We start from the raw sequence: 143,292 nt of genomic DNA on the forward strand, positions 1-143,292 counted from the left end.
ACAATTAGGAGAAAGCCTTTTGAGATAAGAAGCTGAGATGAGATGTTACTCTTCAAATCTTCAAAGGTTTGCAGTTTCGCTTTTAAAATTTATTGCCGCTAGCAAGAAGCCCAGCCTGTGGGGGATGGAAAGTAAAGGAATGAAGGAGCTTAATCTCAACGTGTCTAGGAGATGGCCAGAAGATCTGATGAATGGAGATCCCGGACTATTTCGGACAACTAAATGTGAGTGCATGCTCCCCCTCTTTCCCCCCAGCCAAGGCTTGGAAAAAATCCTGGAGTGGAGATTTTGACTCCTTCCAAACAGGGATATTTGAAATGAGCCAATGCCCTGCAACTGAGTTGAAGACAGAATCCCTATCAAGATGGGATTTTCAACCCAGCCAGCAAGAAGGGATTTGGCAAGCATCCTTCACTTGCCAGCCACCAGAAATTGGGCTGCAACTAGTGGATGAAGCACCACTAAATTGGGTTTTCTTCCCAGAGTATGGATGGTTAAGATTCCAGTGCGCCATCAACATGGGAAAGTCCCCCAAGCCAGCAGAGGGGCCCTTGGGCCAGAAATCCTCCAAGCCAGCAGAATGGCCCTTGGGACATAACCCCCCTAACCAGCCATCATTGGGTGAACTGCAACCTGTGAATCAGTCACCCTCGGGATGGGTCTTAATCCCAGGTCATGGATGGAAGGGATTCCAATTGGTACCTGTCCTTCCTCAGCAGATGGCACCATGATAGACAACTGGGCAGTGGCCAACCGAGGGATTGACCTCCCCACCAGTTCCAGTCTCCCCTGCAATGCCCCAAAAGGTTCTTGCCCAACCTTCCTACAAAGAAAGGTTCTCAAGAATGGAAGAAGAGATTAGCAAGGGGCAAGCTACAGAATGGATGGTGAAAAAATGTGATGAGGCAGTTCCTAAGTTTAGAGATGTAACTAGGTCCCTTTCCTCGTGGGGGCAAATAAAATGTCACCTTTGCTGTCAACTTGGCCACAAAGCGTCAGAGTGCTTGGCTCCAGCCCCATTGCCATGAACATGCGCACCAACCACCACAGCGGAAAACAGAAGGCCCCAGATGCCACCACAAAAGAGTCAAAAGCAAGCTGATAAACACTGCTCGCTCCAATACCCCTTTCATGTGGGGGACAAAGTTTTTGTGTCTACCAAATACTTAAGATTAGGAATGTCTAGCAAGGAATTTGATCAAAAATTTCTAGGTCCATTCCCAATAGTTAACCCATTTACAGTTCAGCTCAGTCTACCCAGAAATCTAGGGAAATTTGGCCCAGAATTTCATTGTAGCTTGTTGAAACCAGTAAATGGGGCTAGCATCCACCCAAACTTTCTCTCCTCCTTTAGAGATGGAAGGGGAACTACCATCTGAGGTTGGAAAGATTGTAGACTATAGGCTGAATAGGGGTCACTTACAGTATTTAGTGCAATGGAAAGGTTACCCTTTGTCTGAAACCACTTGGGTGAAAAGCTGGAACTTAAAAGTGAAGAAATTAGTAGAACAATTCCACGAGAAGTTTCCCGATAAACCAAAGGGTCCCCTAGAGGGAGAAGTAGGTGGTTAATTTTTTATATATTACCTTTTATGTTATTCTCTTTTCAGGAAACATTTTTCTTCTGAGGAGAGGCCGCCTGTCAGGCCTGCATTTATATTCCTTTTTTAATTTTGGCCTGTCACACTTTCTCTTATTTCATTATGCTGTTTCTTTAAGTATAGTCGATGGGAGGGGGGAATAGAAGGAGTAGGATTGTGGAATGTAGTATTTTCATTCTTTACTAGAAGCCAAGGTCATCCTTTGTCTCCGCACTTTCACACCTGATCGGAAGCAGCTGGGTGGAGACGCCAGCGTGGAAGAAGAAGATTGGACCATGTGGTGGACCGTGGGTGTGGGGACAAGATCATGAACTTTTAACTGGGTGGGATTCTGATGTAACTTCCAGAGTTGGAATCCCACAGCACAATGCCAACATGCCTGCCTTATTAAATTGGAACTTTAAGCATAGTTTTGCCTTCGACTCTGATTTAATTCTGCATGATATTTGGAACGTTCCAGGAAGCCGCAAAAGCAGAGAGAGGCGTGTGGCTTGGTTTAGCCTCCCTGGAGCAGCGCGTCTCTCCCAGCAGCTTTCGCTGCTTCCCAGAGTGCCGAGAACCTTCCTTCCTCCGCTGGACTTCGCGCTCTTCTCCATGCTCTCCTTGGCTCCTCGTGACTGCAATAGACGTCCAGTCCCCACCGCTTCTGGACATCTATTGCAGTCGCGAGGAGCCAAGGAGAGTGCGGAGAAGAGCGCGAAGTCCAGCGGAGGCAGAAATGAAAAAAGGATGGGTACTACTCCCTTGCAAGGGGAGCGAAGGAAACCGCCTGTCCACCTCACCTGTCTGGAGCCGCCAAAAGCTTTAGACTCTGGCAGCGGTGCTGGTTTCCCGCTGCTTCGGCGGCCCTGAAAAGTGACTCCACATTCTCCCTTTCCTTCACCCCTCCTCCCTTCAAAAGCTGTGAGGCACTTTCTTAGCACCGGTTGCCCAGCTGGCACAGCTCCGCCCGCATGCCTCCTCCTCCTTCCTCCTCCACCTCACTCCCCAAAGGCTCTTCTTCCCGGAGCTCAGTGGGAGCCGGGCACAAGGGATGGGAGGCTGCATTTGAAATCACAGCTTGGAAAACTTCGCCGGGAAGGGAGGCGGGAAACCAGTGAAGGGGACACCCTGGAATGCCCCCGTGCTTTGCTGGCGGCCACGCTTCCTAGGCAAGTTCGAGGAGGTCCTAGGAGGCCGGCTGCACTGCACAAGCTACCGCCAGAATAAAGGGGGCGGGGCAGGTGCTACGTGAGGAACGGGTGGGTGTAATTTTCAGAGGGAACAATGTGAGAACATGTGGACTGTTATTATCTTAAAGAGAATTTTCATAAAATGCTATAGTATTTGTTACTGAAAAATTGTCAAAAATGTATAGGTACTTTAAATGTTTGTTGGAAATTTGAAGAGGGCCCTTTTTGTCATACAAGATGGATAGACAAAAATTGGATTCAAATACATTAATTCAGAAGCTCTAATTACATTGGCATCCTTCAGTCTCAAAAGACTATGTGCTCTGGAAAGAGGTCCTAATGCAGCATCTGGTGTGGCTAAAAAGGCCAATTCGGGAGTGGCAATCCCTTCCACACTGAGGGCAGATGCCCTCAGATTTCACTGGTTCCGGGACTGCCTCTCTGCTTCGGCCTGCTGAACAAGCATCTCTTCAAATTGGAGAAAGCCATGCTGCGTCTTTAGCCTCCAAGCTGAATGGTCAGAGGTCAAGATTTCCCAGCTGTTAATGTTCATTTCCAAGGCCTTTAGATCCCTCTTGCAGATATCCTTGTATTGCAGCTGTGGTCTCCCTCTGGAGAGCTTTCTGTGCAGTAATTCTCCATACAGGGGATCTTTCGGAATCCGACCATCGGCCATTCTCACAACATGCCCAAGCCAGCGTAGACGTTGCTGTTTCAATAGTGTATACATGCTAGAGATTCCAGCACGTTCCAAGACTGCGCTATTTGGAACTTTGTCATGCCAGGTGATGCCAAGAATACTGTGGAGACAGTGCATATGAAAAGTGTTCAACTTTATCCCCTGCCATGCGTAGAGTCCAAGACTCACTGCAGTACAAGAGTGTGCTCAACTCGCAGGCTCTATAGACCTGGATCTTTGTATTTTCCGTCAGCTTCTTATTAAGCCATACTCTCTGTAAGTCTGGAGAATGTGGTGGCTGCTTTACCAATGCGTTTATTCAGCTCAGTATCTAAAAAGAGAGCGACACTGAGATAGTTGAGCCGAGTCATAGACGACCTCCAATTCTTGTGCAGAGATCGTAATACAGGGAGGTGAATCTATGTCCTGACCCATGACTTGTGTTTTTTTCAGACTGATTGTTAGTCCAAAGTCTTGGCAGGCCTTGCTAAAACAGTCCATACGTTTGTTGTTGAATGTCTTTGGCAGAGTGAGCAGTAATGGCAGCATCATCATCGAAGAGGAAATCCCGTAAGCATTTCATCTGGACTTTAGACTTTGCTCTCAATCTAGAAAAATTAAAGAGTTTTCCATCTGATCTGGTCTGTAGATAAATACCCTGTGTTACAGTTCCAAAAGCATGTTTCAGCATGATAGCAAAAAAAATTCCCAAATAGAGTTGGTGTGAGGACGCAGCCCTGATTCACTCCACTTCAAATGTCAAAGGAATCTGATGTTAAGCCATCAAAGACTACAGTGCCCTTCATTTCTTCATGAAAGGACCTGATGATGTTGAGGAGCTGAGGTGGACATCCAATCTTGGAGAGAATTTTATAAAAGCCGTCCCTACAAACCAAGACCTTCGTAAGATCTATGAAGGCTATGAAAAAATGGCTGTCTTTGTTCCCTGCATTTCTCCTGTAACTGTCTAAGGGAAAATACCATGTCAGTAGTGGACCTGTTGGCTCGGAATCTACACTGTGATTCTGGATAGACACTCTCTGCAAGCACCTGGAGCCTCTTCAGTACGACACGGGCAAGCAGCTTCCCTACAACGCTAAGAAGAGAGATGCCATGGTAGTTGTTACAGTCACCCCTGTCACCTTTGTTCTTATACAGCGTGACGATATTTGCATCCTTCATGTCCTGCGGTACTCCACCTTCCCTCCAACAAAGACAAAAAAATTCATGTAGTTCAGTGGGGATGTTCTCTTTGCATCACTTCAGAACTTCGGCAGGGATGTTATCTTTCCCGGGTGCCTTGCCAGAGGCAAGGGAATTCAGGGCTACATTTAGTTCTTCTAAAGTTGATTCACTGTCAAGCTCCTCCAAGACAGGCAGGCATTCAATGTTATTTAATGCTTCTTCAGTTACCACATTTCCTCTGGAGTATAACTCAGAGTAGTGCTGCATCCAGCATGGCATCTGCTGTGCTCAGTCCTGGATAGCTTCGCCTGTAGTGGACTTCAGAGGGGCAGATTTCTTCTGTGTTGGACCTAAGGCCTCTTTGAGGCCATCATACATCCCCTTGTTGTTGCCTGTGTCATCTGCTATCTGGATCCGAAAGCAAAGCTGCAGCCAATAATCGTTAGCACATCTCCTGGCATTCTGTTGGACTTTGCTATGAGCAACTCACAGAACCTGTAGGTTGTGCTCACTGGAACAGGCCTTATATGTAATTAGAGCTCTCCTTTTTTCCTTGATGGCTGGCGTCAGCTCCTCCGAATGGACTTCAAACCAATCTGCTGTCTTTCTGATCTCCTTACAAAATACTGACAAGGCGGTGTTATAAATAGCATTCTTGAAATATTCTCATTGTTCTGATGCATTTGCTTCAGCTGGGCCTGGGAGAGTTTCCTTAAGTGCTTTCCTTAAGTGCTTGTAAATTCCTCCACTTTGCCCTAATTGCAGGTCTTGCTGATGTTGATTCGTAGTCTTCCTTCATTCTTCGAGTGATGCAATCTCTTTGTTATCAGTTTTATTCTGCTGCACACCAAGGAGTGATCTGTATATCAGCACCCTGATAGCTGTGTGTGATTGTAATACTGGGAAGATTGGAGCGCCTGGTAAGAATCAAGTTGAGCTGGTGCTAATGCTTCAATCTTGGATGTCTCCAAGAGACTCTGTGTTGAGGCTTTGTGTTAAAGAATGTATTCCTGATACAAAAACCGTAGAAGCAGCAAAACTCCAGCAGGCATTGGCCATTTTCGTTCATCTTTCCGGCGCCGAACTGACCTAAACAAGTAGGCCAAGAACTATAATCAGCTCCAACTCTGGCATTAAAATCACCAAGGATAAACAGTGGTTCTTTCTCAGCTATTTTCTTGATAATAGCAGCCAGATCATTGTAGAATTTGGCTTTGGATTCTACTGAAGAGGATAATGTCGCTGCATATGCACTAATAAGCGTAACCAGTCCTGCTGATGAGTGGAGCTGCAAGGACAGAATTCTTTCACTTCCTGCAGCAGGTGATAATGATTCCTAGTAGGGTGTTTCTGACCACAAAGCCAACCCCATATTCCCTAGTCTCATTTGATGGTTTTCCCTGCCAGAAGAACGAGACCTTTCTCTCCTTAACAAATCCTGAGTCTGATCATCTTAACAGGATTTGTTAAAGGCAACAATCTCCATCTGCAGTCTGCTCAACTCCATGGCAATGACAGCTGTATAACGTCATATATTTCTTACAAATCGCCGGAGGTCATTGTCCAAATATTCCAAGTGTCCAGCTTTAGGGCTAAAGTTTTCTTATAGTTGTTATATGGTGCAGAATTATCGATCTGCTTGTTGGCTTTGACCCTAAACCCCATGCACTCTGTGAGATTAGCAGACCGTGGCGGGGCAGCACCTAACTGGATGCGGGCTGCCCAGTTTAAGGCGGGCGGTAGCTGCCCAATGAGGTACAATGACCTCTCCCACCATCAAAAATGGCCTCTGGCATCACCCTCTACACCAATCAAGCAAAGACTTATAACTGGTAACTGCCACATTCTGTGTTGTTTCAATGCTGTATGCAAAGCTGGAGTGTCCTCTCCAGAGCACGAGACTTGGGTAGATTAATATGGAGATTAATATACAAATGAAATCAAAGGTATTCCTTCTGATGAACTTTTTCCAACAGTTGGGAAAAAAACCTCATGGAACTTTGTTTCTATATATAACAGCGGTGAGACTTTTCTATGCATAGTGAAGGAAGGAGCTGACATTTTCCAAAATGGACGAATTGATGGTGAGGTTGATGGAGCTGGCTGAGGTGGTGAAATTGACAGCTTCAATTAAATACAAAGATACTGAATAGTGTTGATTGGAACCCCTCCTTTTTGATGTATGCATTTCATGATTAGGAAAAATAGGAGACAAGAAAATGAAAGTTATGTTGTAAACTTAGAGTAAGAATTTAATGTGAATTTATACTGCTGTGAAGGAAAAACAAGCCATTTCTTTGTCTTTTTCTCTGCACTGGTTTTATTCTCTCTCATTCTTTACTTTTTCTCTCTATTTTTCTCTTAAATATTTGTTCTTCTTAGTTTTTTATTTTAAAATATAATAGTTATTTTTTTTAAAAAGGAGCCCACCCATGCTCTAAAATCTCGAGAACTTTGCCCCCAGCCCTGTTGAAGCCCCTGTGGTCTTTAGTGGGGGGCTCAACTGTTAGTAGTTATCCTTCCATCCCCCCACCATGCAGTCGAAAGTAACAGTGCTCCCTGTTTCGGTGCATGCTCTGTGCTGTGGTAGGACATCAGACCACATGGCTGTGGAAATATCTTTGGACAGTGCTGGCTCCCTCTGCTAAGAAAGGGAGATGAGGAAATCCTTAGAAACTCCTTTTTATACAAGAAGCTAGCCAAGTAACAGTCAAAGCTACATTGGAGCTGGATAAGGAGTGATGGAATCTGCTGGGGGGGGTTGGGGGGACACCTAGGTCTCCTGCGGCAATGAAGTAATTCCAGACTGATAGTGTGTGTTCTGTTCTCATGACAAAACTGGGAAAAATAGAAATACATGCAGTAAGAACCCAAATACAAATTAAGCAATGTTGAGTTGCTGGTGAACATAACAACATATGCAAATAAATATAAATCTCACCAGCAATACTGTGTGCACTGGATGTGGATTTTTGTCCTCCGATGAAGCTAGGTCATGGATTAGACTGGATTCTTTCCAGTGCTTCTGTTTCCTCAGACTCCTCAAGGAAATGAAGCCTGGCTTCCCAGGATGCACTTGTGTCTGGAATGAGGGGTGATGGGAAGATGGATGTCTTAAAGAGCTGGATCAGTTTCCAAACAATAAAGATTGATATTTGATCCCGGCCATTAGATGGGGCCAGTGAACAACAGTACATACACAAATTATACACTGGGGGCATGACAAGGTGTTTAATCCCTCCTTCCAGGCTCATCTTGCTTTTTCTCCTACAGTAGGGATTGCAGGAGGAATGAAGAGTCAAGATTCCATTGCATGCAGATGATACCTTAAATTCAGAGAAAAATCATTTCCTAATCTCACATTTACATTTTGTATAATTAAAAGGTAATAGTTCCCCTCGCATATATGTGCTAGTTGTTCCTGACTCTAGGGGGCAGTGCTCATTTCTGCTTCTGAAGAGCCAGCTCTGTCCGAAGACATCTCTGTGGTCATGTGACCAGTATGACTAAATGCCGAAGGGGCACGGAACGCTGTTACCTTCTCAACAAATGTGGTCCCTATTTTTCTACTTGCATTTTTATATGCTTTCGAACTGCTAGGTTGACAGAAGCTGGGACAAGTAATGGGAGCTCACTCTGTTACGCAGCGCTAGGGATTTGAATCGCTGAACTTTCTGATTGACAAGCTCAGCATCTTAGCCACTCAGCCAAGGCATTCCCTTTGTATGGTTACTCTGAAGTTAATCCTACTTGATGCTGCTGAGTCGTGGTAATTATCTGGATAATTATAAAGTTTGAGGGGTTAGGTTGTGTTGCAACTGCAGAAAATTTCCAGAAAACTTTCACAAGTGACACTTTTGAACTTATTCTCTGTTTCTCAACAAATAAAAGATTTTGACAGTTGATTTAGAATTTCTGTGAATATTTCTCATAAGATAAATGTGATTAAGCTTATATACATACATACATACATACATACATACATGCGTGCGTGCATGCATGCATGCATGCATAAATGCATACATACATACATTGGTAATTTGAGGGCCTTTTTCACATTTATACCATTACATTATCTGAAACAAATGAACCACCTGATAGTGAACACTGAATAATTTTATTTGGCAGGCAAACATTTATATAGCCACCCATCTCACTAAATGTGACACTGGGTAGCATACATCCAAAAGTTTAAGCAATCAACAAAAGTATTAAAACACTTGAAAAAATAAATAAAAGCAAGAAAATTAAGATGTAAAAAAATTCAGGAAAACACCCATCTAAAAACACATTGTGCAGGCTCCCCATGAGAGCACCAAATTTGCCGGAAGAAACAAGTTTTCAGAGCCTCATGTGGGAGGGGGATGATGTTCAAGAGGGTGGGAGCCCCAGCACAAAAGGCACATCATTGGGTCCCATCAAATGAAATTCTTTAGCAGACAGGACCTGAAATATACCCCCTCCTGCTGGGACTGATGTATAATGGAATATGTGGATGATCTTGGGGGAGGAGGGGCTGCCTAAGAAACAATCAGACAAGAGAGAGAAGAGCCCCAAGGGCTTAATGGCCAGAGGAAGAAAGAAGGACCCAACCTAATGAATCAAATAGTTAACAGTAGTGGTGATACCTTCAGACGTGCAGGTAGAATTAGCTCATTCTGGAAGGCTAACACGACCTGGCAAGGAATCTAACAGCTGAAGTCAGAATGTCAGTTGGCAGCAGGGATAATGGTGCATTAGCAGCAATCTCAACTGTCTTGAGAGCCCAACTTCAACCAGACTGACTCACATCTAGCCATCTGTGCAGCAGAGCCTCAGAGAGATTTCACCAACTTGCTGAATACCACAGCCACATATATCTCTCCCCTGGGGGGATCTCAGCTGATGCCAAGCCAACCAAGGTGGGCAGGGTTCTAAGAGAGGAACTCCCTCCACCCAGTACCTAGGCATGCCGGGTCAGCCCTCTCGTCCACAATAAAATCACCTGTGAAGGCAGACTTTATTTTTAGTTTATTGCTCATCATACAGATAGCTGGTGGTCTTAAAATGGCAGTGGGCATCAAGGGCTACGTAGTATCTTCTACACCTGCAGGAGGGCTAAATCCCACCATCAGAGGTCAGAAGGGCTGTTACCACCCATCCCTGCTGCCTTACAACCTCCCCTACATTCTTCTCTGGATTTTATTACTGCTCTACACGTAGTCCATGGCTATGCATTCATACTAGTCATGTTGGACCTTTTTACCAAGATGCCTTATTTCATACTGCAGTCAATTTGGGGGAATTCTGTTCCAACTTTTGAATATCTTCAGTCGATCACCCAGCCAAAAATGCTGAGGCCCGAAAGACTAACCAGGTGCTCCAGCAATACTTAAGATGCTACTGTAGCTACAGTCAAGACAAGTGGCCCTCACTGATATCCTTGGCAGAATTTTCCTATAATAATTTCCTTCACACATCAATTGCCATGACTCCCTTTCAACCTTCGTAAGGTCCTCATCCAAGGGTTTCACCAGAGAACCCAGGGGAACTGTCCCAGGAGCTGTGGACCTTTTGCAAAAGCTGCTGGCTTCCCAAACCCTCTGGAAACAATAGCAATAGCAATAGCAGTTAGACTTATATACCGCTTCATAGGGCTTTCAGCCCTCTCTAAGCAGTTTACAGAGTCAGCATATTGCCCCCAACAACAATCCGGGTCCTCATTTTACCCACCTCAGAAGGATGGAAGGCTGAGTCAACCTTGAGCCGGTGTGATTTGAACCGCTGAACTGCAGCTAACAGTCAGCTGAAGTGGCTGCAGTACTGCACTCTAACCACTGCGCCACCTCGGCTCCTATAGCAGCATGGAGAGGTGAAACAGTCATACGAGAAGACTGCAGAAGGACCACTGATACCTGAAGGAGACAAAGTGATGCTCTCTGCCAAGTTTTCACTCTCTACAAGACCATTAAGAAGATAGATACAAAATTTGTGGGATCCTTCAAAAGTTCAATCCTGTAGCATTTCACTTACAATTATCTCCTTCCATGAAAGTGCACCCAGGGGTAATGTGAGAGAGCCACTGGCAGAGTCAGGGAAGGAATTAAACGAGGCATCTGTTACCTATCCACAAAAGATCAAAGTCCAATCCCCCTTGAATGCCATTGACCGTCATTTAACTCTAACCAGGTGCTGGCCATTAGTTGAGAAGATTCCTGTGAATAGGCTTTTAGCAATAAATCGGTTAATTTGAGCTTCCAGGACCTGACAAATAAACAGGCACAGAGGGCTGAACCCAGAGACAAAACAGCAGGAAGACTCGCAATCAGGGGTCCAGTGTTCTCTCACGTGGCCTACCCTGGGTGCCTGTGATCACTTGCTCTGCTTGTTATCATACTGATGTTCCTGTCTGCCCTCTTAGCTCCCCTCCCCCCTGCTCCCAACCTGCAATGGATGTGGGAATGGCCTTGGGAGACAGGGGGAAGAGCCGCAGCCCAGACGATGCTCTGAGTCCAAAGAAGGGAGAGGGTGAGAAAGTGTTTCCTCCTTAGTTCTCTGGACTGCAAAGGCAGGGGAGGGGAGGTGCTTTCACACTTGAAAGAATCTGCTTATGATAAAGCTAGGGTTAGTACATCTGGCTTTGGCTTCCTGGTCTGGCCTGCTTCGAAAAGGTCCTTGAGCCTTCCCACCAGTTCTGGGTCACATTCAGGCAAACACAGACATCACACAACTAGCTGACAATCCATCCCACTTCGGAAGGGACCCAACCACCTCCAGCTACAATTGCAAAAGCACTGACCTGGGAAGGCAATTAGTTCTGCTATGGGGAAAGAATACCAGACTCCCCCCCCCCCCCGGCAGCTGCAGAGTGTCTATTGAAAAAATAAAAATAAAAAATAAACGAAGAAGGATGGAAGGCTGAGTCAAGCCCCATTGGTCAATCGGATCGGGACAAAAGACGGCTGGGAAGGGAGGACCTGGGGAGTCATTCTTACCCGAGATAGCCAAAAACCAGGGTGGAAATTGGAGTTAGAAGCCCCCTCTGATCAGGAGGAGCTAAATGAAGCCTCACTGAGAGAGGATCCTCTGAAGAGGCATGTAACCCAGTTGGTGATGGAAATTTTGGAAAATCTCAACATCCCTGGGGAGCCAGACCGGCAACCGAGAAGTGTTGGAAGGGCGGCAAACGGTGATGATGCCAGGGGAACTAACCCCCCTCTAGTCCCTGCTGATCAAGCTGATGGCACAGCAGCAACAGCTAGGAACCCAGAAAACGCTCCCCCCAGTTGGCACATGGGTTGGGGGCCACTCCTAACCAACCCTGAAACCTGCAGTTAGAAAGGAAAACTCCTTCCCTGGGGGTAAAATTTGATGGGAACCCGAAAAAATTGGGATTCTTTGCGGCACACGTGCTCACCTACATGCAAGAATATGAGTGTGATTTTCGAACCCAAGGATCCCGAGTGCGAGTGGTCACCCTAGCCCTAGAAGGAGCTGCCACCAGATGGATGGTGACTTTACATGATGCCGATGCACCAGAACTGCGGGGCTTTGGCCATTTCATGATGGCCCTGCAACGATGGTTCGAGGACCCCCTCGCAGACCGCAAAGCATGCGATAGCATTAAAGTTGTGAAGCAGGGACGCTGGCCAGTGGCAGAGTATACCGAAAATTCCGAGACCTGGCATGTCATGTGAACTGGCCAGACGATATCCTGGTAAGCTCGTTCAAGGATGAGCTGAGTGATGAACTCTACAATGCTTGTGTGGCCCGAAGTGCCCCAACCCATCTACATGAATGGTATCTTATAGCTGAAGAGACAGAGATCGATATGGCCAGAAATCAGTATCGGGGAGGACGAATGTGGAAGAAATCCCCACCCCAATGGAAACAAGAACCTTTTAAACCGCAAAAGACACCTTCTCCAAAATTGTCAGGGTCACTTCGCTCAGTAACCAAGAAAGAAACCACTCAGCTCCATTTTGCAGAATTAAGAGTACTTTTACTGGTCATGCATGAGTAGATAGTAGCTAGGCAAAGCAAGGTCTGAGGCAAAAGCGCGTGTAATCAGAAATATCAATGTGACCCAACCCCCTTCCCCTGGTAACCTTAGTCCATAGTCCAATCAGTACATCCCACAGGTGTCATGTGGGAGAAATCTTCAAAAAGCATCATCAGGCTGGTATGCCGGACAGTTGGCCTTGGTGGCAAATCCTTTATCTGCTGCATGCGCAGTAGATGGTGAGAACACCTCCCTTTTACAGTCACTCCTATGCTGACACTTCCCCACCCACATACAATGCCCCCCTCCCCGTTTCAATGGCAGCCGAAAGCAAGCAGCAAAACAGAGGCTGACATCCAGCCCTCCGTGAGGAAAGGAAATCATCCCTGCAGAAAAAGAACAAACAAACAACAGAAAACAGGAACACGGAAAGGTGAAAATGTCCACGCCAATCCAGGTCAAGGCTTGTCAGGGTAGGCAGAGTAGAATTTTCGCAAAAGTCGAGGAGCCCTCATGTGGGACTTATCGACCCATTCAGCATGAGAGAGGGAAAAATGCTCCCAGAAAACGAGATACTGAATCCGATTTCTATGTTTCCGAGAGTTCAAAATCTCCTTAACCTCAAAATGTTGCTCTTCCTCAATAAGAAGGGTAGGTGGTGCAGGTCGAGGAACTCACAGAGCAGAAGTGTGTTTCGGCTTCAAAAGGTTGACATGACACTGGGTAAAGACGGTTAAGGTATTTCAGCAGTTCCAGTCGCACCAATACAGGGTCAATAATTTTTACAATAGGAAACGGACTGACGTACTTAGTTTTTTAGACTTCTGGATGGTTTGGAGAAATTTGGTAGACAAAAACACACAGTCTCCAACCTTGTATTCCCTTTGCTTAGTCCTCTTATTGTCAGCCTGTTTCTTGTGTGCTTGATGAGCAGCATCCAATGCCTTGTATGCCAAAGGCCAGATTTTGCAGAGTTGGTCACTCCATTCTGAAAGGGACAGAACGTGTGGCTTTTCTCGTGGTACCTCCGGAATAGGTACAAAATCATGGCCAAACACTACTTTAAATGGCGTAAAACCTGTTGTCAGCATTCCAAATACCTTGTAGAATCAAATCAGAATTGAAGGCTAAACTATGCTTAAAGTTCCAATTTAATAAAGCAGGCATGTTGGCACATAGCTCTGGGATCCCAACTCTGGAAGTTACATCAGAATCGCACCCAGTTAAAAGTTCATGATCTTAATAGGAGATCAAGGCTTAATGCATATAAAAAGGATATATAATGTATTAATACAGATGGATTCGGAAACAGAATTAGTTAAAGATTGTATGATAAAGTGGGCTCAAAATATTGAAGAACCAATAATGTTGGATACATGGGAAAGAATATGGGTAACAAATGTGAAATTCACACAAGCTCAAAATCTGAGGGAAATTTTTTATAAGATGTTCTATAGATGGCATTTAGATCCTAAAAAGCTGGCTTCTATGTATCCGAATGTACAGCCTAAATGTTGGAGGTGTGGTTCTCTCGATGCTACATATTATCATATATGGTAGACCTGCCAAAAGGTTAAGGCATTCTGGATAAAAATATGGTGGATTATGCAAAATATCTTTAAAAGAAGGATAAAGTTTACTCCTCAGTTATTCTTACTAGGTATATGTACTGACTTTACAGTGGTAGAGACTAACTTGATTCTGTATCTAATAACAGCAGCAAGACTGTTGGTGGCGCAATATTGGAAGAAGGAAGACTTGCCTACAACTCAAGAATGGACATTGAAAGTTACAAATTTAGCCAAGATGGCTAAAATATCGGCATATCTTAAAGATCACTCAAGTGAGAGATGTAAACGAGACTGGAAAAAATGGATTGACTATATACAAAATAAATACGGGACCAAGAAATTCCAGTTAGCCTATGCTTAAGATCAGAAATGATTTAAATTGTTTAAAGTTAGTTCAGCAAGAAGAAGCTAAGGTCAATGTACAATGTCATTAATTTCTTTATTTCTTTTTTTCAATAGATTTTAGACTATGTTTGTTAAAAATCCATACCGTGTACGGGTTCTGGGAAGTCGGGGGGGGGAAGTCGGAGGGGGGTTGGGGGGAGGGGGGAGGGAGGGGGGAGGGAGGGAGGGGTATGCATTAGGCTAGACAAGAATTTGGTGGTAAACTAGAATTATTTTGACATACAAAAAATTGTACTTCGATGTCTTACTGATTGAGGAATGATGAAATGTTTGTTTTAAAAGAAATAAAACTTTTGAATATTAAAAAAAAAAGTTCATGATCTTGTCCCCACACCCACAATCCATCACATGGTCCAATCTTCTTCCAGGCTGGCATCCATGCCCAGCTTCTTCCGGTCAGGTGTACTGGTGTGGAGACAAAGGATGACCTTGGCTTCTAGCAAAGAATGACAAACAATACATTCCAAAATCCTATTCCTTCTAATCCCCCCTTCCCATTGATTATACTTAAAGAAACAGCATAATTAAATAAGAGAAAGTGTGGCAGGCCAAAATTCAAAAAGGAATATAAATGCAGGCCTGACAGGTGGCCTCTCCTCAGAAGAAAAATGTTTCCTGAAAAGAGAACAACATAAAAGTTAACATACAAAAAATTAACCAACTACTTCCACCCCTAGGGGACCCTTTGGCTTATTGGGAAACTTCTCGTGGAAATGTTCTACTAACTTTTCCACTTTTAAGTTACAACTTTTCACCGAAGTGGCTTCAGAGAAAAGGTAGCCCTTCCATTGCACTAAATACTGCAAGCGACCCCTATTCAACCTAGAGTCTACAATCTTTTCCACCTCAGATTGTGGTTCCCCTCCTATAGATGGTGTTTCCCCTTCTATCTCTAAAGGAGGAGAGAAAGTTTGGGAGGATGCTCTTATGCTAGACCCATTTACTGGTTTCAACAAGCTACAATGAAATTCCGGGCCAAATTTCCCTAGACTTCTGGATAGACTGAGCTGAACTGTAAATGGGCTAACTATCTTCACTATCAGGAATGGACCTAGAAATTTTGGACCAAATTCCTTGCTAGGCATTCCTAATCTTAAGTATTTGGTAGACCCAAAAACTTTGTCACCCACAAGGAAGGGGTTTTGGAGCGAGCGCTGTTTATCAGCTTGCTTCGGTAGGCTTCTGCTGCATCTGCTAGAGCCTTCTTTGTATTCTCCCAACCTTTCTTTAGTATGTCCATCCATTCATTCAAAGACATGGAGGAGGGAGGTTCTCTAGGCAGCTCAGGCATGGGAACAAATTCCATGCCACTGGTAATCTGGAAAGGAGTAAATCCAGTGCTGCTGTAAACCGCATTATTGTATGCCACTTCGGCGAAGGGTAGCAAGTCCTACCAGCTGTCTTGCTGATAGTCCACAAAACACCGGATGTATTGTTCCACCAATGCATTGGCTCTCTCTGCTGCACAGTTCATGCTGGGATGAACCTCTGAACTCAATTCTTGTGTGGACCCCATGGATCTCAGGACCTGGCTCCAGAACTTGGCTGTGAACTGGACTCCGCGGTCTGAAATGATCCTCTTGGGCAATCCATGCAGGCGATAAATGTGTTTCACAAACATTTTTGCTAATTCCTTTGCGGACAGCAACTCTGAGCAAGCGATGAAGTGCACCTGCTTAGAAACCAAGTCCATAACTGTCCAGATAACTCTATTTCCACTGCTGTCTGGGAGTTGCACGATGAAGTCCATTGCGATCTCTTCTCATGGTCTGTTAGGGTTGGCCACTCGTTGTAGCAGTCCAGACTGGTCTGTTGGGAGCGCCAATCATAGCTGTCATCAGCTTATCCTGGCTTCCATTACTATCATGCTGCAGTTTTCTCGACAAAACATCCCCCAACAAGTTTTTGGGTTCTTGTTGGACAGCTGGGTTTTTTGTCTCTGCTGCAGGTTCTGGGCTCTTGGATTCGATCATCCCTGGCTGGCCCTTTTTCTCCATTGGTGGTATTGGCTCATTCACAATCATCAATTTCCTACCACCGTCTTCCCACTTTATTGTAGGTTTCCACTTGTCAAGCCATGCAAGCCCCAAGATTATTTTCTCCGGCATCTCTGGAGCAACAATGAATCTGAGAAGCTCGCAGTGGCGGCCCACTTGTAACTTCACCAGTTCAGTTACTAGCGTGGTTTGAGCCCCTCCTATTAGCGTTCCATCCACCCTGAATGGGACAGGCTACACAACTGCTTCAACTTCCCCCTCCAGCCCCGTCTTAGACACTTGGAGGTTGACTTGGAAGGCGAAGGGGCGGATGGGTGCATTCACCATTGGGTCATCTTCAGCAATTTCCTCCTCTGAGGCCTCCCCCTTGGTTGGACTCTTTGTCACCTTAAGTTGGGGATCCTCTTCCAGAGCGTGTTTGCTTTTTCTCTACTCTGAGGCCTCCTCCTTGGTAGGACTCTTCATCACCTTAAGTTGGGGATCCTCTTCTAGAGGTTGTTGACCCTTTTCCTCCTCCGAGGCCTCCCCCTTGGTAGGACTCTTTGTCACCTTAAGTTGGGGATCCTCTTCCAGAGGTTGGTTGCCGTTTTTCTCCTCTGAGGCCTTCCCCTTGGTAGGACTCTTCGTCACCTTAAGTTGGGGATCCTCTTCTAGAGGTTGTTGGCCCAGATGACTCTTTTGTGGTGGCATCTGGGGCCTTCTGTTTTCCGCTGTGGTGGTTGGTGCGCACGTTCATGGCAATGGGGCTGGAGCCAAGCACTCTGATGCTTTGTGGCCAACTTGACAGCAAAGGTGACATTTTATTTGCCCCCACGAGGAAAGGGACCTAGTTAAATCTCTAAACTTAGGAACTGCCTCATCACATTTTTCCACCATCCATTCTGTAGCTTGCCCCTTGGTAATCCCTTCTTGCATTGTTGAGAACCTTTCTCTGTAGGAAGGTTGGGCAAGAACACTTTGGGGCATTGCAGGGGAGACTGGTACTGGTGGGGAGGTCAATCCCCCAGTTGGCCACTGCCCAGTTGTATACCATGGTGCCATCTGCTGAGGAAGGGCAGGTACCAATTGGAATCCCTTCCATCCATGACCTGGGATTAAGACCCATCCCGAGGGTGCCTGATTCACAGGTTGCAGTTCACCCAATGATGGCTGGTTAGGGGGTTTTATTTGCCAAGGGCTCCTCTGCTGGCTTGGAGGATTTCTGGCCCAAGGGCCCTTCTGTTGGCTTGGGAGACTTTCCCATGTTGATGGTCCAGGAGTTACCCACTGGAATCTTAACCATCCATACTCTGGGAAGAAAGCCCTATTTAGTGGTGGCTGGTAAGTGGAAGATGCTTGCCAAATCTCTTCTTGCTGACTGTGTTGAAAATCCCATCTTGCTAGGGATTCTGTCTTCAACTCAGTTACAGGGCATTGGCTCATTTCAAATATCCCCGTTTGGAAGGAGTCAAAATCTCCACTCCAGGGTTTTTTCCAAGCCTTGGCTGGGGGGAAGGAGGGGTAGAATGCACTCACATTTAGTTGTCCGGAATGATCCAGGATCTCCATCGGAGCTGACTGTATCTCCATTCATCAGATCTGTGTTGAGAATAAGCTCCTCCATTCCACTTCTTTGCATCCCCCACAGGCTGGGCTTCTTGCCAATGGCAATAAATTTTTAAAAGCGAAACTGCTTTTACCTTTTCAGATTTGCAGAGGAACATCTCATCTCAGCTTCTTATCTCAAAAGGCTTTCTCCTAATTGTTTGTTGATGTTTTACGCTGACCGGTGTGGTTCAGCGTTGGCGAAACAGCAAACCTCACCAGTCCCCCGTGAGGAAGGGGTGCTGGTGATTTATTTTGAAGATAGAGTTGGGATGATGTCAGCGTTCCAAACACTATGTAGAATCAAATCAGAATTGAAGGCAAAACTATGCTTAAAGTTCCAATTTAATAAAGCAGGCATGTTGGCACATAGCTGTGGGATCCCAACTCTGGAAGTTACATCAGAATCCCACCCAGTTAAAAGTTCATGATCTTGTCCCCACACCCACAATCCATCACATGCTCCAATCTTCTTCCAGGCTGGCGTCCATGCCCAGCTTCTTCCGGTCAGGTGTACTGGTGTGGAGACAAAGGATGACCTTGGCTTCTAGCAAAGAATGAAAAACAATACATTCCAAAATCCTACTCCTTCTAATCCCCCCTCCCATTGACTATACTTAAAGAAACAGCATAATTAAATAAGAGAAAGTGTGGCAGGACAAAATTCTAAAAGGAATATAAATGCAGGCCTGACACCCGTACTGCTGTGCACCGAGTTGTTGTAGGTCACTTCAGCATGAGGTAACAACTCAACCCAATTATCTTGCTGATAATTAATGAAACACCGGAGGTACCGTTCCAAAATAGAATTAGTCCTTTCACAAGCTCCGTTAGTCTGCAGATGGTGGGCGGAGCTTAGCCCCTGGGCAGAGCCAACCAACTTCAAAAACTCCTTCCAAAATAAGGAGGTGAATTGGACCCCCCATCGGAGATAATGTGGTCTGGTACACAATGCAGGCTATATAGCAATATAGCAATAGCAGTAGACTTATATACCGCTTCATAGGCCTTTCAGGCCTCTCTAAGCGGTTTACAGAGAGTCAGCATATTGCCCCCAACAATCTGGGTCCTCATTTTACCCACCTCGGAAGGATGGAAGGCTGAGTCAACCCTGAGCCAGTGAGATTTGAACCGCTGACCTGCTGATCTAGCAGTAGCCTGCAGTGCTGCATTTAACCACTGCGCCACCTTGGCTCTATATACATGTGTAATAAACAATTTAGCCAAGGATTTAGCCAACGGGATTTTGGAACATGGAACAAAATGAACTTGTTGGGAAAACAAGTCTGTAATGACCCAAATCACAGTATTTCCTTGACTTTCAGGTAATTCAACAATGAAATCCATAGGTATTTCTTTCCACAGTGCCTCCGGACAGACCACGTCCTGGAGTAGGCCCTGGGGTTTCCCTGGTGAGCACTTCGCAGCAGCACATGTGGGGCAACTGCCCACATAAGACTCAATGTCCTTCTTCAATGACGGCCACCAAAATTGCTGTTTAATGAGATGCAGAGTTTTCCCAAATCCAAAATGGCCTGCCATGCATGAGTCATAGGCCCGTTGTAGAACCAAAGTTCTAATGGCGGCAGGAACATACAATTTAGTTCCTATCCAAGGTAGACCTTCTTTCATGGTACACTCATTGGAATGCTGTTTAAACCACTATCGGAATCAAGGCCCTCCTTAAGTTTGGAGACGAGGTCCTTTGTGACCTCAAAATTAGAACTGCTCTGGCTTCTGGTGACCATCGGAGCAGCGAGATTCTTCGCTGGGATGACTGGATAAACCATGCTAAGCTTTGAGCTGTTGTATTGAGGGAATCTGGAAAGAGCATCAGCCATAAAGTTCTTCCCCCCCCCGGGATATACTTTAAAGTGAAATCAAACCTGTTAAAAGTGTTGTGCCCATCTCATCTGTTTGGGGGAAATGTCACCAGGTCATTAAAGCCCACCTGACTGCAAAAGCCTCCTTTTCCCATATAGCCCATCGTCTCTCTGTCTTAGTTAGCTTCCGAGAGGTATAAGCGCAAGGTTGTAGTTTTCCATCAGCATTTGCTTGTAGTAATACCACCCCTACTACAATGTCACTTGCATCCACCTGGACCACAAATGGTGAATCCATGTCTGGGTGTTTCAACTGCAAACAGTCGTTTTAGTTTTTCAAATGCAGCTTGACACTCCATAGTCCAATTCAAGGGCTTTCCTGGTCTAGGTTTGGCCTCCCCCTTTGATTTCAGGAGGTTCGTAATAGGGAGGGCGATGCTGGCGAATGCGGGAATAAATTGACGATAAAAATTCGTAAATCCCAAAAAAGCTTTGCAACTGTTTGCGGGTGCGTGGGTCCTCATTCAGTGACAGCTTGGACCTTTGCTTGGTCCATCTCGATGCCATCATGGGAGATGCGATACCCAAGGTAGTCAATTTTCTCTTGATGAAATTCACACTTAGACAATTTCGCATTCGCTGCCCGGAGTTTTTTAAGCACTGAGCGGACCAGTTTCACATGTTCTTCACGTGTTTCCGTGTAAATAAGGATGACATCAAGATAGACCATTACGCCTTTGTAGAGGTGGTCATGCACAACGTCATTAATTAATTGCATGAAAACAGCTGGTGCCCCCTGTAGGCCAAATGGCAGTACCCGGAATTGAAAACGGCCAAGAGGGCAGTTGAACGCAGTTTTCCATTCGTCACCCTCCTTAATTCTGACCCTGTAATAGGCATCTCGGAGGTCTAATTTTGTGAAAATTTTTTCCTTTTCCCAACAGGGCCAGCATGTCCTACATTAACGGTGATGGGTAGAGGTTCTGTATACAGATTGCGTTAAAGTTCTTGTAATTAATACATAAGCAAAAGGAGCCATCTTTCTTTTCTCTGAACAAAACTGGAGCAGCAACTCGGGGTCTAGCAGCCTCAATGAATCCCCTCTGCAAATTTTTGTCAATAAACTTCCTTAATTCATCCATTTCACGGCGGGGTCATTGAATAAATCTGAGGTTTCGGAAGTTTTACTCTGGGAAGAATATCAATGCTGCAATCTGTGGCACGATGTGAGGGCAATTTATCAGATGACTTCTCACTGAAAACATCTTTCAGGTCCCAATATTCCTTTGGGATTTTCTCCTCCCCCTCAATTTTTTTTTGCCCTCTGGCTGCTAGGTTGGGGTCAGTGTTACTCCGCTTGGGAGCCTCCCCCTCTCCTTCAGGGGGTGTAGCAGATAGGATACGTATCCACCCTTTCCTCCAATTGATGTGTGGATTCCATTTACGCAACCAGGGTAAGCCTAATATAAGAGGCCGATCCATTCCTGGAGCCACAATAAAACTTATTGACTCTTGGTGAATTCCCATCCACATGTCTATTGGCTCAGTCACAAAATGGGCCGGACTCCCTCCAGCTATCGAGACGTCCAACTGGCAAAAAGCAATTGGGACCTTCAAAGTTTTTAGTCTTAGGCCCAATTTTTCCACTACTTTGGGGCTAATGATGCAACATGTGCAACCCAAATCTAAAAGAGCCAGCAACTTTTCTTGCGCTCCAGTAGAGGGCACTTTAAGTTCCACTGGGATAGTCATGGGCCCTGATCGGGAGCTTACTAGATGATCGTCATAAGTTTTGGTTTCAGTTTCTTCCGATGAAGGGGGGGGATTCCTCTTCCCTTGGGGCAGGGTGGATTTGCGGATGAGCCTCCATTGCCTTCATGGCGGTCACCCTCCTCCTCCCAGACGGTTTCTCTGGGCTCCTCTCCCCCCTAATAGAGGACCTTGGGCTCAGTTTGGGGATGAGAAATTTGGGCTTGCTTGCAGAGCCACTTTTCCTTTCATTTGGAGCTCCTTGGGGGGGTAGCCTTCTCTCTCCCACTATCTTCGCTATAATTGTCATGGATTAAATCACTTCCCATCTCCACAGCCAGTTCATAGCAGAGCTGCAATTTGGGGGGGACCCCCTGTTTACACAGTTCCTGTTTCCCTGGTTAAGGGATTCAATGTTAGCTTTTGTTTGTCGTACTGTGAGCAAATCATCAAAGTATTTACTCAGAGCAGCCATAAATCTTTTATAGTCTCTCGGTGGGGGGGGGGGTCTGCATCATGTGGGGCCTCCATCCCAACGGCTGCCTTACTACCCAAAGCCATAGTAATTTTTCTTATCTTGGCTCCTTCAATGAAAAATACGTCTCCGAACTGTTGCATGGAATTCCACAGCTGCCTAAGGGAGAGCCATAAATCTTTTGATTGTCCCTCGGTTTTCACACTCTGGGGGGAGGTTTTAGCCATCCAGCGTCTGCGAGGGCACCCTCCTCCTCTTGGAATATTTTTGGCTATTGTCAGTGGGGTCACAGCTAAATCATGTTGATCAGTTCCACCTTCAGTCCCCCCGGCTTCCCTCAAGCAGAGCAATTTTTCTACAGACCTCTCCTCTGTTCCATGGAGATCCGTTTCTTTTCCAGGGTCATGACTGGAATGTTTCTTTTTCCAAGCGTCTGCAATTTGTTTCATGAAGCTCTCCTCATTCTCCCCCTGGTCGCTGCCTTCCTGGGACATGTTCCGGGGGGAGGGGGGTTGTGGGAATTGGGTGCACTCCCCTCGGAAGTTATCAGCTGCGGGATGAGTGTGTGTCGCAGACCTTGTTTAATTTCAGGGCCACTTTGCTCAGTAACCAAGAAAGAAACCACTCAACTCCATTTTGCAGAATTAAGAGTACTTTTACTGGTCATGAGTAGATAGTAGCTAGGCAAAGCAAGGTCTGAGGCAAAAGCGCCCGTAAGCATAGATATCAATATGTGACCCAACCCCTTCCCCCTGGTAACCTCAGCCCATAGTCCAATTAGTACACCCCACAGGTGCTATGTGGGAGACATCTCCAAAAAGCATCATCAGGTTGGTATGCTGGACAGTTGGCCTTGACGGCAAATCCTTTATCTGCCACATGTGCGGTAAATGGTGAGAACACCTCCCTTTTACAGTCACTCCTGTGCTGACACTTCCCCACCCACATACAATGCCCCCCCTCCTCCCCGTTTCAATGGCAGCCGAAAGCAAGCAGCAAAACAGAGGCAGACATAAATCCTTAGTCTGTTTCAAGTGTGGAAAGGAAGGGCACCAAGCTGCAGAATGCCGTTCCCAGGCAATGGCTAAGAAACCAGACCGGCCATTGGGGGGAAAACCCACGAAACCTGGCCAATGTGGAAAGGAGATGGCCCTGAGGAGTAGGGAGACCATAGAATCTCCACTCCCTCCCTTCTTTGAAGAGGAAAGCCCAGCTTTGCAGGAGGAACCATACTCATCCGGAAGTGATCCAGAGGATGAATCACTGGTAAGCAAACCAATTAAATCGCTTACCTTGCCCCTAAGACTATTTATCCCCAACTGGGAGAGGGGGGTGAAAATCTCAGCTTTAGTGGACTCAGGGTGCACCCGCTGTTTGATCAGCCCAACCTTGGTAAGGAAGTTGAGGTTTAATGTAAGAAAACTGAAAAGCCTTTTGCCAACTAGATGGGTCAATAGCAGGGGAGGGGAGCCAGTTTCATTTGCCACTGAGCCTCTACAGATAGGCATCGGAAGCCACGAGGAAATGCTTACATTTATAGTGGTGCCTGGCATGGAATGGCCACTAGTTCTGGGTCTTGCATGGCTGAAAAAATGGAACCCCAAAATTAATTGGAAGCAAGGCACCATGAGAGTGCAGATGCGTGTGACTTTTGCTGAGAATCCAGACAAAGAAACTGAGAGGGCAGAGCACCTAGAAACAGCAATGCCTGCTTACACTATGCCAACCCAGGGCATACTTGGGTTGAGTATAAGGACTTGGCTGAGGTTTTTAGTGAAAAAGCATCTGATGAACTTCCCCCCCACCACTCCACTGACTGCAATAGAAATTCTACCTGGAGCCAAACTCCCTAAACCCAAGATGTATAGCATGTCTCCAAGGGAGCTGGAAGAACTGAGGGCTTTCATTAAGAAAAACCTAGCAAGGGGTTCATTGAACCAGCCGGGCCAAAAGTTGCAGCCCCAGTGTTGTTTAAAGAGAAAAAAGATTGTTCTAAACGCCTATGTGTCAATTTTCAAAATTTTAATTCGATCAGTATGAAAAATATATATCCCCACCTACTCATGAAGGATAGGCTAGCACACCTAGCTAAAGGGAGAATTTTTTCTCCCTTTAGCTGGATTTAAGGGAGACTTACTACCATATCAGAATTAAGGAGAGAGATGAATGGAAAACGGCACTTAACACCCCTCTTGGATGCTATCAATTCAAAGTGCTACCATTTGGGCTACAAGGAGCCCCTGCAGTATTTATGCAATTAATAAACGAAGTATTGCAGGAGCATTTATATAAGGGCTGCATAGTCTATATTGATGACATTTTATTATGTTCTGAGACCATGTAAAACTAGTCTGGGCGGTTCTGAACAAACTTCGCTCTGCAAAACTTTATGCTAAACTCTCCAAATGCGAATTCCACCAAGAAAAAAATGATTACTTAAGATACCACATTTCACACCAGGGCATAGAAATTGATCCTTCGAAAGTGCAATTGGTACTTGACTGGGAACCACCCAGAACACACAAACAGTTGCAAAGGTTCCTGGGATTCGCCAACTTTTATAGGCAGTTTATCCCCCCTTTCTACCAAATTGCTCTCCCCATCACCAAGCTTTTAAAAATGAAGGGGGAGGGTAACTCGAAACTGAAGCAGCCTTTGAACTGGACAATGGAATGCCAAGTGGCATTTGAAAAATGGCTGTTTTCGGCAGAACCAATCCTAAAGCACCCGGACACAGAGAAACCGTTGGTCATACAAGCAGATGCTAGCAATGTGGCAATAGGAGCGGTCCTGCTTCATCAAAATGAGGAAGACCAATTACAACCATGTCCTTATACATCCAAAATATTGAATGAATCTGAGCAAAGGTGGGCTATTTGGGAGAAAGAGGCTTATGCAGTTCGATGGGCTCTTCTAACCTGGAGACATTTTCTAGATCTCTTTTGAAGTCTGGACGATCATAAAAATTTAGAAGCCCTAAAGACCCCAAGGAAACTCTCTCCAAAACAAGTACGCCATCCAGGGATTTAAAGGTAATAAACTAACATCTTAAATTGCACTCAAACCAAAGACCTTCTTACATCATCACATTCTGCACTAGTTGAAGCTTCTGAATGGCCAAGGTAGCCCCTTGTTTATGTTTTGGGCTGTGACTTGATTGGAATGCCTTGTTTCTAAGAAATCCTCTGGCCATTTTTTTCTACCTTGCTTTTCTAAAATTTCTGCTCCCCAGTTGAAGGGAAACCCTGACTACAAGTGCAGTGTTTTTCCTTGGCTAGCTGGAGCTGGCAGATGTGTTTGTGGATGTTTGGAGCTTAGAATGACCGAGTTGGAAGGGATTGTGGAGGTCTTCTAGTTGAACCCCGCTTGAGCAGGAGACCCTGTCCTAGACCATTTCAGACAAGTGGCTGTTCAGTCTCTTCTTAAAAAATCTCTGGTGCTCAGAACCCACCTTTTGGATGCAAGCAATTGTTCTGTCAGGAAATTTCTTGGTTGGATCTCTCCTTATTATGTTTCCAACCATTGCTTCTTATCCAGCCCTCGGGTGTCTTGGAAAATGTTAACTTCCTCTGCGGCAGCCCCTCAGGTGTGCCCTGACGATGTTACCTAATCTGGTAATGAAACATTTGCAAGAAAACAACCCAGCTCAGAGCACCAGGGTGTTCGCGGTTCAACCCTGAGCCATGAATGTCCCGCGATACTCCCCCATATTCATATTTTCTTTTGCTACTGGTCCCTTTTACTTTCTTCCGCCACTAGTCTCCGAGTAGAATGTTTTGCACTTTGTGTAACCATCCTAACACGTGTTCCGGGATTCTCACACCTGTTTCACTGGCTCAGGGCACCGTGTGAACTCAAATGCCGACATGCGAGCGCAATCGAGCAGCACAATTTCCGTCAGGTCGCCTCAAGGGGATTTATTTCCTTAGCCCCCTCACTTTCAAGGCCGATTGAGAGCAATCGGCGACAGAAACAACCGAGCGCGGGCACCATAAGCAACAGAGACATCCGGGGCCCGAGGAAAAAAGCCGCGTTGGCGCGAGCGAGCGTGCGCGCCTCCTCTCCTGAAGGCTTCTGCGTGGACGATTCGCCACCTGGGAGTTGTAGTTCTCAATCTAGGGACTCCTCCTCTTCGCCTATGCAGGGAGAGAAGCAGAAAGACTCGATATTCCGTCACGCCAAAGGAGGGCCGGGACGGGGGAAAAGCGCAAGGGGCGGAGCTTGGCGAGTATAGGGCGACAGCCTCAGAAGCAGAAGGTGGGCTAATATTTAGACGCGGGTGCCCTGGGAGATGTAGTGCTCTCGGGGAAGACGTTCACGGAAGTCCCGTGGATTCTGGCTCAAGAAGAACTACACTCCCCATCGGACGTAACAGGCTTGCTTTTTATACTGATGCGCGCGCAAAGCGTCCGGGCCTTCTGCAGCTGTGGAGGTGGACCGTGAGGCGACGAAAGGCAGGCGAGAGCGGGCCGCGCCTCAGCGGTGAGTGGGAGGCCGCGGCGTCTCTTCTTTCTCATCCCACTAATATTGGATTTACCAAAGAGTTCACGGACCGGGATTTGGCGCGGCCTTCCGCTGCGCAGCTGGAGGGAGTCAGGGAAGGCCCGGCGCGTGGGGGAGGAGCGCCCGGGAAGGTCGCGTATGCCCCCCCCGGCCAGCGCAGGCCTTCCGTCGGCCCGGCGCCTCTTCCTCCCTCACTTCCTCCCGCGGGCAGAGAAGGTGCTCGGATTTTGGCGCGGCCTCGCCAGGCCCGGCCGTTAGGTGAGGCGAGGAAAGGGCCCGACAGCGCGAGTGCAACGTTTTCCCGCTCCGCGCGTGGCCCAAGCTGAGGCTCTGTTGCGTTTGTTCGCAGGGCGTCAGCTAAAGCTCGATTGGCAGCGGGGAAAACCGGACAGGCGGTGGCTCCAGCCGGGCTCCTTTGGCTGCAGCCGGCGCGACCTTCCTTGCGCTGGTCTCCCCGGCGTCCTAACCTCGTAATTTCGACATTCCCGGGCGGGCTCCAGTAGGAATGCCCTGGGCGGGGAAGGGCCGGCCGCGCGTCTGGTGACCCCGGCCCGTCTGTTGCTGGGCGGTGGCGGTTGGAGAGTAGCGGTTTTATGGCATTTGTTCCTTTGGCGGTGAGAAGCTTCCCCGGAGAAATGCCTCGTCAGACGGAGCCGTCTAGTTAAGGGCCCCTGGTGTGCCGGTGGGATACTCGGAGGGCGCGTTTCGAAATCTGCCTCGGGAGTGGGGTTGGCGGGCGGGCCAACCTAACGACCTCGCTGCCTCCGGGGGAACCTGTCTGGCGTGGCGTGGCTGCCGCGGGGGTGGCTCCTTTTCAAAATGGCCACCGAGTGGATCTCCTCGGTCTCCACACAAAGACGTCAGGGGAGCAGCCGCGGGGCTGACCAGGGCCACCCGAAGAGATGGCCGGGCACGCGGCTGCCGTTTGAGAGGATAATCGGGCATCAGCCCTGATCGCGGGCCCTGCTGGCGTCTGGTTGGCTCTGGGGTTTCTTGCCCTGAACGTTTGAGCGAAATGGGTAGTTGCGTGAAATGAGCTTTTCCAATGTGTTTTGCGTCATTTTGCTATGGCGAATGGTTCAGCTGTTTAGTCATGATTTCAGGAAATTATATATTCCTTTGTAATAAAGGGTGTTAATAGAAAAGGTGCTAGCAGACTGCTAATATATAGTAGTACCAGCTGAAACTTATTGAGACCAGTGTTACTTGAGCCCAAAAGGGGGTATTTTAATTGACATTTTTCAGTTATCAATTGCTATACACTTTAGGCATAATGGTGGTTTTAATTTATGTTTTTGCATATTTTTTCTGGATTTCATGTAAATTTTACATTTGTACTGTTTAGACCCTAATATTTAGCTTATAAGCAACACAAGTGATTTTTTTTAAATGTGCATTTCTCTCCATAGCTTGTTTTTAAAAGTGGTATTTTAGCTGTTTTCCTTAAAAATATAGCAATAGCACTTAGACTTGGGTATATACAGCTTCACAGTGCTTTAGAGCCCTCTCTGAGCAGTTTACAGAGTCAGCCCCCCAACCCCACCCCAATTAGGGTTCTCATTCGGAAGGATGGAAGGCTGAGTCCACCGTGAGCCCTTCAGGATTGAATCCCTGGCAGTCAGCAGAATTAGCCTGCAATACTACATTCTAACCACTGGACCACCACAGCTCTTATGAATGAATAAATAATAAAAGGCTGGGGAAGGACAGTAATTCTTTGGCAGAGCACATTCTTAAGGAGTTCTGCGTTTCAGCTGCTTGTTTCACTCACTGTAGCCCAATAGTATGGCTGATCCTAGGCTAAATGGTCCAGCTGCTGGCCACTTTAACAATTTGAATACCTCTAAAATTATTCATTCTATTAGCACATGTTCCCAAATATGAAAAAACCCTGATTTTTGTAAATTCTGATTTTTAAAATATGTTTAAAACCATTCACAAGCCCTTTCAAGGCAGGGCAACATGTCATTTTTAACTCCATTATGCTTGGCAGCAGACCTCAAATCTCCAGATTTTTGTCTTGAAGGGCAACATTTTTTTTAATTGAAAAGTTTTAATAAATTTTACAAATATTTCCCCTTCCCTCCCTCCCCCCAACTTCCCAGAGCAAAATACAGGGTATAAACATTTAACAATCATACACTAACATAAGCTAACTAACTGTAACATCTTACCTCCCTCTTGTACTTTAACTCCCCTTTTATTAAGCTAAATTTAAATAAATTATAACATTCCTTGTTCGTTCATAAGCTAAATGAAATTCCTTAGTCCGATATTTATTTTGAATGTAGTCAATCCATCTTCTCCATTCCAACTTGTATTTCTCCTAGTCTTTCCAATATGCTGAAATTTTAGCCATCTCTGCTAAGTTTACTACTTTTAACGTCCATTCTTAAATAATAGGCAATTCTTCCTTCCTCCAGCAATCTTGTTGCCATTATTAAATTCAGAATCAAATTAGTCTGTATAACTGTACAGTCTGTAATTATACCTAGCAAAAACAACTGAGGAGTGAACATTATCCTCTTTTTAAGAATATTTTGAATAACCCACCATATTTTTATCCAAAATGCTTTAGCTTTTTTACAAATCCACCATACATAATACAAAACATCAACACAGTCACATCTCCAACATTTAAATTATAAATTCAGATACATACAAGCTAACTTTTTAGGATCTAAATACCATCTATAAAACATCTTATAAAAACCTCTCTATCAAGTTTTAAGCTTGCATAAATTTTACATTTCTTGCCCCATATTTCCATCATTATTAAACAAAGTTATCTACCTTTCTACCATTCTTCCATATTTGCATCTTTTTTTAAAATATTGGTATCATTTGAAGAAGAAATAAAAACTTAAGCAAGATGTTCATTTTTACTACTGTTATCCTTCCCAGCAAAGACTATTGTAATTTTTCCCATTTATTCATATGCCTGTATTTTGTGCCATAATAGTTCATAATTATACTTATATAATTTCCCATTTAAAATTGTAATATAAACTCCTAAATATATAGCCTTTTTTACTATCTCACATTCTGTTAGATTTTCTGATTCTTCTTTTTGATTTATGCTGGAGATGGTGGATATTCAGCCTTTAATATATTACTATAAAAATCTTTTGCCTTCCAAACTGAATTAAGACGATATCTTTCTTCTAGGTAATTCAACACCAATCCAGCTGTAACCTCCCATCTGTACTGTATCTGGCGATTTCTAAGTTCATCAACTAGGAATGCATAGTCCTTTATGGATCTCAACATTTTAGGGGGAATTTCCTTCAATACTGCCACCTCCTGTCCTGCCACCTGTAGTTTATTTTCATAAGTCGCTTGTAATATTCCATTCCTTGTTTTCCTGGTGACAAAGTAGATTACAATATCTCTTAGTAGTTGTCTCTATCTCGCAGTCCATGAATTAACACAATAATTTTATCAATCTGCCAATCATATTCTACTTTTGGTTCTCCAATTAACTGAGCGAAAGCTTCTGCAAAAGTCTCTCAATTTTTGGGGGGTTATTTTCTTTCAGGCCTCTTATTCTCAAAGCAAATTCCATCGCTCTGTATTGTATCATTGTTACTTCTGCCTCTGATTTTTCAATTTTGATTTGAGCCTCATCAACTTTGTTCTCCAAATTCACATTAGACTGAATAATTTCTTCCACCCTATCCTCCAGTGATGTTACATAACCAAACAAACCCTTAAATACATCCACTATATCCTCTCTTATTTGTTGATTGTGAGTTTGAATTAAGTCCTTAATTTCAGACATTTCGTCAGACATATCTTTAAGGGCAGTTGTAATTTTTTCTTGCAAAACAAAGGCTTGTGCCTTTAAAGAGCCTTGGAGAACTTCAAATGTCACTGTTTGTGTATCTGCTAAAGGTAATAAAGACTGCAATTTAGGTGGCTGGGCTGGGAGAATTCCAGCACTCTTAGAAGCATTTATTTTTATTTGTTTTAAAGCCATTTCCAAATATTCAAATCACACTTTCCAGCAGTCAAATTATTGAGTCCAAAAAGTCCACTTAATCCCCAAATTTGTTAGATCTTATAGTTTATTAGTGAACCAATACTGTTTTCTTTAATCTTGAGCTCTTGGTTCTTTTAACAACGTTAACAAGCACTTAACAAATACTTTCCTTTTAAGTTTCGCTTTCACCACACCTTTGATTTTCAGACGCCATCTTTATTACCCCTTTGTTCGCCTCAGTCTTCACAGAAGGAAGTGATACTGCATCAGAGTTAAAGCTTGTACTTGTAATTATAATCACTCCTGTCTTTGCTCTGCCTGCTTCTTATCAACGTGTAGATTAAATCACTGATTGCAGAGATGGTTGCGGCGTTTTGTTCTGCTTCAGCAGAAGCGTCCCAGGATGCGGAGCTCTGTCGGGCTGCTGGGGGGCTCTCATCCTTCGAGCCCCAGAATTTCTCCTGGGGGTCTATGGGGAGCTCTACCCTTGCCCGGCTGCTCACCTCCCCCTCTTTTCCCGAGGGGAGAGTTTTCAAGCTGGTAGACAGCTGATTTACGCTGTTCTAGCAGCTTAAATGCAATCATGGGGCTGGCGTTCCCACAGGAATGTCCGTCAAAGCCTATGGTGCCACCAGAAGTCCCTGAAGGGCAACATTTAATGTGCTTCATCCATAAGTCAAAACACTGTTGCTTCTTAACATTAGGTCAAGTGTGTAAAAGACACAAATTATATCTCAACCAAATGTAAACTAATTGAATTACTTGAGGAAAAGTCATAGGTCCAGAGGAAAAAGCAAAGTGTCTGGAGACAAGTCTAGCCACTCTGACAACAAAATGAGAAACCCCAACTAAAGGAAAAAGACTGCAACCGAACTGAAGACAATAAGAAATAATTAATTAACAGAGAAAATGAATATTTAGAGATGTGATTTCAGTCTTCAAATAGGGGGGGAAATGGAGCCAGGAAACTACAGACCTTGTAGCCCTTGTCCTCTCATGATTGGATGAGTCAGATAAGCTCTTTGGGCAACGCCCCCTGGCCAGCAGGACTTCCCATATTTGACTCATCCCACTCAATGGAAAGGATGCACCACTCTGGACCTCCAGTAATTTACAAAGGCTTAAGGAAAATAAACTTGGACCCGGCGAATCCTGCCTCCCTACATCGCACACAGCCTCCTCCTGCAAGGGCTCGCCTCCACACCAGAGACCTACAATGGTTCCTTTTGCCTTTCCAGCGAAGGCGCAGGAGCTGCCAAGGTGGCGCAGTGGTTAAATGCAGCACTGCAGGCTACTGCTAGATCAGCAGGTCAGCGGTTCAAATCTCACCGGCTCAGGGTTGACTCAGCCTTCCATCCTTCCGAGGTGGGTAAAATGAGGACCCAGATTGTTGGGGGCAATATGCTGACTCTCTGTAAACCGCTTAGAGAGGCCTGAAAGGCCTATGAAGCGGTATATAAGTCTACTGCTATTGCTATTGCTGTTCCCAGACCAAGGTCCTTCTCCCAGTAGAAGTCTCCCGCTCACTGATCTGGTGGACGTTCCCGGCGATAACCAAGGGCGAAGTCTTCAGAACGCCAGACCGGGTGACGGTAACCACGGATGCCAGCCTGTTTGGGTGGGGCGCCCACCTGCAAGATCAGGTAGCGCAGGGACAATGGAGCCAGGCTGAGGAGGTTCCTCCCCTTTCAGGGCAAGTTCTTTCCTCTTCCTGGGAGGTTTTTCCAGCCTCTCCTCTCTCTGAGGGGGGGCCTTTTGGGTCATCTTGACTCGGCAATTAACTGCACGATGCCCCTCCTTCCCACAGCAGAAACACACGAAGGGTTTTGGCTTGCTTGCAGAAAATCCACTTTTCCCTCCTTTTGGGACTCCTGGGGGGGGCTGGCGGGGGGGGGGATTTTTCGCCCTAACTTTCCCCTTGGTAATTCAGCCTGGCCAGGTCAATTTCTACATCAGCGGCCGCTTCATACTAGGGCTGCAATCTACGTGGAGGTCTCCTGTTCACATACTGCTGGTAAATCTCTTTGTTTAACTCATCAGTGAAATGGTCTAACAATGCTTCTTCAGACCAACCTTTCATAAAAGCTGATAGGTCCCGAAATTCTTGTACATAATCAGCTACTGGCTGTTTCCTCTGAGTAAGAGTTTTAAACTTAATTCTGGCTCTTCGCTCTGAGGGGATCATCAAAGCATTTTCTCAAAACGGCCATAAACCCATTAAAGTCTCTTAATAGTGAGGAAGCCCACTATTGTGCAAGCCCACCCTCCAATCTGCCGCTTTTTTCCCCAAAGCCATCATAATCACTCTTACCTTTTCTTCATCAGAAATCAATTCATCACCATACATTTGCATGTAGTTCCAGACTTGAACAAGGAAAAACCCTAGATCTTTTGGTTCTCCATATTTTACACTTAAGGGAAGAACCTTAGCCGTCCGGCGTCTGCGGGGGGGTCCCCCCCTTCTTGGAATGTTTCTAGCCGCTGTGATTGGTGTCGGCGCTGGGTCATCTTGTTCAGCTCCCCCTTCAGCCCCTTCAGTTTCTCTCAGATCAGGCAAGATATATCTTTTCTCTGTCATCCCAGTCAAAGGTTCTTCAGGGTCCTCTTTCCGTCCCACTCCCCAAGTCCACCTGGGTCGAACAGATTGTTCTTCCAAGTGCAGGCCAGCCATCCGCTCCGTCTCTGAAGGGCATACTGCTGCTCCCATATCTTCTTCTTGATCACTGCCTTGGTGGGACATCTTTCAGGTTTTGGGTGCACCCCCCTCGGAAGGTGTCAGCTCTGGGATGGGTGCGAGATGAGATCCAGCTTAATGTCAATTGCTACTTCACTTAATAATCAAGAAAGAAACCACTCAATTCCATTTTGCAGAATTAAGAGTACTTTTACTGATTATAAGTAAATAGAAGCTAGGCAAAGCTGGATCTAAGCAAAAGCGCATGAAAGCATTAGATATCAATACATGATTCATTCCCCTCCCCTTGGTACCCCAGTCGTATATCTCCCCAGCTGTCATGTGGGAGACATCTTCAAAAATCATCATCAGGTTGGTGGGAAACTCCCCTCCTTTCACATGCGCAAACGAACGAACAACTCCCAATTAACAGTCGTCCTGTACAGATAATTTCCCTCACCCAAATACTATGCCCTCCCTCCCCGTTTCAATGGCAGCCGAAAAGCAAGCAGCAAAACAGGCTGACAGTTTGTCTCCTTTCAACCAGGGTCCCTGGTTAACAAGGTAACTTCCACCACTATAGGCGGGTGGTTGCCAACCTGCATTGCCACTGCATACCAATCGCAGGGCTTACAGACACCAAATCATATCACAGTTCACTCCACGCGGAGCATAGCCACATCCACAGCCTGGGCCACGCAGGCATCCCTGGCAGAAATCTGCAGGGCAGCCACATGGGCTTCCCCCTTTCCTTTTGTTAGGAACTATAAGCTGGACTCCTTTGCCTCAGCAGAAGCCTCGTTTGGCTGCAGGGTGTTGCAGGCGGTTCACAGGGCGGGGCCCACGGCTCAACAGGCTTGAGTGGGGGACATGGGGCCTCAAGGGTCTCCCTCCCTAGGGAAGTACAGGCTTTAGTACATCCCATTCTGGATACTCCTCCCCCCCTCATTATGGAGAAAGGGCTTTGGTACTTTCCTGATACGCCTCCTCTCATAGTGGGGGGAGGAGTATCCAGTCCCTCCCTGACTATGTTTGTACAACTAAGTGTTATGTTCATTGTTTATGAAGTTATATAGATATTGATGTTGAAGACAATAAAAGCTAAGAACTGAATTAAGAGTCTGGAGTGAATGGTGCAACGAATCGGATAGAGCTCTTCGTCAATAAAACTGGGGAATACCTGGTGCCAGGGGGTGTTGCCCAAAGAGCTTATCTGACTCAATTCAATCATGAGAGGATAAGGTCAACCCATTCTGGATACTCCTCCCACTATGAGAAGAGGCGTATCAGGTAAGTACCAACGCCCTATTCGCAATACTGTGGAATTAAAGGAGCTATAACTTCTGTATTAGTCTTGTTCAGTGCCTGTCAGCAGTCTATCATTATTTCCATTTCTGAATTAGATTTCACATTGTTTGTCCTTTCTTTTCCCAGTTATGTCTGAATTCTGAAATAGGCAGCTATATTCCATAAAGTAATTATAAGATGGAAGTTGAAGCTCTGTGAGTTACTCAGAGCCAAGGAAACTGTCTGAGGAAAAGCTGGATCACAGTCTGTGGGGTAGGTAGACTCTACAAGCAGTCCTTGACTTACAGTCATTTGTTTAATGACTATTCAAAGTTAGCATGTCACTAAAAAGGTTACTTATGACCAGGTTTCACACTTACGACTGTTGCAGTATCTCTCCAGTCATATGATCAAACTTTGGGTGGTTGGCAACCGGAATGTAATTATGATAGTTGCAGCATCCCGGGTCATGTGATCACCATTTGTAACCTTCCCAGTTGGCTTCCAGCAAGTAAAGGGGGGGAGAGCCAGATTTGCTTAATGACCTCATGATTCACTTAATGGGTTTATGTAAAAACCATGGCAAAAGTTGTTAGATGGGGCACAGCTCTTAACAACTCTTGCTTAACAATGGGACTTTGGGGCTCAATTGTGGTTGTAGGTTGAGGACTACCTGTGTTGTTTTTTATACAACATAATGTCTTCTGGTTTGCTGACAACTGCTAAAATGAAGGAGATTTGTTCCTCCAGAGCTAAGTGAATTTCAGCATGGTATTAATTGCATGTAAGAAAGAGCTGCTATATAAGATAATCAGAATGCAAATAGCTGCAGCAGATGGTCCTGTTAGTAGAGTTCACTATTCTGACTCATTGTGCAGAAAGATTTCCATTTGGAAGATAGAACAGGTGTGGTTGTTTGAGCTTTCTGCAGTGCTCTGTGTTATCTGAAGCTTCTGAATCATAAGCAAGCAGAATTATGCTTTTAATTTGATTTGTAAGAGTTCTGATTCCAGTCCAAGGAAACTTTGGTCTGAATATTATAGGGTTATAATATCAAATTTACCATTTTGCAGCTATATAAGTTGTTCACAAACAATTTATAAATCAATGTAAAGTTTTAAACTGACTGCTTTAAAATCATGGCTGTTTCATTATTGATGTAACAGGAAAGAGGATCATTTTTTGTTGACCTGATATTTCTGTTTTCCAGAAGAGGGGGAGGGAATGGTCACACGTGGGTTGTTGTCAAAGCCTGATTGGTCCAAAGACTGAGAGAAAACGCTTAAATACTGGTGCCTTCCATTCCTATCCCAGTTTCCTCTCAGTCTTTTCTGGTCCAAGAACTGTTGAGAATTACTGGTAGGATTACTTTATTCAATTTGGTCTTATTTGGTTTAATTGGGCATTTAAAAGATTTCTAAATTACTAAATTCAGCAGCTGCGGCCCCAAGGGACAGTTTACTGCCCCGGGCGGTGGGGGAGGGCCCAGTGGGGCATGCTGCCTCCCCCCCGCAGGCCCAGAGTCTCAGCCCGTCCCCGGGTGCGGGGGTGCCAGATCTCCTTTCAGCTGCTGGAGAGGCTGCCTTCTCCTTTAAATAGCCAGGAGAGGCAAGAGAAACGGCTCGGACTGCTACGAGCATTCCTGGGGGAGGGGGAGCGTGCCTGGGAGCCGCGTGGCCTCCCCCGTCCTTGCCTGCCTCAGCACGGCCTTTCAATGGGCCATCGGAGCCGCAGATCGAAAATGAAAGTTCCGGCGGCCATGTTGGCTCGGTCGCCACGTGTGCGAGGACCGGGCCTCGACCCAGGTCCATTGGCTGGTGCGGTCTCTTCCTTGGCATGGCAGGCAGCAGAGAAAGCAGGCCCAGGTCCCGGTGGGGCCTACAGTGGCTTGGAATCCTCCATTCCTTCCGGCTGGACGCGTAAGTGGGGAAATGGAGGGGGGCTTGGAGTTTCCCCAGGGCCAGGTGGCAGACCTGGCGGCAGGTGAGAAAGCCCTTGCAGGGGGAGGGGGAGGGTGTTCCCCCCCCATGTCTTCCTCTGCCCTGAAGTCCTTCTCGTGGGAGGAGGTCAGGGGCTGCATTGTGCGGGAACAGTATTGTGGCTCGGAGGTTTCACATTGCAATTAACATAAGGTCTAAATAGCTTGAAATAGACCTATACTAGTCTCCCTTTATTATAAGGCTAGCTGATGAGAGCTAAATGGATTGTAATAGACTATACGAGTCTCCCTTATTTGTTTATCAGCTCAAATACAAATATATATATATATATACATACATATATGTACAAACGCACTTCACACTTCGTTCCTCGGCTCTGGCCGGTCATCGCGGGTCCCTGGGGTTCCCCCCCGGGGCTTTTCCCTTGGTCTGGTCTCCGTTCTCCGGATTCCACTAAGGCCTGCCGGCCCGGGCGGCTTGTCCGCGCCCCATCCTGGGGGCTCTGATTCCTTGGCGGGCTAGCCTATTCAGGTCTTCGGTTATTTAGCGCCTGTTCTAGGAGCTCGGAGCCCCGTCCTGTTCCTCGGCTGGCTTCTCCGGCGTCCACCTCTTCCCTTTCCGCTTGCCTGGTGTCGGTCATAGGCTCCATGTCAGGGGAGGGGGTGAGTCTGTCCAGGAGCTCCACCTCGGCCTATGCCCGCTGGCGTAGGGCCTTAGGGATGTTGTTCGGTTTCAACCTCCCTCTATCAGATCGGGCGAGATGTTTCTTGAGCAGGGATAGTCCCACCCGCCGGACCCTTGGACTCTCCTGGGGAGCCTCGTCCTGGTTAGGGGGCTCCCGGTTCGCTCTCGGCAGGTGGTCGCTTTCGGGGCTTACCCTTCGTCACTGGAATGGCACTAGTGCTGTCCCGCTGGGCTCTGCGCTTCCCTTGGGCCCCGTAGCTGGGCATCGCGTGACCTCCCGTTGGCACGGGGACCGCTCAGGCCCTCATCTGTCGGGGGGGGGGTCTTCTCCAGCCCTCGACCGGAATGCTCGGGACTGGACGTCTGGGCGGTGGGGCCTCTGTTGCCCCCAGAGTCGAGAATCTCCCCGGGCTCTCCTGTCTCCGGGCGGCTCGGCAGCATCGGGCGGCCCTGACCAGGGGAGCGGGCCTACTCCCTCTGTCGTCGGTTCTTCTTTTTTGGCGGATCTGTCGACAGTTCGACACTCCCTTGCTCGCCGCGGGTTCTATTCCTCCCTGGGGTTTCACCCATTTCCTATCCTGATCTGTGGAGGGCGCAAGCGCCCTCGAAAGGAGGTGACCTGCGGTCTCGGTATGGGGCCTCCCGTCCCCCTGGTTCCAGGTCTCCCCGGAGGGGGGTGGCATGGGGACCCTGATCGTGGGGGTGGGCCATTAGGACCTAGGGGCCTTGGTTCGCGGACCTCGTCCAGCTGTCGGTGGCCCTCCGTGGAGGCGCCCGCGGGAAGGGTTGGCCTGGCAGCGGGGGGTGGTGGTCCTGCTTCGCCTGGTCCCTGGGGTTGCATCCGGCCCATGACTCTTGTCCGGCAGCTGTTGGAGGCTGGTCTAGCCAACTGGGTCACTCTCGACTAGGGATGCCTGGGGGCCTTACGGACCGCGGCTGCGGTTCCACCTGGGTATCGTCCGGCGGTGTTATCTGCCTGGCCTCCCCTGGCTTCGCCTGGCAGGGCACCTTTCTCTCAAACGTCAGGAGTTCCTGCAGGAGGGGCCTGACTTCGGAAACCCACAAGATTGTGCCGCCTGGTGGCGGAATTGTTTCAGCCCTGGAGGGGGTGGGGGTTCTCCCTCTCTCAGGTCCCCCTGATCGAGCTTCTCGGTAGGGGGCGGCTTCTGGGTTTCCCTCGGTCCCCGGGTTCCCCGTGTGTTCTTCCCCCTTGTGCTCAGGGGGGGCTTCTTCGAATCTCTTCGGTATGCTCGTCGGCTGGCTCCCTTGTGGCGGTTGTCTCCGCTCGGGTACGTGGAGTTGGGCACCCTGCTCTGAGGTCGTTCCCGTCGCCTCTAAGGGGCGGGGCGAGGCTTCGCCTTGCTCGTGCCTTCTTCCCGTAGGTGGCCTCTTCCTTCGCTAAGCTCTGGCATTGGTTGGGCGCGCACCGCGCCCTGCGGCTCCATCGCCAGCGGACCGAGGGGTCCGTAGGTCGAGCCCTTGTGGACTGGTCCTCCAGCCGGGGGTCGCTGGGTTCGAGCGTGTCTTCAGCCACCGTTGGCGTTGGCTGCGCCGGGCCATTGCGGAAGCCCTCGGGGTTTCGGGTCGACGGGCCAGTCCCGTCAGAGTTCACGGCCCAGCCTATTAGGAGCGACACGAGCGTGGCCTCGGGGGCCGCGGGGGGGCCAGTTGAGGCCGTCTGTCGCGCGGCCTCTGGATTCCCCGGCTTCTTCCTCCGGCGCTATGGTCTGGAAGCTTTGCAGATGCGAGTGTGTCCTTGGTGGCAGGACCCTCTGGGGGTGGCGGTTGAGGCTCCCCTTGGGCCCTGGTGATTCTCGTTCTCCCTCCCTGGGACGGTAGCTTGGGTATGTCCCACGTGTGACCATTCCCTCCCCCCTCTTCTGGAAAAAGGACGTTGGTCTTACCTGAACGTCTATTTTCAGAAGGGGGAGGGAATGGTCACAACCCGCCCTGAGACCTTTCCGTCGGGGCCAAGGGGAGGGCCCGGGTGGTTCCCGGGGGTTTTGTTGTGTGTTGTTTTTTTGTCTTTTCAGTTCTACCGTTCGCCTTCGAGGAAACTGGGATAGGAATGGAAGGCACCAGTATTTAAGCGTTTTCTCTCAGTCTTTGGACCAATCAGGCTTTGACAACAACCCACGTGTGACCATTCCCTCCCCCTTCTGAAAATAGACGTTCAGGTAAGACCAACGTCCTTTTTAGACGCTATGGTCTACTTTGCTTTGCATCTTAAAAAAGGGAAATAAAGGTTACTTTTAAAAATATAAAACGATGAATCTGCAGAGCATTGCCTATTTGTGTTATCATAAAAGTCTTATACAAACATAAAACAGATATGCCCAATTGGGGACAGCTGTCAGGAAAATAATTTCCTTTTGCTGTCTACTTTAACAGTTTTATTCAAATGCAATTCTTGAAGTGCTATAGGAAACTTTGACCTAATGCAAGCTATGATATTTATGCTGAACCTTCTATTCAAGGAATAGAGGGAAGCACCCATCCATAGCATGAGCTTCACCTTCCTTAGTGATGTTTGTGAAACTTTTGGACTGTTGGACAAGCTATTGTGGCAGAAAGGCAATGAAGGGAAGTAAGGGACAACTAAAGTTGAGCAATGTTGAAGGTTCAAAGTTTAAAAGAACAATAGTAATTTTTCAACTTTGTGGGAAGTTCACTTTTCTTTTAAATAAACACTTTTCAGACTAAGGGTAAATAGATTTTTGTGCAACAACTTTTCCTTTTTGTACAAGAGATTGGTGCTGTTTTGCTCTTCACACAAGGATAACTCTTGGATCTCATGCTTAGAAGGAGAAGAAATTTGCATGGATGATAACTTATCTACTCATGGAAAAGTTTGTCCTTTCCCCATAGTGAGGGGAGGAGTATCCAGGATGGGTTGACCTTATCCTCTCGTTGATTGGACTGAGTCATATAAGCTCTTGGGATACACCCCTGGTCCACCAGACACCGCCCAGTTATCGACTCAGTCCCTCAACTGGATGGTTTGCCATCCTGGATCTCCAATAATTTTGATGAACTTTAAAGAAAGAAAAGGATAATCATTTCCTACAGCAGCAGCGGCAAGTGACCTGGACAGCTCCCCGAGTGGAAGAAAGCTCTGCCAAAAGCCCCCTTGGGGGCAGCACGCTGCCCAGGCATCTGAGTGAGACAAGTATCACTCAGAAAAGGAACTCTGCCGGGCAAGCAGGAAATAAAGGCACAAACCTTCCAAAGGCAAGCCCTGCCGCGTAGGCGCCAGCAGCGTCAGAACTCTCCTCGGCTCCCCACAGGGTCAAGTAGCGAGCCCCAGCTTCCTCAAGCATCACGGGGCACAAATCGGGCCACTTGGCAAGCAAGGGCGCCGCTGGATCTCCGCCCAGAAGGTGAGACTCGCTCCGGTAACTCTGTTGGGCGCCGGAGCACTCTGCTGCTCCCTGCTGGGTCGAGCAGCAAACCGCAGCTTCCCAAACGCCGTGGAGCGCCCGTGCCATTGTCCACGTGGCTCATCTCATTGGAGGGGGTCCACAGCCAAGCCTCTAGCGGTGCCAGAAAGAGGCAGCAGAAGGAAAAACTGGCGGCAAAGGCACACGGCAGCTCCTTGGAGCACAAGCCACCAGAACAGGAGATTTAAAAGAAGCGCCCTTTGTCTCCTGGCGTGGGAGCCATCTTGAAGCCAGGAGGAACCATGTGTTCCAAGATGGCGGCACCCAGCGGCAACAAGGAGACCGACAGGATTCAAGTACCTGCAGCAACAGCCAGCAGCCCCACCAGAGGGGCAGAGGATCAACCAAGGTTAGTGACCACCCCAGAGGCTGCCCAGAAAGAGGGGGGGGGGAAACAAAGGCTAGAGACAACAAAAAGCACCTTTCCCCCAGGGCGGAGCTGGATGCAGAGGGTAATCACAAGCCTTCCAAACCCTCTAAGTATGAAAGGCGAAGGCACAGGAAGCTGGAGCAGCTCTACAAAAAGGCAAGTGGTCTTAAGTCCATCCCAGGCTTGGGACAGAAGGGGAAGGCCCCTGGAGTCCCTGCAACAGGCGGGGCTACAGGGGAGGCACCCACATTGCAAGCAAGGATCCCTATTGACACATCAGGTGTTTGGGGTCTTCCTCAGGAGTGGCAATCCCCCCCACATACGGCTTCTCTGGGCTCAGCCCTGCCCACAGGGCTGCCACCTCTGCCCCCCCCCCCAGGTTCCAGCCAACGAACCCCCACAGGGGTCCCCAATTTTCAGGACCTAATGATGCGGGCCTTCCAGCAATGCATGACAGCGGCATTTCAGCAGCAACAAATGCAACCTCAAGTGGCATCCTCTCCTAGGATACCAGAGGGGGGGAGACAGTTCTAGTTCCTCAGCCTCATCAGAAGAGGACAGTGACCTGGATTGTGAGGAGGGGGAAGTTAGGGAGGATAAACTATCTGAAGACGAAGGCATGCCCCCTCCTAAGCCGGCCTTCACTGGGTTGTTCCAGCCTTCATTGTATAAGTCACTCCTGTTCAATGCCAAGGCAGCAGCCAAGCTTGGAAACAGAACAGCAGAAGCACCACCTCAGCACCAGGGGTTCTCTACAGAAACCATCTTTGATGAGCAGGCCATTGAGACTGACATGGTGCCAACCCCCAAGGCCTTTCTTGAGTCAGTCAAGCGTCAATGGGCAGCCCCCACAGCGGGGCCCACGCCCACAGATAAGACCTTTTTCAATGTGGACCAGGACATGGCTGGGGTGCTATTTCAGCCCTCCATTAATGCTCCAGTATTGGTACTACGTACCCCCACTACTCTGCCATGGGAACCAGAGGAGGCTCTGAAGTTGGAGGACAGGAAGGCGGACCATCAAGCAGCTGCCTGGGTGGTGAAGGCAGCCACCACCGCCTCCTTCTTCAACAGGTCTTTCTTATTCTGGCTGCAGGAGCTGCAGCAACGTATCCCCATTACTGAGGTCAGAACGCAGCAAGACATCAACAAACCGGTGGCAGCCATTCAATTTTCGGTGGACACCACCTTGTCAGCAGCCAGGTTTGCCTCCAGAGCGATCACTTCAGCCATTGCATCTCGTAGGTTGGTGTGGCTGAGACAGTGGCAGGCAGATGTACACTACAAGTGGCGCCTGGCATCTTCTCCTTTCACAGGAGAGGCCCTTTTTGGAGCAGCTCTGGACCCCTACCTGGTCCAGAACAAGAGGAAGATGCTGCCCACAGTTCCAAAGAATGGACAGTTCAGGACAGCGCCTTACCTAAGATGGTCCTACTCCCGGGGACAAGACTTTGGGTCCTCCTTCCAGGGTCAGGATTCCTTCAGGGGTTCAGATGTGGGGTACTCAGGTGCCAGGCAGTACAACAGAGGCAGGCAGCAGAAGCGGCCCTTTTGAGGGGGCGGAGAGGGAGGCGGGGGTGCTCCTTCCTCAAAAACTAATTCTAGACCCAATTCACCTCCCATCGGGGGATGCTTGGCATACTTCGCTGGTCGCGGGACCGCTCCTCATCTGATAAATGGGTACAGAACACCATTAGGCATGGCCTGTCATTGGAGTTCCTTTCCAGCCCTCCAAAGTTTTTCCGGATCTGCCCGGTTTCAAATAACCCGGCACAGAGGTTACTGATGCAGGAGGCCATACAGCACCTACTGGACATCCGAGCCATCCAGCCAGTGCCTCTAGAGCAGCAGGGTCAGGGGCATTACTCTATCCTTTTTGTTATCCCCAAGGCATCAGGGGGCTGGAGGGCAATTCTTGACCTGAAACGTCTGAACCGCTTCATCTGTTATAGGAGGTTCAAAATGCACTCTCTCCACCCCATCTTGGAGGGAATCAGGAAGGGGGACTTCCTCACTTCCATAGACCTCACAGAGGCCTACCTACACATTCCAATCATTTGGGACCACCGGAGGTATCTCAGGTTCTGCTACCTAGGGCATCACTTCCAATACCGGGCCTTGCCCTTTGGTCTGTCTTCTGCCCCACGAGTTTTCACCAAAGTAATGGCGGCTGCGGCAGCGCATCTGAGACAGATCCCGGTCAGGATTCAATGTTATTTAGATGACCTGCTGATACAGTCATCCTCCTTTGAAGGGGGCTCTAAGGGATGTAGACACCACTATGACAATCCTGAGGGACCATGGGTTCTCGGTGAACCTGGCCAAAAGCCACCTCCACCCATCCACTAGTCTAATCCACCTAGGGGCTCTGATAGATTCAGAGGAAGGCAGGGTTTTTCTGTCATCAGAAAGACAACTCTACTTAAGACGGCTAGCTACAAAGGTAGTCACAGGAGGTAGGGTGTCACCTTATCCAAACTGCTAGGTACCATGGTTTCCACCATTGGCATTGTCCCTTGGGCTCGCCTCCACACCAGAGACCTACAATGGTTCCTTTTGCCTTTCCAGCGAAGGCACAGGAGCTGTTCCCAGACCAAGGTCCTTCTCCCAGTAGAAGTCTCCCGCTCATTGATCTGGTGGACGTTCCCGGCGATAACCAAGGGCGAAGTCTTCAGAACGCCAGACCGGGTGATGGTAACCACGGATGCCAGCCTGTTTGGGTGGGGCGCCCACCTGCAAGATCAGATAGCGCAGGGACAATGGAGCCAGGTGGAACTGACTCACAGCATCAACTGGTTGGAACTCAAGAGAGGTCCGCCTGACCCTGGTACAATTCCACCGCTCTGTCAAGGACAGGCACATTCTAGTCCTCACAGACAACATCGCAACCAAGGCTCACTTAAACAGGCAGGGGGAGACCAAGTCGAGGTCCTTATGCTGGAGGCCAAAAGACTGGGACCGTGGGCCGAAAGGAATGTTCTCTCCTTAAAGGCGGAACATATAGTGGGGGTGGACAACATCAGAGCCAATTGGCTCAGCCGGACAGAAGTGGACAACTCGGAGTGGAGACTGCATCCGGTCATCTTCAGAGAGGTGACTGACTGCTTCGGCCGCCCAGAGGTCGGCCTATTTGCCACCCCCCTCAACACCCAACTCCCGAGGTTCTACTCCAGGTACCAAACAGAGGGGACGGATGCTCTCTGAGGCCCATGGCCCCTGGGCCTTCTCTATGCATATCCACCCTTGCCCCTGATTCCCAGGGTCATCCAATTGCTCTCGGTGGGCAGAGCGTGGAGAATTCCTCGGGAAAGAATATCCCTCAGCCAGGGGTCTCTGGAACAGCCAGAACCCCAATGGCTCCAGTTGACTGCTTGGTAGTTGAGCAGAGCATCCTGAGGGAGGAAAGATTCTCCCCCAGGGTAATAGAAACCATCCAGGCCACCTGCATGGAGCGCATCTACGGCGCGACCTGGCAGGCCTTTTCCACATGGTGTAACTCCCGGGGAGAAGACCCGGTGAAAGCCACCGTCCCCTTAGTGCTGGAATTCCTCCAGACAGGCCTGGACAGAGGGTTAGCTCCCAACACAATTAGGAGACAAGTCTCGGCCATCTCAGCTGTGCTTCTGTGCGGCAGAGCCCAGACACTCATTCACCAACCTTTGGTCAGGCAGTTCCTGAAGTGGGCATCCAACCTCAAACCACCCATGGTACATAGGTACCCCTCCTGGGATTTGCCCAAGGTGTTGGATGCTCTGATGGGGAGACCCCATTTGAGCCATTGTGAACAGTGTCAATAAAGTTTCTAACCCTTAAGGTTTCTGGTGGCCATCATGTCCACCAGACAGATATCAGAACTGCAGGCCCTGTCCGCCAGGGAGCACATCTGCATTTTTCACCACGATAGAGTGGTGTTGCGGTTGGACCTCCCTCCTTCATACCTAAGGTGTCTTCATGTTTTCACAGGTCGCAGGAGCTGATTTTGCCCAATTTTTGTCCAGACTCTTCTCGCCCACTAGAGAAGAAGTGGCACACCTTAGATGTAAGGAGGGCTCTGAGGATTTACCTCAGAAGAACCCGGCCGAATAGAAAGTCCAAGGCCCTATTTGTCTCATTCCAACTGGGGTCTCTGGGCAAGAAGGTGACCTCCACCACCATAGGCAGGTGGTTAAGGAGCTGCATTGCTACGGCCTACCAGTCTCAGGGCATACAGTCACCGAGCCCCATCACAGCACACTCCACACGAAGTGCGGCCACCACTGCAGCCTGGGCAACGCAGGGATCATTGACAGAGATATGTAGGGCAGCCTCGTGGTCTTCCCCCTCCTCCTTCGTGAGGAACTACAAGTTAGATACCTTTGCCTCGGTGGAGGCTTTGTTTGGTCGCAGGGTATTACAGGCGGTTCATAGGGCGGGGGACACACCCCACCAGGCTTATTTTGGCCATGTTCCCTCAGTATGTTATCCTCTCTAGGGACGTGTTAGCTTTGCTACGTCCCATCCTGGATACTCCTCCCCTCACTATGGAGAAAGGGCGTTGGTACTTACCTGATACGCCTCTTCTCATAGTGGGGGAGGAGTATCCAGACCCTCCCTGGTAATGTAACATGTTTTATGATGGATGTTGCACTAATATGTTAAAGTTATAACTCAATAAAAAATTTGAAACCATAACAAAGGTCTGGAGTGGATGGCACAACGAGTCGGATAGAGTTCTTCGCCGATAACTGGGCGGTGCCTGGTGGACCAGGGCCATATCCCAAGAGCTTATCTGACTCAGTCCAATCAACGGGAGGATAATGTCAACCCATCCTGGATACTCCCCCCCACTATGAGAAGAGGCATATCAGGTAAGTACCAACGCCCTTTTCCAGCAACATGTATTAAGCAATTGTTAATATGTATTAATACTGTGTGTTATTTAAAAATTCATTCAAGTTTCCTTTTTCTTTACGAGCTATGATACTTTCTAGAAGATTTTTAAAACACTGCAGGCCTTCCGTCTTCTGCCTGATTAGGAGTGATTTTAAGGTATATAGGTCTGGGAAAAGAAAGTAAAAAATGTCATCAGTTGATCAAATAACTTATCAACTGCATGTTGTGAAGCACACCATGTTATCTTAGCTCATTGTTGACAGGATGAAAAGATAAACAGTCCCCTTTCAGATGTGAGATAATTAAAATATTCCTTAAGGATGAGATGGAACAGGTGGTGGCTTTTTGTTTTCAAAAGCCCAGGCAGCTACTGCACAAAGGAGGAGTGGTTGGCTTTTTGCCCATTTTGCTTATGAGGCCCTTTGGACTTCACTGTGCTGAACAAAAAGTGTTTTCTTTCCTATTAGGGGTAAAAACAAGGTAAAAATTAACTTTGTATGTAGATTTGATTTGCAGCAATGGCAATTGGGAAGCAAAGCAGATTGCTTCTAATGGCAGAATTCCAAGCTTGCTCTAGAAATTCTGCCTCTGCTTGTAAAGGCAGTTAAAAACAAGCAGTTTCACACTATGTTGATTACTTGTGTTATAAGGTAATAATTGATACCCTAATAATGAATATTAAAGTGAATTATAGAATAATTTACATGGTATGCCTAATTTGCATTATAAGAATACAAAACTATATACATTGTGTATTCAAAAAGTAAGTTTGCTGTTGGCACTTAATATAATATAGCTGGATTAGTTTAGATCACAAGATTGACATTAATGTGTTTTACATCTCTCCAGTATGTTTCTTTAAATACTCTCTCGCTTTTGTGTTTGTCTTGAACTACTTTGGGGATCAAGATAAAATAGAGCCATGATGACACAGTAGTTAGAATGCAGTACTGCAGGCTACTTCTGTTGACTGCAGTCTGCTTCCAATTTGGTAGATCAACTCTCACCAGGGGTTGACTCAGCCTTCCAACCTTCTGAGGCGTGTAAAATGAGGATCCAGAGTGTTGGGGGCAAGAGGCTGACTCTGAAAATGGCTTAGAGAGGGTTGTAAAACACTGTGAAGCAGTATATAAGTCTAAGTGCTATTGCGACCAGAGTTCTTCCCTTGACTTGCGTTTATTTCTTGGTGAGCTTTTCAGATGCATTCCTTTCTAGAATAAATGATAAGGCTGATGGGTATGGGGTAGCCAGGGGCTTATACCAAATAGTAGATAGGGAGGAACAGATATGAGAAAACACCAAGAGACTGTCCCCATATATTCTCACTGATTAGCTTTTTTATTTGTAAAAAGCTATTTCAATCTGTACTATTTTAATGAATTAATGCATTATAATGCAAGCTTTTGTGCTGTCCATCTTGCATGTTCATTAGAGTATGGCAAACTTAAACAGCAAATACAGTGAACATCAGTGCAGGAGTAGCAGGCAACAGGATATCATTGGATCGTTCTGTTGCTAAGTTGAACTTAATTCAGGTTCTAAACTAGGGAGTCCTTGATTTATGACCTCTCAGGGACCTCTCAGTTGTGATAGCTCTTCCCAGGGCTACTTATGACCCAGATTTGAAATTCCAATGGCTACCTTCCCCCCCTGAAGTCACATGGTTGCATTTTGGTTCCTTGCAACCAGCCTGCATTTAAATCATGACAGTGATTTACATTTTTTTTTCCTGGAAAGCAGCAGTTTGCTTAACAACTTCAGCAAAAGTCATCAAATTGGATGTGGTTTAGGTTTATTGACATTTGTATGCCGCCTACTCCCTAGGGACTCTGGTTACATGATGGCTGCCTTACAGTGTGTATGACCTACAACTGTAATTCTGGCCTCAATTATGGTCGTAAGTCAAGGACTTCTTATATGTAGGAGTGAGAATGGAGTAGTATATACTTCATTTTTTATTTCCTGTTTTGTTATGTCGAGATACAAAAGGCAGGAGGGATAATTCACCTCTTAGGTTGAAATGTGAACCTTCCAATCTAGGCCAGTTGGCTACATCACTGGCCCCCAACCTTTCTGGCTTGGCAGGGGGAGCGAAGAGGAGGTGGTTTTCACCCATCATTTCTACAGCCCAGCATCCAATGGGCTGCAGACTGGCACTGGGCCACAGACCTGGGGTTGGGGACCATATATGCCATACTCTGTGCTCACATGAGACATGGATTAAAAGTTGCTTTAAAATGAACTCACTTTGAGCTAGATAGATTTGTGCCTCAGACCATCCTTCAAGCTATGTTGTCTTTATTTTATTCCTTAAAATATAACACCTACTATGTGTGCAGTTGGAGTATAAGCAGTTATCTTTATTTTGCAGAATTGTTTGCTCTTTCAAGTGGAAGGAGAGGTTCCAATTGACCCTTGATTTCTGTTCAGGCAGAGTTAATTTCAAGGCAAAGTAAGTTTTCCAACAATTTGTCATTGTTAATACTGAAGAGTCTTTGAATATTGCATACATTTCATGCAAAATTGTTAAAAATATGTTTTAAAAAGCTTATTGTTTTTCTGTTATATACACAGTCTGTTCAAAATGACTGCTGAAAATAATGGACTTATGTTATGACCCATGTCCAAAATTAAGGCCTTTGCATTTCCCAGTAGTCATGTGATCAAAAATTGGGCATATGGCAGCTTGCTTGCACTTACGACTGCAGGGATGCTACAATCCTCTGCTCCCCATCCACCAACCTATCTGCTTCCTGGCAATCTATGCTATCTTGGCTATCCTGCGTTGTAGCATTTGATGGTAGCTCTGGGACTGGGTTCTGAAAGACGAGGCCTGGAACCTTCAGCAGTCCCAGCCAACTGCCTCTGGCCTCTACTTCAGCCCCAGCACTGCCACTGCTACTGAGAAATACAAGCTCCACATTGTTGACAGCTACGCCTGTACCATTCTGCAAAGCTGCATTTGCCCTTGCTGCCCTATGCTTCACAGGTTCTGTGGCACCCCACTAATCATCTCCATCCCAAATCATTTTCCTGTTGTACACTGTTGTTTCTAATCAAATCCATATATCAAAATTTCATATGTTTTTCTGTTTCATACATAAAGTCCAAAGGGGGGTTCCAATCAGCATTAGAATTATTCGGTATCTTTGTATTTAATTGAAGCTGTCAATTTCACCACCTCAGCCAGCTCCATCAACCTCACCATCCATTTGTCCATTGTGGGAAATGTCAACTCCTTCCATCACTGTGCATAGAAAGGCCTCACTGCTGTTATATAGAGAAACAAAGTTCCATGAGGTTTTTTCCAACTGTTGGAAAAAGTTCATCAGAAGGAATATCTTTGGTGTTGTATATTAGTCTTCTGCATTTGAATCCAATTTTTCCACTTTTTTGCATATCCATCCAGCATGATAAAAAGTTCACAATGCTGAGATACAAAGTACCTTTAGAAAAAGAAAAAATATTTTAAAGATTATAATACTGTTAATTTCAGTCCTTTCATCCACATATTCTCCCATATTACATTCAAATGTTTAGCCCATTTTATTATATATCCTTTCACTTATTCATCTTCTGTATCAAATTTCAATAAATGTTTATACATGTTTCTATATAAATAATATATTCAGGGGTAGTGCCATGCGAAGCTACAACCACTCAAACTTGCTCAGTAGTGCTTACAATTGCAGGATGCTCCAATTCATTCCACACACCTGTCTGTGCCTCACCTCTGACTGTGCCCTTTTAGCTACCCTGCTCAGTAGCAGTAGGCTGCAGAATCATGACTAGTTGAAGGGTTAACACTTCACGAGATAGGCTCAGAAGGTTCTTGACAAAATAAGGTTTTCCACTTGGCAAGAAAAACCAAACACACAAGTATAGAATAGGTGATACCTTGCTCAAGAGCAGTAACTAAGAGAAGGGATCTAGGAGTCCTAGTGGACAACCACTCAAGTATGAGCCAGCAGTGTGCTACAGCCAGCAAGAAGCCTATGCAATTCTATGCTGCATCAACAGAGGGATAATTTCTGTTACATGAAGTGATAATACCACTTTATAATGCTTTGATAAGATCACACTTGGAATATTGCTTCCAGTTTTAGTCACCACGCTATAAATACGTTGAGAGACTGGAAAGAGTGCAGGGAAGAGCAACCAAGATGATTAGGGGACTGGAGGGTAAAATATATAAAGAACGGTTGCATGAACTGGGTAGGTCTAGTCTGGGGAAAAGAAAGACTAGGAGTGACATAATAGCACTGTTCCAATATCTCAGGGGCTGCCACAAGGAAGAAGGGTTCCTAAGGCACCTGAGGATAGGACAAGAAGTAATGGATGAAAACTTATCAAAGAGAGAATCAACCTAGAATTAAGGAGAAATTTCCCAACAGTGAGAACACCAATCAGCTTGCCTTCAGAAGTTGTGGGTGCTCTGGCACTATTAAGAATCTAGGAAGGAATCCTCTCACTGGACATATTTAAATGCATTGAAAATAAACAAATATACTTGAACCATCTTTTTTTTTTTCAGTCCTGCTGCTTTATGCTTCATTCAGAAATGTGATTTGGGAGAAGGTGTCTGTGTGTGATTTAGGAAATGAGGCTTCTACAATACCACAAGAATGAGGTTGCTGCTGTTTTCCAAGTCCTGAGGCACAATACACACACACCCTTCAATCTTTACCCAGGACTCTGCTTAACCTGTGATTCTCATTTAATCGTGCCAGCCAGGAATGCTGGGATTGCTGCCACAAGTGAAGAAAAAAGACAGGAATATCTACTGTATTACAACTCTTTAATTTCCCAAAACTTAGGCAGATTTAACCATAGTTACAATTGGGAAACTATCCTAGCCAAGTCAAGTGTAAGATGCCTAGATGATCTGTTTCCTTTTTTCTGCTGTCCAGAGTTGCTGCAGTGTGTTTGTGCTCGTCTAAATAGAGTTCTTACACAAGAGAAGTAAGAACTCTAGATGAGCACACATTGGTATGAGATAACTTATAACAAAACCATTTTTCTATAAAAACTAATGTTTCAAAGACATTGAAGTTGACTAGAGGCTATAATCAACATTTGAAGTCCTGAAATGCCTGGATAGATTCCTTGTTTATTTTTACTGCAGAAGAAATCCCTGGTGGCTACTTGATTGTGGCTTGGTTTGCACCAGTGCTCCTCAGAGTCAGCTCCTCTTCCTGAGCTCTAGTACTTAAGTGTGGAAAGAACAGGTTACAGTTTCTCTGTTACAGTTTGCAGTAAGGATTTGGGGAACTGATACATTTGCTGACAAACTGACAAAGTTGCTAGACATAAAAAAAGTAACAGGCTTGAAATTTCGTTAAGAGAACTCTTTAGTGTGGTCCCGTTTCTCCCTTCAGAAATTATTCAATAAAAAACATTTCCCTTACTACAGAGGGACAGCCATTGATGTTGGTTACATTTTCTCTGTTGACAGATTGATGTGAAAGGATTTATCGGAGATGTCAAAAACGAATAAATCAAAATCAGGGTCCCGTTCTTCTCGTTCAAGATCTGGGTCTCGGTCTCGGTCTCGGTCTTTTTCAAAGTCTCGTTCTCGGTCTCGATCAGTTTCACGATCAAGGAAACGAAGGCTCAGGTAAATATTTTGGGGTTGACAGATTTTTGCCAACAAATGCTTCACCTTCAGATGCTCATATGAAAAGAATATCTACTGTATTACAACTGCATGCCAGAAGTTCTACTTCAATAATTTTATCAACAATTATCAATTTTATCTTGATCATTCATGAAAAGAAAACCTGAGCTTTCCATATTTGGGAATTTTTGGGAGGTAGCTTTTGGCCACTAGCAAGTATTTGCTTTTCTTGTTCTTTTGTTGTTGAGGAAAGCAATAAATTATAAGAAAACATTTCCCATTCTGTAAATTGACTGATAAAATGAGAATTGTTTTAAAACATTGTGTTTTGTGCATCTATTCTCTGTCTCCCGAATCCCAGCTGATCGGGAGGGAATGGGGATTTTGCAGTAACCTTTCCCTGGAGTGGGATTGGGGATTTTACAGTATCCTTTCCCTGCCACGCCCACCAAGCCACGGCCACAGAACTGGTAGTTAAAAAAAATTTAATCCCACCACTGGGTAAGGTCCCTTTCTCTTTTTCAAGAGCAAAGAGTAACTGCAGTATGTGTAAAATGTTTTGATTTCCTTTCAAAATCTTCAAGCTTTTTACTTTGTACTTACATTTTAAGACCCTGTAAGTAGAAAACGGTTTAATACAGATAGAAAGCTAGTTCCCTGATCTGAATATTGTGTTGTTGCTGGTAACTAAATTCCAAAAAGCAAGAGATAAATTTGATGTGCTTTTCTGATTTCTTATGGAAGCTTGGACTCTTAAATAAAAAGCAACAGTTGTTCAGATCCCAGATAGCTGCTTACGTGATGCCTGTTTACGTGGTTGCTCTGCTTTTCAGAAACCACTTAGTCTCCAAATGGATTTCTTTTTCTTGGCTTCCTGTTGTATTTAATTACATGTCTAAATAATTGAAATTATTCTGTGTTTTGTTAGGCTATAGACACAAGTAATTGTTAATAATTAGAATGTAGTTTTTGAAAGAAACATGTGGAAAAGGCAACTCAGTCATGCAGTGAAACTGAAGGGCTTTCTTTCCAGAGGGCAAAACTACTAGGAACATCTGCCTAAGGCTGGCAATATGCAGCAATATTCAGAAAAGCAAATGAAAACAGGCTCTGTGTGCAAAATGTCTCTGGATGTGGAAACCTGCTGGAGAAATTTTAATTTTGTAAATGGTTTGATTAAAGAACAAAATGGAAAAAGCTGACAAGTACAAATCATTTGGAAGAAATTTAGCAATCTCTCAGAGGTAGGATTCATTTCTTCAGCATAATGGCTGCAGATCATAATCCTTTGGTGGAGGAAAAAGTTGTAGCAGCTGGTTGCTTTCAGTGACTCAGTTGGGAAAATTGGCTGGATTATATTTGTATCTCTGGAGAGTTTATATTTTCTTCAGTTTGACAGTCTGTTTAGTTCATGGTATGAGACAGTCGCTTGCCTCTCTTCATTTCCCCTAACTTTGTGGAATGGTTTTATTAGTGATTATTTAGGCCAAACAAAACCTTCTTTACTGTTATACAACTTGGGCTGCATTCCATGTTAGCATGTCTTTCGAAATGATTTTTTGTGAACAACCTCCAGGCAAACTGGTTTACAGTGATTGTTAACATAACCACTTGGGCACTGTCTTCTGTGGGCTCATTAGTTCTTTTAGAACTACCATTAATTGGCTCACTTTCACTGCATGTACTAGGCTGTGTGTCTGTTTCGTCTTTGTTATGTTCCTGGAACTGTTTGCGAATGAGACAGTATTTCAGGTAAGTTGGTCTCTTTCCTATTTTTATCAGAGAGGAAGATGTATTGTGTTGCTAAACGATAGTGACTTTTTATGTTGCCTACATACATCCTTGCAACAATGCTGCAAAAGATATTATGCTGAGTATGTATGTTCCGAAGTCAGGATCTGGGTTTCCCTAGTCATAGTTTTGGCCTTCTGACTACATTGGCTTTCAAAGGTGATGTTATACTTTTTTTTAGCAAAATAAAATGGACTTGCTCAAAACTTTACACATGTCACACAGTACACATCCAGTGTTATATGAGTTTCCTATATAATCATAAGGCTTTGTCAGCTTTATAATAGACTATCTGATAACCCAGCGTTGCCCGGGTATTTATTTTTAAGGGGAAAATGTCCAGACCAAAGGTAATTTCTAGTGTTGGATTTTCCCCCCCTACCAGAGGAAGCCCCCTTGTGGAATACTGTAAAACTGTTACCATGGCAACTCCACTGCTGTACAGTAGAATCCATTTTATGGCAGTACCATAGAAGCCATTTTAAGGCACAATAGGCTGTATCTTAACAGAACACACAGCAAAAGGTGTTAGGGATGTCTTACCCCCATGGTATTTTTTTTCAAGAGAGTAAGTCATCTGTGTACTAAGCTTGGTTGAAATTGCTCAAGGCTTTCCAGAGTTATGCTGGAACACACACACACACACACACACACAGAGGGAGGGAGGGAGAGAGAGAGAGAGAATGGGAATTTATATGTTTCATTCAATCGCAGCCATGTGTGTTCTCTATTACAACGGGTTGTAGAAGACTGATAGTCCTTTGCAGTAGGCTAGGTCAGGAATGAGACATAAGAATTAGTGGAAATCTCTTATAGGGTGTAATAATAGAATCTCGAAAGCCTGACAAAGTTACCTTCTGCCTTCTCAAGAGTGAATCAAGACAAGATTATCTTGAGATTCTTTCCCATCCCTTCCTCTTTCCTAGGGCCAAATTTATTTATGTAATCATTCTTGTGTTCCTTTTTAAAAGTTATTTCCCTACTCTTCTACAAAGATAGATGCAGTCACTTATCTGAAATAGTATAGGTTCTCCTGCTTGAGCAAGAGGTTGGACTAGAAGTCCTCCAAGGTTCCTTCCATCACATTCATTCACTCCTTTTTAGTACGGAGGATTGTTTTGAGAAATTCTAGAAAGGGAATCTATCCTGTCATGCAAGAAAGAATAGGTTTTTGAATTACATTGAAAGGTATTATTATATTTACCAAATATCTTTTTTCTCTTCAGTTCTAGGTCCCGCTCAAGATCATATTCTCCATCTCATAACAGAGAGAGGAACCATCAGCGAGTATACCAGAACCGGGATTTTCGAGGTCATAACAGAGGCTATCGTAGACCCTATTACTTCCGTGGAAGAAATAGAGGATTCTACCCGTGGGGCCAATATAATCGAGGTGGTTATGGAAATTACAGATCTAATTGGCAAAACTACCGCCAAACGTATAGCCCTCGAAGAGGACGTTCTCGTTCTCGTTCACCAAAGAGGAGGTCTCCCTCTCCAAGATCCCGAAGTCATTCTCGAAACTCTGACAAATCATCATCTGATCGTTCAAGAAGGTCTTCATCATCTCGGTCATCTTCTAATCACAGCAGAGCCGAGTCCTCCAAACGTTGGTCGTTAAAGGAAAAGAAATCTAAGGAGGCTCGAGGGTCCCAAGGTGCTGGGGACAACCAAGGGGATGACTCCAAGGAACAAACCTTCTCAGGAGGAACTGCCCAAGATGTCAAGTCTTTAGAGGGGTCAAAACCCTGGCAGGATGTGGGAACCTACGGCACCAGTGCAGCCTCAAGGGCCTCTGCCCTAACAGAGTTGAGTCCCAAAGAGCGGAGTCCAGCGCTAAAGAGCCCTCTTCAATCAGTTGTAGTCAGACGGCGATCGCCCAGGCCAAGTCCACTTCAGAAGCCCAGTCCAACATCTTCCAATCCTTCCCAGCTGGGCTCAGCTCTGCAGAGTGGCAGCTCCTTTCAGGCAGGCTCACATCAGTTTGAGCATGGTTTAGCCAGCCTGAGCCCAACCAGGAAGAGCCCAGTATGCAAAAGCCCCACAACAATCAGTTCCATTTATGGGGCCTCTCAGAAGGAGGAAATAGGGTCAGCCTTTTCTAAGAGGCAAGTGATCTTAACTCCTGGAATTGATTAATTGTTCCTTTTTTTGGTTGGAAGCTGGATGCATAATTTAGCTGCTAAAATATAATGTGGGTTAATGGAATGATTGCCCTTTCTTTGATATGGCTGTCGAATAAGTTGTTCTTGGTGGAGTTGCAGTGGTTAGAGCAGTGTTTTTCAACCACTGTGCCGCGGCACACTAGTGTGCCGTGACGTAGTGTAAGGTGTGCCATGGGAAAAACACTTTATATATAGTCAATATAGGCACAGAGTTAAATTTTTTTAACATTTTCTAATGGTGGTGTGCCTCGTGATTTTTTTCATGAAAAAAGTGTGCCTTTGCACAAAAAAGGTTGAAAAACACTGGGTTAGAGTGCAGTACTGCAGGCTACTTCTGCTTATCACTGGCTGCCAGCAGTTGGCAGTTCGGGTCTCACCAGGCTCAAGGTTGACTCAGCCTTCCATCCTTCCGAGGTCGGTAAAATGAGGAACCAGATTTTTGGGGGCAATATGCTGACTTGTAACCCGCTTAGAGAGGGCTGCACTCTGAAGTGCTATTGCTATTGGATATTTACTGCTAGCAATGAATTGGATCCAGACTAAATTTGCTGCTATTCGTTCCAGTGAGATTTAAACCATAATGAAGAGCACTTTATATTTTAACAAGCTGTACCTAAACCAGGCTTCTTTTAAATCCAAACCATTTCATGAAAAAAGTAACTAAATTAAGTTAGAAGAAATAAAAGAGATATTTTGGGAAACTATTCCACACTGTGAATGAATATTTTACTTGGGTAGTTTTAAATACAAGAAACCCTCAACTTAGAAGCATTAGTTTAGCAACTGTTCAAAGTTACAATGGCACTGAAAAAGGTGATTCACAACAGATCCTTGCACGTCTTATGACTGTTGCAGCAACCACCACATAATCATGTGATCAAAACCTGGTAACTTGGCAACCGGCAGGTTTCTACCAATGGTTGCAATGTCCTGTGGCATAAGTCAAGGGCTACCTGTAATATTCACATAAATAGCTGAAGGTGTTTTTTGGTTAAAATTAATTGAATATCAGTAATGTTGCATTTCAGATTCAAAGCTCTACTCAAAATTAATATTTAGAAATATTTTAAAATAACCGTATTTATATATTCTAGAAATGGGGAGATAAATCTTCAAGTGGTTTGTATCCTAATTTAACAAATTAGGTACTAAATAGGTACAAATTACATATATACATTAAATATAGTTTGTAAAATGGCCATCAGAGAAGTTAAATGCAGTTTTGATTTGGATTGGATTCATTCCAGAATTCATCTTTTTCATGCATTTTCCAGAACTACCTGAAAGAGTCCCGCAGGACAGCTTGCAATTGGGATTTGGTCTTTGCCTGAGTGAGCGAACAAGTTTGGACTAAATTGTTAGAATGGAAATTGTGAACAGTGGAGCCAGGGAAACCTTGAATTCAGGCTTTTTGTGAAACCCAACCTGTGGCATTTTCCACACTAATTGAAATGGACCAATCACCAGTGCTTTAATGTTAGGTAGGCAGTAGAAGAAACTTCAGGCTTGTATTTTCTGCATCCCTGACTTGGCAACACTAAGCTTCTGTTTTAGATTACCATATTTTTCAGAGTATAGGATGCTCCGGAGTATAAGATGCACCTTAGTTTTTGGTGAGGAAAATAAGAAAAAAAAATTCTTCCTCTGCCTACCAGCATCCATCGGTATACATCTGGCTAGAAACCTTAGCAAACAGCCTGATCAGCTTCAGCACATTAGTTCGCTGGTTGTGAGTGCTCGCTTGCCTCTCCCACGTGCACCTCATTGGGGCTGATAAGCAGTTTCAAAAACAGCTGATCGTCGCAGGGAGCTCCAGTGAGTAAAGCAGGCAAAGCGCGGAAACAGACAAGGCAGCAGCTGTTCTGGGTTGCCATTTTGGCCTCTGTGCCTTGCGTTTTCAGCCTCTGAACACTCCGTTTGAGATGGGTTCAAGGCCAAGGGAATTCCAAAGCACATCGCCACCAATTGCCATCTGAAAACACAACGCGGGCAGAGGCCAAAAACGCTGTGCGGAGGCCTAAAATGAGATGGGCAGAGTGTGAAAGTGCGATGCACGGAGGCAACGATATGATCCCCACAGCCTTGAACGGGTCTCAAACGGAGTGTTCAGAGGCTGAAAACGTGAGGCGCAAAGGCCAAAATGGCAACCTGGAACAGCTGCTGGGGGGGGGCATAGTCTGTGGCAAACCCTGCAGCCTGGAACAGGTCTAAAACGTGACACGTGGGGGCTGGTGGGTGGGCAGCGCTACATTCGGTGTATAAGACACACCCAAATCTTCATCCTCTTTTAGCGGGGGGGGGGAGTGTGACTTATACTCCGAAAAATACGGTAAACCCAGTTTGTGGCTTTATCCAATACAAATCATGGATCAGAGAGGCTAGAGGTATCCAAATTATCTTATAAACTATAACCTGATGTTTACTGCCACTAATCGTAATACCTGTAAAAGTAGCCACATTAGGAAACAAAGCACAGCTAATTGAAAAGAGAAGCAAATGCTTTTGAATCTGGGAGCAGTGCCAGAGGAGGGTGCATAAGTCCCAAGGCTTACCTAGGTTCAGCCTTATATATTAGGGTTAAAATTCTGAATTTGGGGGAAAATAAAGAGTTAGAAAACATCCCTTTATCATCAAAAGGTACTTATTTTAAATGTAAAAACATGAATTTTTAACACAAAAATGCAGACATTTCAGCACTTTCTCAGTTGCTATTATTTTTAGAATTGGACAGATTTTTAACCAAGAATGGAAGGCAGTTCATTAGGATGCTTGTTGAGGTTTCCTGAAGGATTTAAATCCTTGATGTGTATCACAGTGCAAAGGCTCTGTGCTCTAGTAGGGTTCAGTCTTGAAGGGAAATGGCACAAATTGCACTGGGCAGTGCAAATTTAGGAAGAATTAACCCGCCCATTTCCGCCTTTCATTATTGGGGATTGAATGGCAGGGCAGAGCTGTCATTTAACTAATTATTTTTTTTTAGTTTTTTTTTAATTTTTAAAACAAACAACACATAAAATCTTCCTTTTTTACATACTGTAGAAAGTGTATCAGTTGGTTACAAAAGACTTTCGTACATCTCTTCCACAGTCATCAAGCATAATTCATATTAACTCAAGTATTTTAACTCAAATATTTATACATGTTACTGTCATCATACCACCATTTTCATTTGACTATAGTTGTTTAAATGTCCATCATAAAATATACCAAGATTTAATACATAACCACATACTGGCATTTCATTCACTATTTCTAAAATCCTCCAATGACACTAAATCCTTATATCCTATTCTAGCTAAACATCCATAATACTTAATAACAAAGTTTTCTATCCTTCTTTCCAAATCACTGTTTACAATTTACATCTCACTTCCTTATTGTACATATATATATATATATGGTTCCACCACAAAACCGTGCTCGACTAAACCACGTTGCTGACGTCATCAACAGGGCGACAACAGCATGGAGACAGAAGCACGCTGTAAACCCTAAACCTAAAATTAACTCCTAAACCTAAACCTAACCCCCCTAAACCTAAACCTAAACCTAATCCTAACCCTTAACCTAACCCTAACCCTTAATCTAACCCTAACCCTAAACCTTACCCTTACCTTAAGTTGAATTGGCTTGCTTTCAAAGCACTATTTAAAGCGCCCTTCTTTCTCTGTGCTGGCTGTTGTCGCCCTGTTGATGATGTCAGCGACGTGGTTTAATCGGGCGCGGCTTAGTCGAGCGCGGTTTTGACGGGTCACACACACACACACACACACACATATATATATATATATATGTTGTTGTTTTTTATTTGTGCTGATAAATAAAGGGAGACTAGTATAGCACAATATACTATATCAGCAAAAAAAAACAACACAAATATAACAGGCAACAGTAAAAATATTGGGTTTCTGTCGTGATGGACTCTTGTGACGAGCCGATTGACAGATGATGGAAGCAGTTAGCTTCCTCCCATAATTGGGGCTTACCAGGGGTTGTGACACTATATATATGTATGTATGTATGTATGTATGTATGTATGTATGTATATGTATATATATATGTATGTATGTATGTATGTATGTATGTATGTATGTATATGTTATTATCATTATCTCTCCTTTATTTGACTATATCCTGCATCATATCATTTTCCTCCTAGTAATCAAGACTTAACTGAATCTCTTAATTCTTTTTATTATTATTATTAACCTTTATATATAATCCAAAAGGGTTTCTAATCTTCCTTTCATGGGTACCATTCAATATTCATATCCAGTTATTACTTATCATAACACTACACATTGTATACATTATTATCATTATCAATTATTTATTTAACTATATTATCACTAAATTTTGCTAAGTTTAGCTAGTTTTAAATTATACTCTTCCATCTATCAACCTGTATCTTTCCAGTAACAAAACAGTGTCATATCTTCTGCCATTTGTGGCATCAGTCCTCTAATCATCTCCTTAATCAGCTTTGTATGGACTCCTTTTAGCAACTCTTTGCTTATAAGATATCTCATGTAATTTCAATGCCCTTCTTCTGTTTCCTTAATCTGCTTATCTTTGATTGTCGGTGGTGTTATCAAAATTATTGCTAATAAGATTTCTCTCTTTAAATCCATAAATTCTTTTATTTTTTCCTCTTCTGTATCTTCCCATCTAGGTAGGTTTCCCATCCACTTAATTCTTCTTTCAGTATTCCACTCTTTCCATTTTCAGAAACAAACCAATCACCATAAATATCAGCAGTTTTAATTTCTTTATATTCATTTTCCTCTTCAATTTTTTGGATTTTAACCGCCACTTTTTCCATTTGATGAACATCTTCAACTTCTCCGTCATATTTTACTGTTAGATGCACTAAGTAATCCAACTTCTTCTCTATCCTCTCACTTGTATTTGATAATTTCTGTATTTCTGAGAATATCTTTTGCAGATTTAAAACTTCTTTCTGGTGTTGAAATTGCGCCATGGTTTCCAGCTAACAAACACTACTACTCTAGCTTAGAAGGTTTTAGCAGAGATTAAGCATCACAATAACATTTCACCTTTCTCTGGTTAAAAATCTACTTCAAAGGAACATCTGTGTGTTTTTCTTCTTCTTATCACTCTCTATAAACAAGCTGTGAGTCCTTGAACTGCCAGGCCAGGATAATCAGTGAAAAAAGTTTTTCGTTTCCAATACACAAACATCTATCTTCCGAGTAGCAGCGTTACAATGTTACATTTCTTTGTTTCTTTTTGTATCTTTTTGTATTTCAAGTTTAAAAAAAGGTCTGATTCTTAAATGAGTTAGAAATACACCCACAGTAATGAAAGAGGAGAGTTTTAGTCCATAGATTACAGAGAATAGTCAAAGAAAAAAAAATAGAAGAAGGAAACTTAACCCGTTCATTTTAAAAAGTCTTTCCATCCGTAAAAATAGCATTTAAAAAGTAAAATAACCCACTGTTCAAAACCAGTCCAAATTTAATTTCGCCGCTTATTTCTTCTGTTCTCCAATTTAAATTACTTTTAAGATTTTTTTTATAGGCAGTCACTTTTAAAACAGTAAAAATTCCTCATCAGCTGAAAACACTTTCTCTTTCCATATCCTTCCGTTTTTGAGCCGCCCTGACTTCATCAACTATTTGGCTGGATTTTTTGTCACCGGCTTGAAGAGCTTCTCTTGGATCAATCAGAGACTTTGCGATGTCCCTGTGATCAGCAAGATGTATTCTTCCTGTTCACCGTCTCTATGGGACGGTTTAGGTCCATTTGGACCACCAAGAGGCAAAAGTGTCGACTGTGATCTGAGAGCATTGAGATCGCACGTCGTGGCTTCGGCTCCTCCTTCCCATTTAACTAATTATTGGCACTCCTACATGAAGGTATTTTTCCCCTAAACATATAACAATGATAGCTTACTTAAAAAAAAAAGATTTGATAATAGCAGTAGCACTTAGACTTATATACTGCTCCATAGTCCTTTACAGCACTCTCTTAGAGGTTCACAAAGCAGTGATTTACAAGATAAATGGCGCAATGGAACAATGTGGCCATTAATTCTGGGCATAACATAAAATTATGCCTCTGCTGTCCAGTGGGGAAATTGTTGTATTCTTATCAGGAAAAGCCAATTTTTAGATATTACTGGAATTGGGGTTACATTTATTTGTTGCTGTGTGGCAACACAAGATTTGGTGATCTAAGGCAGAGTGCAATTTGAATAGACTGATGATTTACGTTCACAATATAGGGAATAACAGGAATATATTTCTTCAGTTTACCATGTTGTATGGTATATTTTAAACTTAGATTCTACTTTTCTGAGAGAGTTCTAAAATGGTTAAACTATAGAATCCAGGATACATGGATACAAAAGAGTTGTTAAAATTGCATAACATAGGAATGTCTTTAGAGGCAGGAGGTAGGGGATTGGTCACAATTTAAATAGAAATCTGCAGATTTTTAACACTGTTGCCTCTTCAGTCATCCATTATTGCAAATAAGGTAGTGTAAGTCAGATTTCAGAACTGCTATAATCATAGTTCAGGAGCAGAACCTTTCTGGTATGCTTTCAGAAGCATACGTGAAAGAATGCACCCGGTATTTGTCGATTCTTGGGCTTCACTTTTAGCAAGTGTCAGTAGCTGTTCAAAAGTCAACTTGTACATCCAGTAAGAATTAAATAATGAAAGTAACAGTTTTGATATACATCCTTGGGCAGGAACATTACTTGCATGTTTTAAAAATAACATCCATGTTATGAAAAATCCATATCAATATACAGATGTTAATTTTAGCTGATTTGGTAATCTGGTAATTTACACATTCTTTTTAAAAGCCCGCTTAGTATGGAAGGATAGTTGTATTGCAGCTAGAGCTGTTTTGAATTCCACCTCTGATTGAACATTAAGCTGTTTTTAGAGCTAGATGCAATAATCACTGGAATCAGATTAAATCATCAGATCTAGTTAAACATTGCCATTCTTGATAAGTGTTCATTTCCTCCCAACCAATTAAGTATTTTCCCCATTAACATTTTTGCTTTTATTTGTGTTTTGAATTGTCTATAGCTTCCATAGGAGACATGCCTTCAAATATTTGAAGTAGCTTTTGAGCCTTTTATTTGTGTGTTACTTAAAAGCACAGCAGTGCTTCACCAAAGTGAAAATGTTGATGGGTTAATTCTTCAGAAACAGGTTTGTAAATGAATACACAGGTTGGGTAAGATCTTTTACATATTTTCTGCCTTCTAACTGTGGCAAAAGATTGTAGAAAGATTGACATTTTATTGCTGTTGCTAAGATATTTGTTCCCAGATTCAGGTGTTAAACAATACACAAGAAGCTAAATAAACATGGGCCACACATCATCAAACAGAATCTTTTCCAGATGGCTTGATTAGTTCTTCCAGGAATAACTGCCTGAAATATCCTCTCTCTTTACTCATAGGTACCTGGAAGAACAAAAAGCTGAGAATGGGAAGGACAAAGAGCAGAAATTGACGAATATAGAAAAGGACAAAATGAAAGAGAAAGGAAGCTTTTCTGAGATGGGATTAGCAGATGGTAAAACAAAGTTGGATCCTTATGCCTCTAAAGCAGATACAGAAAAGATTTATCGTGGGAATCAGTCCCCAAAGCGCTATAAAGTCCGAGATGATTTTGAAAAGAAAATGGCTGAGTTCCACAAGGAGGCCCACTACGGCAAAGAGGAAGCAGAGGAGGCAGAAAAGAAAGTCAAGGGCAAAGGACGGAAGGAATCCAATTTTGAGGAGGATGAGGAGGATGAGCCCAAGTTTGTGAAGACAGTGCCTGCTTCCAGCAAAAGCCAGGAAGAAGATCGGGCAGGCAAATGGGAAGGCCTGGTTTATTTACCTGCAGCCAAGGAGAAGACGAGGAAAGCAGAAGAAATGGCGGAGGAGTCCTACACTGACTCCTCCAAGAAAGACGAGAGGCAGGCGGCCAAAAGAGCAGAAGCTGGGCACCGAGGGTTTGTTCCAGAGAAGAATTTCCGAGTTACCACCTACAAAGCAGGCCAGGAAAAAGTGGCGACTTCTCCCCCACCCCGAAAGGTCCCAGAGAGCAGAGAGAAGCTGAGCATGCGGGGAGAGGGCCTGGCTGCAGGCAAATCCTCCTTCTCCATTACTCGTGAAACACAGGTCAACCTTCGAATGGATTCTTTTGATGAGGACCTTGCTCGGTGAGGCATTCAGCATGTCTGGCTTTGTAGGAAAAGGGAGGTTGGGGAAGATATGTATGCCTATTCTATTCCCTCTCAATAGAAAGGATAAATCAGGAGCTGTTTAAAAATAAGCCCAATTTTCTATTTATAGAGCACTGTGCACGCTCTTGCTGCTAAACTATATGGGTGCCAGTTGCTTCATAAAGAAAGTAGTATGAATGAAATATAATTTAGGTAACATTTAGTGTTAACTCAAAAAATGGGGGCTTTTTTTTAGCACACAATCAAAAGTAAAATATAACCCTCAGCCAAGGAAAAGTTGTGTGACCCAGGTTACCCTCTATATAGAATGAAAACTAAAAAAAGATCCTCACTGAAGCACCATAAGAGTGGCTATTGTTATCTTATTTATCTGATTTATATAGCCATTCATTGACTTACACTAAAATACATAAAATATTTAAAAACGCAATTGGAGCTGGGTTTTTTGCATGCAAACAGTTATCAACCCACCCAGAATATTGGCTCTGTCAATCAATCAGAATAGAAATGGAAGGAACCTTGGAGGTCTTCTAGTCCAACCTCTTACTTGAGCAGGAGACCCTATACCATTTTTGAGAAGTGGCTGTCCAGTCTCTTCTTAAAAGCCTCCGATGATGGAGCACCCACAACTTCTGGAGGGAAGCCATTCCATTAGTTGATTGTCCTCACTGTCAGGAAGTTTCTCCTTAATTCCAGGTTGCTACTCTCCTTCATTCATTTCCTGCTGTTGCTTCTTGTCCTGCCTTTTGGTGGTTTGGAGAATAATTTGATCCCCTCTTCTTTTTGGCAGCCTCTCAAATACTGGAATACTGCTATCATGTCACCCCTAATCCTTCTTTTCTCTAGACTAGCCAGACCCCAATCCATCAACCATTGTACATACCGTATTTTTTGGAGTATGAGACGCATCTTTTTCCCTCAAAAAAGTGGCTGAAAATCTGGGTGCGTATTATACACTGAATACAGTATTTTTTGCCTCCCGAAACCCCACCCTCTTCACCAAAATGGCCCTGCAGAGCCTGTAGAAGGCTTTCAGAGAGCTCCTGGGGGCTGGGGAGGGTAGAAATGAGTGAAAAACGGGTCGTTTTTTTGCTCAATTTTGCCCACCCAGCCCCTAGAAATACTCTATAAGCCCCCTAAACTCTATGCATGCAATTTTTTTTGACAAAAAACAGGCCCGTTTTTGCTTGGTTTGGGGGGGGGGGGCAACCCCCAGAAGCACTCTGCAAATCCCCTAAAGGCTATTCATGTTTTGGGGATGTTTGCAGAGTGCAAAAACTTTTTTTTTCAGTTTGCCTTTCAAAACCTTGGTGTGTCTTATACTCCGGTACGTCGGGAAAGAGCCGAGGTGGTGCAGTGGGTAGAGTGCAGTACTGCAGGCCACTTCAGCTGACTGCTATCTGCAATTCAGCGGTTCAAATCTCACCGGCTCAGGGTTGACTCAGCCTTCCATCCTTCCGAGGTGGGTAAAATGAGGACCCAGATTGTGGGGGCGATATGCTGACTCTGTAAACCGCTTAGAGAGGGCTGAAAGCCCTATGAAGCGGTATATAAGTCTAACTGCTATTGCTATTCTACTCCGAAAAATATGGTATGTTTTTGGCTCCAAACCTTTAATCATCTTTGTTGCTCTTCTTTGCACTTTTTCCAAAATATCAACATCTTTTTTTTATGTTGTGACCAAAACTGGGTGCAGTATTCCAGGTTTGGCCTTACTGAGGCTTTATAAAGTGGTACTAACACACCCACACACCCAGAGTTCCAGATCCATGCACAAAACCACTCTTGGTGTAATTATATGCATGTCTATAAAAATAACCAATGCTTATTAGATCTCTCCTGAAATCTGACTAATAATTACTGTTTTTAATCCAGGTTAACTCAGATGCAGTTATGCTACTAGTGGTATAGAAGTCTCATTCTCTCGGCCAGTGAAAATGAAGATTCAAATGTCACTTAAGCATGGCCAAAAGCCCTTTATATGCCTGTGTTTAGACAATACATAGTGTCCAGCACTTCTGTTTCAAACCTTGCCAGTCTGAAAAGTGGCATGCACATAGTAGTAGCTCTTGTCCCTAAGAGCTGTGAGATGAAAGCCATTCCCATTCCTCTCTTCTTGAAGCTGGGCTACAGTGAGAAGATATTAGTATGGATCTAGTTTGGAGAAATAATACCAGAAGAATAATCGTCAGAATCGGGGGATTACCATAATCTCTTGACTTTTAGAGTGCCACATTTCATATCACTATGATTTCCAGTCTGGAAGTGGCCTTCTGTGGCAGCTGTAATCATTCATACATGATCTTTTACGTGTGTCTTTACAGCCCAAGTGGGATTTTGGCACAGGAGCGCAAGTTATGTCGTGATTTGGTGCACAGCAATAAAAAGGAACAGGAGTTCCGTTCCATTTTCCATCACATCCAATCAGCCCAGTCTCAGCGAAGTCCCTCAGAACTCTTTGCCCAGCATATAGTGACCATTGTCCATCATGTGAAAGGTGAGTTCCCTGGACTTTGTAGGCCATCCTGGCACCGCTGCTTTCTCAGAAATTGGTGCACGCTTCTCTCTGTTTCTTCTCAGCAGAATAAATGGGGAAATTCTTCCATAGGAAAGATGTAGTAAATTCTGCAACATGCAGGAGAGTGGATTAATAACTGCCTTGGGCAGCAAGTTGGACTAGAGGACCTCCAAAGTCCCTTCCAGCCCTATGATTCATTCCTATGTAGGCAGAATTTTTGAAAGATTCTGGAACAATTTCTTCATTTTGCCTCTTAGCTGATTTTGATTCAGTTCCAGTTGAACTTCTATTTAGTTCTTCTTCTAAGATGAGTCAAACAGAAATAAATTAACCCAAATCATTTTATCTATTCCTGATTGTTGCAAATTAGTTATGTATTTATGGTTTTCATATATATCAGTATTTTAAATAGAAATCACAGCAGTAGTTTAGGGGTGTTATAAACTCTATGGAGACTGTTTTGAAGAGAAAGTCCACAGTCAGGTTGCTGGCCCAGCATCCCAGTCTCTCAGAGGAGGGAGCTTTATGCATCATGCTGAGATTAGCATGTGGAATGGTACAGTTCTGTTTGAAAGAGATGGGAAATATCTGGAAATGAAGTTATAAAAGCTCACAAGTTAAAACTAGTATTTTGAATGGTACCCATAAACCTAGAGGAAGCCAATGCAGCATCTGTAAAACCAGAGTTACTCACCTGCCAGCTGTAGGCAACCACCTTTTGTGCTAATTGAACTTTCCCAATAGTCTTCAAAGTCAGCCCCATATAAAATTCCTAGTAGCGTTGAGCCAATAGGAAAGCAATTTCAAAGTGGGAACATGTATTGAATCTGGACCTAAAGGACCCATGCAATAGCTGCCTATCAGTAGATAGAAACAGTGAACTGCCCACTCCAGAACTAAACAGTTTCACTTGAGTTACTGTGCATGACCTTTGTGAACAATTGGTCACAACATTGTCACAAGGAGAAGATGTGTAGCCCTAAAATGCACATTGCAGGATTCTGAAGCCTTGCTATTGAATTGCAGCAACCTTATTAGGAAACACAATAATTCATAGGGGAATGGAATGGAATAGAACTTTATTGTTACTTTAAATGTACAATAATCAGCATACATTAAAATGAAATTTCTTTGCATTCAGCTCTCAAAAGACAACCATTATACATAAACACACCCCACACACACATGACCCAGAGAGACAGATTAGGCTGCCTGGAGAAAATAGTTACTGGGCTGTAGCCCCATGGGGTAGCTGGCCTTCTCTGAGCCAAGAGAAAGAAAACAATTCTCCACATATGGCTTAACATTATTGTCTGCTTCCTGTTCTTTCCACTTCTTTGTCTGCTTCTACCTAAAAAAACGGATTAAAATGTCTGAAATTCAGGTGTCTGGAATAAAAAGTCTAGGAGCAGGATAGTTAACGAAAGTGAAGAGTGGCATGGAACACTTCTTATTTTTCAGGAGGCTCCTGCTCCACTTCACGCTTAGTAGCATCTGGTGGCTTTAGTGCCAGGAGGAGCTTCCAGTTAAAAGACTTTTATATGTCTAAGCAGTGAGGTGGATCCTGTCCTCTTTCTCTCTTCATCCCCTCTTCACTTCTCTACTGTTTGCTTCTTGAATCTGTTGCAGAGCCCACTTTTATCTTGTCCTAAAGTCTATATACAATATTAACAATATGGTGTTTCCTCATCGCAAACCAACAGAGCATCACTTTGGGTCTTCAGGAATGACGTTGAATGAACGCTTTACAAAATACCTCAAGCGGGCAGAGCAGGAGTCGGCTAAGAGCAAAAGCCCTGAAATCCACAGGTGAGTGGAACTTGGCATGAAAGCAGAGTAGACTCAAGTAGGAGAACCGAGAGAGCCTTAGCATGGGACATACACAGGAGGAGAGATTTCAGGATTTTAAGGCTTGCATTAGAGGTGGACCCAAGTGGTCTTTTAAAAGATGCAGAACTGGGTGCACGATTTCCCTTACAGAGAAAGGAAAAGGATCGGGAAACGGGGGAATCTGCTGGCTGCTGGAAAGGGGACCATTTCTACAGTACTCCACATCCATATATAACTTTCAGCAACCTCATAACCAAAAGAAGCCCAGGCGAAAATCACGAAGGCTTTAAAAGCCTTTGTGGTTCAGGAAGTCTACCTGATTGTCCTGACTTCCTTCCCCCAGCCCCAATATCTCACAGGTTAAAACTCTTATTGCTATGGCCACAGATTCTGTGCAAAAATGTCAATAATTAGCCAAAAAAAAGTATGAGTGCTGAAACTGTATTGAATTTCCTGAACATTTAGCAGGATCCCATAAATTGAGACTTGTTTCCCCAATACTAAGGACCAAAAGCAAACAGAAGCTTCAAGGAAGCCAAATTCTGGGACGTTAGATCGTTCCATCTGATCTAACGTTTATAAGCTTTGCAGTGTTGCAAGAAAATGTACATTTATCTCTCAACATATCATTGCCTTACCCAGGATTAGCAATGGCAGCTTCTCCAAGGCCATGGGGGGTCTCACAATCAGGGTACCAAAAGGTGGCATAACATCCATGGTTAGGTACCGTTATACGAGCTTATTATTACAATCATTAGTATCCACCTGCTACAAGATGCCAAGCGGTTCAGTCAGTCAAACATCACAAGATGTTGTAAGGATGAAGCTCATTCCAGCAAGACGCAATGGCTATAGACCATCCAGTTCCAGCTCTAGATGTTGGTCTAGTGCATAGTTTTGGGGAAGGAGGCAAGGGGGAATGGACTCCGCTCTTGCTCAAGGAGTGGTAGAAGATGTGACCAAGAAAGCTTTTGCCTAGATTCATCCCTTTCTTGGGTTATGTGGCTCTGTTTATAGTCATTTATAGGATATCTTGTGTGTGGATTTGATTTAAATTCAGACGCTTGAAAATTGACTCATGATGGTTGCAATATCCTGGTGTGATGTGATCATCTTTTGCAACTTTCTAGCAAGCCAAATCCATGGGAAAGCCAAATTCACTCAACAAACGTGTCACTAACTGCAGTGATTCACTTAAATGCCTCACTTAGCAATGGAAGTGTTTGGCTTAGTTGTGGTCGTAAGTCAAGGACTACTCTAGTGCACTTTATAGAGAGCTGCCCTTGAAGACTACTTGAGGCTACAATTGGTCCAAAATGTCATGGCAAGAGCAGTTACTTGCTATGTCCATGTGGTGCTGCTCCTTCTCAAGGGGCCTTGGTGGGCCTCCAGGTGCAGTTGAGGGTGCTAGTTGCCATCTGTAAGCTACACAGTGTAGGGCTATCTGCAGGCCCCCCCTCTCTGCAGTTGTGCCTGCCTGTCCAATAAGTCTGGCCTGCATTGCTTATCCAACAATGGTGTCTACTGGGGTGCAGAGCCTCCTGTGTGGTTTTGCCTGCCTTTTGGAACAACCCATCCCCCACATCTGTCTGGCGACCCTGCCTGCCTTTAAAAGACCTGACTCATTCCACAGGCATTGGGCAGAAGGTTTTTTCCTTTTATAAACTATAAAGCTACCAGTAAAGGAGAATATTTGTGGCTCAGGGTTGAACCCTTCACTCATAAAACTGTCCACCCGCACAATGAGTCCCGGTGATTGCATGGTAAGCACAAGGATACAGTACTATTTTAAAAATCCATATGTTGTTGAAACAAAAACAGGCATTAAAAGACAAACCTGCAGGATCCCAAAGCTGAAGGAAGAGCAAACTTCTCAGAGCTGTTTTGAGCACAGCCAGGGCTGAGACACTTTGGAGGGCTGCTGTTCCAGAATGCAGGTGGTGAAAGAATTGTGCTGCTTGTGGTAGTTTCTTCCTTTGGTGAAGAAGTCATTTTTATTTTCTTTGTTGTATTGTTTTTAACTATTGTAAGCCATTTGGAGATACACATCAGTGGAAAAAGAAATAAGGACTCCCTCCCACCAAAGACCCAACATAGCGATCTTAATGAAAATGCAGTTAAAATCAAAGGAATACACACTGAAAATCAAGTAATTAAAACTAAACAGCCTCCCAACTTCCTATTGAGCTATAGCAGATAAGACAGAGACAGGCAATTTCCTTTTTACAACTGCTGAAAAATAATCTGAAGAAAGTAATCCCCATCTTTTAAGAGTGGGACGAGAGTTGTTCAACTTGAGATGACTTTACTCCTAGTCTTAAAATCTCAGGGTGAAACTGACCAGGTTTGTACATAATCTGAACAGCAAAAAAGACCAAAAAAAATATATCTCTTAATCGTGACTTGCCTTTCTGTGTTTAGGAGGATAGACATTTCTCCAAGTTCTTTTAGAAAACATGGATTCTCACAAGAGGAGATCAAAAGTTCCAAAGAAGCAAGCTACAAGGTGAATGGATGCTTTTGATTTGGGTTCATATGTGTGCTTTGGGCATGAACTTTGGTTTTTTTTAAAAAAAAAAAGTGATTTTTTTTTTAATTTAACTTGCTCTCTACTTAAGTTTGTGTTTTTCTTTCAAGGATGGGCATAATTCTAAAAATGAACTACAAAGGGTTAATTTTTATTAAAAAATGTATCAACAACCTTTGTGAAGTGGTTAGAAATATGGTAAATGACCACAAAATCAATTGAGGTTGAGCTTGAGACAAAAAGTGGATTTTTGGAAACAAGTGGCCTTGATGATGGAAGAGACTTTTTGTGATATTTTGATGCTTGTAAGTATAACTAAATCACTTGTCTTACCCGTGATATTTTCCAACCATGTTTTCAAAAAGCCATGCATGTAAGAAAGAGGAAATTAAATCAAATTGTAAATAAGCCGAATCAAAGAACATTTTTGCTAATGTGTCATTTCCTGTTGAAATCTATTCGTTTATTTTAAAATACTGTTGAAACTGGAAGCCTTTTAGATATGCACACTAAAATTTCAGTAGGCCCTTTATTTTAATATTATTTATAGTTTTTAAACAAAAGTATTTCATCTTTAAACATTGTCTCTTCACCTTCATGCAAGTTTGTTTTAAAATATTTTAACAATGCTATGAAACTTTTACTTTCCTATCATGCCTGTGTTCTCTGTTTATCAAAACCCCTGTTGCTTCTGAAAGACAATAGATGAGCCCCGATGGTGAACACAAAGTTATGTTATGTGCATGTGGACACATGAATAGGGACATTCTTCTGATTGGCAAACAAGAGGTTCTTAGCTCTGTGAGGAATGGAGTGGATGGCTACATCTCCGGGTTTGGATGGTGATACTTGGTGACAAACCAGTTTCCACTGTGATGATAAAGTCGTGTTTGTCTTCTGAACTGCAAAGGGTTGTTCTTCACCTGTGGAATGCACAAGCTCAAAAAAATAAAATCTCCCAAGAACAAGTGCCAATTTCTGCTCTAATGGGGCTATCCTATATTTTTACTGGGAGGGGTACTATAGACTTGTGTAAGTACTGCTTTAACAGAGAGCTGCTAATGCTTCTCGTTGGGGTTAAGGGAACTCTTCTTTGGCCTGTTATTGTGCGGTCTTGCCTTGTGCCAGACTGGAAGCTGCTGAATTGGTTCAAGGCCCTGCGTGGATCAACTGTTTCATTATAACGTAGCAAGACTTGTACATATCTAAAATGATTTTTTGGATGGATAATTGCAGTGCTTCCTATGAAGGCTTGGCTTTGCCATAAAAATTAGTTTTCTGACTACAGAATTTTCTCTGGTTCCTGCTTATTCCTTTCTCCTTTTCTGCTCTGGAGAAAATCTCTCAATCTCCAAGGATATCTGACGGTTATCTGCAGTTCCATTTATTATGCTGGTGCTAAATAAACATGTTAATAATTCAGAAGCAGCTATTAGTTGCAGTTAGTTGCATATTTATTATATTTTCAAAGTTCAGTGATTCAAAGGAGTCATATCTCCAATAGCAAAGAGTAGGCTTGGCAAGGAGCAAGAAGGAAGTGAGGAAAAGAGGAGACACATAGTCCATTGCTGAGCAGTTGAAGGGTTCCTTTGGGCAGATGAAGCTATGAAAGAGGCCCAGGCACCAGATTTGTCTCCTGGGCCCAAACTGCTTTCTCCTTCATTTGGTCTCCATCAACAGAAGTCTTTTCAGGCTTGTCTTTGTGTATATGTGCTTGATGTGAGTCTTAACAAATCTAAGCTTAAGTGGTGATTCTTAACAAGAGTCTTCAAAATGCATAGGTGTTGGAGGGAGAGTGGACAAAAATATGGACTTATTGGGTTGCTCCTACATATAAATCGACGGCTTCCCATTCTTGGGGAAGGGATCTTTTTTTTTTTTAGGAAGAGGGGGATTCTATGGTTTTTAAGTCAATTTCCTGCAGCATATGATAAGTATTCTTCCCTGCCCCAAATGGAAGTGATAGCTTTTGGTTTCATTTATTGGTGGCAGCCCTTGAGGTTGCCCAGAAGGGTTTTGGCTTTGGTTGAGTTTCTCTTTCATTTTACCTGGTTGAATACCTTGGCCAAGACCCTTCTGTCCTCTGTCTGGGAGAGAAATGTCTGCAGAAAGACTGGGAGAGTTTCTCTGTTTTCAGACAATTTGTTTGGGAGCAGCAACATAAGGTGTGTGATGTCCTTGGTGGTTCCTGCCCTAAATAAGATCAATGCTGCATCTGTGATGAAGCTGCTAAAGGCTCAGTTTAAAATCCTTTCCTGCTGTTTTTCTTCTTCCAGGCTGAGAGCAAATACAAAGATGATCCAGTTGACCTGCGCCTTGACATTGAAAGACGTAAAAAACATAAGGAGAAAGATAAGCGAGGAAAGTCGAGAGAATCTGTGGAGTCCAGGCCTTCCAGTCATTCAAGAGAACGATCAGCAGAGAAAACTGAGAGGCCTCACAAAGGCTCCAAAAAGAAGTACGCCAGAGGGAAGCCTGTCTCCCCCTGTCTTATTCTTTCCTTTTTATTGAAACGGTTCCATGACCTGCAGAACACCGCCCCCCCCCCCATCCCCACCCCCGGTTAGTAATGAGGAGAGTCTTTCCCAACCTTCCTGTCCTCAAGAGGTCTGGAGCAAGAGGAACATTGAACAACCTGATGCCCCTTTACTGCAGATTCATCAGATCCAGCTGCCACCTCATCCAAGCAGGGCAGAGCACACTTTTCAAGACTTTTCATTTTCAACACTTTTCAGTTTCAAGACGGCAGAATAACAACATTTATGATTTGGTTCTATTCCCCATTAAGAGAGGAGGATGGGGCTCTGTCAAGTTGCCAGGATTCATGAGATCTAACTCTGTACCGTCTTCCTGCTCCAACTTGCCCAGAGACTGGAGCAATTCACATGTTGTTCCAGGGCCAGGGGAGATAGATCAAATTTGGCCTCGTGCAGAGTTTTTGTCTACTCAGACCCCCTTTACCATGAAGGTATATTGAGAATGTTCTCACTTTCCCTTGTCTCTGTTAAAAATGAATCACTCTTTTTTTTAAGAACTTGGATATTGAAGGATATATAAGAAGACAAAGTAACAGGTTACCTTGCACAATATGTGTGCCCTTTTTTTACTTTAGCAGCTGCTTCACTGAAGTCAGCTTTGCAGTCCTGCAGAAATTGAATTAGCGTTTGAAGAGCTGCTTTCAAGAGAAACTAGGCCTGTGGGACTCTCTCTGGTGATACCTGGACTGGGCTAAAGCAGCCGTATCCTGGTTTCCATTGATTGTTCACCTGGAGTCTAATGACATACAGTTTAATAAATTAGCAGCACAGACAACAGTCAGTTCCGTCTTTTTCATAGCTATAAAAATAAAATGTTGACAAGGAAGAAGAGAGATGGCCAGTGTTTTTGCAAGATTCCCCAAGATTGGGATTAAACAACTGTCCTTCTTGCTCTTAAAACAGAGAAATCTGAGACCTAATTATTGGCCCATTTGTTTATGGAGTGCAGTCAATGAAGGCATTGCACCTATAAATTTATTTTGGCTGCTATAGAAGGAAAAGGATTGACTGAGTGGTAATTTTGTTTTCAGGAATTAGATCTTTTCCTTGGGGAGAGAGTGGGACCAAGGCAGCTACTTACCTTTGTATCATTTGTTGGCTGTGGCTGCCCAGCTATGCCCTCTCGACTCTGAACCGGGCTGCACAAGTAGCGGGCAAGTGTGCATGCACATGCAAAGCTCCCTTTGTGCAAGTGGTGGGTCCGTGTGCGAAACCATCCTCTTCCCCCCCCCCCCCTTGCTGGTCCGCAGAGTTGGAAAGGTTGGGGGTGGCTCCTCTGGCTCCAGTTTTCCATAGGACAGATGGCAGTGCGGGCCCTGACCCATTTTTAAGATAGTGTCTCTCCCACTAACAAGTAAAGGGATTACAGAGTCTCCGTGATTCTGCTTCGAGCCAGCTCTTCTGTGTCTTTGCTGTCCCAGGAAACACCGACGTGTCCGGGAGAGATCGAGGTCAAGCTCTTCATCCTCACAGTCTTCACGCTCCTATAAAGCAGATGAGTATCCTGAGGAAACTGAGGAACGGGAGGAGGCCCCTGCCCCCGGCTTTGACAAATCCCGCCTTGGCACCAAGGAGTTTGCCGGCCCAAGCGACCGAGGCAGAGCCCGAGGAACGTTTGTGAGTATACCTCTCCTGGGTCCTGCAAAGCCCCTCCAGAGATTATCACCACTGGACTGCTTAGTTGGACAAAAGGAGAAAAACTATTACAGTTCGAGAATTATTGTATTACCTGCCACTAATTAATTTTAATTAATTTAATCTAGATTTTATCCTGGCCCAGCCTGCATTCCAGTGCTCATGGCCAAATGTGATCCTTGGCCCTAAAGGTGTCTCATTCTGTGACTTAAGATCATCTTCTGCTTTGAGCTCTTTAGGCCCCTGTTTGAAAATAGTATATCTCAATATTTCCAAACTCTGATGGAGCATAAACACGGACTGATCTCTCCAGAGTGATTTTTTTAAAATGTTGAACTTAATCAAAGCAGCCTGTGACTTCCACTTGTCTTCAAGCCCTTTCCTGAGGCAAAGAAAACCCCTCCATTTAGGTTTCCCTTTTACTTGCCCATTTGAGTAATTGCCCCCCCCCCATCCCAGAGCAAATTGGCAGAGAAGGGGCTTGAGACTCAGCCCTGCTCTGCCTCCTCCTCTTTAGCAGCAGTTCCGGGCCAGAGGCCGTGGCTGGGGAAGGGGTACCTTTTCCGGCAACACCAACAACAGCGGCACCAGCGCTGACTTCCAGAAGCGAAACCGGGAGGAGGACTGGGACCCCGAATACACACCCAAGAGCAAGAAGTACTACTTGGTGCGTGAGCTCCTCCTCCCGTTGGGTGGGGCTGGGCGATTCTGACCCTTTGGGCAGAGCTTGCCTGGTTGCGATTGAGGTCCTCCCCGCCAGAGCCAGCCTCCCATTTGCGTCAGGGGCAGAGGAAGAGGGGGGAGCGGGGGTCTCAGTGGCCAGATCTTACCAGCTGACTCCTTTTTCTCCTTCAGCACGATGACCGGGAGGGCGAAGGTGGTGAGAAGTGGGCGAACCGGGGCCGTGGTCGTGGCCTCTTCCCCCGAGGCAGGGGCCGATTCCTGTATCGCAAGTCAAGCACCAGCCCCAAGTGGGCTCACGACAAGTTCAGTGGCGAAGAGGGCGAGATAGAGGACGACGAGAGCGGGCCGGAGAACAGGGAAGACAAGGATGTCCTCCCACCTGTGGCAGAGTAGGAGCCGCTGGTGACGCGAGGATTGGGGGGGGGGGCGTCTTCGATCCTGATTGGCTAGTTGAATGTTTTCATGCTCTTTGATTTCTCAGTGACCCTGGAGGACGGTAGAGTTGTGCCCGCTATTTTTGGCAATCATTTCTGTCTTTTTTAAATGTGGTGATAGAGATGAGTAATGACTTGCTCTTTTGTTTTCCTTTTTCCTGTTTGTGGATTTTTAAAAAAAAATCCTTTATTTTAAGCATTTAGATATATATTGACAATATGCCTTTAAATGGTTAATTTCAGAAAGCTCTTCATGAATATATACATATAATGAATAGAGGGGGGGAAGAATAAACATCTGAATAGAAACTATTGGGACCAAACTCTCTAGCGTTTTTAATTTACAGGAATTTTTCCCCAACTGAATTTAAAACTCTATCTTTTAAAGGTTTCCCCCCCCCCCCCCGCGCGCGCGCGCCTTTTCTGCTGAAATTTTAAAGAGAGCATGGCACAGTGGGGAACTTCATTTTCCTCCTTTCATCCAATTACAGATCTCTTCTTGAATGATGTTAGCAACTTCATTTTTTCATCCAGACTCCTTTCATACTTCTTTTCCTTCCCAATGTCAAATTGAACACATTTTCAGGATCACAGTTTTATAAGAAACTTCTGAATATAGTAGATTAAAAAAAGCCTATAGCATGAATAAAAATGAGAATTCTTATTATATTAACCTTTTTTTATAAAGCAGTTTTCATTTACTTGTGTGGTGGCCATGGTCACTTGCTGACAGTTGGCTTTTCATTCTTTTCAGCTTTAAATCTGCAGTGCTTAAAAGATGCTTGGTAGATATAGCATTCTTACTCCGAGGCACACAAGAGAGATTCTGATTGCTGTGTGGAGAAATTATTCCCCCAGGAATCTGGCTTTGCCATGTTTCCTTTGGCTCCCCTACTTTTCCCTCTGTGAGTTCATTTTGTGGGACGGGTGCAGTTCCTGCTTAGCAGAGCAAATTCTTAGCAAATTCTTGTTTTGCCTCCTTGTTAAAATAAAACTAAGTTGAATTGAACTTTGTGCATATCATTTCATACTGCTTTTGTACTAATCCTTTTGTTTCATGGCTGTGAACAGTCTTGCACATTACAGTTGTCAGCAAAAAAAAAAAGAAGAATAAAAATAAGTCCTCAGAAGTAGTGAGAAAATGCTCATTGTGGATCACATCTTTTGTTCAAGCTGAAAAGGGGAGTTCCGCATGGATGAAGGTGGATGTGAGGCTCTGTGCTTCACTCTGTACTTTAATAACTGGCATCTCCCTCTGGGTGGAGTAGCTCAGTGCCCCTGCAGCCTCTTGTTGCAGTAGCTATGTGGCCCCACCTCTGTCTCACTAGCCTTTGAATGCTTGATAGCGTTTGTTTCAGTACTCGGTTACAAAGAGCAGCAAAAGCTGGATCTGGACTATCCAATTGCTTCCAGTAAAGAAGATTGGACACAGCCTGTGAGAGTGTTCAGAATTCCTCAGGTTGTACTGGAGGAAAACAGAAAGCAACTTTCTGTAAGAAGAAGAAAAATGCAAAAAATTTGCTTTGCTTTATATAACTTGTTCTGTGAGGTATTCAGATTCCATTCCTAATCCATTTAGCTGTTTCTGTCCATTCCTATAGTTTTCTACATCTACAGAATTTTGTAAATTTACCAAAAATCACCCTTATCATAAAGAATAGCTTGGAATGACATCAAATGGTGCAAGCTTTAAACCTTTAGGTTCTTAGGGGGCAGGGACTGACCCAACTGCACTGTGTTCCAGTTTTCTTTTCCTAATCAAAGCAAATATTGACTTACATGATCCAGTATTAGTCACATGCACCTCAATTTACTTTGCCCATTTTCACAGCTTCGGCTTTGCAGGGAGGAGCAGGCCCTTTCAGTCAGTTTTATTCTTAAAGTGTATTTGCTTTCTGTCTCAAGAAGTCAGTGTCTTCTGAGAGGATCTCCCTTCATTTTATCCTACCTCCACCCTGGGATGTGGGCTGGCCTGAGAGAGAGAGAGAGAGTCTTGCCTGAAGGCACCCAGGGAGTGGGTAGGGGAAAACCAGTGTGCAGACAATACAGAAGGAAGCCATGGCAGATTTCTGAAAAATGTGCATTAATGCTGAGAAAAAGACCCGACCTGCAACACAAGGGTGGTTTGGGTTTTTTGCCTGAATATTGGCCTAGGCCAGTGTTTCTCAACCATGGCAACTTGAAAAGGCATGGAGTTTAACTCCCAGAATTAGGGATTGGGTGGGGATTCTGGGAGTTTGGGTCCACACCTCTTTGCCATGGTTGACAAGCACCGGCTTAGGGAAGGTACGATAACTACATTTTTTTTGGAGAATGGAATTGGATGTGTTCGAAAGCTGCTTGGTACAGCAAAGTATGTCCATTTCCATTGGAACTTGGAGCCACATGTTGGGTTTTGTTTCCACGCAGAGAGGGTGACCATGATTAAGAATGAAGAGTGGGGAAGTGGATCACTGAGGCTCTTGGGGGGGGGGGTGAATGGGGAAGGTTCTGGGGAAGTATTTTTCATTTGGGGGGAAAAAAGCAGAAAGGGCCTGTTAGGCACTAACCAACTAACCAGGCTGGTGGCCAGCGTGTCTCCTACAGAGCCTGGGATTCTGCCGAGTGGAGATGAAAGCTTCCTTTTATCAAAGTCAAGCAGCTCCAGGTGGCTACATAAAGGTCCTTATCGTGGAGGAGGGGTTGGGGTGAAACAATTGGGAAGGATTTGTCATTACTTCCTTCTAGGCTTTGTTAGTATTTCTAGAACCCTGGCAGTTTGTGCTGCTCTCCCATCCAAGTATTAATTAGATCCAACTCTGCACAAGTGTTTAGTCTGTGTTTACACAATACACCTTACTTTGCTTATTTGTGGCTCATTGAATGTATTGGCACACCAACATCGAGCAAATCACAGTTCAGCTTAGAAGGAGTCATGTATGGCTTATGCCAGGCTTAGATGTAAAATCCTGAAAGCCTCCAATTTAGAATGGACAGGGAGGAACTGTGCAGATCAAGTGTGTTGGATTGCAGGGTCTTCCTTTGCTCCTTGGACTTAACATGCATTTAATATGCTTAACATGACTCATATCTGGCATCTTGGAGACTAATCGAGGAGAGAAGCAACCCAGAGTCAAGGAGAAATTCCCTGACAGAACAATTAACCAACGGAACAGTTTCCCTCCTGAAGTTCTGGGTGCTCCATCACTGGAGGCTTTTAAGAAGAGACTGGACAGCCATTGGTCCGACATGGTGCACGGCAGTGATGGCTAACTCTTTCCGGACAGAGTGCCCAAAGCGTGCATTCACGCGCAAATGCGCTCAGCCAAACCCCCAAAGTGCAATGCGCATGCAACCCTGCCCCCTGCATGTGCCCCCCCCCCCGTGTATGTGCAACAGAGACCTGAAGATCAGCTGGCTGGTGGGAGGTGGAGCTGAACTGGGGCGACAATGGCTCTCATGCACACACAGAGGGTGCCGTGTGCTACCTCACAAGTATAGGGTCTCCTGCTTGGCCAGGGGTTTGGACTAGGCCTCCAAGGTCCCTTGCAACTCCTGTTATTTCATGTTCTGAGCAAATAGCCCGCACTATCTGGGCAGAGTCAGGAACTCTGACCTCCTTTTTGGGTGTCTTTGTTTCCAAAAGAAGCAATTGCCCACTAGTGTAGTGCAGCAACAGCTGCATTTAAAATGTAGATAAAGCCCAATCCAGGGGTGCACAGACGTGGACAGCAGTGAGGAACGGTTCCTATATGGCCTGTGCTTCTGGCTTCCAGCAGCAGGGGGCACCCATGCATTCTTTTTCTCCAGTCTCCCAATCTGCTGTCTGGGACTGCAGGCAAGGCTGGGCCTCCGTGGCTGCTCCCAAGGGCCGCGCTGTGGATGGCGAAGCTGCCCAACGTGCCTGCCTCTCCAGCTGGGGTTTGCCCTGCTTGGACTAGGGGTGACGTCCTTCCCGACATCTCTTTTTCTGTTCCATGCCGCAGTTGGTCCAGCCCAAGTCCTATGTTTATCTGGCTTTTCTCACTGGAAGGTGCCTGCCCTTTAGTAGTGTTCTGTCCATGGACAGAGGCTGAGCAGCAGGTGAATCCAGACCCTGAGATCAGTCACATGGTCATGATGCTGCTCCTGGTTATGTACGGGTCTAGAGTGACAGCCAGGAAATCAGTTAAGCACCACCCTATATTTGTTAGGTTTCTAGCCATTCAGCCACTTGAGACTCCTGGTTTCCCAGCTCCCATTAATCAATAAAGCAGTGCCCTCCTGTCATAAGCCATCACGGCTTGTTAAAGTACTTAGCCACCTGTCCTCCATGCAACATGCAGATTGACACGCCATGCCCCATACCAGAAATGCTTCTTTCTGTTCTGCTCATGGGCTGCAGCAGGCTGGCTGCCCGCAGCTCTCTCCCTTGGGGTTCCAAAGAATGGAGGGGGGGAAACGACAACTGGGTAGCATTGGTTGAAATTGGGAAGGGGTATGCAAGGATTCCCTTGGGAAAAATATGTTCCCTTTTAGTCCTCTACCTCTCAAATGAGACACCAAGATTTCGTCCATCTGGAGCATTGGCAGGAAGGGCCTCAGACAGTGCCATAGGTGGGGAACCCTGCTAAGATGTCATTTGCTTTGGGGTCAGCATTGGGCACAGCCTCATGGGTTCTTTGCAATCCAGAGTTCATGGTTCAGAAGGACTAGTTGCATGAATTAGGCTACTAATTAAACTAAGCACTCATAGTCCTCTGGCGGCTCCTGTGTGAAGGAACAACATTAAAGGACGAACAGAGATTTTTGTTGGGGAGGGGGAATTAACTGCTTGGAATTGGACTGCAGGAGCTGAATACAGGTAGTGCTCGACTTACCAGCAGTTCATTTAGTGACTGTGGGACAGTGACATGCGGTGAGGTTTATGGCTGGTGAGGCACTGAGACAGGTTTCAATTTTTTTTAGATTTGTGGACTTCAACTCCCAGAATTCCACAGCCAGGCATGCTCAGTTCCGATTTAAAGCGACAGCATTTGTTTTTCTCCTTTGCGAAAAAATTTTCCATCATTCTTTTTCTTCTCCCTCCCCCTCCTTCCTCCCTCTCTCCCTCCCTCCCCCCTCTTGCAAACAGACAGAGAGAGAGAGAGAAGTTGGATCCCTCACTCACTCACTCGCTCTCAAACAAACATAAACACAGAAGTTGGATTGGATATATTTTCCATTGGCTTGAAAGCAGCTCCTCTGCCATACACCCCCCCCCCGCCATTCCCCTGCTGCCTTCTGATCCAAGCCTTTGATTGCAGATGGAATCACATTTAAGTTTAAGTTTTATTTATATGCCGCCCTATTCCCTAAAAGGGACTCAGGGCGGCGAACAACTTAAACGGGAAGGGGAAACATACAAGTACAAAATAGACATTTAAAATGACCAACAACCACACCTATCGAGAGGGGAAGGGAGCTCATCAACCCCAGGCCTGCCGACACAGCCAGGTTTTAACGGCTTTTCGGAAAGCAGGGAGAGAGGTGAGGGTCCGAATCTCCGCAGGGAGTTCGTTCCAAAGGGCTGGAGCTGCAACAGAGAAGGCCCTCCTCCAGGTCGTAGCCAGATGGCATTGGCTGGTGGATGAATACAGTTACCTTTTCAAACTTGTAATCAGTGAAGCTGGGCTTATATACTTTTATCCAGGTGTGTGTGTGTGTGTGTGTGTGTGTGTGTGTGTGTGTGTGAGAGAGAGAGAGAGAGAGAGAGAGAGAGAGAAGGCAACGTAGCTCTGCATGCAATCACATACCTTTTCCAGCTGTTTCAGAGAGGATTTCAACTCTGCTCTTGCCTGCCATCATGAAAAGAAAAAAAAATGTAAAAGGAAAAAGGCAAGAGTCAGGCTGGGCTAGTTGCTGCCAGAGTCACCGTGTGGATGACTCTTCTTAACTGTTTAAAAAAGCCTCTAAAAAAACACCCTCTACAGGAGGCAGGAGAATGACGTGCCTCATTATGTCAGGAATTTTTCGGCTTTTAACCCTTGCTTAGCTCTGCTCGAGTGATCATAAAGTTAGACTAGATGAGGCACCTCATTCTCCCGCCTCCTGTAGTTTTTTAGAGGCTTTTTAAAACAGTTAATCACTAAGCAGAGTCATCCACTGTGACTGGCAGCAACTAGCTCAGCCTTTTTCCTTTTACATTTTTTTTTCTTTTCATGATGACAGTGGTGAGGCCCTGCCTCTCCTGACTGCACGTCCCTGCTGTGGGAAGTTACAACGGCAGTGGAAAAAGTGACCATTTAACACACGGCCATTGCAGTGTCTCCATGGTCTCATGATTTACATTCAGATGCTTGACAAGTGGTTCACATTTATGATGGTTGCATATCTCAGGGTCATGTGATGATCCACTTTTGCAACCTTCTGACAAGCAAAATCAATGGGAAAGCCAGATTCACTTAACAACCGGGTTACTAACTTAACAACTGCAGTGAGTCACTTAACAAATGTGGCAAGAAAAATTGTAAAATGGGCCAAAATTCACTTAACAAATTTCTCACTTAGCAACATAAATTTTGGCCTCGATTGTGGTCATAAGTGGAGGACTACCTGTAAAAGAAATGATGTCAACGTTTTGCTGTGCTAGACGTTCACACCCAACTTAGGTGAAACAGGAGCATTTTGATAAGCCTAAAGAGGAGCCAGGATCTCTTCCGTGAGAAGGCATCCTCCAGAGGAAGGGAAGAGGACCTGGGTGGGGGCTTAAAGACAACCCAGTAATCAAATCTGCAGATGAGCAGAGGGATAGCAAACACCATAGGGGAGCATCAACTTTTATAAGAGGAACATCAGGCCATCAATCTTCAAGATCGATTTTAGCAGAGAGAGATGGGAAGTCCTTCATTTGGGGAGGAAACTTGATGAAGCTTGTCAGGGAGACTTCAGTGCTGGAATCCTTCAATGGGCAGGGATTGGACTAGATGATCTCCAAACCCTCTTGCAAGTCTTGTATCTTCTGATTATGGGCCTTGTGGCCTCCTTTCCAATCCCAGCTCAACCAAGAAAACCAATGCCTCAGAAGAACCCCCTTTAAGCCTTCATCTCTCTCACCATCCTTTTATCATTTTGTGGGGATCGCCCAATCACCATTCTAGGTCTGTTAAATACAACCAACTGAAGGAATGCTTTGCACCAAGGCGCGGGGAAAAGAATGTGGACATGTGCGGGGTGGGGGGTGGGGATAGCACAGATTCCAAGGGCTTTTCCACAGTCCAAGACAAGCAGTTTGTTTCCTTGACGTGAAACAAATCAGAGTTGGCTGTATTTTAAAGCGTAAAATACAGATGGCAAAACTGGGGCTTTATAGGTGGGGAAGGAGTGGGCTGCCTTCCTGCCCCCCTCAAAGGAAAAGACTTCCGCTTCTTCCCTCCAAAACTGAGGAGGGCTGCTTCTCCTTCCCCTTCTCTAGCACTCCAAAAGTCTCTTGAACGGTTTTTGCAGGAAACTGCGCAGCAGGAAAACATTGGCAAACATCTGGTTCAAGTTACAACAGGACTGAGTGGAAAGGCTATTTTTACTACTCCTGGTGGGGGGGAGGGAGGCAGCCTGGAGGAAAGGGAGGGCGTGGAGGAGTTTCTTTATCCAAGAAGCAATGACTCCCCCTCCCTCAGCAAGGGGGTTTCAGTTCTCCAGAGTCCAGGATCTGCTTTGTCAGGGATGACAAAATTAACTTCTTTTACAGCTACTTGTTTCCATGAACTGCATCTATGCCCTTGTGCGCACACACTCACACCCAACATCCACACAGCCTAATCACAGTCCTCTCTGGCTATAGGACAAAGCCATCTATTCCCTGAAGGAAAAGCAGGGAAGGAGGGTCAACATCTCCCACCCCCAAGGGGAAGACCAGGGAATCTCTGGAAGTTTAGGAGGGGAAAAAGAAGCGTGGGAGTGGGAACAGCTGGCTGCTCACAAACCGAGAAGGCTCTGCAAGGGGTGTTGTCCCCCCCTCCCCCAAAAGCCTGGGACCTAAAGAACCAAAACTTCTCAGGAAAGTATCAGTATCCTCCATGGAAGGAGGGGGGAGGTGGAACTGGCATGTGATTCAAATGAAGTTGTATTATAAAAGCTCCCTTGGAAGGAATCAATGCCACTCTTCCCAAGCGATACAAAACTAGTGGCTCCCCCCCTCCCTCAGCACTGGGGCAATTTTGAAGAATGACACCCACAAGCAGCCTAAGGGATTGAGCACTGAGCACCACAAGAACTACAGCACTGGAATAATTCTGTTTTATAAAAGATAAGGCAAAGTTTTACACACTAAATGGAATATTTGCTACCAATCGGTTAACCCTTGTAGGCAGTGGGGAGCTAACAGAACAAAATGTCTGGGCATGGGGACCCTGCAGCCGGTCTCTGTCAGCTCCATCTTCAGTCTGCTAGAGGCAGCTTCCCACTGCTGAACCCCTCTGAGGAAATAAGAAATCCCACTGCAGAGGAAACTCCAGGAGTCACCATGTTATAGGAGAGTAGCCTGAGATAACATACAGTACTTTAGATAAGGAATTATATCTGTGTGGGGGGGTATGGAAAGTTGGGAGAAGAGTCTGCCCACCTGCTGTGGGAAGAGAGAGGGTGCAGAGCACAGCCCTGGGCATAACGCCAGCCCTGAACTCAGCTCAGCTAAGATTGGGCAGGGCTGTTCATACTGAACCCAGCTTCTTCAGCGGTTGGAGGCTTTACTTCCAAAGATCTTGCATCCTTCCACCAAGCAGGCCCAAAATCCCTCAAGCCTTCTCTCTCCCAGATCCATCAGGGGTGCCATGAGGACTTTCCAGAACCCATGACAGACTCCCTTCCTCCCCACCCCCACAGGGTCAGAGAAGCAGGTACCTGGGAGTGAACCCCTTAGTGTCCCTGACATAGTCCTGGAAGCTCTCCACCCATGCTCTGTGTGGTGCTCCCAGTCAGAATCACTCACACTGGGGAAGACCTCTCCCACCGGCCATTATCCCTTCGTTCAAGGTCCGTGACTGTTGCAGTGCCTCAAGGAGTGTAGGACAGTTGCCTACTCAGTTTAGGGATGAAAGAAGAGGTTGGTCAATAGTAATGGACTCTCCCAATGGTCCCAGTCCCAGTTCCCAGAACGTCCGGTTGCCCATTACGCCAAATTTCTCTGAGGATCCTCTCGCGCTCCTCCAGGCGCTGGGCACGTTCCAGTTCCTCAGCCGAAGCAAAGACGTTGATTGTGAGGGTTCCATCCGGGGTGCTGGGGGATACCAGGGGCAGCTCTGTCATGGCTAAGGGGGAGACAGCAAGTGAGTGGTTGGTTGTGTCTTCCTCCTCTTCCTCCTCCTCCTCTTCCTCCTCCTCATCCTCACTCAAGTCCTGCAGGCTCTTTCGGCGCTTGTGTGGAATGGCTTGAGGGTGCCATGAGATGTGAATGACCAGAAGGCAGAGTGTCAGCACCAGACCAAAACAGACACCCAGCACAAAGTAGAGGCCCACACTCTCCAGGTTATCTAGGCAAGACAAAGAGGAGCAGGTCAGACATGGTGGCGTGGGAGAGGAGAGTAGATGGAGGGGGGGCTCACTGGGCAAATCCTTCCCAGCTTCTGCACTACAGGAATCGGCTGCTTGGGCACCCTGGGAGTTGAATCCAACATTCTGGGGCACAAGAACAGGAAGCTTCTCTGATCTCTGGTCACACATCTGCTCCTTGGTGGACTGTCATTCGTTCTTTCTGTGCTACTCTTCAAGCAGGCTGCAAGGAGGGAAGAGCAATCTCCCCATAAAATGGTATAGACTAAAGGGATTGAACAGGACTATCACCACCATTTCTCCCTCCTGGAAGGACTTCAAAGAGAACAATCAGAAACAGCCTCAAAACCACCGAGGCTTAAAACAACAAAAGGTAAGTTCATTTTAAAAATCAGAAAAGCAAAGCAACAGGCAAAATAATCTTTCCACTTGAAGCAGCCGTGGCCCATAAATTGGTGAAAAAGTGAAATTCTCCAGGGTCTCCTGAAAAACAGTACAAACTGTAGTAATCCAAGCCCGGGGAAGTGGGGGTGACCAAGGCTTTAGCAATGCTTCAATCTGTGCAAAGCCCACCTAGGCAAGACTGCCACCTCCTTCTGGAGCAGGAGCCATGATTCAGTCCAGGGGAATATAACCCCATCCGGAATCAAAAATGACATATTACCCGGGCTGGGGCAGGGGTGAAAGGCACTTCAACTGGTTGAACAGAAACCAAATTCTCCCCATTGCCTCCATGTTAGCACTGCATAGCATCACCTGCCTGGAGAGAGGTGGATGTATAACCCCATGGATGACCTCCCCAGCGGTTTAGATTTAAAGAGGAGAGCTCAAAAAAGACTCAAGCCTTGAGGCATCCCACATTGCAAGGGTCTGGCACTAGACCTGGCTATGAAGGAAAGAGAGGAATCACTGCAAAACTGTGCCTTCCACCCCAAACCCCCCAATACCAGTCCAGAAAGATACCATAGTTGATGGTACCAAAAGCTGCTGAAAGATCCAGGAGGGCCAGAATAGTTTCACCAGTCTCCTCTTAGTCCCATGAAAGTCACCTACAAGAGTCACAAGTTTCAGTTTTGTATCCTGGTCTGAATCCAGATTGAAGATGGTCCAAATAATCTATTTCATCCTGGGCTTTGTAGTTGAGTGCCAGCCACCCTCTCAATGATCTTCCCCATAAAGGGAAGTTTGGAGGCTGATGGAAGTTGTTTCATACTGTTGGGGTAAAAGGATACCCCCTTGAGAAGGGGTCCACCATCACATCATTTGAGACAGGTGATGCCTCTTCCTCTTGCAAAGAGGCATTTAACCACCACACAACCCAAATAAATATCACTCCTGGGATCCCTGATCAACCAGGAGGAGCAGGAGTCCATGTAGTTGAGCTTATAGCCACATGGACCCCGTCTAATTCTTCAGCATCAACCGGCTCCTGAAAACAGTTCCCAGATAATTGGGCTGTCACTTCCAAGAGATCCTGCTAAGCCAGACCAAGCATGTTGTACACTCATCAAGTGCTCTCAAACATTATCTAGTCTGGTGGCACACACACCTTTCAACCAAGCCCCACTTGCCCACCTACCTCGGATGTGCACATAGGCTGCAATGCTGCTACTCAGGAGTTCCATTTCCCCTTCGCCATCCGCTTCCATAGTCGATGCCTTTGTGGTACCTGGAGAGAGGGGGATGGAGTTTCAGCAGTGAGGATGGTTTGCATTATGCTGGACTTTGCAAAGCCCTTCACCTGGATAGCTGGCTTGTCTTGGCTATTAATTAATTAAAAATTAAAACATAATCTGCTCCTTACTAGTCCAATCCCTGCAGTTTAGAGGCTGATTGTCTTTCATTTGGTTCCCAAATGCATGAACTGTGAGGTAGGCTGGGGTGAGAAAGGGTGAGTGACTCAAAGTCACCCAGGAGTCTCCATGGCTGAAAGTAGGTTGGAGTTGAGTGCAGTGTTTTACAGGTACTTAAGATCTAAAGTTAATGTTTTACCTCCTGGCCATGGAATACATATCAGCTGAATTCTGAATGCTAACATGCTTACAGGTGGGTTGGCTGGGCAGCCTTGGAGGGCCCCCAGGGACCCTCTGGAACATACTTGCAAAGCAGTGTCAAATCAGGCATTCAGCAAAGGTGACTTTTTTGGTAGAGTACAGTATTTGCTGTTGTGTCACAAAAGGGACCAAATATTAGGCATTTCTTGCAAGGCCGAATGCATCCTCTGGTGCAGGGGTGGGCAACCAGGGCCCCTCTACAACCAGGCTGGCTCAGGAATTCTGAGAGCTGAAATCCACCCCTGCTCTGGTGCCTTGAAGCACAACAGAAGCTGAATGCTTTTTTCACTTCACTCAGGTGATGCCACAGTGGTTCTTTCACATCTGCCCATCTCAGAGGTGGAAATATGAGAGCAGGATGGGCTGGATCCCAACTACCGTCTCTGCCTGCCTGCTTTCAAGAAATCAGACCAACAAGAGACACAACCAGTTTTTCCATAGCACTCAGAATGAAGCAAGTTATAAAAGGAGCTTTGAAGTTGGGATGGCAGCAAAACAGGGTCCTTTTAACCAGCAAGCAAAGCCTGATTTCCTCCTTCCATTCCCCCCCCCCCCCCGGGGCCTGCAGAGGCATCATGGGAGTCCTGGCAGAGGCTGCCAAATCCTGTGACAGTCACCCAGCCCAACTGCCCTCTTCAGGCAGGCCAAGAATAAATGGAAGCCAGCAGCCAAATCAGACAGGAAATGGATTCTTTCCCTTCCCCTCTGCTTTAGCTCCCTTTGGTCCTTCAAATGTTTTCCAAGCTGCAGAACGGAGCAGGCAAGGGAGGGAGGAAGCCTCCTGGTGCTTCCGAGGAATGGCTCCATCTCAGAGGAAGAACCACTGACTGGATGTTGAGGTTTCTGATCCTGCTGCCCCCAACCTGTGGCAGAACATTCCGTGTGCGTAGAGGCCTTACCAGCCACTTGCGGATACACCATGAACAGCCCACAACCCATTAGATGCCAAGGTCCTCTTCAAAAACGATGGACGAACAGCTTCATCCTGCTGCCACCCAGGCCTGGTCTCTTGGCTACATGTCAAGGACACTTACAGAACAACTTGGTGGGGACAAATTTTGCTGCAATGACTGCACCATGGGCTTTGGGACCTGGCTCAAAACATTTTCTCCTTCCTTCCGTTCCAGAGAAGAGGTCAAGAAAGGGAAAACATTACAAGTTTAATTTGGGGAGGATGGACTTGTAGAAGGTGGTATAGATGTAAGTTGAAATAGTATAGGTTCTCCTGCTTGAGCAGGGGGTTGGAGACTAGAAAACCTCCAAGGTCCCTTCCAGCTTAGCTTCTCTTCTTAAGATGGACTGTACCCCAGAAAATCTGTGGATCTATGCTACAAGTGATCAGAAGGGTTTCAAGCTACCTCTGTCAGGGCTGGAGATGTAAAGGTAGAAGACCTTTGTATAAGGCTGCATGTGCCCTGCAGGAGAAAGACAGTGACTGAACTCTTAGGACATTCAGCAGAAACCAAGGATGAGGAAGGTGACTGAGTAACAAGGGTTATTCTGCGCATGTGCGGGACCCGGATGGCTGCCTGGCTTCTCGTTCCATAGAAGCCGGTGACAAAAAAAAGATCTAGAAGAGCCTCCGGAGTCTCTTACAACTTTAAACAAAGCCCCTGAAAGGGCTCAGATCCAGGGAGTGTGTGAGGATCGGCTTTTGAGAAACAGCTGCCTCTGGTCGTTTCCCCAGCAGCGGAACTGTGGTGGCCTGGAACTGTGGATCTGCAGCGCAGAAGAGAAGATGGCAGTGCCGCGTTGCTGAACGCAGCAATTTGCTAATTTCTGGCGTTCCCTCCTCTGCTTTAACTGATTGTGACGGAGCGGTGAGCTTGGGGACCAACTCCGACAGAGCGGTGAGCTTGGGGACTCGGCATTTATCATCATCCAGAAAGGGGGGGGGGTGTTGGAGACCTTCGGGATCGGTGGATAAGGTGGCTGGCTGTGGTTGCCGTCGCCGTCCCTGGATGCCCCCCCTCTCTACTCTACTCTGTTCGCCGTGTTGCTGCCCCTCCTCTCCGCCCTTTGCGGGCCTTGCGGAAAAAAGCGCCACTCACCAGAACTGACCGTTCATCTGCCTGGTTGTGATGCTCGGAGTGGGGGGGAAGAGGGCGCGCCGATAGCAGCGTTAACATCATTCTGCATTTCTGAGTCTGGGGAGAAGAGAGGCCTGGACGCCCCTCCTTTTCCATCTTGTTGGCCTCCTTACCATCGCAGTCTTCTTCTGGCGTTGCTCCGCTGCCCCCCCTTGCTGTTGGGGAGCCTTTACCATCTCCCTACCCATCACTGACTCTTCTCCGCCTTGGCCTGTGAGCATCTGCTCTACCCGCTGTCCCCCCCCCCCCGGTCCGCCTGCCACCCGCCATTGCCCCTAGATAGTTAGGTAGAGATAGGTAGAGATAGATATAGGTAGTTATAGGTATAGGTAGATATAGGTGTAGGTAGATATAGATAGTTTGGATAGGTTTGTAGATAGGTATAGGTATAGGGGCAGTGTTCCATCTGTTGGTGCACTCGGACTGTGGGAAGGGTTGATAGAGGTTAGGGTTAGGGTCAGGGTTGGAGGTAGAGTTAGGGTTGGGATTAGGGTTGGGCTAACCTTAGGGTTTAGAGTTAAGATTAGGATTGGTGTAGGGCTAAGATTGGGTGAGGGTTAGGGTGTGGTTTAGTGTTAGGTTAGGTGTAAGGGTTAGGGTTAGGAGTAGGGTTGGGGTTAGGTTAGGGTTAGGAGCGATAGATGATGGCAGCCGTAGGGGCGAGGACTTGGCACCGTGAAAATTGGCGCTCTCTCCCCCATCTTCTTGAGCAGCTCAAGCCAGTTTCAGACTGTGGCCCCCCAGGCTTTGGACCTTGTATAACCTCAGGAGAGGGAGAAGAGCCACCCCCCTGCACGTGGTCCGTTAATCTTTTGGACCTTAGACTGAAAAGTTGCTGTTTGTTAACATCGGATGTCTATTCCTTCCCCTCCTCCACTTACAATCGACCTGCATATTATCGACTTTTTTGGCCGTGGATGTCATTCCGGGGCATTGAGGAAGGGAGAAGAGCGGAGCAGCTCTCCCTTCATCTTCACACCATCGTTTTTATATCGCACTAGCGCAGTGCTCCGCGAATTTTAATGTACGGTGAGTGCTTGTGGTTATGATTGTGGTTGAATGAATGTACCCACTTTTATCTTTATATTGTTGTATTTGTGTTTTTAAATTGTTTGTGGGGATTGCCTGATTGTATGACTGTGTATGTTTGAGAACGCTGGGACTATAACCAGGTACCTCCTACACTGAGTGCTTAGCAGATGTGTTAGGGGGGCCTAGGTTTAATCCCATCCTTAGAATGTATGATTCGAAGGGCCTGCCGGGGAACACGGCGGCTATGGGGGTGGGTGGAGGACCCATGGACACGGGAGTGGGCCGGAGCATTACGGTCCTAACTGGGAGGGGCAGATATGGCGGGGACTTTAGGGCTAGCCATTACCAGGGAAGGAGGGTTCGTTATGTCACAGAGATCCCCCCTTCCGGCCCTATTAGTCCCACTCCAAGGCCAGATGGCGTGAGTAGTCAGGGCCCTGGTCTCAGGCTGCTGCTGCTAAATGCCAGATCTGTGGTTCACAAGGCTCCCCACATCTGGGACTTAATTTTAGATGAGATGGCAGACCTGGCATGTATTACTGAAACCTGGCTGGGCCCGGAAGGAGGAGTCCCCCTCACTGAGATGTGCCCAGAGGGTTTTCAGGTGGTTCATCAGCTGCGACCCCAGGAAAGGGGTGGGGGAGTGGCCATTGTTATCCGAGGGTCTCTGGTTCCTCGTAGGACCCCTGCTCCGGAGCTTGTCGGGTGTGAGTCCTTATTGGTGAAGTTAGACCTTGGGGTCAAGTGGGCTTGTTGTTAACGTACCTGCCTCCCATCAGCGTTGCAACAGCTCTCCCCTCGCTCCTCGAGTCAGTAGCCGAGTTGGCAGTTGAGTTCCCCAGGCTTATGGTGCTGGGGGATTTCAACCTGCCTTCGCTCGGCAAGCACTCTGACAGAGCGCAGGAGTTCATGGCTTCCATGACAGCCATGGGCTTGACCCAAGTAATTCGGGGTCCGTCTCACTCAGCGGGTGAGGGATAGGGAACTTTCATTCCAGGAAGAAAAAAAGATTTGATAAGTGCAATAAATTTGGCAGGATAATTCCAATGATTAGAATATAGCAAGTGAGCAGCATAACTTGGTCAAAAGGGAACCAAAACAATAAAATGGGGGTGGGGGGGGAGAGACTGCACTTTATATTATAAATATTCACATCTCCAGAAATCTAAGGGATGCCTCAGTCAAACACAGTGGTGGAATTAGTTAAAATTAAACTATGGCCCAGATATATTACCTCACATCAAAAAAAAAAAAAGCTGTGAATGATATGTTCAAAAGCTAATTTTAGATCTGTCAAAGAAGCATGTAGGAATAACAATGGAAGACAAACCCTGAAACTTAATATTTCCAGAAAATTGCTGTCTTAACTCCCTGACAACTCCATCCCTCAAAAGGCAGAGGAAGGCACAGGGGGATCAGTTGTCCTTCAACTGATATTAACCAACAGGAAAAAGTTAGGAGCTGGTGGAAACAGCAGGAATACTCATCCTTAAAGAAAACTAGCTGAGTGTAGTCAAACCTCCTACACTTTGGACTTCCTGTTTTAATGAACTCAAAACAATTATAAGCAGAAAAAAGATGATGATGGGGAAATGAGTACAAAAGTTTCTTAAAAGGCCATACAGTATTAAAAGCACAATTGCAAACTACTCCAGCCAGGGAGTAAAATAGAGCGTTGGTAGCACAAGAAGTTTAGTGAAGATGTGAGCCAAGAAAGAACATCTTCTACAGCAACTAGAAAGAGGGATGGATCACCCATTCATCCATCCATCCATAGGGAAAGATCCAATAGAAGGGAATTGTTGTAGCACCTGCTCACTGAAGATGGCCAAAGGCCCTCTGCTAACACAGGAAGGAGAGCCAGGTGGTGCAGTGATTAAGCACCAGGCTAGAAACCAGAGGTCTAACATTAGCCATGGAGTCAGCTGGGCAACCCTGGGCCAGTCCCTCTCTCTCAGTCCTGGGATGAAGAAGGCAAAGGAAAAGCACTCCTGAAAAACTTTTGTCAAGAGAACTGCAGAGAGTAGTCCAGGTAGCCAACAGACTCAAAAGCAACCCCCCATCCAAAAACCCCCACAGCAAAAGCACGATTTAGCTTCCCTTGTCAAACTGAAAAATAACAATATATTTAACAGAGACATAGACATTATTAGATAACAGTTATCAAATGCAAAAGTATTGAGCAGAGATAGTTGGCTTGGAAACAATACTTGGAGAAAAAATTGGAGAAATAGTTTATTACAAACTGAATAAGGCTGAATTGTGTGATTTAGCTGCAAAAGGGGCAAATATGGCTATCAATGAAATATGCACTTTTCAAATTACACAATCTTGTATATTAGGTTTTGCATATAATATCTAATCTTGTTTATTATAAAGGAGAGATCCTGTTTCATGTCCGATTGTAGACATTACACTTTAAATAATAGGATTCAGACAAATTCAAAGAACAACTAAGATAATTAGAAAACAGATTTTCAAGAAACTGGAAAGTTACATTCTATGAGAAAAAAAATTGAAGGAACTAGGAAGGTTTAGTGGAGAAGAGATATAAATATAAATATAGATATAGGTATAAATATTTGAAAATGATGCAACACAGAAGCATAAAAGGTTGTCCTCCATTTTTCAAAGGGCAGAAGAAAAATAATAAAATTAAGTTACAGAACAGGAAGCCCCATGTCAACTGAAGTGTTTCTTAATAGGGAGTGCAATTTGAGGGTAAAAAGAATCAGCTTCCCTTTCCTGGCTGTGTAATGATGGAGCCAGGCGGCCATCTCTTTGGGAAGCTTGGGTTGAGGCTACTACAGAGAACTGGGACTGGACTCAAGGGTCCTCCTAACTCTAGGAAGGACAACTATCTGCAGCAACTCCATGTGTTACGTTGACCTCTTCACTGCTTTGGAACCAGCCGGGCGGTTCTTGTGAGGAGACCCTCCTTGTTGTTGTTATGCGGCATTGTTCAGATGGCAACGGTGAGAGGACTTCCCTGCCCTGTGACCACTTCCCTGCCCTGTGACCGGCCCTGAAGGAGCATCCAAGGACTGCTGAACAAAGAGAGGCATCTTCCTTTTGGGGAGAGCCCTTTTCACCCAGGGAAGCACCCAGCTCCTGCCTCTCCTTGCCAGAGGCTGCCCGCAGGTAAGTGGGCAGAGAAGATGCATTGGGGGAAACTTCCTCTCATGAACACTCAAGGGGTGTGACCTGGACACAAGGATATGCACAAGTATTTGTAGGCACTTTCATTCGTTAGATGGATGGGTCAGCTTTGGCTGCCTTCACTCTACAAAGCCATTGGCTTCTTCACCATCTGGAGAGCTGCAAAGGACACCGATTCCGAAGTCCCTCCAGAAGAGGACAGAACGCTGTTCAGTAGGCAGCTTTAAAGAGGTCCCAGGCTGCTTCTTTCCAGGGCCCAAGGGAGCCCCAGCAGCGCCACAGCCTCCCCACAACACCAGACCGCGGCTTCTCCCGCGCCACGAGGCTGCTGAGCCTCGGCTAGGACGGGCTGCTGGCCAGTCGGGACAGGAAAAGCAGGAAGGCGGGCGGAGCGAAGCCTCAGAGAGCCGGAGCTGGAGACACCACGACTCTTGGAAGCGCTAATGAGAACATGGCGACCCCCTCCCCGCCAGAAAAGACGCCTGGCTTCAACGCGGCGAAGGAGGGAGCGAGCGGCACGGAACTCGTCCACTCCCTGCGCTCCCAGCCGCGGCCGGGCAGCGCCCAATCCAGGCGGGGCTGCGGGGTCTCGTGGACTGCCAGGTGACGCCCCTCCTTGCGCTCCTCGGGCAGTTTCCTCCCACTTATGACTGCAGGACTGGAACTTTGTTGCTTGGATCCTTAGGATTTCTATTGGTGTTGATTGTTTCCTGGTTGCTTATTTGTGCCCTGTGACTATCATTAAGTTCTGCACCTTAGGATTCTTGACGAATGTATTGTGTCTTTTTATGGCCGCTGAGAGCATCTGCACCGAAGACAAACGCCTCATGTATCCCTCTTGGCCAATAAAGAATTCTCTTCTCTTCTAAAAAAAAGAACGCCGCCCCATAACCGCCCCCTTCCCTGGCTCGGGGAACAGCAAGTCCAGGTGATGGGCGAAAAGGTGCTGCCGCCCGGGATCCCTTCTTCCAGAGAGGCGCGGCTCCGGTTCAAGGGGGTCCGTTTTGCGGGTGGGGTGGAGTCGTGGCCGGCAACACGAAGGAGCGAGGCAACCTCTGAACTCGCACTGGCCTCGACTGCCTGCCTCCCCGCCAGATTGCGCCCACCCACGAACCGCCGCGGCCCGAAGGCAAAGCCTAGCGCAGGCTGCCGGGCCGATCCGGAAAGAGCGCTCGTCCGGCGCTCGTCGACAGAGCCCTCCTCCCTAGGTCCGCCGCCGGGGCAGCCGAGGCGGGGAAGCGCCGGCGGCTCCTGGAAGGCGCGTCCTGCTTCGGTGCCGTCGCCAGGAGCGGCAGCCGCGGCTTACCTGTTACCTTCAAGGCTGTGGCCGTCGGCTCCCCATCGCGGCAAGGGAGGCAGGGCCCGCGGGAGGATCCGGCCGGGGCTGAGGAGCCGAGCCGACCGACCGTCTGGTGCGAGTGGAAAGGGGCGCTCGTTTCGGCGGAGACGCGCGCGGGGCCAGTCCGGGGGGGGGGGACGGGACAGAAAGCGAGTGGGACAGGCGGGGCGGCCGGGGGAAGGGACGCTCCCGGCGCCGCCCCAGAGCCACTTTCAGTGGGATTAACAGGATACGAGCCCGTCCTTCGCTGGGACGGCCTCCGGGGCGGTTTCCAGCGGACCAGGGGAACGGCGTCCTGCCCACCGAGAGGGAGCCCCGCCCGCCTGCTCCCTCCCCGCCCGCGCAAGCTGTGGAAGACCCGGGGGCGCCGTCTGGTGAGCGGCTTCAACTCAGAAAAGGCGGCCTCAGAACCTGCCCGGTCTTCAGCCTGCGCCCCAGCCTTTCAGGAAGGTTGGCGCCGAAGGGCGCATTCCCGAGCGGCCCGGATACTTTTCGTCTGACGTCCATGACTCCAAACACAAGGGGAGTCCCGCCCGGGGGGACCGATCGGCTTTGGCCTCCCTCCGCCCAGCCTCTCCCGTGGGCAAGCCGCCCTCGGCTGGGCAGAGGCAGTCAGATCCGCCGCCTTTTTCCAGGAGTCTCCCGGCTATGGCCGAAACGCCAGAAATGCGGGGCCGCAATCGCGGCGGCTCCAGCAAGCGGCCTTCCCCGGAGGTTGCCTCGGCTGGAGCGCTGCCTCCCTCGTGATGGGCAACGGGGTCGGGGAAAAGCGGCTGGCGAGGTTCTGGTCTCCCAGGACAACAGCCGCTTCCTGTTCCAGTTGCCCTGGTTAATGATTCCCTCCAAGGAAGGGATGGAAAGGCAGGCAGGCACCCGTGGCCTCCCTGGCATCTTGGCCCTTCAGCTGCACCCAGCTTCCCAAAGGGCCAGCACTCATGAGGGCACAAGAGGGGATGCACCCCACTGTCCTCCCTCTGGCAGGGAAAGCAGCTTTCCTGAGGTTTGGGCAGGCCCAGGCCTCCCTCTCCCCCCTGGAGGCCTTCAGACACAGGAGCATGAAATGTTTGCTCTGGTTGCCCTGCTGAAAGGGCCAAAAACTGGCCCAGCCCTGCCTGCCTGCCTAAATGCCACAGGTAGTCAGGAAGTTACCCAGCTTGGACCCTGGGCAGAAGGAAAGCGGAGTCCCAGCTCTCTGCCAAGCATTCCAACTGGAATGCGTTGGCCAGCCTTTGGCTTGCCTGGGCCACACTGAATGAAGAGGAATTGTCTTGGGCTGCCTCTAAAAGTTCGGGGACTGGAACTGGTTTGTGGCATGCCAGCGGGCTGTGCAAACAAGCGAAGCAGGGAGCACGCAAAAGCCCGACCTCTCTGGTCCACGGAAAAACCTCTCTCCATGGAAGTGGTCCCTGGTGCACATTGAGGAATACGCCTCTAAAATACATACTGTAGTTAATGTATATAGATAACAAACTTCCTTTATTTTTTATTTTCTTGTGGGACTGTGTTACCAGCTGAGCTGTGGTGGTACATTGATTAGAATGCAGTACTGCTGCTGCCTGACCGCTGCTTGCTATTTGGCAGTTCAAATCTCACCAGGCTCAAGGTTGACTCAGCCTTCCGAGGTGGGTAAAATGAGGACCCAGATTATTGGGGTCAATAGGCTGATCCTGTAAACCGCTTAGAGAGGGCTATAAAGCACTGTGAAGTGGTATATAGACCCAAGTGCTATTGCTATTGGCAGTACTGCATGCGGCCTGTGGGCTGCAGTTTGGACATGCAGTTAGAGATCCTAGAACTGGAGATTCCTATGAAGCTGGCTAAGGGGGACATCAGATCACTCCATGAGTGGCCAAACACAGAAAGCCATTCCTGCTTTTATTTTAGTGAGGGGAGGAGGAGAAATGAGAAGAATATAGAAGGGAATACATAGAAAGGAAGGGAATGGAAAGGAGCCCACTCCTATGCTGCTTACCTGGGTGTTAGGAGGAGAATGATCCAGAGCCTTTGGGACAGCCAGGAATCCTAGAAACTCTCAGCTTGTCTCCTCCTTCTGTGACCACGCCTCCTCCTGACTGCAAAAGGAGATGCAGCTGAGGCTCAGAATTGGGGTCTGGTTTGCATTAAGGTTGCAGAGCAACAGGAAATGGTTTGCTGGCTGGGGCCAGAGCTCCCCCTTCCTCTGAAATATAGGCTTGGGGAGGGGGCTGGTAAGGAGGATTGGTTGGGAAGTTGCTTTAGAACTTGTGCAGGACCCACAAACACTTGGATGGACAAAATGAAACTTTTAGGAAACTCAAGCCTCCGAGTGTTCTTTTGTTATGGGTGTTACTTGGAACCCTGACATTAACCCGAATTCCCTCTAAAGAACTCTACCAGCTCCCCCGAACTTTGAGGTGCTATCTGGGGTCCTGAGCCCCAGTGTTGACCTGAGCCCAGGCAATGCAAAGACTCAGGGAAGATGGAGGAAGAGAAGAGACCCACGGGGGGAGCCATAGGTGATGGGTTGGCCATTTATGCCAAGACCATCTACTCTCCTTTCCAAGCTGTGGTGGAAGCTGAAGAGGCCACCGAGAGGGAACGCTAAATGGGAGCCAGGCACAAAGAGCCGGCACCTGAGTGAACCTCGCAGCCGGACCTGACCCTGCAAGATGAAGCTGCAGGATTTAACACCCCCCCCCCCCTCAGGAAGCACAGGAAGCACTGTTGGAAGCACAGATGGGTGTGGGACAAGCCTTGACCCACGAGTGGAGAATGTTAAAGCAGACGTGCAACAGGGGCTCTGGAGAATGGGGATTCCCACCACCATCACACAGTCCGTCACTGACCAGCCACCCAGTTCGGCCAACTCAACATGAGCAAGGCTACCCATGCCCCTGGCACCAAGCAGCCCAGGTGGACCTTGGCACAACCTACAGTATGTTCACCTTCCCGGGCCAGTGACGGCAGTGCAATGGAATGGAGCCTCAATTTCCTTTCATTCGGTGCAGAGAGGCTCAGCCCACAGCCTCGCATCTGGGGTCAGGTCAGCCTCAGCCTCAGTCACCCCCAGAGTGCAAGTGACCCAATACCTGGGCTTGTTGATTCAGCCCAGGCTGGCGATGACAGGCCTGCAGCAGAACTTCTGGAGGTTCCCAACCCCATTCTCACAACCAGCCTTTGGATTACCACTGGTGAGCCAGATCCTGCCTGAGTGAGCATTTTACCCAGGTCAAGGATGAGTACAGTACCAGTGGACGCTGGGCCCAATCCAGCAGCCTTTTCAGCCGCAAATCATGGGCCCACAGCTGGTTCCAACTGCAACTTCAGGCCGCAATCCCCCAGCAGGTCCTGGCCCAACAGCAGCCACCAGTGGTCCCAACATAAGGGCAGGCCCAACAGCAGGTCCCATCGGTTGTCTCTCCTCCATGGTTCCGAGCAACATTTGACGGGACACTTGGGAGGCTATCCTATTTTCTTAATCGAGTCTGGGCTTACATCGACTAATATGGGAATCAATTACCCCTCTGACCAGGAATTGATTTCTGCCATATTGGACAGCATGAATGAGGGAGAGGCATCATAATGGATAGCTGAGCTGCATGATGAAGGAGCCCATGAGCTAGAAGATGCCGACAAGTTCATCCAGCTAATGCAGGTCAGATTCAACAATGACACCCATCAAGTGGAAGTGGAGGCTCAAGATCAAGGAACTGAAACAAGCCGGGTGACCCGTGAAAGAGCTGATTTGGGAGTTTTGGAGACTGGCTGGAAAACTACAAGACTGGCTGGAATGGTTTTCAAAGTCCTCAACTTCAAGCCCAATTTTTCAACCATTGCCGGACTAATCATACATGTAGAGCAGCCAGAGTCGAGGAGAGCGGAAAGCTGGTCCGTCGCACCAGCAGGTGGCACCCTTAGCTCAATTGGGATTAACATGGGGCCTTTATTTGAACTCACCCAACGAGGCGAGGCGTCGTCATTGGATTCATCAGAGGAGCTAGTGGTCACGTCCGCTTCCTCCTCCACCTCCGACTGGAAATGCTGGCGGGTATTTTCAGCAGCATACGCAACTTCCTTCTTCTTTCCCGCGTCCCTGCGTGCCTTCCCTTCCCTCTTGGCAGGGGGTGGAGCGGTCAGGGGAAGTTTAACGCGGCAATCCACGGCGCGATGGCCCGTGACCCGTCAAAAGTGCGGAGGACAAAATCGCGCTCGACGAAAGCGCGCATGTGACATCACAGCGCGACGAAAAAAATTAAAAATTGAAATAAAATTAAAATTAAAGCAAGCCGATTCACATAAAGGAAAGGGTTAGGTTAAGGGTTAGGGTTAGGGTTAGGTTAAGGGTTAGGGTTAGGTTTAGAGCGTTAGCGTTAGGTTTAGCGTTAGGTTAAGGGTTAGCGTTAGGTTTTGCGTTACGTTAACGGTTAGGTTTAGGGTTAGATTTAGGGTTAGGTTAAGGGTTAGGTTTAGGGTTAGGTTTAGGGTTAGGTTTGGGGGGGTTAGGGTAAGGTTTTAGCTTTATTTTTACATTTTTCGATCACAGCGCGATGTTTTCGTCGCGCTGTGATGACGTCAAATGCGCGCTTTCGTCGAGCGCGATTTTGTCCTCCACGATTTTGTGGTGGAACCGCGATGGCCTCCCTTCCCACAGCGGAAGCACGTGAAAGGCTTGGTCTTGCTGGCGGAGCTTCCCCTCCCTTCACCCCTGATGCGGAATGGGGCTTTTTGAGCTGGGGGGGGGGCGACCTCTCCGCTTTTTCCTCTTTTTCACGTTGAAGTCTAATCAAATCTAGCTCAACGTCTGCTGCATTTTCATACCAAGCAACAACTCGCTTGGGAAGTTGCCTGTTAACGCATTTTGGTAAATGTCCTCATTTAATCCCAATGCAAACTGATCCAGGAGGGCCTCCTCAGACCACCCCCTCATATACGATGAAAGCTGTTGAAACTCCTGAACATATTCAGCCACTGGTCTATTTCCCTGCTTTAGGGCCATAAAATTCACCTTCCCGCGTTTCTCAATCAGCGGATCATCAAACCTCCTCTTTAGTGCAGCAATAAAGTCATCAAAATTCCTCAGGAGAGGGGAATTACATTTGTGTAAGCTCACCATCCAATCGGCCGCCTTTTCTTCCAAAGAAAGTAAAACCATTCTCACCTTCATCTCATCGGTTTCTAAATCTGGACCATATATTTCCATGTAATTCCAAATTTGAATGACGAAAAGGCCCAACCTCTTGGCATCACTGTTATATTTTACTGTTAAGGGAGGGACTTTTGCCATTCTGCGTCTTCTGCCCCCCCCTACTCTGGCAGCAGCCCTGGCTGGGGGGGGAGGCTGTTTCTGGGTTTGCTTGCTCCCATCCCCCCTCGGCCTCTTCACCCTCCCTAAATTTATGCATGGAGTACCTTTGTTCAAATTCTTCCGTTTGCTCCCTTTCCATCGCTCTCCCTCGGGTCTTCCGCTTGGTCATAGCTTCTTCCCAGTCCGCTGGTTTTTTTTTAGTCTCCTTCTGGTAACTCCTGCATCCAATTCCTCAGAATCCTCTTTTTGCCCCACTCCCAAAGTCCATTGGGGGTGAACCGCAGGCTCCTCTACTCTTAGGCCAGCCAGCCTTTCAGGTAAAGATGGGTCTGCAGTTTCCCTTTCAGTCTCCTCTTCATCGCTCACTCGCAATGACATTTTCTTCGTTCCTTCTTGTGAGTGCACCCCCCACGGTAGGTTGAAAACTCCTGGTGTGGTGTGAGTGAGTCTTCGCTTATTGTCAGCACTCCTTCATTGGATAATCAGGAAAGAAAACCACAAGACTCCATTGATAGAAATCAAGTGTACTTTTACTAATTATAAATGAACAGAAGTGTAGCAAAGCGAAGACTGATTATTTAGGCGCGAAAGCAAATGATATATAGAATAACCCATTCCCCACCCCTTGGCATCCCAGTCACAGTCCAATCATAATTCTCCCAAGTGTCAGGTGCGAGATAACTTTGAAAGGCATCACTAAGATGGAATATCGGTGCCGTTGGCCTTGGCGGGAAACCACCTCCGCATGCGCAGTAAGACAGGCAGCAGAAATTCCAGAATCTTCCTCCAGCACAATTAGTAGTCCCCTCCCAAATACCATGCTCCCCCTCCCTGTTTCAATGGCAGCCGAAGCAGCAGCAAAGCAGAGGCTGACAGGGACTTTATTCAGCCAGCAAAAACCAAGCAGCCCTGATCCATTTCTTTTTGTTTTCTTTTTCTTTTTAAACAAGTTTTTTTGCAATTTTTTTCTTTTTTCCCGTACTTTATGGACAGAGTGTTGACCAGGTCACATCTTATACATCATATTTATAATCATAATTCAATATAATCTAATTTCCCACTTTTATCAATGTTCATCTCTTTTATATAATCCTTTATCTTTTTCCATTAATTCATTTAAGCTTACATATCATTACTAAACACATTTTTTTTGTCTTCAACGAATTACTATTTATTCATCTTTTCAAATTAATCATTTTTAACCATAGCTTTGCTATTTCAACTTCAACAATATTCTCTTTACATAGTTCTTTATCATTTCTTATTCAATTTTTACATATAGTTAACATCACTGTACGCCCTATATTTCACTTCTACAGTTTTTCCTATTGTTTATCCTTTTTCTTCTTCCCAGAAAATATCTCACGAATTCTCCTTCCCCAATCATTAACATTTTAAATTCCCCACATTGTTTAAATTACATTCAAAATTAAGGATATTATTAAATTATCTACTTTTATTTTCCCATTTACTGATCTAACTTATTTTATATATGTACTAATATTTACCCTATTATTATACCTCTCTTCTGTTTAACATTCTCCTCCTTATCCATCATCTCTTGCTCTTTTAAGGATAGTTGGTCTCAGAAATCTGAGATCATGGCAGTTTGCTGCACATGTCTGTACATTACCTTTGTATAACCTCTACATCTCACTCTTTTTTATTTTGTTAGACAAGGCATCGTAAGAGGGGTTAATAAAAGAATCATAATCAAAAAAGGAACATCTTTACAATTACTTACACAGGGCATATACTTGACCCTGAGGCAATATGGAAGGGGGTTTTAGGGTGAAAAGCTGTGATATATTGCAAAGGGAAGGAAGACACTGAACAAAACATCACTCAACAATCAAAATAGCACAAATAATAACTAAATAACGTATGACATTTCCCAATAAGCCTGTGGGCAACCAAGCCCAAAAGCTTTCCCACCAAGATCCTAAAGTATCAATTTTCAAATCAGAGGCCAAATTGTGTAAAGTATTGAGCTGGTGCTGGGTGGTTCTCGATTCATCCAAAAGATTAAAACAACACATTAATTACTAAAATAACTAAAAAAATAGCATTAATTATTTTTGCCAATTATACGCAGCAGCATCAAGGGCAGCAATTAACAAGCAGTCATAAACAAATGATGACTAAGGAAGTGGCAGTTAAAGCTGCAAAGGTGGCAGCACATAAGTTCTTGGGGCTTTGTTCCACGTGTTGCGCTTTGGTGGTTGTTTTTTTTTTCACATCTCCCCACGTCACTGGACAGCTGGTCCAACAAGATTGTATTGGCCGCTACGCTGTCTGTAGAGTCATCTTGGCCATCTCTGGAATCGGATTTGGGGATTGGTACCACGACAGCTGGACAAACACAATGTGCTGGAATCCACAAGACCCTGTAGAAGCAAGCACAACATATCCTCGTCCCCCTAGAGGGGGAGGCAAAACTTTTTTAACCTGTTATGTTACCCACGTCAAATTGGGGTATGCCAAATTGGGTAAATTCAACAAATTCAACAAATTGATTGATTGGGTATTTGAGAGCCCAAGAGCCCTCCTTTTTTATTTGTGAAGACAGTCTTTAAAGGACCGATTAGCATGTTCCACAATGGCTTAACCTGTGGAATTGTAAGGTAGCCCATGAATAAAAACAATGTTCCAAGTTGTACAAAATTGCAAAAAGGCCAATAAAGAATAGGCCATTATCAGTTTTAAGAGAAAGTTTTGCCCAAAGCAGTAATGGCTAAAAAAAGATGAGAAATAACATGATTAACGGTTTCTCCTTGTTGAGATGTGGCCCAAAACGCTCCTAAATAGGTAACAATAGATAAATGAATATACTTCCAGGGAGCCAGAGAGGGAACATAGATGACATCCATAGTTGATTAGAGGCCAAACCACGGGGATTAACTGCTTGGCCTGGTCGAGTGGAATATGGCAAGCTTGTGCCAGCCCCCTGGCATTCTGATGAAAAAAAGAATGACTGAAGAATGGATCTGAAAAGAGAGTAGGTCTTTTCAGACAGCAGCAGCTGATTGAATGGTACCTTCAGAGAGAGGTCCAGAAAGAGATGAATATGAGAACCAAAATATAAATGCTTCCGATCTTGTAAAAGTTGCTGCAAAGTTAAAAACAAAGCCATAAGATTAGAATCAATCCTGGGTGTGATGTAAGCACCTGGAAAATTAAAAATTAGTTGACACACATAATGAGAGTCAGAAATTAAGTTAAAAAGTTGTTGAAAAAAGATTTAGAAAGCTAAAATAGCAACAAACAATTCTAAGTGTTGCAGGGACAACTGTATTGCAGGGTAGGAAATTTTAATGAGAGTCCTTGTAAGCAATTACTTCTCTCGTTCACCCTCCATCTGAAAAACAGTAGAAGCTTGCAAAAGCAGAAAAAATGAAAGCAATAGACGAACAGGAAAAGAAGTCATTAAACACGCAAACCAAGAATCTTTAAGCAAATAATATGAAATACAACCCACATTGTCAGTTAAAGCACACTGAAGAGATAAGTTATTCTGAAAATAAAATTGAAAACAGATTTCGGAATAGGAAGAACAATATTAATTAAGTCAGTCCAATTTCTGCAACAAGCTCTGGTGCGTCCTAAAATCATTAATTCAGCAGTAGGCAGCTTAGAAAACATCAAAAAAGTTAACTGACAGTCTTTATAAAAAATAAAAAAATCCACAAACTAAATGCTCAAAACATCATTATTTTTTTCAACTGTAGCTACAGAAGGAATCAGATCTTTGGGGTGTTTTTCTTTGGTCAATAAATCAAATAAAGGACTGAGTATATATGCCGGCAAAGAAGAATATGGACAACCCCAAGTAAGGGACCCCAGCAACTGCTGTAAATTAATTAACAAAATACTTTTGTGTACAGTTAAACAAAGAAAAACCAGAGCAAGAAAAGATTGCAACATTTTATGAAGTTGCATTTTTGGCAATTTGCAATCCATAGACACTTAATTCATTTTGTATTTCTGAAAGCTAATTAGGTTGTATCTTTGGGGCTCCAATTAAAATATCATCTATATAATGATTTACCAAAGCCGATGGATAACGCTTACGAAAAGGATTCAATTCTCCAACATAAATCTGACACAAAGAAGGACTAAGTAAATGTGTAAATCAACCAACGAAATAACTTTGGACATTTTGCTTTTGGTTTTGACCCTTGATGGAAAGGGCTGCGGAAGGCTGCAAACATAACACACACACACACACACACACACACACACACACACACGGATTTTGACATTCCCTTTTAAAATGACCAGGTTTACCACAGTTGTAAAACTTTCCTTGAGGCTTGCTGCCTTGCAATAAAGCAGCCGCCAATAAATTAGTTTGACAAGAGGCTGTTCCTATATCTTGACATGCTTTAATCATATCTGCCAACTCAGGATTGTTTCTAAGACCAATAATTGCCCTTCGGCATTCAGAAGTATTGTTTTCCTTTACTAATTTCATCAACAACTCCATCTGAGCCTCAGAATTGTCTATCTGTCGTCTTAAAGCATCCTGCAATCCATTAATAAAATCAAGATATGGCTCAGTAGCCTTCTGCCTGATATTAGATAAGGCTTACTTGAGGTTTGCCAGGAACAGGCACAGTAAAAACTAACTTTTCCTGATCAGGGGCCCCGAGAGGGATAGAGAAAACGGTAGGCACAGTGGAGACAAACTTTTCCTGATCAGGGCGGCAGAGGGGAACAGAGGAAAAACAATTCTTTAAGCCAATTACTTCATAATCTTGTGGAATCAAATTAGGTGAACAGACAGAAAACGTATCTATATCCCCCTGCTTTTGCTACTTGTTCCTCTGACCGTGGAGAAGCAGAAGAATTAACCTCTCCATGAGGAGCTGAAAGTCCAATTAAAGATGATTTGGGGGGCAATAATTTTTACTTGATCATAATTAGTTAGAGGTTTTGTGGTCAATTGTTGTCCTGCCAAAACTTTAGAGTCAACTTTTTCCACTGCATGACAGCACTGAAACCATAGCTGTAATATCTTTATTGGAGCCCTGGGTTTAAGATGTAAAGTTTGTCCTATTTTTTCCCAGTCACGTAAACAAAGTGTTCCTCGTTCGGCATACCAAAGACAATGTGTCCCTATCTCTTCCACCAGCTTCCTTATCCATGCCTCAGGTGCTGTAACACCTGACTTCTGTAACAAGAATCTAAGTTCTTTCATGTGTTTTTGCTGGTGTAGAGACAGCCTGCAACCCATACTCACCTTTGAGCGGTCCCGTAGGACGATTGGTGCTCCTTGGGGTCTGTTCCATATGGGAGGTAAGTATGTTGGCGGTTGCTCCCCCGTAGGGTGCCTTTGTCCCTCTTCGGGCACCAGATGTTGGTCTCAGAAATCCATCACAGCAGGTTGTGTCCAAAATATCTGTCTACCTTACACAGAGTTTATTTGGCTTTTATACAGTTTCAACAAACAAAGCAAGAGCATAGGTAGCAACAGCATTTTATTGGTTTATTCTCCTTGTCAATCTCTAAGACCATCCCAGCCAGGGTAGAGGCTTCACATAACACAATAGTTCCTGGTACTGACTGGTTCTAATTAGGTGAGGTCATAGATGTTGAGGTAACCGTTACTGAGATCATGGCCATTTGCTACGCATGTCTGTACATAATCTTTGTATAACCTCTACAAAAGATTCCATTTTTAATGATTTTTGTTTTGTCTTTTATCCCTCTCCCTTGAAGTCTTATTTCTGTCTCTTTTTAATTTTTTTATGTGTTACACTTTCTCTTCTGTATCCTTTTTATCTTTCTTTGTTGTATGGTTTGCACCCCACTCACCAAAACTTCCACTTGTCTCTGCAAAATATGTCCCTTTTTGTCTTATAACTGCTTCTTGTTTGGAGAGGGTTTCCCCCTTTTCCTCTCTACTCTTTCCACCTTTCTATAAGTTTCTCTAATATTGTCTGAGTCTTGTCTTTTACTTCTACATTTTTAACTTCTTACATTTCCTTTAAATTCCCCCCTTCAAAATCCTCTTCTGTTTTCTTTTCTGTGTGTTTAAACAAACTTTCTGTTTTTTTATTACCTATCAAGGATTCACATACTTCTTTTAGTATCAAAAATATTTCTTCATACATCTGAAACTCCATTTTATAACAATTTAAATGAGAGTTGGCAATTATCTCACCTAGTTCCAGCACTCCATCCAAACACCATCCCACCTCAATTCTTAGGTCCGGTTGTCCCAGCTTCGAGACAACCATCGGGAAATGACCATTGCCCCAGCTGCCAATCGAGAGAGTTGTTTCTGTCCTAGTGAGGAAATTGCCAATTCCTCATGGTCCATGAAGCGTCTGTCCTTTCTTCACTGTCCTTACAAGACAGCTTTGGTCAAAAAGCCTCCTGGCAGCAGGTACTGGCCAGTGGTGGGTTCCAGATCCCGTTCCAACCAGTATGGTTGGAACATGCCCAGTGTCGTCCACATGGACGCGTGCAGCGTGTGCATGTGTTGTACCTGCCTGTGACGCCTTTGCAAGCCTCTGTGATGCTCCAGCTGCTCAGCGGAGCGTTGTGCAGGCGCCGTATATGCCATGTGAGTGTGTGGAAGTGCCAAAAGTGTAAAGGACAGATAAGGAGCTCAGATGAGCAGGTGGGCTCTGCGGAGCATTGTATCAGAATGGTACCCAGTGCTCTGGGCAGGCTTTGGTATGCTCATACTGGGGCGTACTGCCTGCAACCCACCACTGGTACCGGCTGAGTTTCACAGAGCTCATTAGAGCTCTAATTTCCAGTCTGTTTTCGCTGCAACGTCAACCAGATGTCTAGCCCCGATCCTTTTCAAAGAGAAAAAACATGGGAGGATGAGACTTTTGAGTGGATTTTCATGGAATTAATGCCGTGTGTGTGGAAAACACCTACCCCTTTCCCCTCATGAAAGACGTGCTAAATCATCTGTCCAAGGGCAAGGTGTTCACCAAATTGGACTTTAGAGAGGAATATTACTACATAAGAATCTGAGAGGGAGATGAGTGGAAAACTGCTTTCAATTGCGCCCTCAGCAGCTTCCAATTTAAAATCTTGCCTTTTGGCTTGCAAGGAGCTCCCACAGTCTTCATGCTTAATCAATGAAGTGCTGCATAAACACCTTTACAAAGGGGTCCTCATTTACCTAGATGACATTCTCATATTCAGGAAGAGCCTTGAGGAATACGTAAATCTAGTACGGCAAGTATGGAAAAATCTATACTTTCAATAGTGGAAGTAATTAACCTAGTGACAGTTCAGCTTAGCCTCCTCCACATATTAGGGAAAATACATTCCATTTTTCATTGTAGCCTGCTAAAACCAGCCCTTGGATCTAGGTTGAGACTTCAGAACCAGCCACCACCTCCTTCTATAGTAGTGCAAGGGGAAACCCATTACAAAGTGAAGTAAATGTTAGATTCTGTATAGAGGTATAAACTTTCAAACTTTAATGGTATTTGTATGCTGCCCACTCCCTAGGGACTCTGGGCAGCTCACAGCAAATAAAAACAACAAATAAAAACATTTAAAACATTTAAAATTATAAAATTAAAATCAACACAGCATCCATTTCATCAAATGGGGCTGGAATACTCAACAGCCCCAGGCCTGCTGGAACAGCCAGGTCTTAGTCACTTTACGGAAGGCTGGGAGGGTGGTGAGGGTCCGGATCTCAGCAGGAAGCTCGTTCCACAAGGCCGGTGCAGCTACACAGAAGGCCCTCCCTCGGGGAGCCGCCAACTGGCATTGTCCGGTCGACGGCACCTGGAGGAGGCCCAACCTGTGTGATTTATTGGTCGTTGGGAGGTAAATGGCAGGAGGCGGTCTCTCAGGTAGCCAGGTCCAATACCATGTAGGGCTTTAAAAGTAACGACTGGCACCTTGAAGTGAGTCCGGAGACCGATAGGAAGCCAGTGCAGCTCGCGGAGGATAGGTGTAACATGGGTGTACCTTGGTACACCCATTATCGCTCGTGCGGCTGCATTCTGGACCAGCTGTAGTCTTCAGACACACTTCAGGGGAAGCACCATGTAGAGCGCGTTACAGTAATCCAGTCTTGAGGTGATGAGGGCGTGAGTGACCATTCAAAGTGCCTCCCGGTCCAGATAGGGCCGCAACTGGTGCACCAGGCGAACCTGGGCAAAGGCCCCCCTGGTCACAGCTGACAAATGGTGTTCTAACGTCAGCTGTGGGTCCAGTAGGACACCCAGATTGCGAGCCCTCTCCGAGGGGTGAATAATTTCACCCCCCCCCCCAGGCTAAGAGGTGGAATATCAGGACTGTCCTTGGGAGGCAACATCAATAGCCACTCAGTCTTGTCTGGATTGACTGCAAGCTTGTTCGCTCCCATCCAGACCCTGACAGCCTCCAGGCACTGGCACATCACTTCAACTGCTTCACTGAGTTGGCATGGGGTGGACAGATACAGTTGTGTATCGTCCGCATATTGATGATATTTAATCCCGTGCCGGCGTATGATCTCACCCAGCGGCTTCATGTAGATATTGAACAGGAGGGGGGACAGGACCGAACCCTGCGGCACCCCATATTTGAGGGGCCTAGGGGTCGATCTCTGTCCCCCGACCAACACCGACTGTGACCTGTCCGAGAGGTAGGAGGAGAACCACCGTAGGACTGTGCCTCCCACTCCCACCTTGCGTAAGCGTCGCAGAAGGATACCATGGTCGATGGTATCGAAGGCCGCTGAGAGGTCAAGAAGCACTAGGATAGAGGAATGACCTGTATCCCTAGCCCGCCAGAGATCATCGGTCAGCGCGACCAAAGCAGTTTCGGTGCCGTAACCAGGCCTGAAACCCGACTGAAAGGGATCCAGATAATCCGTTTCATCCAAGGTCTGTCGGAGTTGAAAGGCCACCACCTTCTCAATAACCTTCCCCACGAATGGGAGGTTGGACACTGGATGATAGTTGTTCAAAATGGCTGAATCCAGGGAAGGTTTCTTGAGGAGGGGTCTCACCACCGCATCCTTTAAGGGGTGCGGGAAGGATCCCTCCCGAAGAGATGTGTTAATAATCCCCTGGAGCCAACCACATGTCACCTCCCTGCTGGCCGACACCAGCCAGGAGGGACACGGATCCAGTAAACAGGTGGAGGCACTCACCGCTCCCATGGCCTTGTCCACTTCCTCAGGAGCGACAAGTTGAAACTCGCTCCATAAAATCCAATCAGGACCTTCCCCCGGCACCTCGGCTGGTACCGTCCAAGTGGAGTCCAGGTCCGTCCGAATCCGAGCGATTTTATCTGACAGAAACTGGGAAAATTCCTCAGCTCTACTCTGTAGAGGTTCATCCTGGGGATAAACTCTTCTGCCCCTCCCGAATGCTGAGTGAATGTTGTGTTTTAGTATTTTTTAGTTATTTCACATTTTTTTTCTATATTTGTCTTCACTCCCCTTCCCTTATTATTGTAAGCCGCCCTGAGTCCCCTCAGGGAAAAGGGCGGCCTATAAATGCTAAATAAAATCTAAAAAAAAAAATCTAAATCCACATCCCTCCCTTTCAAGAGGGAGCAGGCTATCCTAAACAGGGCGGCTGGGCGCGATTCTGCGGATGCGATAAGAGCGAAAAAATGCGCAGATTTTGCCGCCCGTATCGCCACTAGGTAAGTCCTAACAAAGGCTCTTAATTGTGTTCGGTCGGATTCAGAGTTACTAGCCCTCCATCGTCGCCCTAGGCGTCTCTTTTGGCGCTTCATCTCCCGGAGTTCCTCGGTGAACCAAGGAGCCCTCCTGGATCCACTGCTGCGGAGAGGTTGTAAAGGCGCAATCCGGTTTAGAGCCTCCGCCGCTGCTATATTCCAAGCAGCGACTAAGGATTCCGCCGGACTGCGGGCCAGAGATTCAGGTATCTCCCCAAGTGCCGTCTGAAATCCCGTAGGGTCCATCAGGTGCCTGGGACGGAACCACCTAATCAGTTCCACCTCCCTACAATGGGGGATTGGTTTCCGGAAGTCAAGCCTCACCAGGAAGTGATCTGACCATGACAGGGGCAAGATCTTAATGCCCCTCAACCCAAGATCACATCTCCACTGCCCCGAAAGAAACACAAGGTTGAGCGTGTGACCCACTGTATGAGTCAGACCTTGAATTACTTGGATGAAGTCCATGGCTGTCATGGAAGCCATGAACTCCCGTGCTCCGTCAGAGCGTTCGCTGAGCAACGGCAGGCTGAAATCCCCCAGAACTATAAGCCTGGGGAACTCAACCGCCAACTCGGTTACTGACTCGAGAAGCACAGGTAGGGCCGTTATAACGCAGTTGGGAGGTAAGTATGTTAGTAACAACCCCACTTGACCCCCAAGGTCCAACTTCACCAGAAGGGACTCACACCCGACAATCTCCGGAGCAGGGATCCTGCGAGGAGCTAGAGACTCCCGGATGATTACAGCCACTCCCCCACCCCTTCTCTGATGTTGCGACTGGTGGAGCACCCAAAAACCTTCTGGGCACATTTCAGTGAGGGGAACTCCTCCCTCATGGGCCAGCCAGGTTTCAGTAATACATGCCAGGTCTGCCCCCTTGTCTAATATTAGGTCCCGGACGAGGGGAGCTTTATGAATCAAGACCTGGCATTTAGCAACAGCAGCCTGAGATCAGGGCCCTGAGAACACTTGCCATCTGGTCCTGGAGTGGAGCTGGTAGGGCCGGAAGGGGGGATTGCTGTAACGTAGCGAACCCTCCTTCCCCGGTAATGGCTAGCCCTATAGCTCCCGTCGAACCTGCCTCTCCCAACAATGACCGGGATGCACCGGCCCGGCCCCACACCCGTCGGCCCCACTTCCCCCCCCCCCGTAGCCTCCGTTCTCCCCGGCAGGCCATTTAAACCAGACATTCTGGGACGAGAGGCAAGTCCAGGCCCCCATCCAATTCTGCTTCTGCACTCAGTGGAGGGGGCACCAGGTCGCACTCTCAATCCCCTCATACACACCGGCCTGCACTGCTGATGCTGTAACTGATCAATGTAGTGTCTGATTGTATGACCATATAAGAAGTCATGGAATGTGTTAATGCCACCACTATGGCGAGGGTGTCCTTGTTTATCTGGGCATAGATCCTTTCAGCCGGTGATAACGTTCTAGAATAGTATGCAATGGGGGCCTCTCTACCATCTGGCATTCTGTGGCTTAGTATTGCCTCAATGCCATATGGCAAAGCATCATAGGTTGGTGTTACTGGTAAAGTTTCGTTGAAATGAGCTAGGACGGAGTCCGAGGATAGCAATTATTTTACCTCATTCAACACTTTGTCTTGAGTGCTTTTTCAGACCCAAGGTGCTTGTTTCTCCAGTAGGCAGTGTAGTGGTTCTTACAGGGCAGCCTTATGTGGTAAGAAGGAGTGGTAAAAATTGAGCAAGCCCAGTAATGCTTGGTGCTCCCCCTTGGATTTTGGTATAGTGGGTAGCTGAATTGTCTTTAGCTTTGCTTCAGATCTGTGGATTCCGGTAGCATTGAGGCGGAAACCCAGGAATAATGTGGATTCCATGCCAATCTGGCACTTTTTGCTCTTGAGTTTTAGGCCTGTCCCATGGAAACATTGAAGTACTGCATGGAGACGTTATTTATTTATTTATTTATTTATTTATTTATTTATTTATTTATTTATTTATTTATTTATTTATTTATTTATTTATTTATAGGGTTTGTATGCCGCCCACTCTCGAGAGACTCAGGGCGGCTTACAGATGAAAAGGAAGGGGGAACATACAAAAACTAAAAAAACAACATTAAAATTCCACAACATTCATAGCTTAGGATGGGGCTGGAAAGATCAACAGCCCCAGGCTTGCCGGAACAGCCAGGTCTTGGTCACTTTGTGGAAGGCTGGAAGGGTAGTAAGGGTCCGGATCTCCACGGGAAGATCATTCCATAGGGCAGTTCTTCCAGGACTGCTGCTGATTCCCCCATGATCAGGACGTCATCAAAGTATGGGCAGATGCCAGGAATGTTCTTCGGTGTTCATTCCATAATACTTTGGAACAATCCTGGTGTTATGCTTATCCCAAACTGCAAGCAGCGCACTCGTAATGCACCTCTATTTTTGTGATTGTGCAGTAGCATCGTCTACCGGTAGCTGCTGGAAGGCCTGGGTGAGGTCTAGCTTAGCAAAGATTCAGCCTCCCTGGAACAAGGCGAGGATGTGGCTTACCACTGGTACAGGGTAAGCATGCTGCTGTAGTTCCTTATTGCACTTGTAGTCTGTGCAGATGTGAATGTGCCCGTTAGACTTATCTGGGGTTTTGGAAAGTCAGTTTATCTGGCGAATAGGCACTGCTGTAATTCGCTATTATGCAGGCCACAAATGAGCCTGTCTTTGAGATGGTCTTCCAGATCAGGAAACTCGCATTGGCGCAAAGCTTGGTGAAAGGCTGCCACAAACTCTGCTGCAGATTCCCTGGATCTCTGTTCACGTTGCTTGAATGCATGGCATTGGGCAATGACTGAGAGTTCACTTAAATGTTCACTTAATTTTGTCTTGAGGTCTGCCTCCAGTGTGGCTTAATGGCAGGTGGGTTCTGTCGGGGCTCAATACCCAGCCTATCACGCAGTGAGTTCAGTCTCTTGGTTAGCAGCAGCTCTCTCCTCTGCAGCATCCCATCCTTGTCACCACTATTGTGTAGTGTGCTTCAGTAGGCAAGAACAGACCAGCATAGATACAACAGCATTTGTTGATTCAAAACTGGAACTGAGGAACTGCAGGCAAATCCCTGTAATTTATACTCTGGGCCTTAACAAATCACAATAGTTGAAAAAGTCCACCCAAATATGAATGTTCCAAGTTTCCCTCCAAAACAGTTGAAGTTAACAGTTTGGGTCATCTAAAGGTTAGTTTCACTTTAGCAGGCCTTAACACAATTTATGTATTCAATACATATTGGTAGCCTTGTTCTTAAAAATTTTTAAAGGACTAAGATTCATTTATATTTAAGAGCATGCAGATTTCAGATGGCCAATGGGTGGGCAGGAAAAGATAGCAAAAAGCAGTTGTTCTCCTACTTAGATAATCCTTCAGAGGTCCAAGAAGCAGCTTCCTGGAATCTTGCTTTTGAAACTCACTGCTAACTCATATTTATCAGATTCTAAGTCTTAGGGCTTTCAGGTGCTCCCAGTTGCATCTTCTTGTTTTTGGGACAGTCCTGCAAACAGCTTCATGGGGAAAAGTACTAGACCTCTTTCAGCATAAAATGGATCCAGTTTGGTCTACTCAAGTGGTTCAGGTGCTGGCCTAGAAATCAAGAGGTGGTGAGTTCTAGTCTCACCTTAGGTGTGAAAGCCAATTGGGTGACTTTGGGCCAGTCCCTCCCTCATAGCCCAACCCAACCTCACAGGGTTTTGTTGTGAGAAAAATAGGAGGAAGGAGTATGCTTACAGTCTTACTTATAATATAATAAAGGAAGGGTAAGAATCAAATAAGTACACTTGCTAAAGTTAGATTCCCCTGCCTTTCTTGCCGTCCAACCCTTCGTAACTTTTTGCCTCTAAAGAAGGTCTATCAAGGTTCTTATGCAGCCTTCCAGTCCCTGGGAGAGAAGACTCCTGGAGGGGAGGAGCAGAGCAGCTGACCTGACTTTAACAGATAGGAAGAGTCCAAAATAGATCACAGAGAGGCGGTTCTGGGTGCAGAGGATGATGCCACATCGATTTGTCAGGAATCAATGTTGCAAACCAAACCTCCTTTGATGTCAGCCTCTGCTTCTCTTACTTGCTATCGGCTGCCATAGAAACGGGGAGGGTGGGGGCATGGTATTTGGGATGGGAATAAATGGTACAGGAGGTGATATGGAATAGGGAGTTTTCTTCTCACCATCTACTGCACATGCTGGTGGCTGGTGTTTGGACCTGTTCAAGGTCAACCGTCCTGCATATCAACGTGATGGTGCCTTTTGGAGATGCAATCCACATGACACCTAAGGGAGTGGCAGATTGGACACTGGGGTGGGGTCATTGGAGGGAGGGGGTTGGGTTATCATTTGATATGTACTTGCTTGCGCCTTTCTGGCTCAGATCTTGCTTTACTTTGGTTGCTATCTTTTCATAACCAGTAAAAGTATTTTAATTCCATAAACAATGGAGTTGGGAGTTTTCTTTCTTGGTTATTGATGGAGGCACACCTGACATTAAGCAAGATATTTCTTCACGCTAATCCCGGAGCTAACACATTCTGAGAGGAGTGCACTTAAAACAAAAATTCTCCACAGAAATGTCCAATCCAGGCAGTTACCAGGAGGACAGCATGGGGGCTACTGAATCCTCATGTCCTTCAGAAACGGAACAGATGGATGAGCTGGACTTGGAGGAAAGATCCGTCCACCCCAGATGGTCATTGGGAGTGGGGCAGAGGAGTGATCCTGAGGAGATTCCTGCCGAAGTTACCACTAGCTGACACTGGCGACCGGAGGCTGCCTGGCAGGAAGCCGAACAAGAGGGCATCATGATGACCCATGCTTTGAAACTTTTTCAAGAGGCATGAGAGAAACACAGTTTTTGTGAGAGCCGTGCTGAGAGGGAAGCTGATTTTGCTGATCAAGAAGAGAGACGTGCGGAAGACCTTTTACCCTTTGGGGGGGCCTAGGGGAAAACAGCAAAGCTGATCGGGATGGGAGAACCCCAGCCACAGCAGCAGCCGCCATCTGAGCCCCCCTAAGAGGGGAGGGTCCCCCCGCAGATGCCGAATGCCAAAAGTTCCTCCTCTTGGCGTGAAATTCGGAGGAGACCCCAAAGAGCTAGGATTTTTCCTGGTCCAGGTCTGGAATTACATGCAACAGAATGGAGAGGATTTCACTAACGCCAAAGTAAGAGCTGTTACTATGGCATTGGAGAACAAAGCAGCAGCCTGGATGGTCGCTTTACATAATGATGACTTCCCCCTGCTGAGGGATTACAATGTCTTTATGGCCACCCTGAGGAAGTGCTTTGATGATCCTCTAGCTCAGTGTTTTTCAACCACTGTGCCGCGGCACACTAGTGTGCCGCGGCACAGTGTGAGGTGTGCCGTGGGAAAAACACTCGCCCCCCTCCTCCCCCTCCTCCCCCAAAAAATCGTTTTTAAAATGCGCTTTCTGAACTCGGCCTCTGTTGTCTTGAGAGCCTTCGGGGCGAATTCGCTTAATCTCACGCCGCCGTCGTCCCTTTCACCCGAACCAGAGCTAGGGCAAACCCCATGGCCGTTGCACACGTGCGCGATCCTATTTTCTCCAGGGGACGACGAGCCCGAGGAAGAGGGAGCCGCGCAAGAGTGGGGCTTGTCATTGCAGGCTCTGGGCTGACCCTGCCTGAGAGTAGCTGCAGCCTCAAGCCAAGAGAAATTGAGAGAGAGAGAATGTGTACGTTGCGCTCTCCAGAAGGGCTAGGAGTGGGTCCGGCTGCTAAGGCTAAGCAACGCGCCCTTCGCCAGGACTGACAGCCGCGGCGAAAGCAGCCCCCGCCAGCCGGCCCTCGCTTTTGTCTGCTGGGTAGTGAAGGCGGCGGCGGCGGAGGAGGAGGAAGCAGCCCGGCGTCGCTGCTCGCCTTTCCCGCTCTGTGCGTGGGAGAATGTGTGTGTGTGTGTGTGTGTGTGTGAGAGAGAGAGAGAGGTAATTCATAAAATCCCTTCCCCCTCCAGCCATTCTTCCCCTTTCCTACAACTGACATTGGGTTGTTTTTTTTTAAATTGTGGCGGAGGCTGTTTGCTTCAACGTGGCTTGCCTCGTCTTTTGGGGCGGGAGGAGGGCTCTGCCATAATTCCACATTAGCCAACAGTTTTTCCATGCTAGAGCTAGAAGTGTTGTGTAAGCCCAATCTATATGAGAACCAATAGAAATTAGTGGATGAATTCAATAAACCATGGTTAACCATGTATAAATGTCTTGTGGAAACATTCCCATGTTGTCCTATTGCAAGTAGATTCGGTGTGTGTGTGTCAGGGTGGAAGGAAAATTGAAGTAAGATTATAAGCACAGTTGTAGTTTTAGTAGTTTTATTTAGAGGCAATTTCACTTAATAACCAAGTTGCCAGTTCCAATTGTGGTTGCTAAATACTGCAGTGATGGACAAGTTTTTGAAAAGGAAAGAACTGGACTCTGAACAAAATTTGCAGCCAGATGAGAGCCCAAGTATGAGTGGGGGATCAAAAGAAAGCAAAGATGGTTAGCTCAAGCAAATTCTCTGGCACAAGGCAATATAGCGAAAGCTATATTTCATTTGGATTTACTTTCACTGGAGATGCAAAGAAACCAACTCCACTGTGTGTGGTGTGTGGTGAAAAGCTATCTAACAGTGCTATGGTCCCAAGTAAACTTAAACGCCATCTCCAAACGAAACACCCTTCGCTTCAAAATAAGAATGCGGACTATTTTGTTCACCTGCGTGAAAACATGGAGAAACAGGCAACTTTAATGAGAAAAACCACAAAGGTAAATGAAAGAGCTCTTAAAGCTAGCTATCAAGTTGCTGAACTTATAGCCAAGTCAAAAAAGTCGCACACCGTGGCAGAGACATTAATACTTCCCGCCTGCAAAGCTATTGTAGAGGAGATGCTAGGACCTGAAGCAGCTAAGGAAATAGCCAAAGTCCCACTCTCAGACAACACAATTTCCAGACGTATTAATGACATGTCTGCAGACATCAAAAGTGTGGTTTTGGAAAAGATCCGTATCAGTAAGAAATTTGCATTGCAACTTGACGAGTCTACTGATATCAGTGGACATGCTCAACTTTTGGCCAATGTGCGTTTTGTGGATGGTGATGCAATTAGAGAAAACTTCTTTTTTTGCAAGGCATTGCCAGAAAAAACAACAGGAGAAGAAATTTTTCGGGTCACATCAGAATACCTTGAACAAGGAGGACTTAAGTGGGAAAACTGCACAAGTGTCTGCACCGATGGAGCTGCAGCCATGGTCGGGCACACCAAAGGCTTTGTAAGCAGAGTGAAGGAAAGAAGTCCAGATGTGATTGTTACACATTGTTTTTTACACCGTGAGGCCCTCGTAGCCAAGACTTTACCAGCAGACCTAGTTCCTGTGTTGGATGATGTTGTGCGCATGGTAAACTTTGTAAAGTCACGACCCGTGCAAAGTCGCATATTTGCAGCTTTGTGTGAGGAGATGGGAGCGAAGCATAAAACCTTGCTGTTTCATACGGAGGTCCGGTGGTTGTCGCGTGGCAAGGTCTTGGTTCGTGTGTATGAGCTGCGGGAGGAACTTAAAGTGTTTCTGACAAATGAGAGGTCAGATTACGCAAAGCTGCTTGCAAGTGATGAGTGGTGTGCAAGGCTGGCATACCTGGCAGATATTTTTCATCATCTGAATGAACTGAGCACACGAATGCAAGGCCGAAATGAAAACCTGCTTACAAGTGCAGATAAAATAAATGGATTCCGTTCAAAGGTGCAACTCTGGCATCAACACGTGGAAAGTGGCAATCTTGAAATGTTCACACTCACCAAGCAATGGCAAAGTGTTCACACTGCTGCACTGTGTGAGATAATAGTTAAACATTTAAAAACTCTCGAGGAGAAGTTGTCATTTTATTTCTCTTCAGTCTCCACTGAATGCCTTGACTGGGTTAGGGACCCTTTTAGCTCAGCATCAATTGGTGGAAAGGACATGACTTTACAGGAGCAGGAGGAACTAACTGAACTGAGACAAAATCGTGGTTTCAAGCTAAGATTTGCTGATCTACCTTTGGACAGTTTTTGGTTGGATACTGCCAAGGAGTTCCCCGTTCTGGCAAACAAAGCTATTTTGACATTGCTCCCATTTTCCACTACATATCTGTGTGAGATGAGCTTTTCAAGCCTGACTGCTATAAAAACTAAAGACAGAGAGAGACTGAGAGATGTTGATGAAGAGCTACGTGTGTGTCTTTCTTCGATTCCTGCCAGAATATCAGCTTTGTGTTCAGAAAAACAGGCCCAGGTTTCGCACTAAGTAAACAGAAATATGAACAATTATAAAATAATTTCTTTTTGTTTATTTGATTCCTATTCAAGAGAATTACTTTATATATAGTCAATATAGGCACAGAGTTAATTTTTTTTAACATTTTCTAATGGTGGTGTGCCTCGTGATTTTTTTCATGAAAAAAGTGTGCCTTTGCACAAAAAAGGTTGAAAAACACTGCTCTAGCTGAGCGAAAGGCGAAAGGTGAGAACCAAGATGAAGTTTCTTACTCAGGGAAGAAATCCAGTGACTTAGTACATCCAAGAGTTTCGTGAGTTGTCTGTGCATAAGCGAGGGTGGTCCGGGGAGGCTTTAATGAACAGTTTTATGGATGGTCTGAACCAAGATATATACCAGAGCTGTGTGAATAGAGGGGCCCCATGCAACCTGCAAGGCTGGTATGAGATGGCAGCATATGTGGAAATTGACTTAGCCAGGAACAAATACCGGGGAGGCAGCGATAAAGTCAAGAATCCCCCTCCCACCCACCCCCACAGGAGCTCCAAGAGGATGAAAGAGCTGGCTTGCAAGCAAGCCCCAGTCTACTGCTTGTTTCCGATGCGGGAAGGAGGGGCACCAAGCAGAAAGCTGCTACTCAAAAAATAGCCCAAAACCACTGCTGGAGGGACGAAACCAGATTTACAGCCAGTGAAACCCAAAGAAACCACTTTAAAAGGGGTGGAAACTGTTGAGGATTTCCCTCCCACTAACGAGGGAGAAAAGCCCTCCTTTCTTTCGGGAGAAAGTGAAACAGATGACGAAAGTGAAACTGATGAGGACCACTTGGTAAGTCCCCAATCGGGCCCCATGACCATTCCAGTAGAACTTAAAGTGCCCTCTACTGGAGCCTAAGGGAAAATGCTTGCCCTCTTAGACTCTGGATGCACCCGTTGCGTAATTAGCCCAGAAGTGGTTGAGAAAATGGGATTAAGACTGAGGACTTTGAAAGTGCCCATTGCCTTTTGCCAACTGGATGGGCCAGTGACTGGGGGAGCCCCGGCCCATTTTGTAACTGAACCAATAGAAATGTGGATGGGAGATCACCAAGAAACCTTGAGTTTCATCGTTGCACCTGGGATGGATCAGCCCCTCATACTGCGATTACCATGGCTATGGAAATGGAACTCGTATGTGAACTGGATGAAAGGGTGGTTGCGCATCCATTCTGCTAAAAACCCCTGAGGGGAAGGGGAGGATCTCCCACATAGTCAATGCTGAAACAAACCTAGCTATCTGTGCCGGCCGCCATGGCTTGGCCCTGCCACTTCGGGGGGGGGGCACTGTATTGTGCCACTGTTACCTGCCCTGCTGCCCATGGAGCCGTGGAGCTGGTGAGTCTGTGTCAGTGTGATTTGGGACTGGGCAGGTGGTCTTCTTGCCGCCGCCATTGCCACCTTGACTGTGGCTCCCCCCTCCCTCCCTCTTCCTCTTCTCCTACCGTGGCTTGGACATCGTTGCCGCCAGGCGTCTTGATCGGTGTGGGCCCTTTCCTGTCGTCGCCCCAGCTATTGCATTCTCAGCTCTTTGCACCTTAGGATCTGAAGCATGCCAGGCCAGGAGGAACTGCTACCGTGCCGGCTGCTCTGCACACGGCTCAGTGACATATGCCCCCATAGAGAGGGAGGACAAGGACGAAGAGAATGGGGAACCTGCTTTTCCGAACTAGCACCAACTTCCTCAGTCCCCTTAAACTTTTACATCATTTTCAGATTACGCGGGGGAAAGAACGAGAAATCCTCCCCCCCCCCAAAAAAATTATTCCGGCCCCAGCCGCCTCAGTCTGCGCTGACCGCCTGTGTTTTGCGGTCTTAAGAATGGCATTTTAACTTGTGTGCTGAGTGTATGATTGCACAATTGTGAGAGTGAATGTGCCCACTTTTAGTTTAATTCATTGAATTATTTTTTACTGTATTGTATTTTTAACGACTACTGTGGGGTGTGTCTGTGCAGAATGTTTGTTGAGTGAATATGATAGGTCTGGAGGTGCGACCTGGAGCCCCCTCCACTGAGTGCAGAAGCAGAAGTGGATGAGGGCCCGGATCCGCCCCTTGCCCCAGAGTGAACGGTGTGTGTGGCCTGCTGGGAAAAATGGGGGCCATGGGAGAGGGGGAGGGTCTATGGGGGGGAGAGGGTTGGAGCATCTCAGTTACTACTGGGAGGAGCAGATACGACAGGAGCTGTAGGGCTAGCCATTACCGGGGAAGAAGTACTCGCTACATTACAGCGATTCCTTGTTCCGGCCCTTCAAGAACCTGGTGGCAGGGGAGATCAGGGCCCTGGTCTCAGGTTGCTATTGCTAAATGCCAGGTCTGTTGTGAATAAGGCTCCCCTCATCTGGGACTTAATATTAGACGAGGCGGCAGACCTGGCATGTATAACTGAAACCTGGCTGGGCCAAGAGGGAGGAGTCCCCCTGTCAGAAATGTGCCCAGATGGGTTCCAGGTGCTCCACCAACCGCGACACCAATGAAGGGGTGGGGGAGTAGCAGTGTTTGTCCGGGAGTCATTAGTTCCCCGCAGGAGCCCTGCCCCGGAGATTGTGGGGTGTGGATCTCTTCTCTTGAAGTTGGACCTAGGGGTTCAAGTGGGTTTGTTCTTGATGCACCTACCATCCAGCTGCGTCATGGCAGCCCTGCCTGTGCTGCTAGAGGCAGTAGCCGGGTTGACGGTAGAGTTCCCCAGGCTAATGGTGCTGGAGGACTTTAATCTACCGTCTCTTGGCGAACACTCTGAAGGTGCACAGGAGTTCATGGCCTCCATGACAACCATGGACTTGACCCAAGTAGTTCAGGGCCCAACTCATAGAGTGGGACACACACTCGACCTCGTATTTATCTCGGGACAGTGGAGATGTGATCTGGAATTAAGGGGAATAGAGACCTCGCCCTTGTCATGGTCAGATCACTCCTTGCTGAGGCTTGGCTTCAGGACACTACTCCCCCATTGCAGGGAGGTGGAACCGATTAAGTGGTTCCGCCTCAGGCGCTGATGGACCCAACGGGATTTCAGAGGGAGCTTGGAGAGATATCTGACTCCCTTGCCTGCATTCCAACTGAATCCTTAGTCGCTGCCTGGAATGTTGCGGCGACTGAGGCACTGGATCGGATTGCGCCTTTGAGGTCTCTCCGTGGCAGTGGATCCAGGAGAGCACCTTGGTTCACCAAGGAACTCCAGGAGATGAAGCGCCAAAAGAGACGCCTAGAGTGATGTTGGAGGACTAGTAACTCTGAATCTGATCGAACACTCTTAAGAGCCTTCATTAGGACTTATCTAGTGGCGATACCGGGCGGCAAAGTGCAGGCATTTTTCTGCTCTTATTGCATTCGTGGAATCCTGCCCAGCCACCCTGTTCAGGGTGACCTGCTCCCTCCTGAAAGGTGAGGGGGTGGGGGAACCCCTGCAGGGGAGAGCTGAGGAATTTGTTCAGTTTCTGTCGGATAAAATCACTCACCTTCGGACAGACCTTGACTCCGCTTGGGCAATACCAGCCGAGATGCCAAGGGTAAGTCTAAGTCGGATTTCCTGGGATGAGTTCGAATTTGTTACCCCTGAGGAAGTGGACAAGGCCATGGGAATGATGAGCACCTCCACCTGTTTCCTGGACCCATGCTCCTCCTGGCTGGTTTCGACCAGCAGGGAGGTGACACGTGGCTGGCTCCAGGCGATTACCAACGCTTCTTTGCAGGAGGGGTCTTTCCCGCAACCACTAAAGGAAGTGGTGGTGAGGCCCCTCCTCAAGAAGCCTTCCCTGGATCCAGCCGTCTTGAAAAACTACCGTCCTGTCTCCAACCTTCCTGTTTTGGGGAAGGTTGTTGAGAAGGTGGTGGCCCTTCAACTCCGACGGACCTTGAATAAAGCGGATTACAGCACAGAAACTGCTTTGGTCACACTGATCGATGATCTCTGGTGAGCCAGGGATAGAGGGTATTCCTCTATCCTGGTGCTTTTTGACCTCTCAGCGGCTTTCGATACCATCGACCATGGTATCCCTCTGCGACGTCTGGAGGAGATGGGAGTGGGAGGCACCATTTTATGGTGGTTCTCCTCTTACCTCTCCGGTAGGTCGCAGTCGGTGTTGGTCTGGGGACAGAGGTTGACCCCTAGGCCCCTTAAGTGTGGGGTGCTGCAGGGTTCAGTCCTGTCCCCCCTCCTATTTAACATCTACATGAAACCGCTGGGTGAGATCATACGACGGCACGGGATAAAATACATCAATATGCAGATGAAACGCAATTGTATCTATCTGCCCCATGACAGCTCAGTGTAGCGGTGGACGTGATGTGCCGATGCCTGGAAGCTGTCAAGATCTGGATGGGGATGAACAAATTGGTGCTCAATCCCGATAAAACCGAGTGGCTGTGGATGTTACCCCTGAAGGACAGTTCAGACAGTCCATCCTTGAGCCTGGGGGTGAAGACTTACACCCCTCAGAGAGGGCTCGCAATTTGGGGGTCCTCCTGGATTCACAGCTGATACTGGAACATCATCTGTCAACTGTGACCAGGGGGGCCTTTGCCCAGGTTCGCCTGGTACACCAATTGTGGCCCTACTTGGACCGGGGGGCACTTCAAACGGTCACTCACGCCCTTGTCACCTCAAGTCTGGATTATTGCAATGTGCTCTACATGGGGCTACCCTTGAAAAGCGTTCGGAGACTACAGCTAGTCCAGAATGCAGCCGCACGAGAGATTTTGGGTGTACCGAGATACACCCATATTACACCTGTCGCTTCACTGTCTAAAGAGAGTAGAATCATTCTTACTCTCATAGTGTCACTTTCAAAATCACGGCCGTAGATTTCCATGTAATTAAAGACTTGCATAATAAAAGGCCCCAGGTTTGCAGAATCTCCATTAAATCTCACAGGCAGGGGGGGGGGGATTTTGGCCATTCGGTGTCTTCGGGGAGGTGGGGCCCCTGGTCTGGCAAACGCCTCAGCAGCAGGGGGTGTAACAGCCCGAGGGGGGGGGGTGAATCAGCGCGTGGGTACTCTCGCTCCCAGCCCCTCCTGTCCTCTTCATCTTCTCCACCTATTTCCCCAAAGTACCTTTGTCCCCAGTAATCAGGTAGATCTCTCCTCTGGGGTTTTCTCACAGCTCCCGTCTCCAACGGTCTTTGTCGGGGTTGTCTTCGGGTAACCCCCGCATCCCAGCTTGCCCCCTCCTCTCTTTGTCCTACCGAGGTGGACCATCGTGGGGGAGGTGGGTCAGGCTGGCTTGAAATCTGCAGCTGAAGTAAATCTTCATGAAGCGAGAGTTTGGGAGGGCCGGCCTCGTGAAACGAGAGTTCGGGGGGCCCGGCCTCGGTGGAAGCCCCCTCACAAACGGCCTCCTTTTCTCCGCTGGCTGGCGAAGACATTTACACCCTTCACGGTAGATGTTGGTCTCCTGGAAAGGGTTTTTCAGACTTTGCTACTTGTCAGCATCCCTCCATAATATAATTAGGAAAGAAAGACTCAAAGATTCCATGTGTAGGAAATCAAAAGTACTTTTACTAATTACATATGGCTAGAGAGCGGTTGCATAGCAAAGTCTGGTTAAGTAGGCGCGAAAGCAGTTGATATATAGAATAGCCCTTTCCACACCCCCTGGCATCATAGGCCCAGTCCAATCATAAGTCCTTCAAGTGTCAGGTGTGAGATAACTTCAAAAGGCATCATGAAGATGGAATGTCGGTGCCGTTAGTCTAAGCGGGAAAACCCCCACGCATGCGTAGTCCGTCCATCCAGAGAACTCCAGAACCTTCCTCCAGCACAATGAGTAACCCCACCCAAAATACCGTGCCCTCCCTCCCCGTTTCATGGCAGCTGAAGCAACAGCAAAGCAGAAGCTGACATCCTGGGGCTGTTGACCTTATTGTAAAGGTCCAGCCCCGATTAGAAATGTATGCGTGTTGGGAATTTTTAAATTATTCTTTTATTTTGCTTTTCTTTTTTTTTCTTTGTAAGCCTCCCAGAGTCCTCCGGGATTGGGCGGCCTAGAAATTTAACAAATAAATAAATTTAACAAATAAATAATATTTTTTTCATAATTTCCTTTTATAAATTGCTAACAAAAATAATTCAGGTTTTAGTGCAATTTTTTATTTAGTAATCTACTCTAGCCAATCTTTAATTTTTTTTCAATAGTTTTTCACAGATGTGCACGTCCACCACATATGGTAGTAGGTTCCATGTTGTTGGTTGCATTTCCAACAGATAAGTAAACACTCTGGAAACATTTTCGCAATTCTTGCTGGTGGAAGGTGCGATCTGTAGAACATCTTGTACATGTTTTCTCTATATGTCATTGCCATTGTTAATTTGTAATTTATTTCCCAATTTTTTTCCCATTCTGCCAATTCTATACTATACCCAAAATTTATCGCCCATTTTATCATCGTTTCTTTCACATTTTCTTCTTCCATTTTGAATTTTAATAAATAGTGATATATTTTTTTAATCATTTTTTCTTCGGTTCCCTGTAGAATTTTATCCAGCTCTTGTGGCTTCTTATAGAATCCATCCCTTTCCCTGTCTTTTTTATACCTTGCCTGTATTTGTAAATAGGGCCACCGTTTATTCCCTCGTCTTTCAATTCTTGCCTTGTTTTCAGTCTTTCTTGGTTGTCTAATATATCTTTATATCTTATTATCTTATTTATGTCCAATATGTTCGGATATATCAGAGCTTCCATGGTGGATAGCCAGTTTGGGATTTTGTTGTAGTGTTTTGTTTTGATTTTTAACCAAGTTTGTAGTAGAGCTTTTCTAATTAAATGTTTTTGGAAATAGCTATGAATTTTGTCTTTTCCATCCCAGATGAAGGCGTGCCAACCTAGTTCCAAATTATAACCTTCTATTGTTAGTAATCTTCTGTTTTTTAGATTGATCCAGTCCCTTATCCAGGTGAGAGTCGCTGCTTGATAATAAAGCTCCCAATCGGGAAATCCAAATCCTCCTCTTTCTCTACTGTCCTGTAGTGATTTTAATTTAATCCGTGGGTTTTTCCCTGACCAAAAAAAATGTGCAATTAATTTGTTTAAATCTATAAAAAAGTTTTTCCGTAGGCTAATAGGTACCACTTGAAATAAAAATAAAATTTTTGATAGTATTTTCATTTTAACAATGGCAATTCTTCCCATTAATGATATTTGTAGTTTCCTCCAATTTTCTAGATCTTTCTTAATTTTCTGAATCATTTTAACATAATTATCTTCCCTAATTGTTGAGCATTTCCCTGTCAGCCAAATTCCTAAATATTTTACTTGTTTTACTATTTGCATTCCCATGTTTTCCTCTAATTCTTGCTCTTGTTTTTTAGTGAAATTCTTTGTGATGATCTTTGTTTTATTCTTATTAATTTTAAGTCCCGCTATCTTACTAAATTCCTCTATTTTTTGAATTAATTTAATTCCTGATTTTAATGGAGCCTCTAATATGAATATCATATCGTCTGCAAATGCCTATGTTTTATATTCCTCTTTTTTAATTTTTAATCCCTTTATTTCTTGATTGTTTCTAATTTCTGTTAGTAGAACTTCCAGTGTTAGTATAAATAATAAAGGTGATAATGGACAACCCTGTCTCACTTCTTTCCATATTTTAAATTCTTCTGTAATGTCACTATTATTATTACTTTTGCTGTCTGAGCCAAATAAATTGATTCTATCATTTTTATAAATTTTTCTCTAAATCTCATCATTTTTAACCGTTTGATAATGAAATGCCAATTTAAGTTATCAAAGGCCTTTTGCGCGTCTAAAAAGACCAGTGCAACTTGTTTTCCTGGATTCTCTTCATAATATTCTAATGTGTTTATAATTATCCTCATATTGTTTTTTAACTGGTGTTTTGGTAAGAAGCCGTTTTGATCTGTGTGAATGATTTCATTTAATATTTTTTCCATTCACTTTGCCATTATTGATGTAAAGTTTTTATAATCTGCGTTTAGTAAAGAGATTGGTCTGTAATTTTTTTATTTGTTGATGGTCCGAATCCTCTTTGGGTATCAATGTTATATATGCTTCCCTCCATGATTTTGATAGATTCGCTTCTGTAAGTGCTTCATTAAATAGACCTAAAATCATTATTTCTTTCTGCTCTTGTGTGGCTTTATAAAATTCTACAGGTATACCATCTGGGCCCGGAGTTTTATTATTTTTTGTCTCTTCAATGCTTCCTTTTTATTCTGTCACTGTGATTTTTTTTGTTTAGCATTTCTCTTTTCCTCAATTTCATGTAGATTCTTTTTATTTAAGTATTGTTCGATATTGTCTTGTAATATATTTTCTTTGCTGTACAGTTTCTCAAAAAAATTTCTGTACTATATATTTTTTCCTCTTTCCGGTATTGTATGTTTCCCCTTTCATCTTGTAGGTGATGTATTATTCTTTTTTCTTTTTTCAATTTGTATGCTAACCATCTTCCCGGTTTATTCACATTTTTTTTAAATTGAATTTTTTTAGAAAAATTTTTTTTGCAAATGTTTACCTCCCCCTCCTACACTCCCCACCCAAAAAACCCCAACCTCCCCCCCTCCCGACTTCCCAGAACAAATACAGGGCATAAATATTTAACAAAGATGTTCTAAAATAAACTTAAAGAAAGTTAGTATCATCTTTCATTTGAGCTTTAACTCCTCTTTGCTAGGCTAACTCTAAACAGATTATATCATTCCTTGTTTCTTCAGTCATAAACTATCTGGAATTTCTTAGTCCCATATTTATTTTGAATATAGTCAATCCATCTTCTCCACTCCAGTTTATATCTCTCATTTGAGTGATCCTTGAGATATGCTGATATTTTAGCCATCTCTGCTAGGTTTGTTACTTTTAATGTCCATTCTTGAATAGTAGGCAAATCTTCCTTCTTCCAGTATTGCGCCACCAACAGTCTTGCTGCCATTCTTAAATACAAAATCAAGTTAGTCTCTATAACAGTACAATCAGTAGTTATACCTAACAAGAATAACTGAGGGGTAAACTTTATCCTTTTTTAAAGAACATTTTGCATAATCCACCATATTTTTATCCAAAATGCTTTTACCTTTTTACAAGTCCACCATATATGGTAATATGTAGCATCGAGACAATCACATCTCCAGCATTTAGGTTGTAAATTCGGATACCTACAGGCCAGTTTTTTAGGATCTAAATGCCATCTATAAAACTTTTTATAAAAGTTTTCTCTCAAATTCTGGGCTTCTGTAAATTTTTCATTTCTTACCCATATCTTTTCCCATGTATCCAACATTATTGGTTCTTCAAAATTTTGTGCCCACTTTATCATACAGTCTTTGACTAATTCTGTTTCCGAATCCATTTCTATTAATACATTATATAGTCTTTTTATATGCATTTGACTTTGATCCCTAATTTGATTTAGTAAATTATCGTCATTTTGCGTAAAACCAATTTTTTGATCTTTTTTCCATCTGGCCTGTAATTGCCCATACTGAAACCATGTTTGAATTACCTTTTCCTCTTTTAGTACATTCAAGGGTTTTAATTGTAATACACATCTTTCTAAGGTGAGAAGCTGTCTGTATGTAGTTACATCCTGTTTTTGTACTATATTTATGTTCTCTATTGCATGTCTAGGAATTGCACACATAGGTATCTTATCATTTCGTTTATATTGATATTTTTTCTAGACCTGCAGTAGAGCATTCCTTAAAATATAACTTTTAAAATTCTTATCCACCTTTTTGTCATATAGCAAGTAAGCATGCCAATCATATACCAAATCATGCCCTTCAATATTAAGTATTCTATCATCTGTAGAGTTAATCCAATCACTGATTACTGATAAAACTACTGCTTCATAATATAGTTTTAGATTTAGCAATTTCAAACCTCCTCTCTCATGTACATCTTGCATTATTTTAAGTTTTATTCTCAGCTTCTTCCCTGCCCAAACACATTTGTTAATACCCTTCTGCCATTCTAGCAAGTTTGCATCTTTTTAAAGTATTGGTATCATTTGAAAAAGAAATAAAAATTTAGGCAAGACATTCATTTTCACTGCTGCTATTCTTCCCAACAAGGATAATTGTAATTTTTCCCAATTTTTCATCTCTATCTGTATGCTACGCCATAGTGGCTCATAATTATACTTATATAGTTTCCCATTTGAGGTTGAGATGTAGACTCCTAGATATTTAACCTTTTTAACTATTTCACATCCTGTCATTTCTTCTAATTCTTCCCTTTGATTAGTGTTCATGTTTTTAACTAGCATCTTTGTTTTCCCTAAATTTATTTTAAATCCAGATAATTGGCCATATTGATTAATCATATTCATTAAAACCTTGCTAGATTCCTGTGGTTAGGTTAATGTTATAACCAAATTGTCTGCAAATGCACGTAATCTATATTCTTGATGCCTAATCTTGATTCCCTGTAAATCATCTGATCCCCATATTTTATTCAACAATAATTCCAGGGTTATAATAAACAATAATGGGGATAGGGGGCAACCCTGTCTTGTACCTTTCTCGATTTTAAATGGGTCTGTTAAACTTCCATTGACTTTAATTTGTGCTGTTTGTTCCTGATACATTGCTTTAATTGATTGTAGAAAATACTCTCCTATTTGCATCTTTTGCATTGTTTTCATTAAAAATTGCCAGTTCACTCGATCAAAGGCTTTCTTGGCATCTAAAAATATAAGCACTGCAGGGATTTGATTATTCTTTCCCAAGTATTCCAGTATATTAACAATTTGTCTTACATTACTTCTCATTTGTCTCCCTTGTATAAAACCAGTCTGATCATTATGAATCAATTGCTGAATAACCAACATTAACCTATTCGCTAATATTTTAGTGAAAATTTTATAGTCTATATTAAGTAATGATATAGGTCTGTAATTTTTTGGTTGACTAAGATCTTGATCTTCTTTAGGTATCAGGGATATGAAGGCTGTCTTCCAAGATGGGGGTATCTTCTCTTCCATTTGGATCTTATTAAATAATTCTTTAAGGGGTTCTACCATTTCTAATTGTACATTTTTGTAATAAGCCACTGTCAAACCATCTGTACCCGGTGCTTTCCCTGCCTTTAGCTGTTTAATTACCTTGAGTATTTTCCCCAAAGTTATTGGTTGATTGAATCTTTCCCTCTGTTCGTCTTTAACTATGGGTATTTTTTCTTTGTCCAGGTATCTATCTATATCTAAACCTTGTATTTTGTCATTTGTGTACAATCCTGTAAAAAATTCACGTAAGGCCTTTTGAATCTCATCGTGTTGATACACTTCCTTCCCTTTATGATGTATTTTCAATATATTGCGAGATTTCTGTTTCTTCCTAATCAAATATGCTAACTATCTACCAGATTTATTGGCGTTACAAAAAGTATTATGTTTTGCATATAACAAATTAGTAGCCACCTGGTCTGACATTAGCATATTAAATTGCGCTCTTAATAAAGTAATTGCTTCTTTAATCTTCTTATCTCCTGGGTTTAATATTAACTCCTGTTCTCTCTTCCTAATCTCTTCCTCTAGTTCAGTTCTTTTTCCCCCCTGTTTATGTCTATGTAACCTATTTAAATTTATTAGGACTCCTCGCATGTACGCTTTACTTGTGTCCCAGGCCATTTCCATAGATGTGCCCTTATTCATATTAAAAACAAAATATTCTCTCAAATTTTTTTTACATTCATTAATATTTTTCTCATATCTAAATAAATTTCCATTTAATCTCAAAGTTCTTCTAGCTTCCTTCCCAAATTCCAGCTCCATCCAAACCGGATTATGATCTTTTAAAGCTTTGGAACATATCTTCGTCTTCTTTACCCTGTAAAGCAAATCATTTGTTATTAATATAAAGTCAATACTAGAAAAGGATTGATGTCTATCAAAGAAAAATGTAAAATCTTGTTCTTTTGCATTCCTTTCTCGGCAGATGTCCCTCAGTTCGAAATTATCCATCATATTGAAAAAAGATTTGGGTAATTTCGCTTGCGTTTAGGTATTTTGCAGGAGACCCTTCTTATCTTTCTTGCAGGGGTGGGTTCCTCCCGGTTCGCACCAACCGGTTCGTCAGTGAACCCGGAAGTAATTAACTTCCGGGAATGCCGGTACCGGTCCTGGCCCCTGTCGCTGCACAGCGCCCTTTTGCTGGCGCGTCACAGCTCACTTGCTCATTCCCCCACCCCTCTGCAGCTTGCTCCCTCGCTCCCCCGCCCGTCCGCACTAAGCCCAGCCTCGGGAGGCTTCGGGTGAGTGGCAGCGGCCCAGCTTTCGTGAGGGAAGGCCTCCAGGCCTTCGCTCACGAAAGCTGCGGGCTCACGTGCCTTATATGGCCGAAGCTGGGTGGGGGGGTGGCGGTAGTGGCAGTGGTGTTAATGGCAGCAGCGGCGGTAGTGGCTGAAGTGGGGGGCAGTGGTAGCGGCGGTAGCGTTAGTGGCGGCGTTGGCGTTGGCGGCGGTAGCGGCTGAAGTGGGGGTGCGGCGGTAGCAGCGGTGGCGTTAGTGGCGGCGGCGTTGGCAGCGGTAGCGGCTGAAGTGGGGGGCAGCAGTAGCAGCAGTGGCGTTAGTGGTGGCGGCTGCATTGGCGGCGGTAGTGGCTGAAGTGGGGGGGCGGCAGCCTAGCTTTCGCGAGGAAAGCCTCCAGGCCTTCCCTTGCAAAAGCCGTGGGCTCGCGTGCACTACGCGGCCGAAGGCGGGTGGGGGGGCGGTGGCGGCGGTAGTGGCGGCGGCATTAGCAAGCCACTCCCATCCGGTCACATGGGTGGCAAGCCACACCCACAAAGGAGGCCACGCCCACCGAGTAGGTTCGAACAATTTTTGAAACCCACTCTTGCTTTCTTGGTATCCAGAACACTGTTCCAATCACCCATTAATATGCAATATCTATAGTCCCAGTGTATTAACTTAGTATGGAGCATTTTGTAAAATTTGTCTTGTTGTTGATTGGGAGCATATATTCCCATTAGAAGCATCTTTTTCCCTTCTAATACCAGTTCTATTGCAATATATCTTCCTTGAGAGTCTGCTTCAATTAATTCGGCTTTCATGTCCTTTCTTAAGTAAATAACTATACCATTTTTCTTCTCTGGGGCAGAGGCTACAAAGTGTTGTCCAAGTCTTGAATTGAACAGATATTTCTGGTCAGTTGATCTGATATGTGCCTCTTGCAGGCAAATTATGTCATTCTTAAATTGTTTCAAATAATGATTTATTTTCTTCCTTTTCTGTGGAGAGTTTAAGCCATTAACGTTCCAGGTTAAGAACTTAGTTATCATCTTTAGCTCCCTGAAGATTTTTAGGAGCCATCTGAAAATCCTGTAGTTTGACTTTCGGCCTGGCTCCTCCCACTGCTTCTGAGATAAAACCTGTGAGTTCTTGGACGGTTGCGTGTGTTTGTTGCAAAGCTTGTTGCTTTTTAAACTCTTGTTCCATTCGCCTAGTAATCACGTGGATTTGTCTTTGCTTCTTCTCTCCTTCTAGTTCTGAGAGAGGAAGTTGATCCAGCCTTGATGATCCTTGGGTATATTGCTGTCTGTCCTGTCCTTCTTGTTCTCTTTCTCTGGGTTCTGGAGGAGGGGATGTCCAGCCTTCAATATATTATTATAAAAATCTTGAGCCTTCCATACTGAATTAAGATGATATCTTTGCCCCTGGTAAGTAACTGCTAACCCAGCTGGAGCTTCCCATCTGAACTGTAACTGATGATTTTTGAGCTCATCGACTAAAAAGGCATAGTCTTTCCTTGATCTCAACATTTTGGGTGGTATTTCCTTCAAAACAGTCACCTCCTGACCCCCAGTTTGCAACTTGGTTTTATAAGACTCTTGCAATATCAAATTCCTCATATCTCTCATGGCAAAATATACCACAATGTCTCTTGGGAGTTGTTTTTGTCTGGCAAGCCAGGAATTAGCACAGTATATCTTGTCAATCTGCCAGTCGAAATCCCCTCCTGACAGTCCCATCAGTTGATCAAAAGCTTCTGAGAAGATCTGCTTCAGATTTTCTTGGTTTTTCTCTTTGAGGTCTCTTATCCTTAAAGCAAATTCCATCTGTCTGTACTGCAACATTATAATTTCATTTTCTGCATCATCAGCCTTTCGTTGGACCCCGTCCATTTTCGTTACCAGGTTAATATTAGAATCATTAAGATCTTCCAATTTATCCTTGATTCCTGATACATAGCCAGATAAGCATTTAAAAGCCTCCAGAATATCGTCTCTAATTTGTTGATTACGAATCTGGACCGAATTCATAACTTCTTCTGACAGTTCCTTAAGGGCAACAGATATCTTTTCCTCTATTTTAATTTCCATCGCAGCTGCATGATTTTTTAAAGCCTCAGCTAAGGCCACACTTAGTTCTTTTTGCAGTATTTCTTGAGTCAAAGGTTCCCCTGCAGAAGCAGGAGTGGGTTGGGGGGGGAGTAGTGACTGTATTTTAGATGCCGGAGCGGGTGAACTACCAGCAGTCTTTGAGGTTTTTTGCTTAAAGGCCATTTCTGAGTTGATCTTCTCCTACACCCAATTACTAAATCCAGGCAAGCCGCTTGTCCAGCAATTACTATTTAGTTTAGTAATAAATCACTACTGAATTAATGATCTTTAAATGGTCTAAGCTCTGTGAAAATCTGTAACATCAGAGCCTAACCCCGCCTACAAAGCTGTTCTGTGCCATTTTCTTTGTGTTTCTAGCAAGTAGTTTATCAGAAGGAATTTTTTAAGAAATGGAGTTAAAGTCTGTGATACATACAATTAGAAGTTCTCCAGTATCAGTCTCCCCTTGTTGGAATCAGTAATAAATCAATCATTGAGCTGAGGATGGGCATATGCCTTCATTCTGCAAAAAGGCAGAAAAAGTCCTTGGCGCAGAGAATTCACTGAGTTGCAGGGTGGCTCACACCTCCCACCCCCAGATTTATGTTCGGGGGGGGGCGTTGAATGGAGCACTTCCCAAACACAGCTTTCTCACCTCTCTTCCTATGCCCAGAGGAGAGGTAATTAAACTGTCAAACAGTTGATGGATGCTGTTTAGACAGCTTAAGGCAGCCAAGGGTCTGGAGCTGTTAAAAAAAACAACTCCCCACAGACAACGCCCAAACTAGAAGTGCCAGTTTATTCACATTTTCAAAACAGTTTTGTTTTGCAAATTTGTTTGGTTTGGTTTATTAGAGTTATATGCCACCCTTCTCTGAAGGACTCAGGGTGGCGTACAACATTAAAAGAAACACATAATACAAAAGTTAAAATAAATTAAATAGAATATCCCAAACAAACCCAATTAGAATTGACAATAACATTTTTTTTAAAAAATCGAATTAAAATTAACAATGATCAATAATTTCTTTTGTTTTGTTCAGGCCAGGCTGGCTTGCTGGAAAAGCCAAGTTTTTAGGGCGTGTCGGAAGGACCAGAGGTCGGGGATTATATGAAGCTCTGGGGGCAGCTCATTCCAGAAGGAATTTAATTTTTTGGGCCATCTCTTCTTGTATCATCAAATTTAATTTGTGTTTTATTAGGTTTTTTTTCTCCTTTATTTTTGCTTCTTGTGGATTTTTTTGCAGGTCCAATTTTTTAAGTTCTTTCTCTAATGTTTCTTGTTTTTGTCTCTTTTCCTTGTTTTTCCTTGCCAAATATGCTATTGTCAACCCTCTTATAAAAGCTTTTGTAGTGTCCCATAGGTTTTGTAACGATGTTTCTTCTTTCTTATTTATTTTATAGAAAAGTTTCAATCCCCTTTCAATCATTTTTGTTTATCTTTCAATATTCTTTGATTCATTGTCCATCTCTTTTTCTTTTTTGATCCTTTTCATGTTCCATGTTCCATTTGGTTGTGATCTGCCCAAGTGTTTATAATTATTTCAATCTCTTCTGTATCTCTTCTCAGTTCTTGAGTTGACCAAATCATATCTATCCTTGATCATGATTTGTGGGGATTTGAATAATATGTAAATTGTTTGTTTCCTATGTTCCTTTCTCTCCATACATCTTTCAGGTTCAGTTCCTGCACCATTTCGAAAAAGGTAAATGGTAGCATTCTTTTTTTTTCTTATTTCTCTTGTTAGGCTTGTAGTCATCATTGATTTGTTATAGCATTGAAGTCACCAATTAGACATATATCCTCATATTCTATTTTTGTTATTTTTTAGTGTAACTTTTTGTAAAATTCTTTTTGATTTTTATTTGGGGCGTATATTGCTGTGAGGAGAATTTTCCTTTGTTCTGTTTCTATTTCTATCATTAAAATCCTCCCCTCTTCATCTGCATTTTTTTTTTGCATTTATCCATTCTTTAATGTATATTTCAATTCCTCGTTTTTGTGTGTGCTAGCGTAAATAATTTTCCTAACTTTGGATATTCTAGTAGTTTGTTATATTGGCTTTTGATATGTACCTCTTGAAGGCATACTATGTCCATATTCATTTTTTGTAATCTAGTCAAAGTTTGCCTTTTTTTTCTGCTGAATTTAATCCATTTATATTTAGTGAGAGTAACTTAATTTCTTGTTCCATTGTGTTATTTGTGTGCCGCCCTTAGTTTCCTTGTGTTTCTTGTCTCTATTCCTATTCTACTACCTTTTTGTTCTATTTGTTCTCTTTCCTGTCTTCTACTTTCTTCTCTTTCTCCCTCCCTATTTTCAACTGACTGTTCTTCTTGGTTTCTACTCTCTGGTTCCTCTCTACTCTCTTGTTCTTCCTCTACGGTGAAGTGATGTTCAAAGAATTCATGCGCTTTCTCGACTGTGTCCATTTTATATCTTTTATCTTGCCAGGTAATCATCACTCCCTCTGGTGTTAACCATCTGAACATTACATTGTACCTTATTAATTGTTGTATAAGGAACTGATATTGCCTTCTCTGATTTCTCACTATTTTTGGGATTTGTCTCAGAATTTGTATTTCTCTTCCTTTACATGTTATTTGTTCTTTTCTCACTTTTTAATATATTTCATCTCTTATTGATTTTCTAGTAAAGCGTGCGTGGATTTCTTTTGGGAGCCTATGTCTCCTGGCGTAATTTGTATGGATTCAGTACACCTCATCTATGTCCCTTCTCGTTTCTTGTTTTTTTGTAATATGTTCGCAACAATCTCTCTAATTATTTTCCCTAAATCCTCCTCCTTTTCTTCTACTATATTTTGAAAGTGCAGAAAAAAGCCAGCTTTTTCTAATTCCAAAAATGCTATTTTCCCCCTGATTGTCTGTTTATTGTTATCAGCTTCTCATTTACCATCTCTATTCTCTTCTCCGTTTTTCTCTACCTTTGTTTCTACTTTTTGAATTTTTTGTTCATTTTTTGTTACTTCACTTTGTATTTTCCCTATTGTCAGCGTCACTCCATTACATAATTAGGAAAGAAAAACTAAGAGACTCCATGGATTGGAAATCAAAAGTACTTTTACTAATTATAAATGGTAAGCAAGCAGTTGCGAAGCAAAGTCTACTTAATTAGGCGCGAAAGCAATTGATATATAGAATAGCCCATTCCCCACCCCTTAAGATCATAGCATCAGGCCAATCATAAGTCCTTCAAGTGTCAGGTGTGAGATAACTTCAAAAAGACATCACGAAGATGGAATGTCGAGGCCGTTAGTCTAGGCGGGAAGCACTCACGCATGCGCTATCCAAGCATCTCGTACATCCTAGAACATTCCTCCAGCACATCAATTAACCCCTCCCAAATACCAGCCCTCCCTCCCCGTTTCATGGCAGCTGAAGCAACAGCAAGGCGGAAGCTGACATCCGGCCGTCCCCCGGAAAAAGGCTGTTAGGCCTGGGGAAAAAAACAAACGAAACAGACAAACAACACAACATAAAAAGAAAAAGGGGGGGGAAAGAAAGTTAAGGCTTGTCAGGATAAGCAGCATAAAACTTCTGAAGCAGGCGGGGAGCACGAACATGAGATTTATCGACCCATTCCGTGTGGGAGGGAGGAAAGTGCTTCCAAGCCACCAGGTATTGGATGCGATTATGGTGCTTGCGGGAATCAAGAATTTCACGAACTTCGAAATGACGTTCCCCATCAACCAGTAACGGAGCAGGCGGAGGATCATCAGGGGGACGCAAGTGGGAAACCCGAACAGGTTTGATGAGGTTAATGTGGAACACCGGGTGGATCCGGTTGAGGTGTTTGGGCAATTGTAAACGAACAGAAAGAGGATTGATGACCTTCACAATGGGGAACGGGCCCACATATTTGGGTCCCAACTTCTTTGACTTCTGCGTAGTGTGCAGGAATTTTGTGGACAAATATACCAAATCCCCAGTCCGGTATTCATAGGGCTGAGAGCGCTTCTTATCTGCTTGTTTCTTATGGGCTTTATGTGCAGCGTCTAAAGTGGAGAGGGTCAATGGCCAAACTTGACTGAGACGCTCACTCCAGTCCGCAATTGAAGGAACTTGCGGTTGGTCACGAGGCAATTCAGGAATAGGGACAAAATCCTGACCGTAAACGACCCGAAAAGGGGTGAAACCCGTGCTGGAATGAACCGAGTTGTTGTAGGCCACCTCAGCATGTGGTAACAAGTCTACCCAATCGTCCTGTTGATAATTGATGAAACAACGTAAATATTGCTCAAGCACGGAATTAATACGTTCACAGCCGCCATTAGTCTGAGGATGGTAGGCGGAGCTAAGGCCCTGGGCGGAGCCAATGCATTTGAGAAATTCCTTCCAAAAATTAGATGTAAATTGGACACCCCGATCGGAGATAATACGGTCGGGCACTCCATGCAAACGGTAAATGTGGGAAATGAACAGTTTAGCCAATGCCTTAGCGGAAGGAATTTTGTGGCAAGGCACGAAATGAACTTGCTTGGAAAACAAGTCCGTGACCACCCATATGACAGTATGCCCCTGGCTTTCGGGGAGCTCAACAATAAAGTCCATAGAAATCTCCTTCCAAGGGGCAACTGGCCTAGCGACAGACTGGAGCAGTCCTTGTGGTTTCCCTGGCGGTCTTTTGGTGGCAGCACAAACTGGGCAACTGGCCACATAAAGTTCAATGTCCTTTTTCAAAGAGGGCCACCAGAATTGTCTCTTCACTAGATGCAAAGTTTTGACGAATCCAAAATGACCCACCAATCTGGAGTCATGTGCGCGACGAAGGACCACGAGTCGTAGGGACGCGGGGATGTATAATTTAGCGCCAATCCACGGCAGATCGTCTCTGATAGTGCACTCGTCCCGATGGTTCAGGAACCAGTCGTCGTGAGGAAGAGCTTGTTTGAGGTCAGAAAGGAGATCGTGAGGCACCTCCTTCTTTGCTCGGGTCTGTTGGCGCGTGACTACTGGAGCTGCTAGGAGCCGTTGGACGATACTCAGTTTAGAGCAATTATATTGAGGTAATCTGGACAAGGCATCCGCCATGAAGTTTTTACCTCCCGGGATATACTTAAGTGTGAAATTGAAACGGTTGAAATATTGGGCCCATCACATTTGTTTGGGGGATAGACGACGTGGCATTCTCAACGCTTCCAAGTTCTTGTGGTCAGTCCACACCTCAAACGGGTGTTTAGCGCCCTCTAGGAAATGGCGCCATGTAGCTAGGGCACAACGGACCGCAAAAGCCTCTTTTTCCCAAACCGCCCAACGTCTCTCCGTGTCAGTGAGCTTTCGGGAGGTGTACGCGCAAGGCTGCAGGTTACCTTGGTCGTTGGCTTGTAGCAGAATGGCCCCCACGGCGACATCGCTGGCATCAGCCTGGACGACGAAAGGCCGGTCTAGGTCAGGATGCTTAAGCACTGGCTCAGCGGCAAAAAGGCGTTTAAGTTTTTCGAATGCCGCCTGGCATTCCATGTTCCAGTCTAGAGGCTTATTAGGTTTAGGTTTCGGGTCTCCCTTCGTCTTGAGCAAATTAGTTATAGGAAGAGCAATTTTAGCAAAAGAGGGAATGAACTGACGGTAGAAATTATCGAAACCCAAAAATTTTTGTAATTGTTTACGAGTTTTGGGTGCGTCCCATTCAGTGACCGCCCTCACCTTCTCAGGGTCCATTTCAATGCCATCTGCTGAGATGCGATACCCAAGATAATCAATTTTAGTTTGGTGAAACTCACACTTAGACAATTTGGCATAAAGGTCAGCGGCACGGAGTTTTTTCAAAACAGTGCGCACAAGAGCGACATGTTGGTCATATGTGCAAGTATAGATAAGGATATTGTCCAAATATACGATAACTCCTTTGTAGAGGTGATCGTGCAAGATTTCATTGATTAGTTGCATGAAAACTGCAGGAGCCCCCTGCAGGCCAAAAGGCATGACCCGGAACTGGAAGCAACCAAGAGGGCAGTTGAAAGCAGTCTTCCATTCGTCTCCTTCCTTTATGCGGACCCTATAGTAAGCTTCCCGGAGGTCCAATTTAGTAAAAATGCAGCCCTTCCCTAGCTGGGCCAACATGTCTTTCATCAACGGGAGTGGGTAGAGATTCTGAGTTGATATAGCGTTAAGGTTTTTAAAATTGCAGCATAATCGAAGAGAGCCATCTTTTTTTTCACGAAAAAGTACAGGGGCAGCTACTTTGGGTCGAGCCAGTTCAATGAAACCACGTTTCAAATTTTTGTCAATGAAAGAACGCATTTCCTCCATTTCCCTGGGTGACATGGAGTAAATTTGGGGTTTTGGCAGTTTAACCCCGGGTAAAATGTCTATGGAGCAGTCAGTAGGCCTGTGGGGGGGCAGTTTGTCTGAAGATCTTTCACTGAAAACCTCTTTAAGATCCCAATACTCTTTAGGAATTTTCTCCTCTCCTGCAATCCTCTCCTGCCCTCTAGCGGCCACTTCAGGAGTGTCAGTCCTAGGTTGCTCCGGAGAGCCCTCCCCCACTGGAGGCTGCTTCGAGCGAACGCGTAAGCGGCCCGTCCACCAATTTATGTGAGGGTTCCACTTCCGGAGCCACAGTATGCCCAAAATTAGCGGTCTGTCCATGCCAGGCGCAACCACAAAGGAAATTAGTTCAGTATGGGTACCCATCTTCATCTCTAAAGGTTCCGTAAAGAAATGGGCGCGCCCCCCCCCCTGCAATAGATCCATCTATTTGGCAAAACACAATCGGGGTTTTCAAAGTGCGCAATTTGAGGCCCAATTTTTCCACCATGGCTGGATTGATCATGGACCGGGAACAGCCCGAATCGAGCAATGCCTGAAGGGTGGCTGGTTGTCCTTCAGGGGGTACTTTTAACTCTATGGGGATTAGCAGGGGCCCTTTGTTTGAACTCACCCAGTGAGGCGATGTGTCGTCCTCGGAGTCCTCAGAAGAAGAGGAGTTGGCGTTCGCGTCTCCCTCCAACGCCTGGGCGAAACGGGGGGGCTTGGAGTCCACAGCGAAAGCAGCTTCCTTCTTCTTCTTCTCGGAGGCTCTGCCAGACTTTTCCTCACGTTTGGGAGGGGGTTGAGCAGAGATGGGCAGTTTAGCACGACAGTCGGGGGCGGTGTGCCCTAACTTTCCGCAACGGAAGCATGTTAAAGGTCTGGAGAGGCCTGAAGGTGGTCCCCTCCCTTCCCCCCGTCATTTGAAGATCGATTTCATGGCTGGGGGGGGGTTGAGTTAGCAGCTCGCTCCTTACGCTTCTTTCTTTCCTCTTTAGCATAACGGAGCCTGGTTAAGTCGAGTTCCGCATCCGCAGCGTGTTCAAACCAAGTGATTAAACGTCTGGGCAGGTTACGATTGACACATTGCTGATAAATGTCTTCATCTAAGCCTGAAGCAAATTTGTCCAGAAGGGCGTCCTCCCCCCAGCCTCTCATGTATTGCGACAGACACTGAAATTCCTGGATGTATTGGGCGACAGGTCTATCGTCCTGCTCGAGGGTTATAAATTTCAATTTACTCCGCTTCTCCGTCAAAGGGTCATCAAAGCGTTGGCGGAAGGCCTCCATAAATCGGTTGAAATTCCCCAAGAGGGGGGAACCAGACATATGTAAAGCCGTGGACCACTTGGCGGCTTCACCGTCCAAAGATAAGAGAATCCTTCTGACCCTCATGCCATCAGTCTCAAATTCACGGCCATAAATTTCCATGTAATTAAAAACCTGCATAATAAAAGAGCCTAGACTAGCAGAATCACCATTGTACCGCACAGGCAGGGGAGGGATTTTAGCCATCCGGTGTCTTCGGGGAGGTGGGCCCCCGGGTCCAGCAAAACCTCTAGCCACAGGGGGTGAAGCAGGCCGAGGGGGAGGGGGTGACGGCGCGCGTGGATATTGTTGCTGCCAGCTCCTCCAGTCTCTTTCATCCTCCCCACTCCTTTCCCCAAAGTACCTTTGACCCCAATAATCAGGTAATTCACTCCTCTGGGGTTTTCTCATGGCTCCCTGTTGCTGCCAGCTCCTCCAGTCTCTTTCATCCTCCCCACTTCTTTCCCCAAAGTACCTTTGACTCCAATAATCAGGTAATTCACTCCTCTGGGGTTTTCTCACGGCTCCCGTCTCCAGCGTTGGTTGTCGGGGTTGCCTTTGGGTGATTCCAGCATTCCAGCTTGTCTCTTCCTCTCTTTGTCCCACCGAAGTAGACCATCGGGGGGGGGGGAGGGTCAGGCTGGCTGGAAATTTGCAGTTGAAATAAATCTTCGTGCAGTGAGAGGTCGGGAGGTCCGGGCTCGTGAAGCGAAAGTTCAGGAGGCCCTGCTCCGCTGGTATCCACACCGCCAGCAGCCCCCTCTTCTTCCCTGATCGGTGAAGACATTTCCTCCCTTCACGGTAGACGTAAATCTCCTGGAAAGGGTTTTGGAGACTTTGCTTCTTGTCAGCGTCACTCCATTACATAATTAGGAAAGAAAAACTAAGAGACTCCATGGATTGGAAATCAAAAGTACTTTTACTAATTATAAATGGTAAGCAAGCAGTTGCGAAGCAAAGTCTACTTAATTAGGCGCGAAAGCAATTGATATATAGAATAGCCCATTCCCCACCCCTTAAGATCATAGCATCAGGCCAATCATAAGTCCTTCAAGTGTCAGGTGTGAGATAACTTCAAAAAGACATCACGAAGATTGAATGTCGAGGCCGTTAGTCTAGGCGGGAAGCACTCACGCATGCGCTATCCAAGCATCTCGTACATCCTAGAACATTCCTCCAGCACATCAATTAACCCCTCCCAAATACCAGCCCTCCCTCCCCGTTTCATGGCAGCTGAAGCAACAGCAAGGCGGAAGCTGACACCTATTCTATCATCTATTCTTCTAATCTCACTCTTCATTTCTCCCATTTCTAGTTTGATTTCTTTATGGCTTCTCCTAGTTTCTTCATGATTTTTTGTAATTTTCTTACAAAAGAAAGTGTTTTCAGCATTGTTTCTTGTATCATTGCTAATGCATCTTGCATATGCTGAAGGTTTGTTGTTGAGCTCGCTTTCTCTAGACCCAGTATGCTCTCAATTGTGCGCTGGTTTGAGGGTGAAGATGTTCCTGATGCTGGATTGGATTCTGCCTTCCTATTCATTTTACTAATTGTTGTTCTTGTACTGGTCATTTTTTATTTTTATTTTCTTACAATTTTTCCCACAATAACATATACTTCCCTCTTCCCACTACTTGTTTCCACTCTCTTATACCAGCCCCTTCAGTCTTTGAACTTTCCCTCTCCCATGCACATTTCAATTCAATTGGATTTGGATTGGATTTGGATTTATTTGGATTTATTACATTTATATGCTGCCCTTTTCCCCGAAGGGGACTCAGGGCGGCTCACAATTCAAGTCAGGGAAGGGGGTACAGACAGGGGATAAAAAAGACGAACATAACAATACACAATTTAAAAGCACACAACAGCCATACCATTCGGGGAGGGGGGCAAAAGCTCTTTAGCCCCAGGCCTGTCGGAACAGCCAGGTTTTAAGGGCTTTGCGGAAGGCCTGGAGGGTGGTGAGGGTTCGAATCTCCATGGGGAGGTCGTTCCAGAGGGTCGGAGCAGCCACAGAGGAGGCTCTCCTCCGGGTAGTCACCAGTCGGCATTGGCCGGTGGATGGAATTCGGAGGAGGCCTAATCTGTGGGATCTAATAGGTCTATTGGAGGTAATTGGCAGCAGGCGGTCTCTCAAGTACCCAGGTCAAATACCATGAAGGGCTTTATAAGTGACGACTAGCACCTTGAAGCATATCCGAAGACCAATAGGCAGCCAGTGCAGCTCGCGGAGGATAGGTATTACGTGGGTGAACCGAGGTGCACCCACAATTGCTCGCGCGGCTGCATTCTGGACCAGCTGAAGTCTCCGAATGCTCTTCAAGGGCTGCCCCATGTAGAGCACATTGCAGTACTCCAGTCTAGAGGTCACAAGGGCACGAGTGACTGTTGTGAGGGCCTCCCGGTTCAGATAGGGACGCAACTGGTGCACCAGGCGAACCTGGGCAAATGCCCCCCTGGTCACAGCCGACAAGTGGTGTTCGAAAGTCAACTGTGGATCCAGGAGGACTCCCAAATTGCAAACCCTGTCTGAGGGGCGTACTGTTTGACCCCCCCAGCCTGAGAGATGGAAAACTGGGCCAATTAGTAGGAGGGAAACACACCAGCCACTTGGTCAATGTCATTCTATCCTAAAATCTAACAACGTAATTTCTATATATTTGGATTAGTATGCAAGTCAATCCACACAATATTCATGCTATATTGAATATATTTAACGTAACACGTTCTTAATTTGATTCAGTATACAATTTTATATCATATCTTTAATATTTACAAACTAACACCCCCCACTTCAACACACACACACACACACACACACGTGTGTGTGTGTGTGTTACATTTGTGCTGATAAATAAATAAAGGGAGACTAGTATAGATCTATTTCAAGCTACTTAGCTCTCATCAGCTAGCCATACCCTTACTGGGATTCGAACCTGGGCTGTATTACATATTAGGCAGTTGTATTAGCCACTAGGCCACAGGGTCTCCTCCTTTAGGTATACAATACGTTTAGACTAATAAACCCTTAATTTTAATTCTTATATAATATTATGTCATCTATTTATAATGTTGATAACTTCAAAGTATCACCGATAGTTCATATATCCTCTACACTCTCTCTTCCAAATAT

The 143,292-nt window shown here is 45.5% G+C and overlaps 3 protein-coding genes and 1 long non-coding RNA gene across 8 annotated transcripts; 2 read left to right on the forward strand and 2 right to left on the reverse strand.

Annotated features, from left to right (window-relative positions):
* The first annotated feature begins 26,508 nt into the window (after positions 1–26,508).
* On the forward strand, positions 26,509–76,339 carry THRAP3 (thyroid hormone receptor associated protein 3). Of its 5 annotated transcripts, none has more exons than XM_087727242.1 (12): positions 26,509–26,704; positions 48,346–48,426; positions 51,430–51,591; positions 54,609–55,490; positions 62,994–63,743; positions 66,092–66,264; positions 67,989–68,094; positions 70,537–70,621; positions 72,919–73,100; positions 74,601–74,796; positions 75,335–75,481; positions 75,670–76,339. In XM_087727242.1, exons 3-12 carry the CDS (start codon positions 51,455–51,457, stop codon positions 75,889–75,891), a joined length of 2,880 nt encoding a protein of 959 aa, XP_087583368.1. In that variant the 5' UTR covers positions 26,509–26,704; positions 48,346–48,426; positions 51,430–51,454; the 3' UTR covers positions 75,892–76,339. The 5 variants fall into 5 exon arrangements, with proteins under 5 accessions (XP_087583368.1, XP_013911999.2, XP_087583367.1 ...); XM_014056524.2 differs by having other exon boundaries at positions 26,510–26,704; positions 75,332–75,481; XM_087727241.1 differs by having other exon boundaries at positions 26,510–26,704; positions 48,365–48,426; positions 75,332–75,481.
* A 267-nt stretch (positions 76,340–76,606) lies between these two features.
* LOC148043118 (uncharacterized) lies at positions 76,607–82,183 on the reverse strand. Its single transcript, XR_015698281.1, has 2 exons — positions 81,686–82,183; positions 76,607–77,422 (listed from the first exon to the last, which is right to left on the reverse strand). It is a non-coding gene; the product is annotated as an uncharacterized LOC148043118 (long non-coding RNA).
* A 1,967-nt stretch (positions 82,184–84,150) lies between these two features.
* On the reverse strand, positions 84,151–95,187 carry EVA1B (eva-1 homolog B). Its single transcript, XM_014053750.2, has 3 exons — positions 95,057–95,187; positions 86,995–87,084; positions 84,151–85,396 (listed from the first exon to the last, which is right to left on the reverse strand). Exons 2-3 carry the CDS (start codon positions 87,062–87,064, stop codon positions 84,975–84,977), a joined length of 492 nt encoding a protein of 163 aa, XP_013909225.2. The 5' UTR covers positions 87,065–87,084; positions 95,057–95,187; the 3' UTR covers positions 84,151–84,974.
* A 21,325-nt stretch (positions 95,188–116,512) lies between these two features.
* On the forward strand, positions 116,513–118,297 carry LOC148043119 (SCAN domain-containing protein 3-like). The gene has a single exon (XM_087728057.1). The coding sequence runs from the start codon at positions 116,513–116,515 to the stop codon at positions 118,295–118,297; it is 1,785 nt and encodes a 594-aa protein (XP_087584183.1).
* Positions 118,298–143,292: the final 24,995 nt, after the last annotated feature.

The sequence above is a fragment of the Thamnophis sirtalis genome, unplaced genomic scaffold, assembly GCF_051295495.1.
Source record: "Thamnophis sirtalis isolate CommonGarterSnake01/CBP01778 unplaced genomic scaffold, rThaSir2_p1.2 scaffold_13, whole genome shotgun sequence".
NCBI classification, from domain to species: domain Eukaryota; kingdom Metazoa; phylum Chordata; class Lepidosauria; order Squamata; family Natricidae; genus Thamnophis; species Thamnophis sirtalis.

Excerpts from the sequence above, each read along its gene's own strand:
- EVA1B (XM_014053750.2), bottom strand. The coding sequence starts at position 87,064 with ATGGAAGCGGATGGCGAAGGGGAAATGGAACTCCTGAGTAGCAGCATT. Across the intron at positions 85,397-86,994 it reads AGCCTATGTGCACATCCGAG|ATAACCTGGAGAGTGTGGGC; the intron begins GTAGGTGGGCAA and ends TGTCTTGCCTAG.
- LOC148043119 (XM_087728057.1), top strand. The coding sequence starts at position 116,513 with ATGGTTAGCTCAAGCAAATTCTCTGGCACAAGGCAATATAGCGAAAGC.
- THRAP3 (XM_014056524.2), top strand. The coding sequence starts at position 51,455 with ATGTCAAAAACGAATAAATCAAAATCAGGGTCCCGTTCTTCTCGTTCA. Across the intron at positions 55,491-62,993 it reads GGGTCAGCCTTTTCTAAGAG|GTACCTGGAAGAACAAAAAG; the intron begins GCAAGTGATCTT and ends CTTTACTCATAG. Across the intron at positions 63,744-66,091 it reads TTTGATGAGGACCTTGCTCG|CCCAAGTGGGATTTTGGCAC; the intron begins GTGAGGCATTCA and ends GTGTCTTTACAG.